The sequence below is a fragment of the Synchiropus splendidus genome, chromosome 1 (genome assembly GCF_027744825.2).
Source record: "Synchiropus splendidus isolate RoL2022-P1 chromosome 1, RoL_Sspl_1.0, whole genome shotgun sequence".
NCBI classification, from domain to species: domain Eukaryota; kingdom Metazoa; phylum Chordata; class Actinopteri; order Syngnathiformes; family Callionymidae; genus Synchiropus; species Synchiropus splendidus.
Window position 1 is genome coordinate 14,296,820 of NC_071334.1, and position 141,709 is coordinate 14,438,528.

The 141,709-nt window shown below is 42.9% G+C and overlaps 10 protein-coding genes across 16 annotated transcripts; 4 read left to right on the forward strand and 6 right to left on the reverse strand.

Moving 5' to 3' along the window:
• Positions 1-1,015: 1,015 nt before the first annotated feature.
• Positions 1,016-26,115, reverse strand: shdb (Src homology 2 domain containing transforming protein D, b). Of its 2 annotated transcripts, XM_053853483.1 has the most exons (8): positions 25,849-26,115; positions 25,100-25,469; positions 23,172-23,322; positions 20,936-21,157; positions 8,276-8,353; positions 7,488-7,662; positions 7,221-7,340; positions 1,016-2,808 (listed from the first exon to the last, which is right to left on the reverse strand). In XM_053853483.1, the coding sequence occupies exons 2-8, from the start codon at positions 25,430-25,432 to the stop codon at positions 2,622-2,624; spliced, it is 1,266 nt and encodes a 421-aa protein (XP_053709458.1). In that variant the 5' UTR covers positions 25,433-25,469; positions 25,849-26,115; the 3' UTR covers positions 1,016-2,621. The 2 variants fall into 2 exon arrangements, with proteins under 2 accessions (XP_053709458.1, XP_053709459.1); XM_053853484.1 differs by lacking the exon at positions 8,276-8,353 and having other exon boundaries at positions 25,849-26,110.
• Positions 26,116-29,047: 2,932 nt separating this feature from the next.
• Positions 29,048-40,929, forward strand: ankrd24 (ankyrin repeat domain 24). 3 transcript variants are annotated; one of them, XM_053846030.1, is made up of 23 exons: positions 29,048-29,097; positions 29,196-29,247; positions 31,170-31,300; positions 31,730-31,818; positions 31,888-31,952; positions 32,020-32,077; positions 32,160-32,230; positions 32,287-32,393; positions 32,563-32,735; positions 33,710-33,732; positions 33,929-34,021; positions 34,151-34,261; positions 34,326-34,445; positions 36,135-36,264; positions 36,364-36,536; positions 36,650-36,792; positions 36,864-37,570; positions 38,401-38,711; positions 38,806-39,039; positions 39,234-39,410; positions 39,486-39,647; positions 40,537-40,602; positions 40,729-40,929. In XM_053846030.1, exons 2-23 carry the CDS (start codon positions 29,212-29,214, stop codon positions 40,795-40,797), a joined length of 3,249 nt encoding a protein of 1,082 aa, XP_053702005.1. In that variant the 5' UTR covers positions 29,048-29,097; positions 29,196-29,211; the 3' UTR covers positions 40,798-40,929. The 3 variants fall into 3 exon arrangements, with proteins under 3 accessions (XP_053702005.1, XP_053701996.1, XP_053702014.1); XM_053846021.1 differs by lacking the exon at positions 29,048-29,097 and having other exon boundaries at positions 29,099-29,247; XM_053846039.1 differs by lacking the exon at positions 29,048-29,097 and having other exon boundaries at positions 29,099-29,247; positions 39,243-39,410.
• Positions 40,930-41,161: 232 nt separating this feature from the next.
• shc2 (SHC (Src homology 2 domain containing) transforming protein 2) lies at positions 41,162-54,184 on the reverse strand. 4 transcript variants are annotated; one of them, XM_053853647.1, is made up of 14 exons: positions 52,968-54,183; positions 52,192-52,896; positions 49,006-49,076; positions 47,042-47,102; positions 46,003-46,122; positions 45,523-45,576; positions 45,354-45,405; positions 45,154-45,280; positions 43,936-44,116; positions 43,699-43,792; positions 43,281-43,448; positions 42,726-43,048; positions 42,497-42,641; positions 41,162-42,417 (listed from the first exon to the last, which is right to left on the reverse strand). In XM_053853647.1, the coding sequence occupies exons 2-13, from the start codon at positions 52,885-52,887 to the stop codon at positions 42,513-42,515; spliced, it is 2,076 nt and encodes a 691-aa protein (XP_053709622.1). In that variant the 5' UTR covers positions 52,888-52,896; positions 52,968-54,183; the 3' UTR covers positions 41,162-42,417; positions 42,497-42,512. The 4 variants fall into 4 exon arrangements, with proteins under 4 accessions (XP_053709622.1, XP_053709623.1, XP_053709620.1 ...); XM_053853648.1 differs by having other exon boundaries at positions 52,192-52,452; positions 54,083-54,175; XM_053853645.1 differs by having other exon boundaries at positions 52,192-53,062; positions 54,083-54,153.
• Positions 54,185-55,465: 1,281 nt separating this feature from the next.
• Positions 55,466-57,706, forward strand: cks2 (CDC28 protein kinase regulatory subunit 2). The gene is made up of 3 exons (XM_053846967.1): positions 55,466-55,740; positions 56,036-56,163; positions 57,307-57,706. The coding sequence occupies exons 1-3, from the start codon at positions 55,682-55,684 to the stop codon at positions 57,348-57,350; spliced, it is 231 nt and encodes a 76-aa protein (XP_053702942.1). The 5' UTR covers positions 55,466-55,681; the 3' UTR covers positions 57,351-57,706.
• A 42-nt stretch (positions 57,707-57,748) lies between these two features.
• Positions 57,749-59,597, reverse strand: odf3l2b (outer dense fiber of sperm tails 3-like 2b). Its single transcript, XM_053856863.1, has 4 exons — positions 59,537-59,597; positions 58,615-58,725; positions 58,318-58,431; positions 57,749-58,236 (listed from the first exon to the last, which is right to left on the reverse strand). Exons 1-4 carry the CDS (start codon positions 59,595-59,597, stop codon positions 57,749-57,751), a joined length of 774 nt encoding a protein of 257 aa, XP_053712838.1.
• A 1,447-nt stretch (positions 59,598-61,044) lies between these two features.
• Positions 61,045-97,224, reverse strand: cpamd8 (C3 and PZP like alpha-2-macroglobulin domain containing 8). Its single transcript, XM_053853654.1, has 44 exons — positions 96,565-97,224; positions 94,405-94,556; positions 93,884-93,906; positions 93,108-93,273; positions 92,619-92,671; positions 92,208-92,225; positions 91,809-91,863; positions 91,481-91,594; positions 90,862-90,946; positions 90,665-90,773; positions 90,205-90,432; positions 89,951-90,121; positions 89,173-89,301; positions 88,913-89,108; positions 88,651-88,817; positions 87,306-87,455; positions 86,863-87,024; positions 86,629-86,771; positions 85,666-85,728; positions 84,757-84,988; positions 81,483-81,636; positions 79,860-79,990; positions 79,727-79,778; positions 79,360-79,658; positions 78,751-78,819; positions 78,528-78,684; positions 78,266-78,442; positions 77,333-77,414; positions 74,267-74,423; positions 73,782-73,856; positions 71,953-72,118; positions 71,365-71,451; positions 70,723-70,859; positions 70,495-70,650; positions 69,811-69,873; positions 67,483-67,736; positions 67,319-67,406; positions 66,444-66,518; positions 66,256-66,361; positions 66,005-66,115; positions 65,723-65,935; positions 64,424-64,498; positions 62,635-62,827; positions 61,045-62,118 (listed from the first exon to the last, which is right to left on the reverse strand). Coding segments are annotated over exons 1-44 (5,580 nt in total). The 5' UTR covers positions 96,651-97,224; the 3' UTR covers positions 61,045-62,117.
• Positions 97,225-98,221: 997 nt separating this feature from the next.
• On the reverse strand, positions 98,222-100,415 carry sac3d1 (SAC3 domain containing 1). Its single transcript, XM_053885610.1, has 4 exons — positions 100,376-100,415; positions 99,558-99,954; positions 98,913-99,195; positions 98,222-98,789 (listed from the first exon to the last, which is right to left on the reverse strand). The coding sequence occupies exons 1-4, from the start codon at positions 100,402-100,404 to the stop codon at positions 98,317-98,319; spliced, it is 1,182 nt and encodes a 393-aa protein (XP_053741585.1). The 5' UTR covers positions 100,405-100,415; the 3' UTR covers positions 98,222-98,316.
• A 191-nt stretch (positions 100,416-100,606) lies between these two features.
• On the reverse strand, positions 100,607-103,973 carry haus8 (HAUS augmin like complex subunit 8). The gene is made up of 10 exons (XM_053885622.1): positions 103,899-103,973; positions 103,671-103,738; positions 103,450-103,511; positions 103,220-103,346; positions 102,768-102,878; positions 102,595-102,698; positions 101,829-101,987; positions 101,622-101,763; positions 101,408-101,549; positions 100,607-101,271 (listed from the first exon to the last, which is right to left on the reverse strand). The coding sequence occupies exons 1-10, from the start codon at positions 103,961-103,963 to the stop codon at positions 101,127-101,129; spliced, it is 1,125 nt and encodes a 374-aa protein (XP_053741597.1). The 5' UTR covers positions 103,964-103,973; the 3' UTR covers positions 100,607-101,126.
• An 8,616-nt stretch (positions 103,974-112,589) lies between these two features.
• On the forward strand, positions 112,590-113,819 carry foxe3 (forkhead box E3). Its single transcript, XM_053849174.1, has one exon. It carries the CDS (start codon positions 112,590-112,592, stop codon positions 113,817-113,819), a length of 1,230 nt encoding a protein of 409 aa, XP_053705149.1.
• Positions 113,820-116,370: 2,551 nt separating this feature from the next.
• foxd2 (forkhead box D2) lies at positions 116,371-118,199 on the forward strand. The gene has a single exon (XM_053844038.1). The coding sequence runs from the start codon at positions 116,619-116,621 to the stop codon at positions 117,654-117,656; it is 1,038 nt and encodes a 345-aa protein (XP_053700013.1). The 5' UTR covers positions 116,371-116,618; the 3' UTR covers positions 117,657-118,199.
• Positions 118,200-141,709: the final 23,510 nt, after the last annotated feature.

Consider the following 141,709-nt stretch of genomic DNA (forward strand, 5'->3'; position numbering starts at 1 on the left):
GAGAAGGTTAATCCACTGTGGTGACCTCCAGAGCAAGAAACAAAATTCCTGTGGTGTTTCAGATCAACTCGGCAGAGAACCAAATATGATACATTATTCATCCCGTTGTGAGTTTAGAAACAGGATTTACTTTCACTTAAATATTCACATCAAAGTGACACAATACAGTTCCGAGTGTGAGAACAGAACCACCTGCTGGACTCGTCTGAGGTTGTGAGTCAGTTCTTAACACTTTTATTTATAATCTAAATGGCGAAAAAAATATGTGGGTGTTTACGTCCAGTGGCTTCCTCACATGACCCTGGGACCGTTAACAACCGGCATGTTTTACATGGACAGCTGCACAGTGACAATAAAGCACATGTGAAAGCCTTGGCATCTTCTTCGAAAAACTATGTTAACCCAAATCTGAGAAACATTTTGGTTGGGATGTTTTCCTTTCTTGTTTTTACACGTCGCTCACTTCCTGCCATCATTATTCAAATCCCTCCCCAGGGAGCCCGTCTCTCTCAAACACACTTGTTTAGAGGGTTTTTTTTTTTGCAGAAGTACAGTCAGACGCCGCCTCCCTCCTCCCGCCCCTTCCTCCTCTCATACCCCCCTCCTCAACTCCTCAAAGAGGCTTCTCTTCCTCCGTCACGCGGGTAATCACACTACACTATATCATTTGGGTCGGTAATGAAAGCAATCCCAGCGCCTTTCACAGAGGAGCCGCCCCAATAATGAGGAACGTCTCCCGCCGCCTCCTCCTCCGCAGCCACACCTCACCCCCAGTCATCGCCCGCTCCCTCCCCACCCGGCTGTTAATGGATGAAGGGGAGCAAATGTCGGAGAGTGTGAAGAATGCAAATCCTTTGTGCTTCTTTCACTCTTTGTGCTGTAAATAACTCTGCTGCCCAGATAAGAACTGTTACTTTCCTGGTGAAAGTATTTTTTGATGTTTTATTAAATCACAGTAATACAGGAAACATGTGTGTCTTATGGTTCAACAAAACACTTCCCCAGCCCACTCTTTTACCAGAAAAACAACTTGTTTATTCAAATCTTCAGCATTCACTCTCTCCCTGCTGTCTCTGCTTGGCTCGACTCAAGACGACAGTAGCATGATATTTATGTTGACATAACTTCAATATCCACCGCTACATCTTCATCTCGGTAGAAACAACTGCTCCATGAAGAGAGAGTGATGTCATGAGCTCCTTCACTCAATGTAAATGACAGCTATTACATGTAGAAAATATGACAATTTAAAACTTAATTTTCACTGAGCACTAGACCCTTTGTATCACTACTGACAGGTGGGCTTCGCTGCAACATTGAGGAAATATGGAAGAGCAGTCTTCTGCATTTCATTTCCAGACTCAATAGTTTGGCAACAAAGAACTAAACATGCTTGTCCTGCTAGAATATTTCAGCTGATTTGACCAAAAGCACATTTTTTTAACCACAAAAATAGCTGCTTCACATCCTAAAACGTCACTAAAATTAGAAGTCAGTTTCTCACTTCAAAATAAAGACAAGACATGTCGGAGAATCGTAAAAAGTGCATGATGTCAAATCTTTGCTTGCAGTTTTGCTGCTGGGTGTTTTACTCTGAAGGTCCAGTGCCTACATCCTCAGAGGAGTGAGACTGAGCAGCTTAGTCTCAGAACAGTGCTGCTCATGGCTACTAGTATGCGCGGAAAATGAAAGTTTACTGCCTCAAATATTAAACGTGTTTTCGATTGGCTACTCTGATGGCAGTCAATAGCGATAAAGCGCTGTGTGAAACTAGTGAGAGAATCATGGAGGAGGAAAATAAAAAAAGGCAGCAGTTTCACGTAGGAAAGAAGCTCTCAAAGTCATACGCAGTTTATTTTTAATTCATCACCCAGCCCTACTTGATCATCAACATCACATTGGGTGTCTTTTTCCTTTTACCTTCTACTGTTCATCACTCATTGTCATCTCAGCCAAGCACAGTAGCTACGAGAGCCTGCTGCTATATAAATACATTTGTATTCCTTACTCCATTTTTTGCCACACAAGTTCAATTGAGGGGTGGATCAGAAAAAGTCCACAAGCTGCACACAAATATTTATTTTCAATGTGACAAAATTCACACAAATCGAGGTTGCTGAGTTCTCAGAGTCAGTGGACAGACGTCGGCAGCATTGACTTCTACAAACTGGTCCATCGATGCACACACAAGCAAACTCATCACAAACACTGATACAACTTATGTTTATGAGTTACGATTATCAAGCAGCACAAAGCTTGTTACTCAACTGATCCAAAATATTGTTCTCTAAAGACAAATTTCTTCACAATACAATTGCATCTACACACTCCGGTACAAAGATGGAAAATATGAGTCACCAAAATAGAACCTTTAAAGGTTTTCACCCACACCAGGAGCCAGTGTTGCTGAGGAGTTAAACCAATTGCTGCTGAGTCCAGACAGTCCTGATACAGAAAACCTCCTTGGCATGGAAGAAGAGATTATTGCATCGTTGTAAAAGTTCCTGTTGATGTGAAATGAAAAAAACAAGAAGGGGGTATCGGTGGCTCGCACCTGCGGAAACATTCAAGTGTCTGTCCACTGTGATGCTGTCGAGGTCCAAATCAAGTTTTTGGTTTATTCAGAGTGTCTGCACCAGCACCGGGAAGAGCAGGGACAAGTGCTCGGCTCCTCTGATTGGAAGCTTGTGGGTGGTGTAGAAGTGGATGACCTCTGGGATGGTGTCAAAGGGCGGGCTGTTCTGTCCCAGCACGTACTTGCCATCCTTGCACTGTGTGAACTTCATGTGCATGAAGCCTTGGCAGCTCCTAAAAGGGAAAGCAAACATGAGTCGGAATTTCAGCGGAGCAGGAGGACATGAGGGAGGAAACGGAGAAGAGCGAACATGAAAAGTGGAGCTCATAAAACATGTCTCTTGACACAGAGGAAATCACAGGCAGGATTTATGCTGGCATCTTCTTCCTGTTCTTTATTTAAGATGTAACGTGCACTGCTGAGGACGCCGAGATGGATGGATGGTTCTGTAATAACACGGAGATAACAGAGCAGCCTCGGCACAAAATGGAGGAAAACAAAAAACCATCAGCTTTCAAATACACATAAATAAAAATAATAACATGGAAGATATTGAGGTAAATAAATGATTCCGATCTAAGATCAGTCATAGGAAGACACCTGCCCACACTGACAAATTTTAAGTCATGAAAAGTGTCACATACAATCCCAGAGTAGACCAAAACAGTCCGGGACCAAGCAGGATTAACCCTTTCAAGCACAGAGTCCACTACAGCAGAGAGCTATTCAAGAACCATTGTTCTTTTATTTAGTTGCAGGAAATGTCTCCACTCCAAGAACTCCAAAGCGAAGCCAGATGGCAAATAGGAGGAATGGGTGTGAATGGGAAGTTCCCAGTTACGTCACATGATGTAGGATTTCCAAGTCGGGAAGTCCTCACCATCACGAGTACGCAATCTAAGATTTCCCCGAATGGAAACAGGAAGTAGAAACTCTGAATCAATGAAAAACACATCCTGTAAATGTGTCTCCTTGTCGAACAAGGTGTATTATCATAGCTAATTATTTTTAACTTGACTTTCCCTTAGACTTTACGTTTTAAAGCCAAAGTAGTTGTGCACAACAGCTATCGCTATAAAGCAGTTTTCATTCATTAACATTAGTAACAACTTCTCGTGTGACAAGTTTCTACTTAATGGCTCAGAATCGACCAAAGGCTGAACTATGGGTATCTATACTGAAAGGTAAAAAGTGGTAGATTTTATTGATCGAGGGGGGGAGTTGTGACTAGTGTGTCAAAGTTATGATGCTGAAGTGGCAGTCTTCACATCAAGTTTCACATCAAGTTCAAGAGTGTTTTATGAAATATCTGGGCAATGCAAATACAAAGTACACAAAGTCACTTCGAAAGTCTTGGATCATCAGTCAGAATCTTTAACAAATCACATAAAAGTTGCTCATAATTGGATGTGTGCTGTGACAAAGTAGAACTCACATTTTATTCTTTTGTGAGTATTTTGTTTGACATCCTTCACTCACATAGGTAACTAACGTAATAACTAACAATCCTGCTCACCCTATGGACACAGCTCACATCAGTAGTGTAGAAGCCCATTACATCCATGTAAAAAAAAAAAAAAACTAAAATAAAAAGAGTCACCGGCCAAAAAAATAAATAAATGACAAATACAGGTGAAAAAAAGGTTGAGATCAGGTGCTGTTGGAAGAACCAACTCCTCATTAGCAAAATGCTCGTGGCTTAATTATTGACTAGTGAAATATAAAAACTGATGCCAAATTCACTTGAAAGAGAGTGAATTGCAACCAGAAAGTAATACTCAAACTAGACAGGGGAAGAAACGTGGAGCTCCATGAACACAACTTAGACGCTGAACACATTTTCTTTTTTTTTTGCCCATTCCCATCATTTTTTTTTTTTGCCTGTTGGGAATGGGCTTCTATACATCAGGGCTTGGAGCTCTGTCATGTAGGTGGTATAACTGACACCTAGTGTCAGCGCACCAGCAGGGAAAACTAAACACAGTGAAGCATCAAAACAACAGAGGTTTCTCCTACTATCAGATGAAACCTGCTACAACTGAGCGTCCCCTTTAAGAGCGAGCCAGCGAGTCCTCACGTCGGTCTAATTATAGCAGCAAAGGCACAGACAAGGGCTGGAACTGGTCACCACAACTGTCACTGGATAAGCACCAACACTGGCCAGGACCATAATCATCCCTTCACCCCCCGACAACTGAGAGCCACACGCTTCAGAGCAGAGATGACATCGGCTCTCATCAGCCACACTTTAGTTTTTAGGTCGCTCCATATGTGAGCTCACACTACATGCTTCCATCATCATCATCAATATTAACACACACAGCATCATTTTGAACCTGTCTGACTCATCTGTGATGCAGTTTGGCATCACTTCAGACTCACACAATATGAATTACTACCTGCATTCATTTTGAAAAATATCCATGACTTATGAACAGTACATCCTAATAAAATATAGGTCAGACGTGTCTTTTATTTTTGGCACATAAAATAGAAACAGTACAACTGAAATGTAGTGCTAATATGTACCACAACATGTGAAGAAATCTCACAACTCACGTCCCACGATGCAATGCAACAGTTGCAATATGCAGCAGCTAAAATCACTGCTAAATTAGAAAACGCCGGTATCTGTGTCTCTGTCTTAACAGATGTGACCCACAACCTTTTCTCCCCATAAGTCATTACTTCACGACAATAACAGCAGACACAAACTGTTGAACTACTCTTCCATTAAAATGAGCAGAAAACAATGAAACAACACAACAAAACAGTCAAGAAGCGCATGCTCAACAGAGAAACCCCTCAAAAAACATCTCAACCCCAGCGCTGATTTTCTTGAACCAGAAGCGAACTTTGTAGCGCCACACATCTGTTAAAAGTAAACATATGGAATGACAGGAATGACACACACGTGTCTGTCAATTCGTAGCCAATAGTGATGCGAGAAATAAGTAATATTGCTCCACATTTGTGTTGTTACGCTAGTTTAGCGCCAAAGTTTTTCTAAAGCGTGCGATGCCACCGTCTTTGTTCACTGCTAAAAAATGACAATGCCACCTATAGGCCAGGCTTGTGTACTACATTGGCTTAATTCATCTTTATAGGTTGAGGGGTGAGGTGGAGATTTGTGTAGATCAGAGATGAGAAGTTAAAGGGGGCCACATTATAAACTGTGACTGTTGTGAGGGGCCATCATGCCAAAAGAAAGGCAGCGATGACTGCAAAACGTAGTAAGAGAAAAATCTTAAGTAACAGAGCGAAATGAACCATACCACATGGAAGCAAGGACAAGTGTAAATATGGTATGAAACCTATAAAAAATCCTTTCACATGCATCTTAAATGAATAGAAATCACAATAAAGCTACGGACCAAACATCAAAGATGAAAAGGCAATTTATTTCAAATTATATGTTGAATTTTCTTTCAACGAATTTTGAGGATAATACTATACTGACAAATGAAAAGAAGAAATGAATGTAGTCATGAATGTGTTGCATTTACTGTTCAACTAGTACTGGCTAAAACGGACACAGGATTTTTAAAAAAATGACAGAAAATGACAACTTATCACTTTTAGTCTGACCCCATGAGGGCTGCAAAAACACAGGCAAAGGGCCACATATGGCCCCCAGGCTGCACTTTGCCCAGGTCTAGTGTAGATAGATAGAAACCTGACATCACTCCATTTTTGAGGAGCACTTTTTTGAAACTGAGAGACAGAAAACAAGTTTCTCCATGTGAATGAACCCCTTTAGCACCATGGCTTTCCAGAATTGTTTTCGATATAACAATGATCCGAGAGTTAAATGGAGATGTAATTGTTACTTGTGTTGCATTTTATGCCTCCCACACGAAACAATTTACACAGCCTGGCAGGACAATAGAACTTTACGAGGAATAAAAACTCATTTACGCTATTTATTTTTGTTTTTACAAGAGCTGCTGGTTCAAATTGTTAAGCTGCAAAGAGTAAACAAACTCCATCGAATGAGACTTCAAATATTTTAACGCTTAACTAAGCACTTATTTATGCTTTTAGACACATATTGATTTTTAGCCAAAATAACTTGACCTTGATGCTTAAACCAGCATCTGCAAGCAAGCGTGTGTGTCAGTGTGTCTCAGCTACTTTGCATGTAAATGAGTAATATATGAGCTTGTTTGCATGTCAGCACAACGCAGTGTCTGGCGGAGCCTCGCTTTCCCTCCTTCCCTCCCTTCTTGTGTGGTCTACAGAAGGCAATTCATATTCATTACTGATTATGGGGAGGAGGATGCGCCGCGCACTCAAGTGTGCTCTACCTTCTCCATTACCACTAAGGGGGTCCACCAGGGGCCACAGAGCGGGGCCAAGGACTCAGAAAGGACAGAGGGATAATGAGGGCCCAGCACTGTTCAAAATGGACCGTGGTCGTAATTACAAACGAGAGATTTGACCAGATAAGCATCTTTGGGAGACGCAAACGAACGGAGCGGAGGAGTCAGTTAAGGTTGATGGAGGGAGGGAGAGACAGATGGAGAGGTGTGGAGAGCAGCACATGGAATCAGACACTCAGGAGGATTCACACACACGTGGCACATTTTCAAGTGTCACGCAGTGGGAAGACAAGCACGCTGACGTGTGTGTGAGAGTCTCCTACCGTAGTGATAAAGAGTAGTTGGAGCGGTTGTTCTGGCTGCTCCTCACCAGGTAACTACACTCCTTACACAACGTGAGCAGAGACTCTGCATCTGAACGGGACAAGGCGCCATGGTACCACCTGAGAAAGAGCACCCAATTTTAATATATCAATACTGTGATGTGTCTGCATAAATCTTTCTTAAAATGGTTTTAGAGCTTTTCCAAGCTCCTACATAGTAAACCGATCCTGCTCGGGAGAATATTTTCCTGTGAACTGCATGCTTACACTTGGTTTTCCAGAGGCAGCGAGGCGTCCACTCTCTCTCCCACAATGTTCGTCGCATCATGCTGCATTCGATACTTCATCCCACCTCCTGCCAGTGGGCTGGACCTGGAACACAGGGGGCGGAGTCTCTCTGTAGGTGACGAAGACCGATCCCATTCTGTGGCATCAAACTGCACTGTTGAGAGAGAAGACCATTTGGTTTCACAGTCCCAGTTGGACAGGAGCATTTTAACTATGAGAGTGAGACAGTAGGTTGAGTTCCTAATAGCCTATTAAAAGCAGCGCTGGCATTGTCTAGACTTTCATGTTTCCCCTAGGAACAGTTTAGTGGTTAAATTGGCGTCTACTGCATCAGACTCACGACTCTCCCAGTATGTGCATAATAAAACACCTACACTCTGCTGCTTTAGGTGATAACCATTCCCATCGCAGATTAAACATTGCTCAACGTAACTTTTTGTTACTCAAGTAAAAGTAGTCATTGAGTATTTTGCAACTCAGATAAAAGAGGAAAAGTTGAACTGAACACTGATCTGATGAAATTGAATGAAGAGCCATTATGTCAAGAAGCAAGGAAGGGATGCTAAAATACGGATATGTGAAGGATCAACAGGCAGCAGCAGGTGCAGGTGGTACAGATGTGGACCACTGGAGGAGGGTTCGGGTGAAAGTGGAACAGCTGGTGGACGACAGAAGTGGCCACAAAGGTCAGGGTAGATGTGGGTGTTTGTCTTTAGGATGACAAAAGCAAGCCGGGCAGGGGGCCATGTTTTTGGGTGAGGGGTCACCTTGCTCTCTGACTGGGGGCTCCTCCTCCAGCTGACCCACCGGGGCGGGCCAGGGCAACTCCGGCATGTCTCTCATTTCTAACGGGGAGGGGCGGGTGAGAGAGAAGAGGCCGGCAGAGTGAGAACACAGCAGATGGGTTCACCGAAAGACGATACGTAAGAGAGGTGGTGATAATTAGGAAGTGAGACTGAAATTTGAAGCCAGAATGTGAGAAGAAAAGTGAGATGTTGACGATGTTATGGGGGGGTATCAGGGCGCGAATCCAGGGGCCCCAATTATTTTGCGTGAAAGTGAGCATCTCAGTTCCGCCTGGATGAAACAAGTGACTCTTTGTATCAAACACACTAGTTGTTTCTTTGTAGGAGCTTTGTTCAGCATGAAGGTCTCGCACAGGTGAAAACTCATAATGCACCATTTTTAAATGGCTCTGACTGTGGAAATGTTTTCTCAATTCACAAGTCTCCCTAACATGTCAAACTCGATGCCTGCTTCCCACCTTTGATCCACATTATGATCATACTTGACTGGTCAGGAGCCCATAATGCAGAGCAACAGAAGCAGCTTTAACAGAAGAGTCAAATGTTTTATTAAAATCTACTATTAGACTACACTTTTGGTTTGGAACCACTGTTTTAATAGACATTATCTTTGGGTGAGGGTTTCCTTTTTCCTCCTTCTGCAATGATCTTGATCACAGCAATGTAAAACAGAGGTCACATTCAAGGAGAGGAACAAATGGAAGCTCAACACTCTCACCACATATCAACAGCTGCACCACACAAATACAGACCATAAAACCAAGAATCCTAATGGCATCCATCTCATCATGGGAGAAAAAAAAAACAAGTCACCTCTCTTGAACAACACCTTTATGGTACTGATGAGCAGTGGTCCTGAATGTTCCAAAATTTATTAAATAATTAACCGGGAAGAAAAATCATTATTCAAGTAGTCAAACAGAATTCAAATTACTGCGAATTAAAAGGCTAAAAATGACTAGAGGAATGAAAAATATCGACACCACAATATATCGGGCTACTTCGACTGCTAATAGAATATCAATGATTCATCTCTTACTGTCCATTTTTCCCACATATTTTAGTATTTAAGTGATAACATTCGACTATATATTGTGTCTCATTTTGGTCCATTCAAAAAATACATTTTCAGTCAAGGTATGAGATGCACACAAGTTTCTCTTGCAGTTCAATGTCAAAGGAAAAACAAGATTAATAATTATTTTGCACCTTTAGTGACAGAAGTTTAATGAGAAACTACACACTTATTTTTAAGTGTAAACTAAAAATGAAAAGGCAGCTATATTGAGGTAAATGGTTCTGACATAATTTGTCCTTTCAATTTTAAGTGATTTTTCCTCAGTCAGTATTTTGCCATATTACACATTGCCATATTGAAACCCAGGAGTAGTGCTCAAATCTCGTACACTGAACAAGGACAATAAAGGCTATTCTATTCTATTCTAGGCAGTATCATGAGGTTCATAATCGATGACTCCTCTGCTTCATGACAATGATAAAAACCTTCACACATAATATCCACAAAAAGAAATGAAATATACCTGGTTTGATAATAAATAACAGCAAAAACCTTGAAAACAAATCAGCTATAATGACTCGCTCTTCAAGTCATGCCCAGGATGTAAACAACATACCATCACAAGTCTTCAACTTAACTATCATCTCTGGAAAGAGGCCCACTATAATAGTAAAACTCCAGAGTGGGTATGGAAACAGCAACAGTCAAGCAACTGGCGGTTGAGTGTTGCATGACTGTGAAACAGCACATTCTAGACAGACACACATTTTGTGGTGGTTTGCTATACAACTGAGCAGACACCAGTGTCTGCATCTATTTTCCATAAGACCAGAGTAAACCATGAACCCATGTGGTTTAAAAACTGGGTCAGTGATGAAGTGCTGGAAATGTAGCAGAAACAACAGCGCAGTACTGCGTGGCTAAAGTCACTTCTTACATCAGCGATCCAGCTATAGCATGGCAGAGCTGTGTCAGCGAACTTACTCCGACAAGTTGGGCAGATGATCCAGAAAAAAAAAAAAAAAACGACCACAAAACTTTGGTTCATTATTCCGGCAGTGTTATGTTGACGCTGCGTGGTCTAAACTGAGGAGCAGGTCAACGGAAAGGTGCATGCAGAGAACAAAAACACGTCTTATTATCTTCAATATTATCTCCACTCTTTTGCTGCATTCACACTCTGTAGTTCCAACTCAGATTACACAACAAATAGTCAGATAGTTTATGAGCTGACACTTGCAAAGACCCCCTCAGGTCGGCAACATCAAAGACCATTTCAACAGGCATTTAGAAGGGAGACCCGGCTGTATGAGCAAGCCTCCCTCCACCCGCGGTTAATAATTAAGCAGGCAGACACACTTTGCCACTTTCGCTGGCTCTGTGTGAATTATTGATGCGTGGCACTGTACAATGGCCCGATCTGGAGTGGGCCGAGTCCCCGCTGAAGCCAGCGACAAAGTGTTGTTTGGCACGGCGCGGACACGAACGTCTGCCACGTGAACACTGAAAAATGCCAGAGTGGCCGGCCTGCTCAATCTGCACCTGCTGCCACCTCCAATTTCACACCTCTCAATGAGACTGGATTACATGGTGGCGCCAAATACAGAGATGAATGGAGGAGGGACGCGAGTAGAAGTAAATACAGTGACAGGAAGACGGCTTATTCCGGATGAGAAATGAGCTACACCCTGCTGTACAGTAATGATGATAGATGACATTTCAAAAATGTGGAGCATAGATATCAAACATATTATTTAACATTCACAGCCTGAAGACTGTATGTCCATTTAGGCGCTTCTTCACTGGCGAGGTGAAGAAGCTGGTAGAACTGGTACCATCTGGAACGTTAGAAGATGGCGCCGGTGTCTGACCCGGCCATGACAACCGGGTCAAACACTGTTCTGCATAACGTTCTTTGTATATAAAAACAGAATTTCATTTCGATTCTTTTGTATTCACCAAATGAAAACAGTACACGTAACATCCGATTTACAACCGGGATCGGTTCCGACCAACCGGTCGTGAGTCAGATTGGACGGAAGTCGAATGCCATTCAAAATAGCCGACACAAGGGTTATAGTTACAACTGTAGTGGTAGATCAATGTGTGAGAGTGAGATGCTTGGATACTGTGCTGCCGTAACTGAGCTGCTACATGCGGTGGTTCCAGACATTGAATAAAAAAAATAAGCATCTTTGGCTGTGTACTGAGTACGGGTGGACATAACTCGAGCAGGTCGTAAGTCTGATGTTACTTGTATTTCTTCTTTCTGATTATATCCTGGTTGAATTGCTGACCATTGAAAATCATATTATTCTATTATATCATATTATCATATTATTATTATTATAAATACTGTGACTCATGTATCATAGTTTTCCACAATATTACATTCCTTATGGAGGGGCGTTAACATCTATTGCATTTACAAAGAGTAGTTCATTCAGACTTGAAGGGGTTGAGACGTTCTGCTGCTTTAAACATCCAATGAGGACGTCACCTTCACTTTGGGCAACTTTTAAGACAATCCTGGCCTCAAAATAGTCTCAGGATAAGTGCAGCAGGCATGGCCTCTGCACCAATGTGACTATTCCAACATGGCTTAAAAGTTAAAGATGAGTGGGTGAATAAGTAAGTCATGATATCAAGGACAATTACTATGACTTAAGATGATCCCGAGTGATGACAGAATAGTATTCTGCTTCACCATATTGGCTTAAAGAGATAAGCAATACTGGGAAGCGTCTGGCTGATTCAGTAAGACAATAAGCTCCAACAATAGAAGAGACGCTGCTCCTCCCTTCATTTCATTCCCACACGTCATCCTAACTTCCAGGCGAAGCTGGTCAGTCCTGTTTTTGGTACTTAGAAGCAACAGCATGTCAAACAAACCGGGAAACTCATTCTATAAAGAAGACAAATGGAGCCTTCTGCACAGACAACTGCTGAGTAACAGCAAACTGAGCTGATTTCGCCTCTCAGCCGGAAACCTTTAGTCTTAAGTGTATTCAACTCCAGATCTGTCAGCGAGACTCACTCTGGCGGTCGTCACAAGAGAAACAGACCTTGTTTCAACTCATGCTTCTGACAAAGAACTGAGTCAGTGCACTGGAGAACATCTGGCTCACATTCACTTCACATGGGGAACCTGTGGATGTGTCTGACTGAGCGCATCTAGGGCTGCTCTTTGTTCTGCAGCGCCAGACAATGAGGCAGAATAACGCTTTGAGAACAAAGAGGCAGTGGCATGCGTAAGTGCTTGTAATCACCAGCGTTGCACCCCACATACATCAAACATTATAGACTTCATCTCAAAACGGTGTCCATCTAAAATGGTTCCCACTTTTGAAAGAGGAGCTTGATGACGGCAATTTACGCAATTTGGGGTCTGCCAAAATCCCACACGGCGCCTCGACTACCTGCGAATGATTACAAGAAATTATCCGAGGGGGAGGTCGGGAGAACATGTTTTGATTGACAGATAAGACAGCAGCTGTTACTGAGAGCTGATGATTGAGAAGGTAAAAACAAAAGACCAGATTCCCAAAGGCTATAGAGGAAGGCATCTGCCTCTATTGCTCCAGTCCTCAGAGCATCCACACCTGCTGCTGGGTAAACACCACTATCAGAACCATTTTTTCTATTTTATTCTTCTAGGAGTCCTGACCACAGTTCCATTGCTACCATTCATCTTTTCTTTAAACCATCTGTGTTTCCTACGACATTTCAAAATCAATTTTCAGTATCATATATCCCAGGCTATAAGCCATTACTTCTTTCTCATGCTCTGTACCCTGCGCTTTATTCAATGATGCAGCTAATACATTGATTTTCATGGGCAAGCAAATAAATTACAGGCACCACCTTGTTGTGATAAACAAAATTCGAGCCAAATCAATGAGAAAAAAGATGGAAGTAACGCATGCATGTGCAAAGACACAGCACACACAACAAGATAGAAAATTCTAATTTTGAGAATGATTCCAGCGAACATACAATATGTACAATAAAGTCTTTGTATGGGACATATTTTATTAACAGTAGCAATAACAAACAAGGACGTTCTTCCTTGTTTGCAAGAACAACTTTCCTTACAAGACAATGTTCAGTTATTGCTCCTTCTATGTAATTTCTACCCCAAATTGCAAAAAGTAAAACTCAAGAAAAGCATGGCTCTTGACAGGTTAAAGCACTCAATGCGTGTGATGCCACTGCTCCGGTGTTGCAGGAGCTCCGCCCCCAAAAATGGCTTCAGTGTCGAGCTCCAGAAAAACTGGAGCAGCCGCAGAAACGTGAGAATGCGTAAATGTTAATAAAATGGCAGTGATTTTATTGGTCTGATGTGACAAGTCTAATAATACTCGAGGCATGATGCATGGTAAGTGGGCGTGGCTTGTAGTCTAGTCTGTAAATTATGGTACTCCATAAAAACATTAAAGATTAAAGTGGGCTGCAGGGGTGAAAGTGCAAACTATAACTAGCAGCAGCAATGAGAAGCCTAAGGGTAGGTTCACACCGAATGCAATTTAAAAACCACACCTCGAGCTAGTGCTAGTAAACACTCACCAGAAACACAAGGACGCGTCTGGAAGAAGGGTTATTTGGGGTTGTACAGCATAGGCTTGCCAGCAACTGCTACTAAAAGATTCTCTTTAAATTTGCTTCTTTGTCACCATGACAAACGCAGCGAAGGGAACATTGATAAATGTTCCCTTAGCTGCGTTTGTCACCATGAAATCTGGCCTTTAATAGGCTAATGCGGTGTGACTCGCCATCGAAGTTCAGATTTTCAATTTGAGCACTGGACGCTGTCACACAAAGTACTGCACTGAATTTGTGTGAAATGCATACATTGTGTTTGGTGTGAATGTACCAAAAAAGTGAATGGCAACCATCTTAAATCCACCGTACAACACCACCAATACGTCATCACCTGATCATTGTTCCATCATCAACAGCACATGAACATTTTTTATGAAGTATGCTACTAGTTGAACGCAGATAAACACTACCGATCATGTAACCTCCTCGCCAGAGGTAACAATAACGACACCATGCTTTTAGCTAGAGAACGTCATGGGCGTCCAGTGGACGCCAAACAAAACATGAAAAAATGGATGCCGTCCAGTACTCAAAACCGGACGCACTGTTTCCTCAGCAGGACGCCTTAAATGTATTATTAGTGCCTGTATAATGCCCGTAGTGTCATCTCACTGGTTTACATTTAATTGTGTCTCCGCCCGGTAATTTCACAACCGTATTTTGGCCATCGTGGTTGCCATATTTGTTCACTGCCGTAATCTTGTGACACTCGCAGCATGGAAGCGCGCAGCTGTCAATGGCATGTCTGACGCTGATGACAGGAGGAAACCACGGATAAGTTCCAAACTTTAAACAATCGTTCACAAGACTAACTCTTTGCTTTCTAATTGGAGGACTATTTGGCGATGCTCTCCCCGCCATCCCGCATCCCAGCGGCAAGCGGACAAGCACACAGCCCATTCAGAATGAGAGCAAAATAGTGTAACAGGGATCAAAATTGGAGTAGTTCTATTTATTTAATCGAGCGACAAGCCTTTACATATGTATTGTTTGAATGAATGGATGCTGTGGTTATGAAAGTTTCGAAAGACCCTCACAGCTGATACGACTGCATGCTTACCTTACAATGACGTGTCGTAAGGGAAAGAATCATTCTAAAAATATTTTTATTATTATTATTAATAAAAACGTTTTGGATGCCCTGTTTCAAAAACCCAGCTAATAGCCTGAACGACACCCTCAGAATCTTGCCTACATATCCCTTTACAGTAATTAATTCCATCAATGCAAGCAGTTTCTAAATCATTCAATATTCTAATAGACAATATTTAATATCCAATGTTTGCACCTTTATATGAACCAGCTGTATTCATTTTTCTTTCTTTGGTGAATAGATTGTGCATTATATTCTGATATTCCTCTGCTCCCTTTGTTGTGCTCTGCTTTGCTTCCATCCTCTCCGCCTGACTCTCACATTGGTCTCAGGGAGAAAATCACAAAGGACACAGCTTTTCATTAACGTTGGTGACAGCACATTGTTGAGGAGAAAGAACAGTGGGGACCGATTTGGAAGAGAGAGCAGGAGAGGGAAATGTGACATAGAGAAGGGAAGCCTGAGTGAATGTGAGAGAGCGTGACAAGAGTCCTTCCACTGTGCCACTAAATTGATGAAGAGGCTGGTCTGGCGCCCTCGGGGCCGACTTAGAGTGGCCTAGCGCGGCACTATCACAGCGGAAATGGAAATCTCATTTTCCCTTTTTTCTCTCTGCCGGATGTTTGTCACCGTGCAGCGAGGAACATAAATAAAGATCCACACGCTCCTAGAGTCAGCCCTCATGTGTGAGAGCTTGTGCAACTACACACCCTGACAAACAAGTCCTCTGTCAGGAGTCTGACCCAAGCCTGTCACAACATGACAGTCCTGAGCAGATGAGAACAAATCTATACACTGGTGTACACCGTGGGGCGACTTCTCCTCATCGCCACCAACACTGACTCCTGCTGAAGTTCACTTCTTGCAGTGAGTTAAAAAAAAACTTGAGGCTGCCAGCATCAAATTAGTTTGTAGAGTTCATCAGGGAACAAAAGTACTTTCCTCATCCGTGCGAGTGAGACAGTCATCACCCATAGTAGTTTGCTTTCACCTACTCCAGCAATGCTGGGCAAACACCGGCACCCTCCACCAACTCTCCACCTCATAATGCTAGTTACACGGTGGAAGCACATAGTTAACAGCTCCACAACGATGTGCATCAATCTGTGCCTCTTGGTAAATCAAAGCATATTTTCAGATGTGTGTAAAAAAGCAGTCTAGATCCATGCACAGTCTTCTTTGGTGACAAATTCTATGGGCTTCACTTACATGGCATCCAGATGAACAGCTGCGCTGAAACAAAAGAAGGTAAGAGATTTTCTCAACAGCATCTTAGCAGTAATTGCTGCGGCTGTAAATGTCTTTCAATCTCAGTCTTCGTTTTAATTTGCTCCTCTGAGCCCACCGCCCGAACCACAAGACAACGAGACCCACACAGAAGAATAAAAATAATCTCAAGCAGCGAAAACAAACACTCATCAGGTCATTAAGTTTAGCACTGGGCGAACTAATGAGATGGTAGCTTCCAGTGGCTGGGAAATTGGTGCCAGGAGCTAATCTCAGTGCCGTGCTGTCTATTGACTACCAGGAATTAATGAGTGTTGTAATTTGATCGGGGCTGTCGCGGCCACCGGCTTGCTAATGTAGTAATTAAAACCCACCAGACGAGAGGTCCTTTGTGTCCGACAGTTGTTCAAGAGAGCTTCACGATATAACTGTCGTTGACTGACATGATAGAAGGTGACATATCTGCAACATTGTGGTTCACAGTTTTCTGCACATTTTCTTTAATGTTGTGCCATCTTTATGGTGTCCTGCTGTATAAGTGTCCTTCCAGCCAAACCTCAAAACAATATATTTACTTCCTCATATGAAATAGTAACTCCATTGAAATACTATAAAAATACATAATACATATTTCTTTATTAGTGTAAGATGCCAAATCCTACATTTGCATTGTCACCTCTCTACTTTTGCGTGGACCATGAAGCAAACATGTTCTGACTTGAAGTCTCTGAATCTGTTGCTTTTTCACTATCGCGCTGCCTCTCCTGTTCATGTTTGGTTCAAGTTTATTTGGGCTATTCACCAGTATAGTACTGTACAGTATATAATAGTACAGTACAGGCCTAGTTCCCGCTGCAAACATCCAACACCTGACACAATTTGTTTACGTCACTCATCTACAACTTTTTCTGTCCAGAACACAGAGGTGTCCACATTTCTCCAAATATCCTGAAGGTGCCGTATTACTCAAACTTCAATCACTCATAACACCATTTGTGACACCGTTGTGGAGACTGCATGTCCTAAACCTGGCCTCTCAACAGACCAGTCCACTCGACACTCCTGCACATTAACGCATGATGAAATACAGCCCACTTTCAGTGCCAAGCTCACGGGACTTGATTTGCAGCTAACTTACCACTGGACGCAACAGTGTTTCAAGGTCATAAGGTGAAGAAGGTGAATCTTTAGTGGAAACACATACACTATATATTGTCTTCCATTCATGAAACCAATTAAAATCCGCTGAGAACTGTGCCTAGATGTACAGCAACAAAGAAACAAATGGCTTATTTTACTATACTCTGAATAATTCCTTGGAAAATGAATCACATTGTGAGCGTAGCCAACATTTGAAAATATACTCAGCAGCTAATGAAGCATGCACTGTTGACTGTGGCGGAGCAGGCTGCCAAAAATACAATGCAGGTTCTTCTCTGCAGAAGTGCTTTAATGAATACAAGACATGAAGTCTACACACATGCACGCACACAAGCATCCTCACTACTCAGCTATATGCCTGCTGATAATGAGAGACTGTAAAGCCTCCTCTGGACTAGAAGTGTGTACAGTATGTGAAGTGAAAAGTGATGATGACTGCAGAGCTGTGGGGCTTCTACAGCTGTCCTTTGACCCCTGTAGCAGGTTATCTGAGTGAGTGTGTCACATCCACAGGGAGGGAGAGCAGCGGCGACAGCTCTGTCAATGGTGCTGCGCTGCTGTGTGTATATGTGTGTGAGAGTGTGCCTGTGCCAGCGGATGACTGATTGCACACCCCTACAATGGCCATGACTCCCCCCCCTCCTGTCTCACCTCTCCGCAACACCCAGACCATAATTTCTCTCCTTTAGCTCCTCCTCTCCGAAACATAAACACAAAAAAATACCCCGACCTTGAAGGCACGTCTCTTTTGTGTGGTCACTTTCCCATCCTTCTCATCCATCTGATCACTCTCCTTGGCTCCATGCGCATCCCTTGCATCGCGACCCCCACAAGTGGCATGTACACTTGTGTGTGTTGGGGATATGGATTAAAATGTGCGAATGGAAAAACTGTTTGTGTGTTTACACATCAGTGCTTTTGGTCTGCTCAGACAGACAGCGTGCCAGCTCCGAATGGACAAAAAAAAAAAACAAGGGGTCAGACAGCTGGAGGAGGGATTTTCTCTTTTGTGGCGGAGCTGCATGAGCACACCATACCAGTGGAACAGCAGAACATGATACAATTACCTTTGAAACAAAGAGACTTTTGTCACATCCTTTAGTGAGACTCGCTATTTTGCACCTTATTAAGCAGATTTGTGTCTGAGCAAGGAGTGAATACAATCAGGCTGCTGTGAGTCCAGCAAGATTCTCTTATTAGCCCCAGATCAGTCACGCGCATGTGAACATGTAATTAACTGAAACTGGTGGGCTGCTTTTGAGGTGGAGCTACTGCGGCGCTCGAGGAAGGGGAGCATAGCTGAGGCTGGTGTGATTTATTATCCCCTCACCTTGACCTTGGTGCTACTGATGCAGGTCAATCAGGCCGATTTGGCCTTCTCCTTATCTACTCCTCACTGACCCTCCACTGGCTCTCCTCGCTCTTCATTACACTTCAGTGTCTCCTTCCAATTATATTTGGAGGATGAAATAAAATCGGATGAATTGAGGCTCGTGCTGCCAGGGCAAGATGGGAAAAAAAAATCATGCAAAGCCAATTATTGGAAAGAAATACTGGCGATAACTGACGGGAAAAAGGCACCCTTCCATTCCTGGCGTGCTTCAGTATGGAGCTGCTCTCACGCTTATAGAGATGCATCGCTGTCAGCTCTAATGATCTTCACAGATGTTGTGACTGTGGCACATCATGCGTGGCAGTGTAAGAAATCAATATGCGCCATAGCATGTTTAAATTGTTCGGCTGGAGTGAGATGGGAACGTTAATGTGAATCTGAAGCTTTGGCAGTGAAGGTCACGGTCCTCAGCAGATCCTCCAATGAGGTTTCTGGCTGTGATGAAGGCAGGCAGATGATGTATTAAAGGTCAGAGTCGATACAGAGGAATGTGGAAAATTATTATCAGCAGTTCTTTAGGCTTTAGGCCAGACTAACCTTTAAAAATGGGCACCACTATTTCATTTTAATTGGTATTAAAAACCCTGGCCTTTAATAATATAGAAATATATATGCATTATAAAGGAATTGTTGTATTGCTGCAACCAGGTGGGGATGCCTTGTACAGAAAATAGGTCGCCCTATTTTTCCACAGTAACACCGGTGAATGTGATTTAAATAAAAAGATCCGCTCAAGACTGCCAAGCGGTCGCTTCGCCTCGTTCTTTTACAGAATAAATCTCACCTCATATATGAGTTGGGAGAGCCATATTTCATTTGTCAAAATTTTGACAAACCTGACAGTGTCCCAAACAAAGGGGCTCAACACTACACAGATAATAAGAAGAACAGGAAAAAGACCTCTGCAAGGAGGTATCCTGTCATGATGCACCTGAATTGTCGTCAAAAATATTGATACCCAGAAAAGTATTGATATTCAAATGCTGTATCTCGATACAATACTAATTTGGCATGATACCGATGCCTTGGTGGCAAGCCTTCACAAGTAATTCCAGCAGGTTAGTAACGCTACCATTCATCATCTAAACTAAACTGTTACTGCATTAACGTTGGTTGTTTTGTTATTAGCTGTGGCTTGTGCAATAGTTTAATCCAAGCTTCAAGCGTTTAGCTTGCTGATCAATGAATGTTGGTTGTTTTAATGTCACTACCAGCCTTTAGCTTGAGAAACATGTTTTTCAAAGGCGTTTTCTTCTGTTAATAACGCAGTCTGCAGCAGAAAGAATAGAACCTGCAACTAAACCTAAGAACTCACTTTAAAATTGTGACAAGGATATCTAATCTAATCTAATCTAATCTAATCTAATCTAATGTAGGCTGAAGTTAGGCCATTTTGCAGGTTTGCTTTTGTCTTAGCTGTTAAAATGTTGGATCTTCAGGTACAGTGGGGGGAGACCCTCTGAAATAAATCCTAGCTTGTCTCTCCATCCTGGCAGTGGGACACTCCTCTGTAAATCTTTTAGCCCTTTGTGCATACAACAGTGCATAATATAATCAATGATAATGCAGGTACGTGTCTGTGGACATTAATGTTATTTGTACAACCTTATTATTCGAGACACAATGTCTTGGTGGGATAATGAGAAAGCCCTGCTCTGCCCCTGCGGCTCCGTAATTCTTCCGAATTGATTTTCATCAGACACAAGAAGGTGAGGTAAGATGGGTTTATCTGAGTAGTACAAGTAGTACTTGCAACAATATCTGGAAAAGAATAATTCAGCCTGACAGCCTGAAATTTAGAGATGCTAACGCTAAAAGATCTGACGGTTGCAGGCCAATAAAGTCTGAGAACCACATGATCTCCAGGTCACTAAACTGATACGTCCTCGCCACAGAAGTGCTATATTTCTCTTTTGTAAAAGTAGCGGGCGTAGAGCAGATGCAGCTTTGATTCATAGAAAATTGCTTGTATTGTCGCCGCTAACACGTCGACAATTCAAATTCTAATAGAATATTAATGGGAAAAAAACACATAAACTAGATCAAACTAGCAGCTCTGATTGCCTCCCCACATGACATACTTGAAAACATACAATCAGCAGAAAGCATGAAGGGTTCTCATCTTACCGGCAAAAGCTTTGGAGATGTGGTCTTTCTTCCATTCCCAGGGTTGGTCATACTCATCAGCTGGTCTCTCATCATCTTGTGGCAACCTGCTGCTCTCCTTCCCTTCCTCCTGAGGATCTCCGTACAAAAAGCCCAAGCGTCGGCCTCTTTCATCTTCGTACGGAGTGTCGTACAATTGCACCGCTGCTTGCGTTCTCCCACTTCCTGGGCCTCTCTGCAGCTCTATTATGAAGAATTATTCAGACTTGTGTAAAAACATCACGAAGTGCAAACAATGAGTTTGTCAGGTGTGTCATGTTAAATTGATCGCCGTAAACATTTCTATTTGCTGGCGGCTTCCCCTGCAGACAAGAGGGAAATTATTCTGTTCCAGAAAATAAAACACGCCTGTTGAGTTCTGACATGACTAGAATTAGAGGAGAAGGACAAATGATGTTTGCACAGCTTGCCACAGGCTCTGAATTTCATCCAGGGAGGGGGGGCGCTCCACTCTGCCCTGGGCTTGGTGCTGAGGCACACATCGTGGCAGACCCACCCCCATCGTCTTGCTCATCCGAATCACAGCAGCAACCTAGAAAAGCTCACAACAGCGACCCTCTTCTCCTATTGACATTTTCATTACTTTCTCAGCAGGTTTTAGAGAGCAGATCTTTCTTGGCTGTGGTGATTCAATTCTGAGAGAAAGATTTCAAAAGCTTGCAAATCAGATTTGTGAATTGAAAATAGATTTCTCAAAGCGGCAGAAACAGCAATTAGTAATATTGCTTGGATATGCTGGCCTCAAAAATGTAGCCTTTAATGAAAACAGGTGGCTAACAGGAGGGAGATATGAGGAGGAAAACAGAGGAGTCGGCATCTTTTATATCCACAGCCTCCAGCTTTTAAAACGAGGTAAGGGGCGAACCTTGTAGGGCAAAATAGAACGGCTGACTGAGGAAAGGCTGGGGCAAACTTTAACCTTCACATGACAAGACGTTGCTACTGGGCGGCTCTGTCGTCACCATAGCGACTGAGTGGAAACCCTTGGGAAGGCCCTGCGGCTGAATAGAAGAAGGTGGGGAGAAAACAGAGAGGAGGAGTAAAAGCATGGTGGGAGGAGGAGATGATTGGTGAGGAGCAGGAGGATGAGGGCTATGGGGGAGATTTGTCAGCACTTGATGTTAAGTCACAGAGACAGAAGAACAGTGGGTTAAAAGGCAGCTCTACCTGGGCTTGGATCACACAGAGATGAAAAAGATGACGGCAGAAATCTAGAGTGTGTGAAATAGTGCTACGATTGTTCCAACAGGAAGAGGGCAGAAAAGGGTAAATGGCTAAAGAGGTGGGTGACATCAACCGCCACAGGTGTCGGCACAACAGCAGATGGAAGGCAAGAAACCAATAAGGCAGAGCGGGGTTCAATTCAAAGATAATAAAGAGCTGTGACAATGGGACAAATATTCAGCCATCACCGCTGGGAATCTGATGTCCCATGTGCACCGTCCTGTCTTTGTCTGGGAAGATTTTCCTGGAGGTGATTATGACAGGGCGAAGAAAAGACGCCGTTCTCATCTAATCCTCAGATGATCAACTTGATTTGACCACCAAAAAAGCAGCTGAAGTGACAACGGGTAGCGAGACGGGGCACGACGTTTGCTGAAAGACAGATTACAGCGGCAGCCAGGCTCCCCTTGGGGCCGGAGAGAGCCCTCCAGATGAAGCCAGATAGAGAAATGGGGAAAGTGGAGGGGAGGGGGAAGCATTTACACTAAATGAGTGGGACAGCGAGGAGGAAGAGCACTGGGTGAGAGGCAGACAGAGATGTTACCGCGGCACAGACAAATGGAGAACGATAGATGTGAGCTAGACGATGCAAGAGAGAGGGTGGAGGGAGAGTCTGAGACTCTGAAGGGGCATTGTGAGAGACTGGCGGGTCTACTAAAAATACAGGAGAGTGGGTTGTCAGATCGCTCTAGCTGAAGGCTCAAACACTTGTTTCAATGTCTTTTGTCTACAGCGTTGGATAAATGGATTCATTTTTACTGCGTGTATGAGTTTTTGGCTTAAAATTAAGTTTACAATATTGCTCTGTATAGTGATGCAATACAGAACTATGAATACATTTGGATTTTTTTACACTTAATTTTTTTCTAATCAAGGCTGGATATCAGTGCAACAAAAAGAAACAATATGGTTTTCTATACTGTATGATTGATAAGAAACCAATGAAATGCTTAATATTTCGGAGCCCACCCACCTGTAATGACTCTCTGGGCCTCATATGGCTCCATGTAGCCATTGTTCTCTGACGGAACATAACCCAAATCAGGCTCTTGACGATGTTCCAGGCGAGCGTCAAAGGGGTCCGAATAATCTGTGTCCCCTGCCAGCGGGGCAGATGGCACCACCTAGTTGAGAAGACACATTTTTTCACTCAGAGTCCACCCATTGAATTGTGAAGCGTTTCTCATTTATTTGATTTTTTTTTTATATCTATTTTTTTTTGTGGAAAAATGCGAGGTGTCTAATTGCAAAAGCAAAGATTATACCATGGAACACATGCAAGCTGCTGTTGTTTGTGGGAGATGAAAATCAAAGGGTATTGTGCTATAAACAAAATAACAAACTGTAATATTGCTAACAGTTTGTTGTCGGGAAAAGTACAAGTTGGCCCATTAAAAAGCCTTTGTTCTCCCGCAGACTAAACAGTGGTCACCTGGCAAACTGACAGATACACAGACGGCCATATGGTCTCACACATACACACACTCACTCACACACAGTCTTCCAACGTCTCTCTGACAAAGGAAATTACTTCATGGAGGCGTGCTTTCCATCGACCGTTGAAACACCCTCTGAAAATTGCATTCTAATCCCATGCTGACTATGTAACAGGTTCTCCATCGATGTACAGGCATCTGCAATGTTAATTAGAGCCAGGATGTTCCCACAGAGCCCTGGGAAATTATAGAGAGTGGAGAGCAACTGATGTAGCTCAGACTTCATGACCTCAAAGCATGGCGTGCATAACCATGCTTTTTTTCTATCAGAGAACAGATCAGTGATAATGAAACCTGATTCTATGTATAAAAGTGAGGATTAGTTAGGGTTAGCGGTTACACGGTTTTTGGCCTGAGGAAGTCAACAACTTTGCATTACTACTACACAAGCTAGTGTGCAGTAATGAGCAGTTTGTGACCCGCAAATGCAAAACAATGTGAAACGTGACAGAGAGAGAGAAGACCCTGATCTGGCAGTTTCAGGCTGCCCTTTGTCTTTGTTTACAGCCAACAGATAAAGTATAGACAAGGAACAGCAGCTCTAACTACTTACAAACCTAGGAAAAATAAACTATTGGAAAAGAAAGGAGGCCTAGCATCTTATTTAGTGGTACCATGGGGCAAGTGTTCATGATGCAGGGCTACACACCACACTGTACAGCGGTTGCTCTTAATAACAAGTAGAACAAATTGGTGATCTATTATGCTGCTTGTTTTCCGACTGAAGCAACACTGTGATACTAGTTGCCCAGACATTAAAGTCGATCTTACCTCCCTTAAAAAAGTCTCCATGAAGGAGATGTGCTCTTGGTTGTAAAAGTACAAAGAGAGTTCATTTAAAAAAAAAATGTATCTAAGTGGTCAACACAATTTTGCCAAGGATAAAAACAGTAAAATGACGACACACTTCTTCCTTACTCCGCTGAATGAAAGGCCAGGCTTCTTCCTCGTAAAGTCGTTCCATCCACTTTTAAGGCCCAAGTGATGTTTCTGTCAGAGTTTTGGCCGGTGGTGCACATCTGAAATCCCCTTGTGCCATGAGTTACACTTCCCAGGGGCCTCCAAAGCATTACTACTGTACTGGATGTCTGTGGCCCCCACAGCTTGGTTTCCCAGCTTGCAAAACCAAACCCCATTTATTATTAATGGAAGGACATAAACCCATGGGAGTGTGACCCTCTCTGATTCAATGGTCTGCTCTAGTCATCAATTATTCCTCCTTCCATCCATCACAGCAAATTTATGGTGCGCATGAGATCTAATGTGATTCATGATTTCCATGTGAATTTGTGGCACTCATTTCCAGTCGTTCGGATCAATGAAGCGCTCGCACTTAAGGAATTTATAACAGCACCAGGTAGTGCTTCTTTACACTCATAGGAAGAAGAAAAAAAGGAATTCTTACTGGTTCTTGTGGGTCCTCTAAGGAGATTGCACTCAGGAGAATCTTGGTGCGCCCCAATTCTTGTGATTCCACTTTGATCAGTCTGTGTTTGGGAGACTTCATATCCAATGATGAGGTCTTCATGGGAGACCCATAGATAGGGGTCACAGGGTCTGAAGTCCCAGACTCACACCTGGTCCTGTTCTCTGCGTCTTCATATGGATCTTCAAAATCCAGATCCCTCTGGAGTCTGTACGCTTTAAGGATCTCGCTCTCTGTGTAGTCCGGTGTGGGCGGCGTAGGAGGAACCTTCCTGCTGCCAAAACTCAGGTAGTCTTTCAGCCACTTGGCCATAACTTCCAAACTACGTGTGCCGGAGGGAGAGCAGGGGCTGCAGGGGCATACAAGGACATGATTTTAGTTTGAAATCAGTCTTCCAGATGGGAGGGATGGAGAGGTGCAACCTGGAGAATATCATTATGAGAGGATGAATCCAAATGGCTTCTAGGTGTGCAACAAATGCACAATTAGCCCACGCTACAGGGGACATTCAACAACACAAACAGATGGGAAGAGGCGCTTCTTTTGTGTAACACGTGCAACAATCACATCTGGCAACTGAACTTTGCCCAAGGCTGCGATTACAGAACATGCAGACTGGAAACACATCTTTTTGGGACGTTGTAGATTTATATAAACTAGATTTAAACGCAAAAAAAAAGTTAGAATTTAGAACATCAAATTATGAGTCAATTGCTCCTGTTACTCACCAGCCTGCTTCAGTCCTTCAGCCACTTTGGATGCTGCTTTATTGTGGATTTATTCATGTTGATAACAACAAGAAACTTGTGTTGCGCTCACGCTTTGTGGTCCATGGCGGAAAAGAAACGATTAAAAACTGCTTTTCAGGGATAGGAGCGCTTAAATCCGAGCCGAGTCCCGCAGACGGCTGACGGCAAATGTGTGAGTGAGGAGTCAGCCGAGTGAGTAAAGAGGAGGAGGGGCTTCAGTCCCGGAGGACAAGCCTGCTGTCAACACTAGACCCTCTCACTCGCTCACAGCAGCTCGCCACTTTCTGTCTTTTAAAACTGTCGAAATCTGCATGGGAGGAACAAATGAAGAACGTCAGCCGGAGGGAGCACGACTGCTGAATTATTAATCTGCAGATTTCCACATCACTGAGTTTTTCTTAAACTGCTGTACGTTCTGATGTATCTGATCACATCTTTATATTAAACCAGTTCTTTTGACTGAGCACATCTTTGTATTAAACCAGTTCTTTTGCCTGTGTACATGGGTTTTTTTTTGTTTTTGTTTTTTTAGAAATGCGAGAGCACAGAAATGTAACCAACATGCTTGGTTTTTGGTTGACCTTCACCTGTGACAAGGCAGAGAGTGAGGTTTCCGTCATAATTTTCACGTTTTCCGACTTAACCACACTAAGACTGTGGTTTGGTTCTTTTATAATGATCTATAAAATAGGTTCCTTCCACCCTTATATATGGACACATCTTGCCATTGGATAAAAAAAAAGGCTTTTGTGGCAGTACTGTGATTTATGATATGATTTATGAAATAAATAAATAACAGTACCAATGAACCCCCAGATCGTGGGTTGCAGTATGTTCTCAAAACTAAAAAGAACGTAAACACTACCTCTATGTCATTAGCACGAGTAAGGAAAGTAAGAAATGGATTTCCACTGTCGGTGCTGCCATTTCCAAAGAACAGAGAGAGGAATCAGTTGAGGAACTTCCAGTTGAGCAAAGTCCATGAGCTGATCCAGGACCAGGTGGAGAGATTACATCTTGGCCTTATATCAAACCTCATTTCGAAAAGAGAAACAGTGCTATTTACACATCCCTGCTGCTATATCTCTGATGGCATTTTCATTATATTGAGAAAAATGTCTTTTTGTGAATTTTGACCTATCTATGCAAAATCTTTTTAGTGATAATTATTTGGAAGTTTCAGTCAAAAGGTGATGTTATTCATTCGTCCACACTCAACTCACCCTTGCATAACAAGTATCCTTTCTAGATTCCGTTGATCTCGTAACAGAACCGCCAATGCTTCCTGTGATTAAACAGCAGCATTATTAAGACATGCGGTCTGTCTCCTCAGATTAAATGGGTACACAGTGGGTGCACCGTCTCTTGGTCCCCCATTATACGCGGGGCGGTGTAGTAAATTGGATTGTGTGCTACAGTGGCTCTGACCAATGAGGGCTATGAATGCTTCTTTCTTTACGACACTCATGAGCTCACTTTCTCCCAGAAGCGGGAGAATGGATGAGGTCACTGAGCTGGAATCCTCCCCCAACGCCATCAACACGATGCCATCAAGTCCTTTACATCTTCCTTACTTTGCTTACTCAGCTGGCTGGGCTTCAGACTCAGAAGAAGGTCATGACAAAAAATAGTGAAGTTGATAAAAAGGACTGGAGGAGGGCAACACTGCATATACTGCAACTGTGTTAAGCAATGTTGAACACAAGAGTATAATCCTATGGGTCTAGTATGCACACAATCATTTTTTTTAAATTGAAAATACAAAAGCAATGGATTTATTGTAAACATAACCCAGTTGTAAACAAAGGACATCAGAGAGAAATATTTGAAGAGCAATCATTATCACACTAAAACCCGAGACTGTAGCCACTACCTTGGCAAAGGCTGCACAACAGTCACCCAACAATCATAACCCCACCCGTATCATGTTCATGCAACACTCCGACCAAAGTTCCAAAATAGTCTCTTGCGTAACTGGCTCTTAGCGATAGCTTTCAGTCAACTCTGGGAGTGTTCAACTGCAGCATCCCCCTTGCAGACTAAAGCCATTTAAAGCAACAGATGGAGAACACATCGACGGACTGCTGTGTTTTATGCATGCTGACATGTACTATAGCAGCAGTGACAGGTCTCACTGAGTCTATTTCTGTGAAGCACCAACTCACTACACTACAGTGTGGGTCACGACTCATGTGGATGTTGGTAAGATGTCATCTGAACAGCCATCTTGAACTAACTGAAAGTAAGCATTGCAAAACAACGGTTTAAACTACGGCAACATTAACAATTAATGATACCTTCAGCTGCTATTTAGGAGGTGATATTACAGGCATTTGCATTACTTTTACGAACACTTTAGAAGACATCTGAAGCTTAGGAGAAGACTGAAGTTCTATAATTGTTGTACTGAAAGTTTTGAATGGGAATCCCACACATCTCAAGCGAGGTCATGATGGAGCAAAAACCAGCATTCATGATGTGGACATATCACTCTGCACAGTTTCGTTCAGTCAGTCAGCGACATCAACAATTTACGACGTGAATGAATCTTCGTTTGAAATTGTTGTCGATGGACTTCCGTCCATGAACTTCTTCATCTCGTTGAATAGAGTGAAAAATGAGTCTGGAGGTTTTTTGCTTGCTTTTACTGCCCCCATTCGGCGATATACGCACTGTACAGGAGAAGCACTGGAAAGGACCAGTAGAAATACAAGAAATACTGACTCATATACAAATGCTTGGGTTTATTTTTGTCACGCAAAACACGCTCGCTTATTAATAAGGAGGGAGTAAAACGTGATATTTTGTCTGCTATAACAAACACGAGAACACAACAGGTTAAACATCTTACTTGGAACGTCTCACATCAAAAATAAAATGATTTTAAACGGTCGTGTTCAAAATTAAGCCACACTAACCGAAAAACGTCACCAAAGCTTCCGGGTAAACTTCAGAAATATTTTTGACAAAATTAAGTAGACATTTAAAAAAATGTGTCTTATATCTTAGCGTTGCCATATTTTGTGAATTCAATGTCACTTTCGGTAGACTGTAAAATTCCTACATTTATCAAGCGAACGCGCAGCCGTCGTGTCAATCAGAAGATGGCGTGGCATGTCAATGCGATTTCTGATTGGTTTGTTTCATAAGAAGGCGGGACTGTGGTGCACCGGATCTGGAGTGTGTTGCTGATGGGACAGAAGAAACTCTCATCCGGAGAAGACACAGGTGACGGCTCGTTTCTTTTGTCACTAAATACCAGGCCAACAGTTCCGACCTTACAGGAAACTAAACATCAGTCAAGTCATTTAATATTTTTTCTCCAGAGTGAAACAGGCAAGCATGAAGAGTCTGAAAGCAAAGTTTAAAAAGAATGAGGTAAGTTAAGCTTTTTCCACTATAGATAAAGGAAGCGTTAACGTTGATCCTATAATGTGTTGCATATAGCTTTACGTATAGAGTGTAACACATGTTGCTGCCGGTGAGAGTGGGAGGCTGGGGGTGGTGGTGGGATTCAGTGTCACAGCAGCAGGAGAGCAGTCTCCAGACTATAAGCAGCGATCTCAGGTATCTTTTAATAATTCACTCGTGTGTGCGTACACACACACACACACACACACACACACACACACACACACACACACACACACACACACACACACACACACACACACACACACACACACACACACACACTTCCCTGCTGTTGTCTACCTGCTTGAACTTAATAAAGTGGACCCCAAAAGCCTTTGTTATCAAAGGACTCATCATATTTCAGGAGACATGGTCATGTCTTGAGAGTGTGGCCTCAACTTAATCCAGTTCCGGTGCAGTGTGGAGTTGTTTTTTTTTAACTTTCCCTTTCTTGTCACCAAGAAGCCGTTACATGGCAGTGGGACGTCCCACGAAACAGAAGAAATTGATGTATTGGGATCACATGTCATGACACGATAAAATAATTGGGAAAGGAGGTTCAATTAATGAGTCTGAAGGACAGATATATTGTATTGATTGGTCATTTTCTGTGGCCAAACAGTAAGTGTGATGAGAATAATATAGCATGATGGGTGAAAATACTATTATTTAAATTAGTAGCATGAGTAATGAAAAAAAAAATTACATCTGCGTACAGTATCAATCACCAAATGTCATTTTAATTAACTTTTAAAATGTGATTTTGAAAGTACAAACATGAGTTCCATGTCCACATTTGCAGTATGTGAATATAGAATGTAAAAAGCGGTGTTTGATATTGAAATGAAAAGATATGAATGAAAAAAAGAGACAACCACGGCTCCTTCACTCCTCAAAATAACTCTTTTGTTGTCAGCCTAATTTGGGAGCGACTCTGCTCCACTTTGCTTTGTCTTTTTGGTGAATAAAATGTCCTGTTTTCGTTCTTGTGCTTACTTGCTGTGCTCCCTCGTACCTGTAAATGAGCCCTTGAGCGGTGCCAGCTTTATTTCCCTCTTTCTGCTGAGTCCTCACATCACTGCTGTCTGACTGCAGAGAGATCTATGACTTCACTGAGCTGTAGCTGCAGGAGCTCACTAAAACCAAGTGAGAGAAAAAGAAGGCCTCGACGTAGGAAAGGCTGAAATGATTTATCTGGCTGAAGAAAGGAGGGCAGTAAGGAAAGGGGTGGAGTTTTTTCGGTGTTCCTTCTGCCAGCGGGGGTGAGAGGACGTGAAGAGAGTCGCAGTGCTAGTTTAAAATTAGGTGTAGTTAATGGTGACTATTAGTCTTAGCAAGGTATTACGGTAAAAAAAGGGTTTATTATTCTCACATTATATAAGGTGGCATCGCTGCGAATGGTTCTGTGTCATGGATCCTCAGCAGCCTGTTTTTAGCCTGATGAAGCACTTCTTTCCTTGCCTCAGCCTGCTGCCGCTGCCTGTATGTATCCTTCATCAATTGTCCGAAATATATTACGTGACAGGAGAGCGTTTAGCCGTGCAGCCATGTGTGTCGTCAATGATATTTTCGTCATTGCAAGGAATACAATCTCTATCTCATGTCAGTCAAGTCATCTGAAAAAGTGCTACTGTTATGGGGCTGTGCCAACTGAGTTGATATATGTTATTGTCAAATAAAATTGCAAGAAAAATAAATATAAAGTAAAGGCATTCTCTGCAGCTTATGACTGTCACGAAATATTGGCCACAGAAAGTCCATTTTGATTTTGAAAATTATTTTAATGTAAAGGGCATGGTTTTCCAAAAAAGTCAGCCATGATGTGTAAAGCGTATTTATAATATTGAAAACATATGGTGAGCTTTCGTCCAATCTCATGCCCACAGAGTCAGGACTGGAGTAAGAGTGATGACAGGCTCATGCAGGCGGTGGAGCAAAATGACCCCGATAAAGTTTCGGCTCTCATCGTCAAGAAAGGTCTCTGCCCCACCAAGCTGGATGCTGAGGGAAAGTCTGCGTAAGTTACTGCTGCTTCATGCCAAAATAAGTCTCTGGAAGTAACTTGAAATCGCTCCATCAATATTGTGGCTCCACAAGTACTTTTAAGTTTTTAAAAAATTTATTAAAAATAGTTTAATGTATTAATAATGTTTACTACCCCCTTGTTTTTATTCTGATTTATTTTGCTTATTTTTATTTTATTCACTTATATTTATTTTTGACTTATTTTATTTGCTGTTAATATGGTTTTTAAAAAGAATTACTTTAACTTCTGTGGGTGTTTTTCTCCTGTCGAATGTGTGATAATATCTATGCCATGATGCTGGTAGTTACTGTATTTCGCATTTATAATAGTAGAAAAATAAGAAATGATTCCCAGGAAAATAAGCTAGAAAGGTACACCCGAGGAAGTCGAGTAAAGAATGTGAGTTTTCTTGTTTTGCAGCTTCCATCTCAGTGTGTCTCGAGGGCGAATAGATTGTTTGGAGGTCATCATCACTCATGGGGCTGACATTAATGTCACAGACGGAGCTGGTATATTTCAATCAAGAATAATTTTATTGCTAAATTTAATGTCCTAAAAGCAACATTATCACTTTTCAGGTCTCAGTGCTCTTCATCTGGCTGCCAAATATGGACAGAACGAATGTTTAAAGAGACTCCTACAGGTAAACAGAGGACATGAATCAGTCGAGTACCGTGAGACACGTCATTTCAGAGATGGGTTCTTGACAGGAGCGGTTAGTGGTGGACTGCAGGGACAGTATTGCGCGGACACCCCTCCATCATGCAGGTGACGACTGCACTCCACTGTATCATTTGTTCTGTATAAAGTCATTCAGGTTTTTGACATGATTCATTGTTTTTATCTGTAGCCATTAGCGGCTGTCTGTCCTGCACTGAGATTCTGTGGGATTTCAAAGCTGATCTGGACCTCCAGGATGAGGTAAGTGTAATGCATTTGTATGAAAGGACAGGTTTTATTTTGCCATGCTTCTCTAGGAAGGGTCGACGCCCCTGATTCTCGCAGCCCAAATGAGCAGAGTGGAATTGTGCGTCTTCCTTTTGGGGCGTGGAGCCAATGCAAATATACAGGACAACCAGGGCAGGTAGATATCAACAGTTCCCATTCACCTCAGTAGTCCTAGTATGAAAAGTTGTCATTGATGAATTGATGCAGCCTTTTGTTGAAAACCAAAGTAGCAAGTTACATATTCCTGCTTGTTATCACTAAAATTCCAACAGTGAACAGTTGAACAATTTGTTTGCTGTTGTGAGGTCGGCCCTGATGCTGGCGTGTGAGAGTGACAGTGGGGAGACGGTGGAAGTCCTCCTGAGGGGCAGCGCCAACACACAACTGGCTGATGCGCTCGGACACAAAGCTAAAGACTACAGCACTGCGACTGGCAACCAGTACATTTTAAACATGCTGCAGAACGGAGCACCACCAGGTATGACCCACGTGGCTTGCTGGAGGCTGTTAGGATGGATTTTTTTCGAGACAGGATGTTTATTATTCCTTAGTAATTTTTGTATGTATTTTATTGAAACATTATTTTACTATATTATGTAAGTTCTTATTATTTCTTGTCGCTATGGTGGAGGCTATGCGTTCTTATCATCTGTTTTGTAAGCCAAGGGAGACATATACTTCCCATGATTTCAAAAATGCTGGGAAAGTGTACTCACAGCACTATACTACAAGTCCCATAATGCACAGAGGCTGTCTTAGCTAAAGCTTTCAGTGACTGAGTTTGACTCCTCTGGGCTTTACCATCCATTCTTGGAACCATATTGATGTTTAAAGGGGTCAAACTACACTGCGTTTCCTCCACCAATTTTTCACCGTCATTGAACTGTCAGTCTTTGTGTTAGAAAAACAACTCAAAAAGAAATGAGTAGATTTCATTTACTATCTGTATCATGCGTCTTGTGTAAGATGTAGCATGACCAACACTCTTGCTTGGTTTCTACTGGTTTTTGCGAGCAAATTCTGGAACTCTTAGATCCCCCTGCTGTGTCATTGAGCTCATCAGAATTTAACTATTAATGGTATTGATATTTGAAATGCTGAAAAACGTGTCTATTTATATTGACAAAATAAATGTGGGACGTGCCCCACATATATTTCATGTTGCAGTCAAGTTTGTTCACAGAATTGCTTCTGCACACGGTAAGTTGTAGCTACATCAAGAGCAGGAAGTGATTTTCAATTAGGTTTTCCTCTTCACGTTTTCTGGATATCGAACTTCTGTCTGGACGTTTCAAACTGAAAATGTCATTGAAGAGATGTGAAGCTGGATTGTGCGTATTTGATTTATAATGGTGTTTCTGACATAAACAAGAGGATTGTTGTGTACCAAAGATGACGGTTACCTCCAGCTTCAAATGTTCATGTTTTGACTCTTCCTGCATGCATACCCAGTCTCTGAGAACCCAGATGAGGAGGTAATATTGCATTGGTTTTGTTCTCACTATCTGCCAGTTCATAGTCCACTTCAGCTGATTTTATTGCGCATGAGCTCATTGTTTGTGTGCTCAGATGTCGTTGCCGGCGTTGGTTGTCGTGCCTTTTGTTTTCTTGGTTTTCTTTTTGGTTAAGTTTTGCGTGACTCCTGCTCGTCTGACCCGTTCCCTCATGCAGAGCGCCAAAATCCCCTCAAGCACTTCATCAGTGCAAGGGGGGACGACACCTCGCAAGCGAAAAGCCCCACCACCACCGCGCTCCCCCTTACAGGTACCAGATGTCAGACAGCTAGCTTCGCTTTCATTGAGTCAACATTTGCTTGCGGCCGTGTATTTACAGCTTCCAAACAACTCAAAACTTAAAGGTTGATGTTTCCAGCTATACTCTCCGTCCCTCCAGGGTTTAGCACCAACACCTCTGCCTCGCAGTCCGGCTCCACCTGGCCAGTCTCCAGAGCCCCTCACTCGCTCTCCATCCCCACAACCTGCAGATGCACAGCAGCCAGCTCAGGTGTGAACCTTCAAACCATCGCCCATGGTATTTATTTCTCATTCTTTTGGGTTTCCTGTTGCAGGTGGAGGATGAGGAAGTGTTTGAAGAGATTCGGAAGCTCCGTCTTGAAAGGGGGCGACTTCTTCAAAAGATTAAAGCCTTGGAGCAGCAGCAGCACAGTGCCACTGCTGCCTTGGAGGAGGTACTGCAAATGAACTTATACATTTCAGATCATGGAGCAGAAATATGCTTGCCGATATTACTTGGAATAATGGAGGGCGGCTTCTCCACTTTAAAGTATAAGTAGGTTAGTAGATTGTTGATCCCACTCAGAAGTACATTTTAGTGATGATTTTTTTCCATGAAAAATCTCAGGCCCACCAAGTCATTTTGAGTGGCCCATAAGAGGCCATTTTGAGGTGCAGATGATGTGGAGGAAGTTCAGCTTGTAGTTTCACGGCTAAACTTTAGACCATTTCAGCGAGGGAAAAAAATTGAAGGAATGCTAGCACATACAAACACACAAGACTTGTGATGATGATGATGATGATGATGAATGCTTTATTGTCATTGTACCACTAGTAGTAAAAACGAAATAGAACTCCCGTCCGACAAGACGTAAGATACAAGACATAACAGGGAGGACAGAAATAACGATCATAGTGAGAATAGAGAACACAAGGCAGGAGGAGGGAGAATAAAACAACTCCCAAACTAGGCTCCTGTGAGTGGGGGCGCAGTGTGGGTTTTGGAAAAAGAACACCTCAGAACATGAGCACATTGAAGACACAACAACAGAACTCAAGGACTGCACATATGGGAGGGGAGATGGCATTTGGGATGGGAGGACTCCCAGTGCAGATATTGGGAGGGTAGCCGCTGCCTTACAGGCGCCGCCATTTTTCTGCTCTGCGAGGGAGGCACAGTGGGGGCCAAAGAAGGCGTTGAAGACAAGGGTGAGAGTCAGTGATGGGAATGGAGGCGGGGGCGGAGGGACTTGTCTACAAAACGTCCAGGAGAGTTGAGCGACCGTGGGAGGCCGGTTGTATCTGGGAGCCAATGAAGATAACAACTTGTTTTGAGTCAGGCTGATGCTGGAATTTTCCATCTCCCCTTGAGTCTCTCTGAGTGTCCTGGTGGCTTGTTCCAATATGTCTGCATTCAATGGCCAGATTCAGCCAAGCCGAGCTGACAGCTTCTCCACGTTGTTATCCACTTTGTGAAGGTGCTCAGAAATTGCCTCCAGCTTGCGGCTGAGCTCACCTATCGCTTGAGTCTGAGTGCTGGCAGCCGTGCACAATCCCTCAGTCATGACCAGCAGCTTCTCCATGGCCACATATGCTGCCAACGGTTTCCGAACTTAGCGATAGAACAGGTAGCCGCTTAGACCAATTAGCAGGAAACCTGTTATCATAAATCCAATTATGAACACGTCTTCAACATCCTCCACGGAAAGGATCGACAGGCACACGATCCTCCACTTCTCCCAGGAGTCCATCATGTATCCAGCTGCAAACGTTCCGGCAGGGCAGGCGGGCTCTCCTTCACCCATTTTCTTTGTGGAGAAAATTTGGTCAATTGCGTAATCCATAATTTTAGATTTGGCGAGGATTGCAGTAAGAGGCTCAGAGATAGCTCAGACGTGGACCGCACAAGACAAAGAGCAGAAGCAGGGGAGATCGGGTCAGGAGGGAGCAAAAGAAAAAGCCTCCGCCTTCTTCTGATTCTGCTCCCGAAGCAACAACGACATTCATAAGTTGTGGGAATTTGACATATTTTAGTTATAGTATAATTATTAACACTAACAGCATTATGAATAATAATTGTATAAAAATAAGGAGATTTTTTTTTGCAAAAACAACTTCCCACCCTTCTTTGTTCCCCTGTTTAGTTGACTCAATTGAAGCGGCGTCTTGATGAGGCAGAAGCAGAGCGTGACAAACTCCTGGAAGAGCTGAAAGGTTATAATGGCATTGGAGCAAGTGACTCTGAAGACTTAGACGAGATGTTGGACTTCCCAGGTATATAAGTGGTAGGAGAATGTTGTCTTGCACTTGACCACAAACCATGTCTCATCAGGACGTCTCTTTTTGTGTTTCTTAACTGAACATCCTTTCTAGAGAAGCTGCTCGCTAAACACTCCAGAACCTCTGCAGCTGGAGATGAGGCTTCATCTCAGGAGGAGTCAGCAAGTTCTTCTCCAGTTCCTCCAAACTCTGCAACTGTGGTTGAGTTGCTCAAAAAGATAGATGAGCTGGCCTCACAGAACTCTGAACTTGTTCTTAAAGTGCAGGTAATATAAATCCTGAAGTCACGAAGTGTTGCTGGAGTTACTTGAGGGTGTTTGTGTCTAAGCTAAGACAGCAGGCGCAGACATTCACTAACCATATCTTTACACCTGGATAGATGATGGAGATGTTTGAAAAGGATGACACAGACATGCAGAGCTCCTGTCCAGACTCTGTCCCTCTGGCTCAGTATGAAACCATCAGGCAGGAGTTGGTGACTCTACAGGAACGGTTCTCTCAGATGAAGACTTCTGAAGAGAGGTGCGGTTGTTTTTTAAAACCTCTACATTTATATTTAACAAACTGTGCTGCCATGTGTCTTCACTCTACAGGGGTGTAGAGAAGTCAGAGGAGGGAGAGGGCGAGCACTCCCTGAGGGCGAAAGTGAGAGGGCTTCAGGAACAGTTGGCCTCCTCCCAGGCTGAGCTGGAGCAACTGAGGGAGCAAATGCGCCTGGGCGTGCTTTCAGTGGAGTGTGGCGAGGCGGATTCTATTCTAACAGGTGTCGGGTCGGGCTCTGAGGCCCTGAACCAGGAGGCCATGCAGCTGAGGGTGAGGGTGACGGAGCTGGAGGAGGAGCTTGCCAAGAGATCGGACAAGGACACAATCAAACAGCTGACACAGAGAGTAGAGGAACTTCAAGCTGCACTGGCACAGAAAGGAGAAGTAGCAGAGGAATCACAAACGGTGAACAGTCTTCGGAAAAAGGTGGCTGATCTAGAGTCAGCCCTGGCTGAGAGCAAAGGAGGAGGACCAGCAACTTTGGGAGATGGAGATCAGGTCAACAGACTTCAGGAGCGCGTGCGGGAGCTGGAGGGGGAGCTGAGGAAGAGAGTGCCCCGCTCAGACCTGGAGGAGGTGCAGGCAACTCTGAGTGTGCAGTGTGAGCAGCTGGCCAGAGAGAGGGCAGAGGTCTCTAGGAGACTCAACGATGCTCTCCTCGAGCTGGAGAGACTCCGTCCTCCCTTGCACGGCGATGAGGAAGATGAGGAGGAAGAAACTGAACACTCTGAAAGCTCAGAGCCTTCTGTCACATCAGGTGAGAGCTTTGCAGTGACTACAACATAGTTCCGGGAGCCATTATCTCAGGTCAACATGGGTTCACTGACTGCACTTTTGAAATGTAGAGAAAAAAACAGATAGGTAGATGAACCATGCAACTGAATGTTGTCTTTATTTCCATTTATATTTATGGCAGCACTGATGAGGTCCACTATTGCTGCGCAGCCTGTTTTTATATAGAACTGTTCAGGACATTGTAACTGTGTATACACACACGCATTCGCGCGCACACACACACGTACACTCAATGAGGAAGTCCAGCTGTGTGGAGGTCCAAATGCGGAATCGGTTTAAGGACCTTTACTGAGAGGACAGATCAGGAAAATCCAGTCAAGTCAGACATAAATATAAATATGAAAATAAAATCCTAAAAAAGCTTACAAAATTAAATTCTTTAAACAACATGGGGAACTTTGAGTTCACAGTTAAAACACAGGCCAGTAGTTGATTGATGGTGGTGGAGGAGGCTATTTCGCCCGAAAACAAATATGGTGGCAGAGCGACAGATCCATGAATAATTTCAGTGAAATCAATGACCCTTTTCATGGACATTATCATGGCACCTGAAAAACAGGGTCTCCAGTTTCTGTGTTTCAGTTTAGGGGATGCATTTGTTGTCTTCAGTGTTCTACACAAACTGTCCTACAATTCTAATTTAAATAGTTCAAACATTTTCCAAACTCCAGTTGCAGTGCATACAGCGTCATTTAGGTCTCACACTGCCACTGTATCACTTGTGCACTGGTGGAAATTCGTCAAATGCGAATATTAATTTGCTTGTTGCATTTCTTCTCTTTGCCTGATCAGATCCACGCACCTTGGCGGCGCTCAGAGCCGAGCTGGAGGTGGCGAGACAGGAAGCTGCTCAGGCTCTGGACTGTGTGTGTGCAGAGCGCGAAGGTCGGGCTCAGGACGCGCTGGAACTGAAGGACGCAGTGCCTCTTTCCAAACACAAGGAGGCACTGTCTGCTGTGTCGGAGCAGTTGGCGCAGACTCTGCAAGAGCTCCAGCAGGAGAGGACGCTCCGGGCTCAGGCGGAGGAGGAGGCGGCCAGGATAGGGGCTAAACTGCAGTCCATGACTGACGCTGTGTCTAGAGAGGAGCACGAGAAGATGAAGGTAGGAGGACTAGTTTGGTTTCATGGTTCGCACTTGTTATATCATGAAGTTAGTTATAAAGACTGTAAGTGTGAGATGTGCTTCATCCCCACAGGAAGAGTTGCAGCATTCCCTGCAGGCCAGTGAGAAAAGTGCAGCAGCAGCTCAGGAGGTTTTGGCAGAGAAGGAGTTGGAGCTGAGAGAACTCAAGTCCCAAAAGGCTGCTGAACAAGGTCTGATCTCCAAAGAGGACCATGAGGCTCTGCGTCTCTCCATGCAGGGGGAAGTCAATGCCATGGCAGCACGGCTCAACGATCTGACGCGCAAGCACGAGAAGACATGCACAGAGGTGTGTGCGTGTGTGTGTGTGTGTGTGTGTGTGTGTGTGTGTGTGTGTGTGTGTGTGTGTGTATAATAATACTTATAATAATAGCCTTGAATGACAGATGCTTATATAAAGCACATACTTAAAATAGAAAAAAAGACACAGGATTTCTATACCCCAAGTTTTCTCATGATATGCAACTGTTTATTCTGGGCAAGGTGTTCCAGGTCCAGAGGGAGGCACTGTTTAACAAGAGCGAGCGACAGGTTGCTGAGTCCCAGCTGGCCACTGTGAAGCAGCAGTTAGCAGATCTACAGACCCAATCAAAACACATCCAGGAGCTTCACAATAACGTCCAGGAGTCTCAGGGTCTAGTCAAGGAGAAAGACCGCAAGGTGAGGTGTCTGCTTCAGCCACAACCTGTGAGATTTTCAGTAAAGGACCTTTACTAAATTAAACTGTTTGTGCAGATAACTGAACTCTCTAAGGAAGTGTTTCGGCTGAAGGAGGCGCTGGGAGCTCTGTCACCACCGCTGGGACTCTCCTCATCGCCCCCATCTGGCCACCTTGGAAACCCTGGACAGCAGGTGGCGCTGCAAAACAGGATCGCTATTCTCACCCAGCAGCTGCAGGTCAGGAAGAAGTCAGACTTGCATCACACAATTAGCTGCGGTTGACGGTCAGAGCTGCACAGCCGTGCGCTAACATCTTATACAGCAGGATTTGTTTTCATTGCTAAATACACACTGTATATACTGTTTCATTTTTTATCTCATCTTTTATGTCGGTACAATTCAGTGTTTATTAATGTAAACAACTGACATATATATCCACTAAATGTAATCTGCTTATTGAGGTTTTTTCCTAAATACTGTATCACGCTGTATATTAACAACGGCCAAACATTTTAAACTTCAAAAGTAACTTAAGCTATTTCGTGTAGTAAGCTGATGAAGTGAGCTGTGATTCCACAGTTCAACTATGTCTAGTTATTTGTCTTGAGCTTCTTTTGAGAAGGAGTCACTCTTTTGATCATAAACCTTCTACGTGCTGGAGTCCTCTTTCTGCAGTTTCCCTGGAGTTTCTATAGCAGCATGTTCAATGACACAAGGAGCCATTGGTGTTTAACAAGTTTATCACTGCTGTTGTGACTCAGAATGCTGCGTGAGCACCTGCTCCCATGAGGTTCTGACCCTGGAAGCTTTGCAGGAGTTGTACAGAAAACCCTGTCAACAAGAAATGGTGGTCAAAACTATTGTCGACCACTTTGTGTAAACAGGGGGTTGAGCTGACTGAGGCAGCCGCTTCACCATGTATACATTCTTTAAAAAGGAGGGTCTCAGTCTTTGTAGTGGGCTCACTGTGCTTTCCTTCGCACACAAAAACACTTCAGATTAGATTAGCTGTCCTTCAACCAGGCACATTAAGACAAATTCCTCGATGTTTGTTGCCAATTGCACAATTCCATGAACACAGTGAATTGACTTTGCGGTCACTTTTCCTCTCTTTGGTGTTTTTCAGGATTGGGAGCGAAAGCACAAGCAAGTGGTGACTGTTTACCGTTCCCACCTGCTGGCAGCTGTGCAGGTCTGTTTTTTTCAGGCACTGTTTTTGTATACAGGCATTTATTTGAAGTAGTCGAACAACTAAATATACATTTTGAAAAAGAAAACACTTTTTGGACTCACAAAGATTTTGTGTGCTGCTGTACAGGGTCGCATGGATGAGGAGGTGCAGGGGCTGCTGCTTCAGATCCTGAGGATGACTCAGCAGGGACAGTGATCACATGAGTCTGGTTGTTTCAGCGTTGAGCAATGATAATGGGATGTTGCCGCATGTGAACACTATTTCAAGCATTGATGAACTCGTGCCTTGATATTAGAGATCCTGGTGTATGACAATACTTTTTTTTAATCATGCTTTGATAATAAAATCAAAACCAAACTGCTGTGATGCTTTTCTTATTCACTGTTTTATGCTATTGACTGAGCACACAGAAGCAGAGCTGCACAGTCCCTCCCTTCTATTTTTGGATGATGGAAATCTGAATCCATGCTGGAACAGCTGGGACTCGGATACACAAGCCTTCACCAGGAAGAGACTCGACAACAGCTTTATGAAACCAAGAAATGACTGATACCATTTCAATTCACTTTATTAGGAAAACAAAAATTCTTCAGATTATTCTGAGAAGGGAAGACTTAAAAACACCTGAGAAGGAAAAGAAACAGTTTGTCCCTCAGCAGAAACTTCATCTGTGCAGACGAAGATTCAGACAAACTAAATCTGAAGAAATGTTGTGTTCTCCTGAGCCGGGAAAATAAAGGCAATGATAGTTAAACACTGACTTAGATGACATAAGGAACATTGAGCTCACACAATTGAAGAGCAGCTTAGCATCACTGATAACAACTGTAGGAGCTTAGTCTGTCAGTTCACACATTCATTGGCATCACAGCAAGAGCAGTTATTTACAGGTATGTACTTACATTACACAGATGCTCGTCTCTTAAGGCACTGAAGTGAGCGGAGCTGACGTCACTAGCGTAAGTCGACTGCTGCTTTGTTTCAGTCGGAGTGAGAAGACAAAACACTCAAGCATTCTTCTTCTCAGCATAAAAGGAGGACTTCCTATAAGCGGTAAATAACATTCGACAAATGCTATTTAATGTTTTGTATTGGGAAGTAGGAGCTCAGATCAGGTGTAGCCATTCCACTTGGAAGTGGAACACAACAACGTCGCTCTAAATACTTGGTGGACAAACTAAATTTGCAACGTGTTTATCATAGCGTGGGGCAAGTTTGTAGAGCAAAGTGAACATTTTTGTTTATCTCCTGGCTCTGAAACCTCTGCTGCAACAAGCCATCGCTCATGTAAATGAGTGGCAATAGTACCTATAATATAGAGTGTGACACAGAGAAGTTGGGTGCAGTAATAAAGTTACAGGCAACTTTGTCGCTGTAGTCGTACTGGAGACTGCATCACAATTTTCTCTAGATGAGTTCCATGCACCTTTCTTTCACTTACTCCCTTAAAAAAATTAGCTTATTCTTTTCATCCGCATTAGAACAAAACGTTTTTAATCAGTCGTGAGCAGTCTGTTGGATTCTTTCAGGATCGTCACATGACTGTGTGTATAATAAAACACAATACTGTTGGATGCTTCTTCAGTTGACGGGAGTCAGACAGGCCACGGTTTTCAAAAGTCTTCTTTGTCTCAAGGAACGAGCAATGTTTTTTTGTCGGCTGAGAAAAGTGTGGTCGATCCTTGTAGCCGAAAGCAGGAGCACAAGTCTGGACCGTTTAGAGTCAAAGTTGAAGAAAATCCTCTGGCGTCCTTTGTCGCATGTTTTTGTACATGATACATGATATGTAAATCCAGTGTGTCCACAGAAATCCTGCTGGAAAAACAGACCATTTATTAACTTTTAAGGCAAACTACTCACAAATTCTACATAGAAAGATTTCTGCATGTCCTACTTTTCCATCAGCTGGATCAGAGTTTCCTCCTGACGACTTGTTTGAGGTGGACTTCACTCTCCGCCGCTATGATGGGGAGCTCGTTCTTCAGGTGGTACGCGATGAGGTGACTGATGCTTTCGAACAGCATGTCTTTGGTTCTCACCTTTAAAGTGAAAGTGAGACAGGTCAAACTTAAGGACAACACCCGTGATATGACCAGACTTGCATCAACATCTCCATCACTCACCACTCCCTCGGGGTCCACCAGCAGCAGGTGTTTGGGTAAACCACAGTGCATGCCCGTCAGCACGTACTGTCCCGGGTTGGTGGTGCTCTCCCGCACAAGGAAATCACCATCGCGGACCAGGAGTTTCTCTGCGTCCCGTCTGCTCATGCGGCTGTGGTACCAGGGCTCTCTGCGTAGCTGCTCCTCGTTTGGGGCCACAGGGGCTCTGCGGCGAGGAGGACTGGGCCACTGGTCCTCTAACACCCGGATGCCGCCGCCCTCAGCGCGACCTTCAGGTGCTGCCCCACTGGCCTCATGGAGCTTCAGTGCATCCTCGAATGGTCCTGTTGGAGGACAACAAGCATTTATGCATTTATGACTGTGTGCAGTCATAAATGTAAAAAAACAAAGCTGCCAAGTTCAAATGCTTGTGATGCTGTGCCACATCATCTGTTGACACTATGTTGCCCCTTTGACATAAGGAATTTCTCCAATAAAAGAACCTGTTGACTGGATTCAATGGGGTGAAGTTACTCTGTCTGGTCATTGAAAACTGCCACATGAACTCTCACTTACTCATATCAAAAAGGTCTTTCTTGGGACTCTCCGGCGGTCTGGTGCCTCGATGCCCCTCGGGCCCCTGAGCCAGTGTGTCCAGGTTCTCCAGGCTCTGCGTGTTGACATATTGATGCTCCTCATAGTCTCTGCTACTGGGCTGCTGACCGTCCGCACACAGGTACCCATCTGAGACCATTCCAAAAACAAAACAGGAAAACAGTTATCATCTTTGCCTCCCTCTAGTTGCTTCAAATATTTACGCTGCGAATAAAAAGCTAGAAACATGTTTAAATACAACGAGAAATCTATTTTTATTTTTATTTACTTATTTCTAAAATTATCAAGAGCACTTTAAGGAAATAAATGCAAAAAACATGCTATGATGGCCAGTTACTGCTAGTCGCAGGTGTTCATGATGTATCATTGATCCAGTCACCTGAGCTGCAGGTGGTGTCAGTGTCCCAGTGAAGCTCATAGCAGAGTTGAGCTGCTGGGTACGACTGATGCTCCCTCCTGGCAGGTGAGCTTGTCTGCAAACAAAACAAATCACCACTCAACATGATGTTTGATAGACGCAACATCTTCTCTGGAGAAAATAGTTGAGTCAGATAGGAGGTGAACAACGAGGCAGGAAGCAAAAGAGGCCTGTATTCTGATGCTCAGCATCCTGTACCTGAGATGCAGATTTGCTCTGTGGCTGCGTGTGAATGTGACCCAGCATACTTTTGCTGGGCCTCAGCCTCGAGTCCACCAACCCCCCGACTGGGGGCTCCTTGCCAGGGATGCTATTGTAATAGTCATGCTCAGAGAAGTCCTCCTCCTCACCCCACGCTGGCTCCTCCGGGCGGACGGACCTGAGGGGAGAATGTTTTCTTCACAATCGTGGATAACCTGAAGTCGACTGGATTAGATGGTCTGCGATTGTGCTGTTTATTGCTGCATCAGTCTAATATTAGCTCTGATACAGATGGTTATCAGCTGCTTCGGGGCAGATCACATGTCACCTGCACTTCCGAAAGTAATCTATAATAGTAGGTCTGAGACAGTACAGATCAGAACACAAGTTCACCTGAAACCACAGCAGAACACTGGAGAGCTGCCTCAGAGAGAGCTTTTGTTGGATGAATGTCTGAGGAAATAAGTCTTCTTCTTGAAATAGTTTAGTAGTTTGGTGACCAGTTGTTTCACTTGCTCAGAAATACGTGGCATATACTGTAATGATCGGCGCTGGAGTGTCACTATTTACAAATGCAGGCATATTATCAGAGATTGTTATTTGGGCACATAACGGTATGATATAATATAATATACGGTTAACCGTTTTATAATTACCAGAAATTAACCTTAATATGACAGATAGGTGGTGTGAAAAGAGTTGGGGTTTTATGACTTAAAATTGATAAATTAAATCAGAAATATGAGGGTTTATATTCAAACTACAAAATAAAATGAAAATAAAAAAAGATGATGCAGTTTCTAAACTAGAGAGCTCATCGCTCCGCTAAGCCGCTCATTTTCTCCTTAGCTGTGATTTTGGTCTTTCAGTCCAACCTGTATTATGGCGATAGAAATCGAGTTTATGAACTACAGCGTGCAATGACCAATCGAGGACAGCAGATGGCGGTAGCGTTAAGAAGCGCAGTCACACACTGCCAGCTGCAGCGACACTTTAGATTGTATATTGCGTTTTATGTAGTCAGGGCTGCGTTTCTAAACCAGAGCTGGTCCTGTGTTTACAATAGTAATTTGAAACAAATCCACTGATCAGCCCTAAATTCGAGTCCCAGGTCAAGGTGCAGGTTGTAATGATTGAGGTCAAGATGCTGCAAGCAAAAATACACAAATAAAATGATGAATAAGCGTGAGTATAATTTCCACCAAACCCATGTACCTCTCCACAGACGTGAGTGTTTTGGGAGGGCTGTGAAGATATTGTTTGAACTGCAGCTCAAAAGCTTGGCCGATGGTGCTGATGACGCTCTGGGCTAAACCGTCGGAACACTCCAGAATATGACATGCTGCAAACACAAAACACACACACTCGCTGATATGGATTTCTTTTCTTAAAAAAAAGAGGAAGTAGACACAAACCTCTCTGGTTCACCGGGTCTTTGGCCACATAGGCAACATAATCAGGAGTGTCCTGTTTGGGAAGACACCATTTGATCAGTTTAATGAAGTGAAATGTATTAGAAGCCCACAGTTTTATGTAGTGATCAGATAAGAGGCTGCTTAAAGAGTTCATAAAACCGTCACTCACCGTGTCCCCTCCGGAGGCGAACGAGATGGACTGCATCGGGTGATGAGCTATTACCTACAAATGGACAGCGTCACATTACTTCCCAAAAGTGTAGGGTGCATTTTTATTTTGAGGGAGACGTGTGCGGCAAGTTTGCATTTGGAAGGGGAACAGTTGTGAGCTGCTTTAAACAGCCTTGGCTTCCTACCAGATTCCTGCAGTATTTGCATTTCAGTTAATGGCTCCAAACCTCTGCTGTGTTGCTTATTTAGCGCTTTAAAGCTTTCTCTTAATTCCATAAAGTCTTGAGAGCAAGTCCTTTGAAGTTCCTGTCTTGTGATTTCTGTTGCCACAACACTGTATAAACGTGTCAACAGGTTTTCCCAGATGTGTCCTGAAACAGCCTCCAATGTTCCTTGAAGGCATCTAAAATCAAATGTGCCCCAAGGTTTTGATTCAAATGAGTGTGTTCAGGGCTGCTGAAGGAGGACGGCGTGGTACCTGCCGCGTGGTGGGGATGAGAAGGCTGAGGCCGTCCACTGAGATGTTGACTGCAATACTCATGCCGGCAAAGCGCAGATTGCTCTTCCCCATGATGGAGTGAAGAGCTTTGTTCAGGGCCTAGAACAAAACGCAAACACATTATTTCAAAATTTCAAATTCAATAAATGAGATCCTCTACAAAGGTGCTTCAGGTTCAGGACACGAGTCCTGAGACTGGTTGAACAAAACCAGCAATGACTTTTAAGCGGTTAATACGACAGAAGTAGTAAACGTCTATAGGGAAATGTGAAATATCTCACACAGGGGACAAAGCCCACCCAAGATCAAAGGTCACTTCACCAGGGGATTTGTAACTAGAATGCTATCTATTTCCCTTGGGGATAAGGATGTGTTTGTGACGGTGAGGAGCCATTTTTGTAGTCTTTGTCGCTCCCACACAATAAAATGGATCTTTTTGAACGCAGCAGCCTTTTTGTCAACTTTGTAGAGAACTAGATATAATGTGGGAAACACGTGCATTTTTTTAAATTAAAATAAATGTTTATTTTGACACATAGTCTGTTTATGAGATGTCAGATTCTATTACTGCCCCTATAATATAATCGCAAATGAATCACACTTAAAAAAAATTGTTCTAAATATAACTTGAAGGAATAATTTATCAATGCAGTTTGCGATTAATAGCGAGTTAACTCTTCTGTAGTACGATGAAATGAGATTAAAAATTGTGTCTGTTCTATTCTGTTGACAGCCCTAAATGTATTATTTAGAAGTCCCCAGGAATCATCCCTGGAGTTTGAAAAGACAGACACTGTTTGAGCGTGACAAAGATCAAAGCAGAAATCTGAATTCACAGATCTGCCCTTGAGGTGGATGGTGCATCTAACCACCCCAGAAAAAAACAGGGCAAAAATGAATGTGAGGAATTAAGAATATGAAATAAAATACAAATTCTGTCCAAGATAACATGTTTAATTTGATCTTTTCACATTGTATGTCATTCCTTCCCCAGATATACATCATATTTTCAGCTGACCTTCTTTCTCCACGCTCCTTTCCCACCAGGCACGGCATCACAGAGCCTGTTGATGGCCTCCCTTTTTCAGGGAAAGAAGAAACAGTCAAAAGTCAATTCACTTGATTCATACGTGGCCACCTTATGACCAATATTTGACACCAACAACCAACATGATAACAATGCAGCATTGAGCTATAACAGATTAGATTTACTGAAATGCATCACTCTGCCGGGGCAGAAGGTCCAAACATTTAACACACAGGAGTGTTGTGTTCCTCCCTCTGGCTGAGGTCAAAGGTTAGGGGTTAAAGGTTTCCAACAGTTCCGTTCATATAAATGGCAACAAAAGAAGTCAAATGTAAAACCTCACCTCAGCTCAAATACATCGGTTTCGTGTTTAGAACTGCTCAACTCATGACTAACAACAACCAGGACCAGACAATGGACCGACCCTTAATGTGCTTCAGGGCCATCTATCTTGTGTACATGACGGCAGTAATGTGAGTTTGAGGCTGGAGCTTGTTGTCTAGCTGCCAGGGGACGGCGGGGACGGCAGTCGGGAACCCGGCGGCCCTGATCAAATGTCTCGTAAATATTTAAAAAGCAGCATCCCGAGCACCGTGGTGAATAAAGGTCTTCTCAGGGAATTTTGAACAACACAATCATGTTTGAATGACTCATGGTGATGCAAGCGCAGGGAGGGGGAGGGAGAGGAGGGGCGCCAGTGTTGTGTTGTTGTTTTTGTCTCTGCTGCTCTTCAACTGAACGTTCATTTCTTTATTCTGTCGGCATATGAATTATGCATCATTTGCAAAAGCATTTTAGGAAATCAATAACTGAACTTTGACCTTTACTTAACTAAGGGGCATTGACCCGATCACTTTGAATATGAGAGCGCGTCTGGTGGTCCGACTGTGTTAAATATCAAGGTTCAAGATACAGATGTTTGACCTGCTGAGGGACATTTTGAAGGCCTGAGGCTCAGACAGCTGAACTGCAAGTTAAATATAAGGTCATTTATATACATATACACATATGTAACGTTCTACTGCTGAAGGTTCTAAATTTTCTTGAGACAAGGAAGTGAGTTTTTTGACTGCGAAGGGCCATTTTTCTCGTCCCTATTATTCTCTCTGTGTCAACCTTATCCATCATGAGGACCTGGTCTGGTGAAGAAAGATCTGCGATAGAAGGCAAAGCTTCCTGCAGTCACCTGGACTCTGAAATAACAAGTCATGGATTAGATGGTGACTGTTAGGCCTAGCGTGAGGAGCTCAGTCACCTGGACTAAATGGAGAACCACTGCCTCTCTGCATCAACAGAGGTCAGTTGAGATGGCTCGGGCATCTTGTCAGCTATGTGGTCTGGGAGATCCTTTGGGAGGACACGCTAAGCAGAAGAAATTAATGGACGACTGAATAAATAATTGATTCTCTTGTGTTATTAGTTTCCCTTATTCATGTGTATTTGTTTGTTGATGTTGTATTTTTATTCTTATGAAAAAAGTTTTCCTCCCGCTGTCGCCTAGCATAGCATTGTTGTCCAGAACTAGTAGTTTTCTGCAGCGTATGTTGTCCGTCTGCTTTGTTTTGAACACCCTGCCCTCCCCAGGAAGTTACAGCCGCAGACAACATCCAACAGTTCATGGGGACCACTGCAGCTTTCCACAGTCATTAGTGACCATCATCAATAATAGAACCAGCTTTCTATCGCTCCATCTCCTCGGCTGCCTCCTCCTCCCCCGTACACTTTAGCCATGGTGGGCTCAGATTACTGCCGATCGATGTTGGAGGAGAGAGAGAGAGAGACAGCGAGAGGGGAGAGATCTCCCAGAAGACTCCAGCTTTTACAGCCGGACCATCATCGGCTCAGACCATAACAACAGTCTCACGCTCACTTTAGTTTAGTTTCAGGACCATGATCATGTCCTATATAGTCGAATTTAAAGAGTAAGAGGTGACTCCTTGCCGGCAGCTGCTTACCTAGTCACCTGAGTCCGTGTGTTGAAGTCCAGTGAGCGCATTGACTTCAACACCTCGATACATCCCATGTACTACAAATCAGAAAGAAAAGAAACACAATGAAACACATCCTGCTGCACACACACTAGAGACACTTCCCGTCAAAAGGTTTCGCAAAAGTCAAATGCCAAACAGTGCCGTCTGCTTGTTCCGTTTGTTGCGGATGCTAATGTTTATTAACATTTGTAGTCCATCAAGAGCAGCTAGAACAGAAGAGAACAGAAGACAGAATAGTCACCTATTCATCCCGGACTTGGACCTGAGCTTGGGATGGACGTCGAACTCGCTCACAAAAGAACTGACAAGTTTCCCGAAACAGCTTTTGGGGGTGATTCTTGCCTCCCACCGTAACAAAGTCATGGTGATCTACATTCAATCGTAGGTGAGCAGCTGCATGTAGCTGCCAGGTTTGGGTGGTAATGGCACCCTGACTGAATTAGCTGCACTAAGAGCCCCGAGTTATGGACGTGGTGCAGCTTGCTGAGCCTCCAGGGAAAGTGATAAGAGTGTTTGTACGTGTAATCAATGCTTGCAAGGATGATCAGTCTCTCAGGCATAAATGATGACATGCTGCTGACTTTAATGATAAAGCAACACCCACACAATCTAGTACGGAATTCAGTCCAGCCGTGAGTCATTTGAGGGCTCATCCCAATGAGAACTGACTGAAATTAGGAAGAGCAGAGGCGGGAATTAACTTTCCACATTCACGACTGTGTGTTTGTTGAAAGACAGAGACAAGTGGATCTTCACAAGGTCCTCATCGATTTAACCAAGAATTCAAAGGAGGATTATTCGATTAAAAAGTTAGAATATTGTGGAACCGCATGTTCATTTTTAAAGGTCTAAATCACGGGGGAACAAACTGTTCCAGAAAGGGTCTCAGTGGTTTTTGGTCCTATCAATCAAGCACCGTCTGGTGACCCCTGCTCAAAAATATATATCAGCATAAGTGTTGCGTTTAGCGAAAGCAAAATGACAACAGCCAAAAATTTCAATGGGGAAGCATAAACTCAAAGAAAAAACATGATTATTGATCTGTTTGCTCAAATCCACAACATTCAGGGAAGTAAATCATATTATGTATTAGTTGAGACAAGAAACAAAAGAACCATTCACAAAAAGGTCAATATAACAACTACTTTATCACTGAATAAAATATTTTAAATAGCACAACAGGAGCAACTGAAACTTTTGAGGTCAGATTTAAATGCAGGTCTAGAGGTGTAGGAAAATATTGATTCACTGAAACAACACTTGACTGTCTGATATTGTAGCAATATTTTAGGTCCATCATATCGAGGTTTAGATAGGCTGCTACAAGGAACATTGCAGGACGATGTTGAATTACACTAACATTGTACTTGCACCGTGAACTAAGTCTGTGTGATGTTATTTTGTTTGTTCTTCTGGATTCAGTTTGTTACAATAAACTCATTTCCATGCACATAATATTGCTGTTTTCCTCTATTATATGATTTTAACACTCCTTAAAACAGTGCATCTTTGTTAACAAATATTACAAAACAGTATCACAATATCGAACTCATCATCATTCATAATCAGCGTATCATCATTCCTGAGGATGACTATCGTGTCGTCAGATTTCTTCCAATGCAGTACATTGCCCTCAGGGCCCCTGGTCCACACTGAGCAGCAACCAAACAGAGCACCAAATTAATACCAGCTCAAACACAGCACTTACACATCTTGATAAACAAGCGGCAGAAAGTCAGTGACAGCATCAAAACATTGACTCTGTCTAAAATGTAACACATCTGCATCCAGCAGTGTGATATTGATCCCAGAACAAATCTTTAATTTCCTGTATGTCCACACAACTTTCCGCCGCTGTCCTATTTGTTACCATGACAGCAACAAGCTGCAGACGGACACGACAGCGACAGACCTTTGAGTCTGAGAGTGTAATGAGGTTCTTAACCAGATTTCAGGATGAGGGAAGTCTTCCATCAACAAAATTGTCCCCACTCTCTCCTCCAATGCCTCCATTGTTACGCGCTCCTCTCCTGATGCAAGACGCCCTGCACTCTATCAGCGTATCTACACTGCTGTCTTTTTCTGTCTAGTCTGATGCACTCGATGACTCTCCAGGAAAACATCCCTACAGATTCAATGTCTCCTCATCCGCACGACACAACTTTCTTTTGCTGAGACTCCTCTTTTCTAAAATAGGATTCTGGTTGAGAGAGGGATTCATCATGTAATACAAGCCTTCAGTCAATGGCAATAAAAGCCTGGTACAGACTTGAGGACCAGGACTGAAGCAGGAAAACACCATGAAGGAGTTTAACTCTGGCAGGCTGTGTTGATGCTTATGGGTTTGCCTCCATTTGACAGCAGAAGAAACATTAAATCCTGGGGTGGAAGAGTCGTATTCCGACGTAGCAAGGCTGACTAGAAATGGCAAGCGCAGCAGAACCCTATTGACCGTTGACACTAATACATGCAGCAAGTATCGTTCCCAGAATACCTGATATATCCTGGACCTGCCCTGGAATACATCTGGATTCAACACAAGGTGATGTGTTCTCACACATCTTTTTCAGCAGAATAGCAGCGTCCGGTATTCTAATTCCAACCCTCGAATTTGTCCATCACATGAGACAAATTTAATGTCATTAAATGCAGGGATGAATGGCCCCTGTATGATGCCGTTAGAAAGCCAGCTTTGATTCCAGACTCCGCTCATCAAGAGGCATGTAATTAGTTTAAGAAGGAAAAGAGGCCAGAGGGGAACGTAGGAAGGAGACGGTTGACGTTGTAAACACTGAGATCCCTCCAGTTTGTGGAGGTGCATGCTTTCTGTTGAGTGAATTACAATGCAAAAATCCTGGGGAGTGCACCACTATCAGACACCCATCTACACAGGAAGGTTTTGAACGCTGAAAGTGGCGGGATTTACAAACACAATGACTCTGTTTATCTCAGTGATGCATGTTGCTGCCTTGATGCAGCCATCTATCTGGATTAAATTATATATTCCCCTGCCCACAGCACATGAGCTGCATGACAAACCGCTGCACTGGCCGCTGTCCCTTTGTTTTCCCAACAAGAGGTAGCCTCAGCGTAAATGAGTGTTGGCTAGAAAAAGACCACCGTTATCACAGATTTTATTTTCATACGTACCCGGACAATGTAGGACGCTCCAGGTCCTGCAATCTTCTTATCAGGGTGCAACCAACCTTGAGAAGGCTTGTGGATGAAGTTGCCTTTCTGGTTGAAGTCCTCCCCTCCAAGCCACATGCCTTCCACTCTGGTTCTGCGGCTCCCTCCTGATCTTGAGCTGCTTGAACTTATGGGACTCGCCATGGCCTCGGTGGCCCCGAAACTGTGTGCTCCGGAGCTTGCAGAGTTCGCTGCTGCCACTGCTCTCTGTCCACGTATGGCCTGTAGGGAACATGGTGTGACACATACAGGGTCACATGAGTTGAGTACTGCTGCTAGACTGGCGACTGGTCCGCTAGCTGAAGGTGCTCCGCTATGCCTGTGAGAGGAGGAGGATGATGATGATGATGACGGGGAGAAAGAGGCCTGGCCCGGGACGGCGGCTGCTCTGCCTGAGTCCTTGCTGGAGCTGGAGCTAGAGCTGGAGTTAGAGGGGCTCCGGCTGAGCAGGGAGTTGGAGAACTTCCACTGGGGCATCTTTGGGATCAGCATGCAGAAGGTTGTGGTGCCATCCTGTTCTCCGTCCAGGCACGGAGAGTCGGCCAGGGATGCAGCCCCACCAGCGGAGGAGGACCTGCTTGTTGGATCCAGAGGAGGCAGTGGGAGGCGTGGGGTGGATGAAGGGACCACTGGTGTGGCCACAACTTTGCCGCTCATGGCTAAGCTCTGCATCAGATCATCAGTGGAGGTCACAGACTCGTTGCGAAAGCGGTCATACTTTGGCTTAAGGAGCATACCCGGAGTAGCCGCTTACAAGCAGAATCTGGGGGGTTCGTGCAAGTCTCTGTGGGGAAATGGGGGGGGTAAAGGGGAAGGGGAGGGGAGAGGAGTCCTGCAAAAGGGGGTAAAAGTCAACCGAAAATATCTGCAAGACGGTCCTATATCCCAGTCAAAGTCAAGTGAATGCTGCCGGCTCCGAGGAACACGCCGCCCGCCGCGCTCTCATCCTGCCCTCTCTCGAGCAATTCTGCTTCTCTGCTCAGCCTCAGGCAAAGCTTGCTCTTCTGCTCCCAGTCGCTCTCTCTCCCTCACTCCCTATGGATGATGTCATTGGGTCTATTAGCCCTGCCCTGCCCAGCTGCTCTCCAGCACTATGAGCTAAAACACATCAGCCTCCACCACGCTGCAACAACACACAAGTGCACAGGACATCTGACTGGACCAGAGAAGGCGAAGAGATGCGTTCCATCTTGCAAATTTTGGCTGAAGATGACCTTACCAGGCCATTAAAAACAACAAATATTTTCAGGTACTACAAAAACAACTGTGCTTTTCAAGTTTCCAACAGGAATTAGAGCAGAATCAGTACAGCACGGTTCAGTGTCGCTAAGCTAGTAATAGTACCAGCTAGCTAATTCACTTTCCTTTGTGCATTTGCGCCACTGGCTTTGTGGCGTCATGGCGTTACACAAAAACAACAATCATAATAGACGGCCGGCATGGAAACACCCATCCCATCTGCCAGCATTCTCCTCGCCATGTATCTTCTGTCGGGCTCCCCAGAGAGCAATCTGCCATCAACACCATCCTTTTAGCTTTATATCGCCCTCCCCGATGAATTATATCACTTACTCTTACATATACTGTTTCGCTTTAGTGCTTCACTCAGTGCAAGCTCTGCAGCAGCGAGTTGCAAAATCTGAGGCAAACAAACCAGGGTTATTCAAGCACTGATTGAGAAATGAGCAAAGAGATCGCAGTTACTCCAAAATAAGATTCATTCCTGAGAAATAAAGCGCATCATTAGAATAAGTTTAACTGCATTCCAAAACATGTAGGAGGTCCATTACAATATTATATTAGATGACAATCTAACAGCTGTGAATGAAGCATCAAAGGAATGAAGTCTTACATGAAATAAATTGAAGAATCCAAGGCAGACAAACAGTTTTGAGGCCACAACAAACGGTATGAAGAAAAGAAATTTTAAGCGCGTTCACACACCCCTCCTCCGTTTCAACTGTTTATTTGCAGCATGGTGAAATAAGTTACTCATCAACCATGTTATCGATGGATGCTTGGTGGGACCGTATGATGGAAAACAGGACAAGAGAAATGTGTGATTCTCTCTCTGACGTGACGACTGAAACAGCGTATTTTGCATATACAGTAGGAACACGGCGCGCTGTGAATGAAGCCTGGCTCATTAGCAGCTTTACCTTGACAGCACACAGCAGCAAGGCTCAGCTGAATACTGAGAGAGGCTTTGGAAGTCAAGTCAAGGCTTTCTGCCGTCATGTTTGCGCTTCAAAATCAAATGATGGCAGTTGCTTTGAATCTCATGGTCAGAAAGTTTGGGTTATTCCTGATGTAATGATAGAGCTGGTTAAGCAAACGATTGGTCATTTCACGAGGAAGGTGTTATGTTGATGTCCTTTGAAAGGTGTGCAGTAAGTTAAGACCCCTTTTCATTTCAACTCCTCACATCAAACTCTCAGCCGTTTTATTCATACACTGCTTTCAGGCACTGAAAATTTCCATTGTCAACTACACTATTAACTATTTTGATGTGTTTTTTTGCTGCGTCATTGTCTTGTATATTTAATTGTGGATCATGGATGTGTAAATAGTTGGTTGCAGATCAGTAGAGAAGGTTCTGCTGCCGCTTCACTGCTGAGCAAAAGTAATAGAGAGATTTTTGGGGACGTAATGATGAAAGGTGAGTGTTAAATTAAGACGGCCAATTTAGCATAATTGAGACACTGAAAGGAGAAGGTGAAAGTCACTGTAGAAGTGCTTCGAATATTATTTATTATCAGGTTTGTATAGACGCAAGACGCGTAAGAGGATATACGGTGATAATAATGTAGCCCATAATCACAGTGCTTTCTTGATATTTCATAAATAATACATAAAAGACTCCCATTTAAAAAACATATCTAATGTTGACACTTGTAGTTGTGATTTTATCTTTTGATTGATTTTACTAATTTTACATTATCGTGAAATTAGATGTTTTACTTTGAGTTAGTTTCTCTTTTATAGATGAAATTTACTTTTAAATAATAATGAATTATTATTAATTATTAATTACAAATTATTATCAATGGCCTTGTGACCTCGGAAAGTATGTCAACAACACTGTGTTACGACTATTTCTACTTCCTGTTTCCACTTCTCGTACTTCATTCGAGGTTCCTGAATGCGTCACACACGCCCGCTTCGCTTGGAGCCCATACGGAGACGACGTCGCGGCGGACGTGTTTGCGCCATGACGTCAATGATCCTGATTGGCTACGTGATAATTGCGTCATCGACGTGGTGACACCACGACCAATCAGGAGAGCGCGGGGAACCGTTGAGGTTTGAATTATCGCCTGGAAGCAGCGGCAGAGTGGAGCTCATCTCCGGACTTCAAGCGACATTCGAGCGACAAAACATCGCGTACTCATCGCCCACTCTTGGCGCATTTTTGAATTTTTAAGTCTTTACTTGCTCCAGTCGTCTAAAGATGTCGAAGAAACAGATTTACTATTCGGACAAATACAACGACGAGGAGTACGAGTACAGGTGGGTCAGTGGCTGCTGAGCTTCAGGCCGTTGTTGGTTCCTAACGTCAGAAGTCACCGGTCGGTTTTTGGCAAACATGCTTCAACTAAAACTGATGTCTGTATGTTTCGCTACGGAACGTGAAGATTTCCTGATTTCAGGAGCCGAGCTTTGGTTTCGCTACATGCTGCCTGTTGCTAACTAATGCTACCCACCCAGCTTTGGTTTTGTCCGGAGAGTAACTGCCTGTAACTGACTGGTGCGCAGTCGCTGCCGTTTTCATCGGCTGACTTTACATGTGGGTTTCTCTCCAAAGGCACGTGGTGCTGCCAAAGCAGCTGACCAAACTGGTCCCGTCTTCCCACCTGATGACAGAGGACGAGTGGAGGGGCTTGGGTGTCCAGCAGAGCCAGGGCTGGATTCACTACATGATCCACAAACCAGGTACGATGACAGACCACCATCACTGAGCCACCACCACCACCTGGTGATTTCAGAATCAATCCATTCCATCATTTTTCTGTTCTTGCCTCTTTCAATTCAGTTGGTCAGCTAAGGTGAACGCTTTGTCATACATTGACAAACAATCTGACTTTTCCTCTCATTATAAACCCTATTTATACCTCCAAAACTGGTTCATAAAATCTTTACTCCCTGAAACTAGATTTTCTTTAGTTCCTTCAAAGTTTCAGTCTTAGCCGCTTGTTCTCCAAAAATACGTAACTCAACCTATTCCTCACACACAAGTCGAACTGCCATGTTGAAAATGAGTTTGGCTCCATGCTAAGACAGAACGATGACAATATCACCTTTATTATTTGTTCCGTGTTTGGATACTGTTTACATGGAAAAGGAAATCAAACTAGGTGGGAAATGGTGGATGACTCCACACTTCTTACTTTTGAGAATCATTTTTAACAGCTCATTCTTTGATAACCTGAAATCCAAGGTGAAATAATGTCACAAGCTGCTGTATGCAAAACTTGGGCGAGGCAAAAGTCTCACAACCTGCCCGATCTACCCTTGTGGTGATCGACAGCTACATGTTGGACCTGTGGGGTTCTTCAGCTACATGGATAAATCTTCACTTTTCTAAATTCCAGTGCACTATGTTAGTACAGTTTCGACAGGTAGCCAGGTAGTTGTTCGTTTTGATGATTAAATCTCATAAGTACTCTCATAAAAAGTAAATCTCCCAAACTTTAATCCAGGTCGTTCATCCCCATAACAGAAATGTTTATGGTTATTCATTCATCTACACACCTACATTCTAAAGTGTATCCTGAAATCCTGGCTGGTTTGAAATATACATGTTTCATGTATATGGGCAGAACAGAATTCATATTTATGCATCTTATATCAGGCAATCTTTATAAAATAAATGTGAAACTAATGCATTTCAACATCATGATGACTTCACATTTCCATGTGATACATTTATTACACTTTTTGAAATGTAAATGTTGTCAAAGAGTCGCGTGGAGCATTTCACTGCGACATTTAACAGTTGCAGTGCAAGTTGGCTGCTGTAGCTGTGAACTGGTTCTTTGGTGTCATCGGTGTATTGACTGATCCTTCCCTCCGCAGAGCCACACATTCTTCTGTTCCGGAGGCCGCTCCCCAAAGACTGAAGTGGACTCTACACCTGCTGTTCTTCTTGTTCTTCTTCCCCAGTCTGGACGACGTGCTGCTTCTGCCCCACATCTCTAATGTATAGAGTAGTCTGGAAAGTGTTCGCTCAAATGAACTATCTACTGTTTTACGCCTCTTTTCTCTTGATGGAGCATGAGATTGTTTTACTTGCAGAGTGGTCACACGTACGCACACACTCCAGCTTTGTTATGTTTCTTTTCCTCCTGAGGAACTCTTTGACCATCCACGGTCCTCTTTTAAATGTAAATATTTCCTAGACGTTACGAGTGAGTCAGCGGTGACTGGGTCACAGTGGACTCCCCACACTGTTGAACTCTGTTAAACAAAATAAATATTGAGAAAGAAAAGGTTGTATTCTTTTTAATGTGGCTGATCTTTAATCGGACACAACGATGACCAAGGGGGTGATGAACTCTGAGTGTTTGATGCCCAGAGAGAAGGCGGGGGCGCGAGCTTTGTCAACAGTTACCTGTTCTGGATGGTAGGTGCCAGGCCCGGGAACGTTAGTGTCACCTTTAGGCAGGCTGTGACGCCCAAACATAGAGAAGGCAGGTTGTCTGCGGAGGTAAACGCTCGGGTCAGTACTGTTGTACGTGCATGGCGCCGGAGTCTTGGCCAGATCCTCCGAGGGACCTCCGGTGGTGAAGGTGCCTGACATGGTATAGCTAGCGCTGGATGCTTTGTTGGGGACATGAGGGCCCAATAGTGAGGGTAGATGGTATCGGTTAGGGGCCGGTACTGAGTCCACACTGCAGTAGGGAGTTCGAGAGCCCATTGTGTATGAAGGAGCTCGGCGTTGGCGGTTACACGGCGGGGCTCTTTCCGGGCTGTAAGAGCCCGGTCCAGGTGTCCTGAAGAGCTCATCTGAACAAGTGTGCACAGAAGGTCCAGAGCGTCAGTTACAACAGCTGCAGGCAGGTCCGTTGTGCCGCACTTCCTACTTACTTCGAGCTTTGATTCTACCCAGCATGGAGTAGGCAGGAGTCCCATCCTTCCCGAATCGTGTCATTTTAGCCTGCACGTGGTACCGAGGTCCAGGACTGCTGTCAACGCCGAACACTGCAAATCACGCTTGCGCGTCAATGCCTCCCTCTAGTGGCACTATACTGGTATTGCAACACCAGTTGCAGCGATAACTAATGTCGAAGCAAATGTGTAATCGCTTGCTCGTTACATTTTAACAGTCATAGAATAGAACTTAATTGAAGTCAAAATAAGTTTCGCAGGTTTTGAATGTCTTACTGTGGTCACTCATCCTTCCGTGGAACGAGTAAGCGGGACAGGTCGGCCTCGTGAAATCGTGTCCCACGTGACCGATGGTTGGCGGAAGCGCGTACCGTCCAGGACCCGGTCCTGCCAAGATGAAGGCGCGAGTGTAAGGTCAGTCTGACCATCACCGGTCGCTCTTCATGAGGTTGAAGCTGATTCTACGCAGTAACTGACGACTCGTCACGTGACCTTTGCAAGCACCTGCAAACATCCTCCTGATCGCGTCAGGTTTTGGATGGCGTTTTAATAAAGGACCGTCCAACTGAATGTTATTTTAAGACCGTTTTAGCGCAGCTTGATAAGGAATTTGATATTCGTGTGACGCCAGTCTTTTTTCATGACGTCAGTGATCGATCTGACGTTTCTGAAATCACATTTTAGAAGTAAAATTGAGTATTGACAAGAAGCTCATGATGTGATTCGAGATCTGCGATATTCTACAGTTAAAAAGTCGAACCATTTCTCTCCAAATGAATAATTCTACACAATTGAAAACAGCTCTCCTATTTTGTTTTTTAAATTTTTTGAAATATTCTAAGTCAAATGCTGTGTTACATACATTCACTACAAAACGGTGTGCATCGAGTTTGAAACGTACCACTATTGCAAGAAGTTAATATTCATATTGACAGGACAACTAGAATATTTACTTGCTCAGTTAAAATATTATTATTAATATTTTATCTGAACAATCTCTTGTGTTAACAGATGAAATAATGATATATTTGAAGTGAAAGTATCGCAATATATTGCCTATCAATACTTGCAACAAATTTGTCAAACAACTTTTCGGAGGCCTTTATGCTAAACATAAATGACGATTAAAAGCACGAACATACACAGAAATAAGTGTCAACTGTCAGTAAATGTGTACCAGTTAGTAGTACAGGTGTACCTCTTTCTTTGCCTGCTATAGCTGGAAACTGTTTCTCCATGAGGATGTCCAGGGAGCCCATCAAATGCTACACAATCTGTAAACCAGCGAACACCCACATTAAATATACCTTTCCGTCGTAATTCCCTTTCAAAGTAGAATAGAGCCACCTGAAGCCACGGGACCTGTCGCGGCTGTCGCTCCGCTTAATCTGAATAAATCTCTCATATCCTCTTCAACAATGACGAAACCCGAGAGGAGGCTTCAGTGGCCTTGTCATCCTCCATCAGTGGAGGCTCACACTGGTGAAGGCTCGTCTCTCCAGGATCCTGCCTCTATGGGTTCACTGAGCTGTGGGAACAAAAATGTCATCGCCCCAATTCTCCCTCGTGTAATGTAAGATCGCTGGCCCCCCCACGAGGCCCTGAACTTGTTCTCCCTTCGCTGTCTGAGTGCAGCGATGCAATATCACCCTCCACTGCTGGGCAATATTAGACCTCTGCTGAGGTCATAACTTTTATGGGTCAAGTCTGAGACCATGTTATGTTTTAGATTCAGATTAGTCCTGCTCTGGGTGCTGCACCCACCTTGTACTACACCTCCCATAATGCATGCATTGCAGGAGGTCTAATTTTATTTTCTGTAAGGAGAGGTTCAAACCTCACTTGTGTTGCTGATCTAATATGGTCAGTTCCAGAAAACTCAAGGAGAATCCAGTTTGGCGTCCGCACTCATCCGGTGTATCCAGTCTTCAAAACGAAATGAGAACATTCAAGAGTGCTGTGGACTTCAAACCTTTTCCAACTCTCCTCCTCTGACGGAGCCGGGGTCAGATTTAGTGCAGCACACCTGGAACAGTTACAGCCCAAGCACCTTCTACTCAGGGCCCATTGATCTCGGTCATAAATTGCAAACCTCCACCTGGAATACGCAGCAAGAAATTAAAGTAGCAACCCTCTGGTTTCTCATCTTCCAACAGAATAAACAGTGGAAGCAGTTACAGTTCAGCCCTCTTTGATCTCCTCCAATTCAAGGAGTGATTTGTAGTGGGGATTTGAGAGGCCAGGTGGAAGGCCCGTGCTGCCAGAGGCCCCCGTATCTCAGAGCGCTGACGAGTGGCACGCACGGAAAACACTTAGCTTCACTTCTCCTTCCGCTGCTCAGCAGATGCACAAGGGTGCAGTGTGTGTTTAGAAAAAAATACACACGCAGTGATTGCTCAGGCGGTGAAACTGGCAGGAAATGAACTCCAGAGCACTTGTCCTCTCTTTTCTGAAGGATCACAGGAGACCTGCAGTAACAGGAACACGTGATATAATGTACTTGGAAAAACAAATTGCAATATGTTTTTACAGGGAAGGAAATACATTGGAAGTAGCTAAACAGGTATGAAAATGATGGAATGATGTAGTGGTCTGCAGTGAGAGTAAGGAGGAGGTGGAGAGAAGAGGAAGCAAGGCAGAACAAGTGTATGAAGAAGAGAGAGAAATGAGAGGGACCACTGATCTGGAGTGATTGTATATGAATTTTATTCTTGGTTTAAAAAGTTTGATATTTGATACGAATACACACTACAGGCGGCTTGCATTTTGGTACATTTACAGGAACTCAAATCAGCGTTCTTGATTTTTTTTTAACGTCGATTGCTTCAAGAATCAAAATTTAAACATAAACAAAATAGCTTATGAACTGTACAATCAAATCTCTAGGTAGGTTGGGGGCGGAGGAGGGACGGTGAAGAGCAGGAGTTTACATGTCTCGTGAGGGTCAGTCCTCCAGGGAGCAGCGTTGCATGTCGGTATCTCCCAACCTCTGGATGCTCCCTGAGGATCTTCTGTCCACTGTCTCGAGACATTCTCGAATGAATGAATAACATTACAGCTTATGTGTCTGTCGAACATCTGGTCAGCACATGTGCTCTCTCCTCCAAGCAGGATATCATCAAGCAGTAAAATCGGGTTAAAGCTTGCTGCCAAAGGTTTAAAAAAAAGTCTTACAGCTTGTACGTTGGATGAATGTAACAGGGCGGATATAGACTACGATGGAGTCTTAGTGTTATAATCTTGACAGAGAAGTTTCGATATCAGAGCAGGCATTTATTTTGACAGCCTTTCAACGAGAAGAGCCCCCTAGAGGCGACAATCGGTATAACCCTAATACTCCATCGTGAGTTCAACAAAAAGACAACGACAAAAAAAAAAGGAAACACATGAAAAATAAAAGGTACCTAGCTACAAATAAATACCACAGATAGAAAATATAACACAATATTTTTGCTTACGTCAGCTGTAATTACAAACATAAATACTTGATTATTTCTTCTAGTGATTAAAGAAGGCAGTACAGTGAATAAGCGATGCTATAGTGCCTATTTGTTTTGGAGGATCTGGGGGGGACTGAAGGGCCTCGATTTACAACAGTCAAACACACACGCGCACGCACGCACAAACTAGCGTCACAACACAGCTAACAAAAGCTCTCACACAAACTTGTTCTCCGGATGTCAGCGTCACTTCCTGTCGGGCCGGGACTGTTCGCTTCACTCGCATATTCACAAGTAATGTACAATTTTGGACGAAGGTATGGCTTCACTTGGAGAGACTCTGTAGGTGAGAGGAAGGCAAGGACTTGGTTTAGATAAATGACTCGAATGTTCTGTGATGAAAATACTACAAGGGAAGGCCGTGAAGGTCAAATAAAGGTCAGCGAAATGTAACATCTGTGATTTTTGTGTATATATATATATATATATATATATATATATACATATGCCTGTCTATATATATATATATATATATATATATATATATATATATATATATATATATATATATATAGACAGGCAAAAACCCTCCACAAGGTTACAGGTTCACTCAGTGTTGCTGTGGGAGTCAGCAGATATGTACATGAACCGAGGGGCAACCTGGACACCAAGTCAATCCACTGTCAGAGCTCATGCAGATGGCTCAATAACACTTGGCTATATCATTTTTGACAGCAGGACTGTAAACTTAAACGTAAACAGGAGGCATGTGAAATTGAAGAAAGGACTTGGCTGGATATTTATCAACAGATGACCAGAATAAATAAACAAGAGAGTAAAAAAAAAGGCTCCCTACCATCGCTCAGGGTGGTTTCTAGTTCTCACAGAGTGGGTATTAACTGGAAGCGGAGCTTTCGGATCAACATCCAGGGTTTCTTCAGGAAAGTTTAAATGATCTCCGTCTGCATCTGCCAGGAATGAATCTGTGTCCGGGTCGTATTCGTAAGAGTAGTAGGAAGCTTCGGCCATGGATCCCTGCTCCTCTTCACCTGTTAGACACCACAGACCTTCAGAAAGTCATCTGCAAACTTCAAGATACTATAGCAATTTCAAGCTATTCTGTCACCTCCGCTGAGGAGGATTTGAGTTGATCATTCTGACTGTTAGCATCAACTCATAAACAGATGGAAAGATTTTGATTAAATTTACAGGAAATATTGATAATGTGAGGGGCTGCTAAGCCAAGCAAATAAACAGAAAAAAAATGATGAAAAAAACTGACAAGTAGTAGGGACGAGATTGGAAAAAGGACTCTACAACTATTCCAAGCAAAAAAAAAATGCAAGTATAATCCATATTAGTAAGAGAACTATGGGCAGAATGTGTAATCTTTTCTTTAAATTTATTTTGACGGATAAGACAAACAATAATAAAAAGTCCTCAGTCAAAGGTTCAGTCCAAAAACAAATGGAGATGATCTTAATGCTGTTAGAAAGTTGTGCTGTTTCGTTTGGGTTCCACTGGTGTAATACCCCCAGCAGACAGTAGGGGTCCCTCCCCACCAGCGGTGAATCATTTCCAAGCGCTGCTCCCACAAATTCAGTAGCAGTGAACTTTATTGGCTTTTGCGCGTACATCTGCAGGTTTTGACACTTTCAGTCAGTCAGTCTTGGCATTGAACCAGATGTTTACACTCCGAACTTTCTCTGTCTTTCCTTTGCGTTTGGGTTTATTCAACAGGTACAGTCCGAAGACAGGTCTGCACGAGGATGCGAACCTCTTGTTCCTCTCTGATCCAACCCAACTTCACCGACTACACTCAAACATAATGGTCACGTTTATTGTGTGCGAGTGTAGCAGCAATGACGGCGTATTCAGTAGACGGCGTCTGCTGATGACGTGCGACCTGGACGCGTGTTCGTATGTAACGTCGGCTGCAACAGGCCTTGGACGGAGAGCGAGTTTGGGGAGCTGCTGCAGGCTGAGGAACAAGTCAGGGCAGGCAGCCACCACACACACGGACCACCACTTATAATAGCCAAACTTTATCACAGGAAATCCTTGCATGCATCCACAACATATGCCCTCTTTGTAACTGGTGTCGATGCTGCTCATTTTTCCAGCCAAAAGTAACACACAGCCTAACAGGAATTCCCTGGCTGCCGCCCTCAAAGTGGCAGCTGATCTGAACTCGTGGAGGAACAACAAGCCTCTCTCGTGTGAAACCTATCCGTCTTATTTATCACTAGACATGATGTTGTGGCAGCGGAATATTTCGCTTTTATACCCACCTCATTGTTTGTCTACCATCTCATCCACCTTCTACTGGGTTGCCTCACTTGATTTCCCCAGTTTCACACGCACACATAGGCTTTTATCTATTTGTTTCTCACGAGCTATCAGTGCAGTTCATCTGTGAATTCACAACGTGACGCACATATTCAAAAGGCTCATGCCTGGACCTGTGCTATGTAGTCTGTCCTTTCTAGACTCAAATTTGACAGAAAACTTTGGATTCCACAGTTGTTCCATTAAAAAAATTGAAAGTAAACCATGAAAGGAGGCCGTGCTGTCCTCAAAGGGCGCAGTTAGATGTTAGCGTGATGGTACAGCGTGTTCCGCCACAGCGGGATTAGCAGCATTACCTGTGTGTACAGGTACAGACGGCAGCTCAGTTTCCTGGTTCAGTATTGGCTGCTTGTCCTCTACTTTGGTTTCTGCTGAAAGTAAGAAAACAAACAAACATTGTAGATTGTTAGTATTAAAGGAGCTGCCACAGCGCCAGTCGTGAATACAAAACTTTCATTGTTGCAAAATATAAACAGTGCCCAAAAGTATTATCCACCCCACTGAGCAACACTTCTTGGCTCTGCGCTGATGTACATATGCGCTGTCTCAACGGAGGCCTGCGTTAAAACCTTTCCAAATTCAGCAGAGGGCAAACTCAAGTCACTTGGAGCGGAGGCATTCGCGGAAACAAATAGTATCTTTATCCCCCTGGAAATTGGTAAACTAATCTTTGTCAAACAATCGTACACAAACAAACAAAGTCGGGGAGCTTGAAACGTAGTCGGATTGCTTTGATATACAGCAGCATGAACCACTTGGCACACACTGTTCACTTTCCCCACTAAAGTTTTCTCAATGCCATTTCCCCCAATCTGTTTCACAACAAGAAGGCTCCTTTGTTGTTGGGCTGTGCGTCGGAAAGGAATGTGACGAGGATTTCAAAGGGTTGCACAAAAGCACTCTGTCATTTGGAGAGAGCCCTCTAATACAGCGGAGAGTGAGAGAGGGTGGTCGAAGGGGGGTCGGCTAGCGGGACTTAAAAAGTCAAAATCTAGTCATCAGTTCGACACCTGAACAGCTGTTATCTTCGCCGAGATCATAGTGAGCACAAATGAGCATCAACACTGCCAGCGGAGAGACACTTGCTGAGAGGAGGTTCACGCACACACACACACAGTTTTACAGCTTTAATAACAGAGATGGACAAGCTTTTTTAAAGCTTGAATTCACCCTCAGGAGATCAATAACTGACGGTATCAAACCGCCCACAAAACGTCTTTGACACGGTTGAAAATACAAGAAGCGTGTCAGTGAAAGAGAGGATTTATTAGACAGACGGGATGGTAGTTAATGATAGATAAGCTTCTCATTGAAGTGGAGTTAAAAGCTGAGGGAATCAAGAGGCCACATGCCCACTTTAAACCTCGACGCTGCGAGGCACACAGCTGAGATGGCCCTGGCTGCTGCCCCTCTGGAGGATGGCTGATTAAAGGGGTGAAGCCAGTTGGCAGTCAGGCAGTAATGGAGATGTGACAGACAGATATCAAGCAGTTTACTACACCAGCGTGTCTCAACAAGAACCATTTAGCCATTTTTTTGGTCTTTGTTCCAGCCGTCAATGCTGCACAGAACCGCATCACTTTCAAAACTCTTACTTCGAGGACACTGGGTCATCGGAACCTGCTTGATGCGCGTTCCATTCCGGCAGGCAAACACCTCCATCTGACACTGGTTCTGGTACAGCTGTCCGTCCGACCCACACACTGGCTCGCCTTCATAACCGCAGTCTCGATGACAAGTGCAGCGCTCGAACTGCTCCTCCTCCAGACAGCCAAACACGTTGTTGCACTGGTTTGCCTGCACAAAACCTAGAGAAGGGATGCTCATGAGCAAGACTTCCGATAGCAGCTGCGGCGGATCTCTGGAAAAGATCTCACCTATCCATTGATTGGTGGAACTCTCCACCTCGTTGCAAGTGGGTCCATCGCACAGCTCTCGAGCGAGGGGGCTGCTCTCACTGACGTTGTAGAAGCGCGTGGCCTCGAAGGCTGAATTGGGAGAACAGGAAATTACACTGCACCACACCAACCACAAGCTAAAGAAACAACTTCATAAATCAGACGAGGTGGCCCGCCTACTTGCTCTGAAATTCTTCAAAGAGCACGTCAAATATTCATCAGATGCACACCTGGTTCATAGTAGTCGTAGATCTTGACCGGAACAGGTGCTGTCTTGCCCACGATGTATTCCCTGACTGCTTGAAAGGCCACACATGTCATACACTGGCTCGGGATCTGAAGCAGGAAAACAAAAGCCAACGTAGAATCCAACGCGCAGACAAGGAATGCTGACCTGCTTGCGGCTCACACGACTTACCTCATCAAAGTAGAACAGCACCTTCCTTCCGCTGAGCTCGTAGCGCTTCAGACCGACACGTTTATCCATCAGAAGCTGATCACAACAGAAAACAGACGCACCATTAATTGTTATCTCAAGGTTTAGCAGTACTCTACTCTATCAGTTGTTTTCTTCCTGAGATGGCTGTGCCTTGACTCTGCTTCATGTGTTTCAGGCCAACATATGTCCACGTGTCTTGAAAAGGAGACTCATTAATGAGGGACCTGCGCAGAAGCATGCGTGTGTTGGGGCAGCCTGCAGAGTTTAACACCCCGAGGGGCGATTTTTTTTATTCTGTCAAAGGTGGCAGCCTTTGGACAGCAGGGGTTTATGAGGTGCTCAAGCGAAGCTGGCGCCAGAGACACACATACGCCGCAAACATACACACATACCAGGAACAAAAATGTCAGATGGACCTTGGCTGCTTAAGGATCTCACCTGTGGGCCATTAAACTGCGCTATCACAACACAGATGGATCAGAGAGTGGCTGGAGTCCGTCGACTGAATAATCCTTCAAAATGAAAGCAGCGCCAGAAGACAGCAGAAGCCACCATAAATGAAGGAATGCAGGTAGCAATAGGGCAGACGGCAATAAAACTCCACGAAAGCGTAGCGAGGGTGTAAACTGAGCTTGTTAGCCACTACAGCTGAGGTGGGGCTCAACACATGGACGAACAGACTGCATGTATAGTGTGGATTACTTCTCCCAAGGTAGCACGGACGCAGCTCTTCCACCTGGTAGCAGCCCAGTAATGAGGGACAAGCTAAGGAACGGTGGCAGGGAGTTGACCACGAGCTACTGAAGTAAGATGCGTGTATGTCTGTTGAGCTTATTGTTCATGTGCAGACTTACCCGCTCCAGACTTTCAACATCTGCTCTGAAGCCAGAAATCATGGGGACTTCTATCACAGCCATGTTGGACGAGCCGGAGTGAAGCCACCTTGACCAGAAGAAGTGTGTTAGCAGCACAGACAAGCACATCTTAGCTCAGAACCTGCTCATATATTTAGTTCTACCTCGTGCAGACTTCTAAAGAGAGCTGAAAATCCATTTTGTCCTGATGGGCTGCAGGGTCGTCATCGTCAATGGGAGCGCGGCGCTTGCGGTTGAGCTCAGATCTGTTCTCAGCGCGGCTCCTGGCGCGCGAGGCGGGATGTCGGGAGAAGGCGGGCGGCTGATGGTGACGGCCCTGAAATGGCTCTTTCAGATCCACCCTGAGCTGGAACGCTGGCTTGGATATGGGGTCAGGGACGTTGTACGAAACGTCAATCTACAAAGAGAACAGCAATTTAGGACACAGGTCAAAAATGTCAGTCTTGGGTTGCATTGAAGGTTATTGTGAGGATATAGTCTGTACAAGCCTCCAAAGTATCCAAAAAGATAACTGTTAATAATTTATCTGAGGAGACCTAGCTGTTTTTTAGCACAATGATAATTTGTTTTTAGGACAAAATCCTTTTGAATAATTTCTCAAAGTGAAAAAACAAAGCAACATAATTATGAGAACTATCCATTTACACAAGTCTTTAGCAAATGACTAAAACATTTGAATGAACCAAATGATCATGTCATAACATATAATGCTATTCTGCCATATAGCACAATGGACAGTATTATTGCTCTCACATCTATGTTGAATGAATGTTAAATGAGGGGAATGTAGACCTGAACACCAGTAAAACAAATATTCTGCATTGGGTCATAGAGCCGCTGTCACTTGGACACAACTCAGAGTGCAAGTCCGCAATGTTGAGAGAAAACATTTCAATACAACAACTGCTTCATGGATGTAGGAAAGAGTGAGTAACGCAACTTTAAAGTTCACTCAGCTTTTCCATAAGTATGTACTGATGATGCCAAGACTGTGATCTTATTTTGACTGCACCTTCAGTTTTAGAATGTGGGCGCAAAGGTGTAAAGTAAATATTTCTAGGGGAGATGTACTTAGCAGAAAAAAAATGTTGTGATAACCAAACCGGTTGGCAGCAAAAACCAAACGAATACACAACCATCTAAGACGCCTTGCTGCCTCAAATTCACTGCACACACAAGGCGGCCGTTTAAATGGTTCGTCTGACCAAGATCTGACTGACTGACTAAAATGTAGGTAAACTGCTCATTTCACTGGAGGGAAATTCTAATTCTTAGTCAGAGGAAGCTACCTAGGGAATCCAGCTGATCGCTCAATTCTGTCAGTGTGAAGCTCATAGTTGGACAAAGATTGTACCAGGCGATCGCCGGATGCCATGGAAGTAAACACAGGATAGTCGACGCATCGGGAAAATTCAGGCTAAAATTGGGCAAGCATCATGAGAGCCACAAATGGCCCGTGATCGAAGAACATTAACTTTAATACAAGTGTATAAAGTGTATAATATGTGTGTAACTGGATGCTGCATTGGTCCTCAGGTCATTAGTGGTGTTAGCGTTTTAGTGACAAAGCTGTTCTCAGCCGTGTCGTAGATCACAATGACTCCAATAGTATTACGAGCTAAAAGAAATGTAGATTTGACCTTCATTTATTCACACATTTTAATAACTGATCCTCTCCGGTCCAGATGCACTGAAGGCAATGCAGGTGAGATGGAGTGGGACAAATATAGGTCGACCGATAGGAAGGACAGTTTCACCGTCTCTGGACACATTTGTGCGTCTACATTGAGCCATTTACTGTCAACGTCATCTAAAATTGAGGGTGCATATTATGGCCATGGAAGTGGTTCTAAGCTCCATGTAAGTGCAAGTGAACACTAGAAAAACAGTGTTTTCAGTGCTAATGTGGCTGGTTGTTGTGTGGTCAGCTGCCAGATCTTCCACCCACATACTTAGGGTCTGGGATACTTTATTCATCTGTGAGTAGGTAGTGCTCTCATGTTGCTTGACAAACAACTGCACTCTACCAGACTTGTTTATTTGTACATAAAATAACACACAGCTCCCTTGCTAGAGATTTTGCAGAGCATCGAAGCCCAGGTGAGTGAGGAAAAGTGGAGTCACAGGCACTTTTTCGAAGTTTAAGTGAGCACAAAGTAAGTTAAAATCATGAAGACTTTGGGTTTTAAAAGGGAAACCAGTGTGGTTGTTTTGTTTGAGCGATCACGTCAAAGAAATCGTGGCTCCCAGAATCAACTGGAATGATTAGAATTTTTAATCTCTTGGCTAAACTCTAGAAGATTAGTTTGGAATGTGGGCATTAAGGAGTGACAGCAACTGATTCTCTCCTGCCGGAAAAATTCTTTCTGCAAGCTGATAGAGTCGGAGCCTTAAGACTCCTTATACGGGCAACGTTCACTCCTGAAAAGTGTATCCTTATGTGTGAGGTTGGGACTTAATGCTTGCAATACCTGCATCAGACAACAGCCTTCTCCTTTAGCGCTGACGAAAAGGCCTGTGGGGATACTGGGGATCTGAAAGCAGGAGAGAGTTGGAAGAAAAAAGAACAAAGAGAAACCAGGGGAGGGGGTGAGTGAATGGGTCGTTTATCAAGTAAATGAATGCTGTAGGCGGCTGCAGTGCCACCAGCAGCTCCCTGGCCACTAACCAGCAGTCTTCAATTGCCCCAATTAAGCTGACACCTCTAATCACAGGGGGAAACATGGCTGGCTAAGAGGATGTACAGCACTCTTACCTGAAACACTCTGGCTGACTTTCACACATCAGCCGGGCTGGCGCGACAGTTGTACGCACACTGAAATGGACAGTACCTGCACTCTTATGTCTCATAAACATGCAGTAATGGTCTCATATAAACACCAATAAGGTGCTGTGGAGAACCTGCAGCCTGGTTGTGAATGGTTTGACTTGGCAACACTACAATGCTTGGGCTGCAAACAGTCCAACCAGAGTGTTTCTTTGGAAACAGGCGTCACAGTCATTAATAGCAGTGAGGCTGGACAGAGTTTAAATCATATGTTGAAGAGAGCCTGTCACCTTGACCAAACCACTGAAATGCAGCCGCAGCTGTAGTTTACAACATCTTGTTAACACTTAAAAATCTGGCTGCGATTAGACAAACATAAAATAGTTACCTTGGCACTCTGAAGGAGCTTTTTGTTGTCCTTGTTCAGCTCAAAGGTCTCCTGGAAGTCAAGGTTGGTCGAAGCCAAAGAAATGGTGAGGTTCACTCCGCCCACGAAGGACAGGATAGCGTACTCTGACAGGGCTTGTAGAGCGACACACGTGTCCTGTCACAAACACGTCCGACGGTTAGGTGATGTGTGATCCAGTGGTGAAGGGGAAGGCAGTAAAAGGGACACCTGCGTGGAAGAGAAGCCGCCGAGCGCGTTCCTTTGCTGGGACAGCCACTTGACGACAGGCAGGGCAGAAGCCACGTCCCCGAGGAGGGTGTAAGTCAGCAGCCCGTAGGCAGTCATCTCCACTTCTGCTGACACCACTGCAGACAAACACACTGCTGCTTTGTTGGCTGGAATACATCTCATTTGTTATATCGTTTGAAAAAAAAAAAAAAAAGATATAGAATCATCCGCACACTTCAACTCCAGAGAAAGTTCGACTAATGTATTTGCACCAAATAAGTAGGGAAACATTGTCTTCACCTCCTATTTGCTGGAGAAACTATTTCATCATGAATTCCCACACTCTCTATTCCCCTCCCATGTCTCCTGGCTCTACCAGGGAGCTCTAGATGTCGCCAAGTTGGAGTAAAAATGTCGCCTAGTTCCTTTCACCTGTTTCTCCAGAGGCTTCTTCATGAAGAAAACTGCATTGATCTCAGTGCAAACGCAACATCCATGGTATGAATAACTCACAGTTTACTTGAGAGAGAAGTTAATATTTTAGTATCAAGCTACTCAAGTGCGGCCCTGCATCAGTCTCTTATATACGAAGCAAGTATGGACTTTCATTTAAAAAAATAAATGAATGAAAAATCTGCATACCTGACTGGGAGAGACCATCGTTAAAACCCATGAACCTGTCTTCATCTGCCACCGTGCTGCCAGTCAAGCTCCAGTGGGTGAGTCCATCTGAGAAGTACGAACAAACATAAACATGCAGGCTTTGTCCAACTTTTGAACGAATTTTAGTGGCTATTGCAAATGTCCAAAGGAGGTTGGAAAAGGTGGAGATGACAGAAGGGAAGCAATGTGAAAATATGGAAACTATATAATAATATAGACAAATAAAGGTGAAAAGTGAAAATACGATTCATAAACGGACTATTGGAAGCAATGGAGTCACAATATTGTTAAGTTTGTGACCATGTGTTTGTCATTGGGCTGATACTTAGATGTGAGTTCAGCTGTTTACAATTATTATCGAGTAGCAACAACATTATGGAGAAGATGGTTAAATAAAGGTCATTTCTACCAGTTCACAATCATCACACACAGTTCTTTTTCCTTACCTTTACCTAAGGGTTAGAAGTGTTATCCCTCCCAAATATCTTAAATATTACTCTAGCTTTTTGATTCCATCCAGAAATTTGCAACCATCTCTCTAGTCATTTATGAGCAGTGAGCCTTCACCTTGTGTAATAGCCATGTGGTTGAGGCGTCGCAGGGCAAGTGGCGCGTAAGGGCTGCGGAGCATGGCCAGGGCATAAGCAGAGAGGGCAGTAGTGTACGGGTCATCAGCAGAGTAGGTGTTGCTCTCTAGGAAGTCCTTGGCTTTCGTCACCGCTACCTTCTCTTCCTGCACCAGACAGCAAACAATGTACATTGAAAGGATGAACATATGCAATCATTGTACATTTTAGTTAGTTTTAACTGCAAGAACCTAATCATTTTAGTGGAGACTCACCGTGGTGTGGCAATATTTCCCAGTGGTTCTTTAGAGCGACACAAAAATGACCCAACTGTCTTGTACTTTGTGATTCATATGGCCGTTTTGTGACTAAAATTCAATGAGTCATGCAAAATAAACCTATTATCATAATTATAATGTCAAGAGTTTGTACACTTCCACTACAAAAAAAATCAAGATAATATTATACACACTTAGAGAACAAAGTGTGAATACAGATTTTGTCGTGCACAGAGCTGCTTGTCGTCCATTGTTTTCAGACACATTAAGCCTTAGCACTTAACTACTGACTGTAGTCTTTGTTCTAAATGATCATCTCCAATTTGATGCGTTCCTGACCTGAAGTTTACCTTTTCCTCCACTACCAGCTGTTGCACCCTGTCAATGTTCAACCGCTCGGAGGCTGCTCTGCTCCGACCACGGGAACAGCCGTTTTCTCTGTTCAGATGCAGTTACTGATTAAGCACTCACATTGAAGAAGTTAAAGGCAGACTTTCATCTCGGGCAGATGTGACCTTCTCTCGCATCCAAGAGATGATAGAGTTTCTCTGCCGCAGTTATCTTTTAATTAAGCCAAATTCTAAGGCACATGGAGCTTTGCTTTGATGTTATACATGCGCCGTCAGTTTTTTATCAGTTGTTTTTGGAGACATTGACTAATATACAAACCTGGATAAAGAACAGAAGTGAGTCTAGACAGGGTAAAGTTTAAATTCATCTACAGCTATGTGAACAGATGGAACACAACAACGAATCTATGAATTGAAGGTGTTTCTCTTGGATTTATAAATCACAAGAAGTGCTTCCATCTGTTGCGACAGAAGAAAAACAAACCCAAGGTGAAACAACAGGACAAAACAGGAGAGTCCAAAATGAAAACAGAAAAACTATGTATTATGCAACTGTAATCTGATATTAGAGGCACTGAGGCCGCACAAATATGAGTCGACGTCTATCAGGAATTCGGCGATATGTTCACACATGACCAGGGCAGGTGGGAAGGGCTGCGTGAGTAAAGGGCATGAGTTCCTGTCGGAACATTGTTGTTGAGGTACAGTAGCTTCAACTTATAGAGACATGTTAACATACACCTAACACTATCTCTGTGTTATTAACAGGACATTAAGTATAATAAAACAGGGGTACGGATAAAGAATGCACGGAATCAGCCATAGCAGTAGTGAAACTTCATTTGAGTGGAATTTCATAATAAACGTTTTATTAATTTCACAGCCCAAGTGGCCTTCAATTTTGGAATGAGTCTCTTTGAGGGAACAAGCAGCTAAAAATCTCAACTAACTACGGCAAGAACATCACCTCAATGGTCAGATGGACAGAACAGTAATGAAAGAAGTGCTGTTAATACCACATTAAACTGTTGAATAAAACAAAATAGCTTTGTCTGACCACGTCTCTTGCAAAGAGAAAAATCACATTTACTTCTGTTTCAGTGTTTTCAACACCCCTTTACATTATCTTTTGAATGTCACTCACTGTCTAGCTGGGATGAGGAAAGGTCAACAGAGTTGTGTTGCTGAGTTGGGCTGCTTACCTCTGTTGTTATTCCTGTCTCCAAGAGAGCAGCTACTACATAAGCTGTAAGCGAAATCTTCCCATGGATCCCTCCCTGTGAAGAAAAGCAAACACACGCTTTTACATAATTCCACATTTCACAGTTCTTTAATCTCTGGAAAACCATCACATCCTTTAGTTGGAGCACAACGAGTTGGGACTGGGAATTTTAGGGTGAACATCACCCATTTACTGTGAATATGTGGGGGCAAGCCTCATGCCTTTAAATAAAATCAAAACATCCCAGCATTTTCAATGTCCCATCAACTATCTGTAGACGAGTGCCAAAACCGAGATAACCATGATGACATTATTGGGAATAAAAGAAAAATATTCATCAGGGCGCCTCCTTTATGATGGAAAGTATTACGATGCTTACAAAAATTGTGCTTTGGAGATCTTTCCTGCTATGTAATGGTAGGAACTCCCTGAACTTGGTGAACTTACACCCCACCCCGTCTCTACCTGCAAGTCTTTGTTGAGGATGCGGCCCATGGCGGGGAAGGAGCCGTCCTCCCGCTGGTGTTTGATGAGCCAGGATTTAGCCGCCCGAAGCTCCTCTGGGTCAATGAAGATGAAACCCCGAGACTGAGCGAAGGACTTGAGCACAAAGGCTGTCAACCTTGAGCAAAAAAAGAGTGCAGTGGAGGGTGTCAGAGATAAAGATGGTTGAGGCGGATGAGATAAGAGAGAAGGAATATCAAAGATTCTTTTGAACATGTAGGGGCAAATTCCCCCAAAATACAGAAAAAACAGCTAGGAAGAGATGATTTTGTTCTATCGTTTAGTCAATTATTAAAAGCCAAGGAGGCAAGTTAAGAGACAGATACAAGATGTGTACCCTCTCTTTAAAAAAAAAGGGAAAATACAGGATAAAGACAACAGCTATCCACATGGTTAGCAAAAATAACATAAACTGGAATTAGAAAAAACAACATTCATGTAACCTTCCACACGATCTAATCGTCTAAATTTTCATTTACAGTTCATAGAACCCTAAAAAGATCACGGAATCAATAGTATATAAGTACCTTTACCACTGCAACAAGCTATTTACTGTGGTAATATATTTCCTGGAAAGATGAAGAAGTGAGTTTTGACTTTCAGGCTACCTGAAGACCCTGCAATGAAGGATCAGAGGATTAAGTCTGATTTTCAAGATGGCAGCTTCAGCCAGGGGGTACCAAAATATGAGCTAACATTTCAACATAATTTGTATAATAGTCAACTTTACATTGTCGACTGCAACAAGGACAAACACTGGGAGAGAGGGAACATCTAGACAAAAGTACAGCAGTACCTCAAACACTGTTTCATGTCGGGAGTTAGTGTGATGTCACATGATGGTTTCAATGGAAACAACAAATGTCTTACTGAGATAACAGGCATTGTCTGTGTCAAAAACAGGCTTGTTTAAGCTGCTGTGGATGCTTGATTGATTTATATTTTTGATCAGAATGGAGTCTCAGGCACGCCCCAACTTTTCAAAGCATTTTCAGCCTTAGTATTAGTATTAATAAACGTTTTCATTTTGACAACAGGGCTCCTTTGAGTTCCCATCATTCAGACCATCTAAAAATACATGAACAATTTCATCGCAAACTGATGTTAGGATCAGTTCATTGACAAGTAAAGCTACATGTGGCATTTGCAGGTGACTTTTATTTACAGATGTGTTTCATCTCTGATAATTAGCATGTGCCTGCCTCGCGCTGTCGGGTGTTGGAGGTTAGTCATGGAAAAGCCAGATTTGGAGACCAATATAGGCAGCATAATTGTCATGACTACACACTCTAACTCTGCTGTGGCATCTGTTTTTAAACCAAATACTGCAGGTCAATGCAGGGGAAGTTATGTGAATCAAACTTTCTGATTGTTGGATTTCCAAAATTCAGTCGTTGGCTGTATGTTTACTCCGGGTAAAGCTAGGCAGACTTCAAGGGAATAGTGAACTACTTGACATACACACTTAAACCAGCTAAATGACCACAACCAAGCTTCTCGAGGTAAAGGTTAGTTTGTTATGCTTGGAAGGAGGCCACAAGGCCATTTCCCACATGTTTAATAAAATCCAACTGATGCCAGTGAGGTTGTGAACAGGGCGAACCTGCGAGTGAAACTTGAAACTTATGAGCTTTGTCTTTTAGTGGGTCACGGCAATGAGGAACCAGGGGATGAGCTGAAATAGGCCAAGGACTGCCCTGTGGGGCACCACGGAGCTAATAAATAAACACTGGTCCATAAACAACAGACCTCCCAGTAGTAGCGGCCAAACTCCTCGGTGACAACAAAACATTCCATTACCACTCTCCCAACCAGGGCTGAGTTATGGGATGAGGCAAAAAGGAGGAAATAAACAGGATGTGCACCAGTACCTCATAAGTGACACCGCAACTTTGAAAGAGCACCAAGGGAGATGGGAAGGAAAAACCTGAAGCAAAACATGAAATCTTCTTTGGTTGGAAGTGAGTCTTGCGTTACTTCTCTCCAGAAAGCAGAGCAGAGATAAAACCGCAGAGATGTAAGCCAGTCGGACTTTGGAATATTATGTCATCGTTTTAAAAGACCACTAACATCGGAGTAAGTTCAAAGTTAAGAGGCTCGATCTGCGTTCTGGAGACAAAGTTTGGCTTTGGACTGTGACTATTCAACAGCACGTTTTTGGGAGAAGCCTTAACAGATCTATCATAATTTTAGCATCTCTTTCTACAATTAAGTTGAGAAGTAGCTCGCACGGAGAAATACAGAAGTCAAAACAGTGAATCTGCTTTTTCCTAAAACACTAAATATTTTCATCAAAAAGCCAATTAAAATCACGTCCAAAGGAAAATTGGAATGTCCGCCCTCATCAGTGCCATTGTGCCTAGAGGTTTCAGTATTCTGAGGACAAGTTCCAGGAGCTCAGCATCAACATCTATGCTTGTTTTGGATGCCATCCTGTAGTCTGCAGGTCAACTCAGGGTTGAACATCTGCGCCCACAACCCATGCTTGTATGGTCCAGTTCAAAAACTTGTTACATCCTCCTTTCCTCTCAACTGTGGTCAGTGGAAGGGTTCAGCATTTCCAAGGGAATTGATGAAGCCAATTAGAGGCGTCAAGCAATCTAGAGTCAAGAGCAGTCCATGTCAAATACGGGTTGAAAGCCAATGTCTCGAGTGGCTACTTATGAAAGTATTTCCATGGTCAGTTAGAGGCATGTTTGTGAGAACTGACGGAGCCATGAGCATCACCACAAATAAATCCTGCTTTCTCTTTCAAGATTATTACGTTTATTATTTTTGACTGTTTTGTAACCTACACCTTTACAATGTCAGCACAGCCCATAAATCACATGTATAAGGACCCAAAAATGCAAGCACCAGATCACACATACATAGTCTTATAAATATTACGAGACAGTTGTACACAGAGAAGCTGAAAACACCTTTGGCCCACCGCTGATGTCCCACTTGCAGTGGAAGAATGTGGGCTCGGCTAAGATCGGTATGAGTTGCGTAAACTTCCCGATGCTACACTTGCAAACCACTTACCACATACTGCCAGAGGAATCCCTCTCACCGAAGGCACTGTAGGAACCATCCTGCCGTTTGTAGGTCAGTTGCCTCTGGTAGCCTAGGGAAGGATAAACAGTGTCAGATGTGAGAGTCTAAGGAGTCTTTCCCACAAATAAATTCCTCCCATCACAAACTGGTGCAAGAATGCCTAATAAGACTTTGGGCTTATTATTGCTGGAAGCCATCTCTCCTGCCAGCTCAAGGAAAATCTCAGTATGCTTTCCAATGTCAGGCAGATAAGAACAACCCTTCTCAACCGTTCTAACAGACATCTGAGGGAGATCCTAATACGGCATTGCTGTGAAAGTCTGGTGAGACCTGAAGGCAAGCTTTAACCTGAACAGAAGGTCTTTGCTGTTCGTTGAGTCAACAGAGAAACTAGGCAAAAATGAAAGTAGTTCTTTAGGTAAACGGACACGGTGTCATGTTATAAGTTCATGATCGAAGCCAGTTCGGCCGTTAAATTTCATAAACACATTCCATTGAAGGGAAAACTTCACTGTTTAAACCAACTACGGCATCAGACCTCCCCGAACAACTTCATAGGAAGAATTAAGAAATACTACAACTACCAACTATCAGATGCTTGTATTTTACAGTTATGTTGAAATGAGCCTTTTTCCACTTGAGTTAATGCTTTAAAATGAAAGGACTGGCTACATGGGTCCTGATCATGATGACATGACTACTGATGGAGTTAATGTCACCAGATGACAGCATCACAGGAAACCTTTGAAAAGTTCAAATGACAGCGCACAATTGTATGTGTTTAAAGAATAAAAAAGTAAAGTAAAACTATGAATTTGGCTGACATTTCCAACAACCTAATCACTCCTGTCATAAAATAATAAATAAGATGTATGATTAAACTAATGCATTTCTATCATCTAACAGTACAAGTTGTGTTACCTTGCAGAAGGTAATCAGTTGCCTCGCTCTCCACCTCTGAGCTGAGCTGCCGGGTTTTCTGCAGATACTTGAGGACGAAAACGTTGGGCGCAAAGTGGATCATGTTCTGCTCACCACAGCCAAATGGCAACCGCAAAAGCTTGTCCAGGTTGTTTAGCGTCGGCCCCATCACGTCCCCTGATGATTGGACGCAGAGAGGACAGCTGTTTCATTTAGGTTTGAAAGTTGAAATATGACCATCAAGTTACAGAGATTGACTGACCGATCATGAAAGTCCTTGCCCTCTCGGAACCAGGCACTACATTGTGCGGGACTCCCAATGTGAACGCCTCGTTGTGATTCTCGTCCGAGTCTTCCTTCCTCCAGATTTTAAACTCACCCACCGAGCCCCAGCCAGTAGAGAAGCCAATATGTCTCACCTGTCAAGGCATACTTTATTTTGTCTGAATTAAAGTCAGTATGAACAAGTCATAAACAGGTCAAACCTGAGAAGGCGTCTGTCCGGCCCACTGCATAATAATGGATTCATTCGTTGGATATAAACCATGCCCCACCTAAAGAGAGCAGAATGTTAGTGGCTGAGTGATATCACAGTCAAAGAAGCTGTTGTGTCATCGAAGCACCCACAGAGTCGAGGTTATAGTTATACTATTTTATTGAATCCAAAGTCTCTAAATTGATAAATCACTATGTTCAATATGATTTGATCTCGAGGTACTGTGTTTGTTTAGGTTGCAGCTTGGATATTTGCAGAGCCACACAATGGATCGCTACTTGGCATCAAAAAACATATAACGCAGCCTTCTGTTGCACTCTGAAAGGTGCCTTGCAAAAGCTGGGGTTAGAGAGCAAGATGGAGGACAGCAAAGGCCACGGATCACAGACTGTCCTCGGGGAGCAACTGCCAGTAAAGTGCGACCTCATCCCAAAGTATGCCAATAAATGTAGCGCCTAACCACGGAAAAAACAGACCTTCTGGACCTCTATAAGACGCTGAGTCATGCATGGAAACATTTTTGCGGATGGCATATCATTAACCTTTCGGTTTAAGTTCAACATCCGATTTTCATTGTTACAAATATGTCTCTTCTCACCTGTACTGAACCACCTTTCCAACTTATCCAGAAGCTGCGAAACTCATCCCAAGACAAAATGCCAGGTGTAGCGACACTGACCAGAGCGTCCCCCATTTTGCCTTTAGAAATCCAGGAGCGAGTGTTCTGGCGTCCCCCGAGAACAATCTCCAACATTTCCACGCTGTCATGGGGGCTGGCAGAGAGGGCAAAATGGGCATCGTTGTGGCTCTTGACTGCCACCTGGAACATGTTCATCTTGGCCGGCTTCTTCACGTACTGATACTCGTACTTGTTGGGGGTGGAGATGTGGATTCTCTCTGGTGATGGAATATTAAAATGAATTTAATAAATGCGTTTGAAAAGTTATTTTTAAATCACCACAGACCATTTGGGCAGAAGAAGACACTGTAGGTGTACTCTCTGGGCAGACCCTCTGGCTACAAGAGACAAGTAAGTTCAATACAATGCATGGCTCAAGAGTTCCTCCTCCGTTAGAGTGTGGTTACTTCATGTCTTACCTCCACGAGCACAGTCCGACGGACATAATCTAGGCCGACAGGGCTTCTTTTTTCTTCAACCTCATTTGCAAGTTTCCCAGTCTGAAGTCCATCCGAACAACAATTTGGCTCGCTGTAGGCGATGGCACGTGCTGTCGCGACAACAGAGGTGATGTTATAGCATGATTTCAAACTTCACATGAACAGTTCCAACTTTGCAGTCATACTTTGTAATGAGCTGGTTTGCTTTTTAATCCCTTCATCTTTCATATACGTTCACCGATCGTTTTGTGGCAAGACTTGAGTCAGATTTTTGTCGTCACACACATTATAAACCGTTGTGACCGATATGTTTTGATATTTCAGTGTGACTACCTTCAAAGGAGGGCGCACGGTGGAGTAGTGGTTAGTACTGCTGCCTCACAACAATAAGGTTGCAGATTCTCTTCAGTCTAGAGGCGACCTAAGTGCTAGGGTTTACTCCAGGCACTTCCCTCCACAGTGTAACAACATACAGAGGTTGACTGAGTACTTTTGTAGCTGTGAATGTGAGTGTCCTGCCATAAGCTGACAACCTTTTCATGGTGTCTCCTGCTCTCACCCAATAGAACCTGGGACCATGACCCCAATAAGGGAACAAGCAGCCAGACGAAGGAATGAACTTCAAAACGACCAAAACGTGTGCTGCTGGAGATTGACAAGCAAAGCTGTGTAATAATTTGGTGGGACGTGATTCAAAGATAAACATATCGATAATTCGAGGCCAACTGGTGTCAAGTTTTTCAATCAGCCAATGTTCTAGTGTCCTTCATCATTTATGTTTTGGTGATGACATCACGCGGTGCACCTGGAATTGGTGTCCTGAAAAATGCGCTGTGAGCTGTGTGAACTTTATATGCAGTTTTTCTCACCGCGAATTAGTTTCATTTATTTTTTTCTGCAATTAATTAAAGTTCATGAAATAATAATAACACTCGACCGAGTGATAAGAGCTTACATAGTGATGAATCCACTGATGTGGCTGTTATGTAATGCATATATATGCACTGGAATGATTACTGTTCACATCTGTGATTTTTAAGATTAAAACACAGGAGGATTATATAACAATATTTTCCGCCTCATTTGTGTAAAGTCGATCACAACATGGACAGCATGAACGTGCCAGGAAGATGGCAGTCTGTGACTCCCTTGCTATGGTGGAGCCCTTGGAAAACATGGCCCCGTGCCAATGACGTCTCTTTGTGCGTGTGTACTGAGAGGGAAATACAAGGGGCCAGGGGAGTAGGACTGGGGCCATGGGGGGCCCATTGACCGCCAGTGACCTGCAAACTCATCAACATGCCACTGAGTGTCACAGCAGAGCTCCGATTGTTCCCCCACCGTCGGTCTGCTTTGTTCTCGTATGCACACTAGAAGAGGCGGTTTGTAACGTAAGGTGCGCGACAGGATCACACACAGCCCATCTCTTCAGCCTGAAATGCTCTCTTCAAGTCAAAGGCAGGCCTTTTGTCGGACGCCATTCTGATGAGATGATCATTGTTGCTTTGAAATACAAATACACCCTCGATGTAGCACATACAGTAATACATCCATTTAAACTACATATAGCAAACTTAACAAAAGCATCTGCTCTTTAAATACCTGTGATGTTTGTAGACCCCAACTCAGCAAAAGATAAAACCATGGATGTTGATGTCGCCTCCCCAGCAGGGACACACTTCTTCCTGGTCAGGTGGTACTTTCCTGGATGACCAACAAACTTGACGCCTTTTGGAACTGAGACTTTAACGTGAACCTGAAGACAAAGAGGACCACATAATGAGTTGACGTGTCAGGACCAAACTTTCACCTCTGTCAACCAAGTTTTCCTCCGTGTTGTGTGTTTCCCTAAAATCATGAGATGTGAGGAAGAATTTTTAAATCACTTTTTAAATTCTTGCCGACTGACTCATACTTCTCAGGCTCTCTGGGGGATTAAGTTCCACTTATCATCTAATTCTCATAAAGACTCCAGTAATGCACTGAGGTCTATTAACTTCTCTTCATCCTCACGCCACAAGTCATAAATAAATGCCGCAATCACATGGTAATGGGGTGGACATCAAAGGAGGACTGGCTGGTTAATAAATAATCCCAATATTAAAAAAGACCAGCACAAAACAACAGGACATTATCTCAGAGAGCAAGACGCATCCATTTTGGACAATAAAATAAGAAAAAAGTGTCATTGAAGTGCGGAACGCGCCTCTCAACTAAGACACACTAAATCCTCCAGCAGCTGATCGATGGCCGACAGTTCTACCTACATTAAGAACAGTAATTAAATGGCTTACTGGCTTATGATGACAACTCTCGGTACTTAAATATTGGAATTTCTACCTTCTCCATGAATAGATGTTTCTTGCAAAACAATGCTTTAAGTTCAAAATGTGCTAATTAATTTTGTCCATCGCCGGTTCCCCTATCAAACGCTGACTTGAAACTACTCACTAATGCTTTCCCTCCCATTCTTTTAGTTGAACTTTCACTGCTTTGAAAGTACCGATGACATGCACTTTGACAAGTAATTTTGCAGTAAAATAGTGCTTTATGGCAAAATATTTCACGTGTCTGTGCAGTTCTATGTCAAATGGACTTGTTTTACAGCGAAATCTGAAGAGCGCTGTATATCAGCAGCTGGACGTACCCCTGGCCATGTTGTGGCGTCCGTGACAGAACACACTGCGTTTTTTTTAATTATTATTATTATAACGTGCTTGAGAACATCGACAAAAGGAGGATTGTGTCCTTCATACATTGATCATGTTGTGGTTATGTGTACTAATAAGCAGACGCTCCATGTGTTGTTTCAACAACAAATAAATAGATTTTGATTTGATTTGATGCCAATACTGTATTTGAAAAGCAATTATGCAATTATTCATCAATAAATATTAGTCACACAAAGCTCAGTACAATGACAGCTCTGAAAGGCTCATCAGGAATGAAACAAACATGACCGTGAGACAGAGCAGCAATTTGTAGCCACAGCTGAAGCTACAGTCGTGGCTACCAATATTCCTCATTCCTCCTTCCAAGGTGGGGGTGTTTGAAGGGAATGAAGCGGGATTTACAGAATGCATTACCAGCGGAATCACTGCCACTCCTGTGTACACACTCAAGACTGTAACTCAAGATCCTTAGAAAAATTATATGAACAAACACTGTGCTAACAAGTTCATCAACAAAAAAAAAACTATTACACAACACATAACATGCACTGAAAAATGGAAACTGCTTCAAAGGTGTACCATTCTCGCTACCAGAACTTGGTTGGTCACACCATTTCCGCCACCAGCATCAGTCAGTGGGTGGCACCTGGTCCAGATTAATTAACAGCAAAAAAAAAAAATTCTAACTTTGTTATTCAGGTGGGTACGTAAATAATACATACATCATCGAACATGTATTGTTTTACAAAACATACAAACCTACCAATGTCAGCACTTTGATGGACCAAAGTACTGGTTGAGTAGATCAAAAGAGAGGGAGAGAGCAGCTGCGTGCGAACAAGTGGCCCTGGCAGCAAGTGGGGTGCAGGAGAAGTAACAAGACCTTAGAAGGAATCTCCACCGTGGTCCAGGCCACAGTAAGAAGAGGATGCCAATAACAACTTGTAGCCACGCCATGTGGTGAACAAGCTGGACACTGAAATGTGGGAATCCTCCAGCTCAAGGGAAGTGGAGGGAGACAGAGTTCTGAGGAGTTGCAGCAACTTGTGGTTCCAGGGTCAAGGCTCGGGGAAGCTGCTGCGTGAGGAAGAGCAGTGCGTGCAGGGAAATAATGTGAAATGAATCAAGTTTTTAATGTTGACTCTCTCAGGATGGAAACTAGTCACGAGGCCCATGTCCTTTTACAACTTGATTGTACACAGCCAGTCTTCTATTCTGATCAGAATAAATGCCCAATCAAGTTTTTAATGAAATTTGGTTTGATCGAGAGGGGCGGATTTGGCAGTTGATTGGGTCAGCAGCGATGAACACATCGGATCCGCTGTCCGTGTCTGGGCTAAATTATGTGTCAATGTACATGCTAACATGCTCGCCACATGACCCGTAAAGGAATCCGACAAACATAAGTATGTTCCTGCAACCCAAGCTGTCCGTGCACCTGCAGAGCGTGCTGCTTCAACAGCGAAGCACAGTCAATGTAAAACAAATGTATTAAAAAGTGTATATTCAACTGAATATGTTTATATTCTTTGCTGAAGGTGTTGCCAGGTTACAGATGTTGTTTCGTTTACACATGGATGGAGGAAGTAGTGCGGCGGAGTACACTCTTCCACCACGCTTCTGCCCTGTGTTTAGAGTGCTCTGCGACTTGGGTTGAGATTGAATGTTTGACGCATAAGCAAGCACATCTAAATCAGATTGTAACTTTCCTCTCCATGTAAACAGAGAAAATACTCTCCCATCTTCAAAAATTGGCCTTGCAACCATATCTACCATTCTATCATATTTATTTTATTTATACAGTTTTTGTGCGAGAGTGTCTGTGTGTATGGCGGGGGCTTGCTTATCCTACTTTGTGGGGACCAATTCTGGACAAAACGCTATCCTTGTGAGGACCTATGACACTGTGACTTCAAAATAACTGGGTTGTTATAATATGAATTTAAGTTTGGATCAGAGTCCTGGTTAAGGGTAGCCATTTGTTTTGGATGGTTAGGTTTAGGGTGAGAGGCTGGGGAAAGCATTATGGCAATCACAATGTCCCCTCAAGGATAGAAATACAAACGTGTGTTTATTATTAATAGTCAGCTCCATGAAGTTGGAGGTTGCTGATTCATGTTGTGATTCTGCCTGGAACTCCAGGAGCAACAGATAATTACTGTGATAAGAAATCATCCCATATTAAGAGACAAATAAAGACTGACCTCGGTGCACGTCGGCAGGTAGTTGTAGACGGTAAGTGGAACTTTGGTTTGCTCTCCTCTGATCAAACTGTAGGGCAATGTGAAGTCGACAAAGAACGACTTGAAAGTGCGAAGCTCCGCTGGTTTGGCCAGTCCCATCCCTTTGGCGTCAGACATGCCAACAGCTTCGGTCACCCATGTAGTGATGGAGTCTGGTACATCCAGGCGCAGCTCAGCTTCCCCAGTGTCAGCACTGCCCAGTGAAACACTGTGGATTAATTTCACACTCACAACACCTGCGTCAACATGAGCAGCTGCCCTGGCTAATAAATGGATAGGCGTCGGGGGCGGGAGGGGGTTGATGTTTCATTGAATTAATGTGCTGAGATCATTTGGGCAGCTTGTTCTAAATGTTGTACTTGGCAACCAGTCACAGGCCACAATTAAGATGAAGAACTGCATGTTCAACATTGGTCCAGATTTAGCTTCTTTGAAATCTACTTTTATTGGGCTTTTTAAGGGAAATCAGACCTTTGGACCATTCCGGAAATTAGGCAGAGCTTCAATAGAAGCCCTGCATATGAATGTATGGTCACTTTATTCATATTGGCTCGAAATAAATGGAAGGACTGTTGAAAACTGACAATCCGTTCCAAGATTGACCAATTTAAATGAAGCACTTTCACGTCCGGAGTTAAGGATGCTGGACTGATACACACTTCTTTTACTGTATACTTCCTCCATCCATCCCCTTTAATATAGCAGCTTACCTTCACTCAACACTATATTTCATTTCATCCAGCTACTTTTCCAATCCATCTGTTATTTCCCAGACATCTTTGTGTTCTGTTGCACCATTTTCAATCGTGCTGGATCTTCTTCGAACCGTCTGTTTTCTCACATCCACCAAATTGATTTACACATGCATACCTGACATTAAGGCAGTGCCACACCCAGGTTTCAGGGAAGAACGTACGCCGCCGCCTCTCTGCTCTGCAAACCAAATATTACAATCAGAAAAAATGTTTATTGTAAGTGATGAAAAAACAGAACCAATACAATTTAAAAAATGAATAAGAATAAATGGCTGAAGTTATAAAGTGAAGGTGCCAACTACAAAATAAGATAGTAAGTACAATAATCTAACAGTATCTAACAGTATGCTACATTCTGAGATAAAACTTCTATTGTTGTTTTTGTTGTTGTTGTAGTCCCAATATTGTACTGTATTTATATATTCTCCAATTATATGGTGAACACTCATCCAAAACAGTTTTGCTATCAAAAGATCAGCCTTGGTATTCTTCCAGCTTCTGAGATGGTCAGAAAAAAACAGAACGAAATGATGACCTCACAGATTTTGTCACAAGGTAGTATATTCCTCAAAAAAACAAGGTAAATAATCTGTATTTTAAGTAAATTGATTCAGTTTTAGCAAATGGTGACTCAAAAATAAACCCACCCTAAAAAATATAAACATGCTTAAAAGTGTGCTCCATAAAAATCTTCATCTCAAATGCAACATCAAACAATGATGACAGAAAACCACTGAAGTGGATATTTTTTTACTACATGGAGCTCACTGATTCATCTGGGATTCATCACTTCATTCTGGGAAGTGATGAGGTAGTAAAATGCAACTGATAGGCCTGAGGTTATTGATATCATTGCTGAAAGCAAGAGTCTCACTGTAGCTACAGCAATACTGGTCTGATTAGAACTGATAGGTAATTTAAAACTGAAAAAGTGAAGTATAAAATGACAGATCAGTTTTCTCAGAATATTCCCCAAAACTGAATAAAAGTGAAAACAGAAACTACTCTGGGTTAATAATTCCTGAACAAAGCGACATGCTAGCAGTGAAGTGTTGTCGTTTGGGATGAAATCTTGTACCTGACAGTCGTCCGCGAGTGCATAGCGGCCGCTAAAGTGGAGGTGTGCGGCTGAAAGGCAGGAACGGCTTCATCTGTGTAGATCCCACCGCTCTGTCTGTGGTTTAAACTCACCAAGTCGGTCATCACGACCAGCCCAGTTTCCTGTATGAAGCATACATTGAAAAAAGACGCACAAAGATTATTATTCGGAAACTCCCGTCACGCCATCAGACGTTCATCATCATGTTCTCACTGTGAAAGCAAAGCGAGCATCCTTGGTTATGTCCCAGTGCCAAGGAAAGACAGACGACCGCCGGCGCCTCTTTGACAACAGCCCAGGCCACCAGAAGTGACCGTCATCTTTGGGAGAACCAAAAGCATCGGATATATCGAAGTCAGCCAGCTCTTTGAATATCTATCAGAAAAAGAAATGTGATAGAGTGACAATATTAAATGACATGAATACAGACAAGATAATCAAGATTTTTTCAGAAGAATCATTTAAAACAATTTAGAATGAATGCAAATCACATGGTCAGCTCACAAAAGCCGAGCAAATGTTGAAGGCCGCTGTGCCATAATGAAAATGGGCAAACACACTACGAGTCTTGCAAGCGTGCCAACACAATGACGCACAATGTTGAGTCTCATTGTTACCTAGATATTATCAATTTCATCCAAATGATGATGACAAACCTTGTTTGGGCTGAGCTGGAAGTCAGGCTTTATGAGATAAAGGCTTTTATCCACTGTGGCGACACAAACACAAGAGCTTCGATCAGCCTGTATGCGCAGAGTCAGGGGGTCACCAGGCATCGACTCATTCGTAGATAGAGAGACAGACACCTGTGACACAAATAGAGAACAAAATGTAGGCAATTTCACAGATGCTTTTTCATGACCCTGGAAAAACACAATAATCTTGCCAACATCAAGTACAGCGGTCTCAAGACAGTCTCCTTCACCATAACCACATGACACACTCCAACCGACCCATTTCAGGTTCTCCTTTATCTCACCCAAGGACCTAAGTGTCATCCTGGCCTTCGTCCATCAGGCTCTGCCTCTCCTCGATCTCCAACTATCTGTCTCTGGCTGTCCCAACTTCTCCACAAGAGCTGCCACCCAATTTACCAGTTTCTCATGTCCTCCTTTCTATTCACTCCCAATCAAAAGATTAGCATCTTCAAGTCTGCTTCTCATCTTTGTGTCACAGGAAATAAGACTTCTAAAGTTAAAGTTAATAAAATGTGGTCAAATTTTATATAGAACAAACAGATATTTACATATTTACATGACAGCAAAATCAATGGTTGCAGATACAAAGTGCTCCATACACCATGCCTTTAATGTAATAAATGTTAGATATTTTTCCCCACACATCATTGCAGCAACAAATCTCACGGGTCAAAAAAGTGTGAGAAACTCCAGATTAGAGAGGGAAGGATCGAGAAAGTCAACCACAAGCACTCACTCATCAACACTGTCACCAATTAGCCCTGTTAATCGTATCCGCTGGCCTCCTTTCACAGCGGTGTAACCTGTCATCCTCTCCTGGATACTGCTGTCATGACTCCATTTATCAGCCTGCCCGTCTCTGTCTCATCATGCCTCCACAACCCCCAACTCTGACACACATTCGCATAAGCACAGTGTTGTAATGGCATACCAGGGAGCTGTAAATACTTCAGGGAGTTAACTTTGGCCCGATACAGACAGGAACTGAGGATTTCTCCAAGTCCACTACAGCTGTTTGTTTACACACCGCAGTCAGCGCATGGCTCAGATCCCAAAACACATATAGTGTTTTCTTATGCTACTTTCTTCAGTGACATGATAAAAACAAGTCCCATCTCAATGCCTTTCTTTAGAGGAGAATGCGCCACCAGCTCCGAGGGGATAATTCAATAAAGTAACAATGGGTCAGATCATGTTTATTTGGATACTGTTTACACCATGTGGGTGAGCGCAAGTGTCTGTTTACGGAAAACAGACAGCAGAATGCACTGACGTCACACTGGAGTTTAAAGACAACACAAACCTGGTTCTCGAACTTGGGCTGGATGGGGATTTGTATACTGTCTGTGACGCCCTCGCCATTCTCCCTGACGTAATAGACCAGCAGGCGAGTCAGTGGTGCCATTCTGTGACTGACAGGGAAGTGGATGTAAGACACACAGGTGTCCATCTCCTCTTGACTAGAGGAGCCTAGAAGACAACAATGAACAGTTCAATGAATGGAATTATCGATTAACCAGAGGCAAAATTTAGGTGAAAGGTAACTGAGGAACGTGAATACTGACTGGTGCCGGACGGATGATCTGTGGTGTGGATGTTCTTGTCAAAGGTAACGGTGGCTCTTTTGTCCCTGCGGTGGGCGGTTTGGTTGGCAGGCTGTTGACCTGAAAGGATGATGTTCCCTCTGGAGGCCACCTCATAGTGCAAGGTGAAGTTGCAAGGGCAGGTGGATTTGAGAGCCACTTCTGCCTCCTGGCCAACCTGCACACATCAAAATAGTTAAATCTCGAACAAAACCACTCGTGGCGGTGAGGTAAAGCCTTACTGTGAGTGGAGTGCTGGGATTTTGGATCTGGATGTGACACCTGCTGGGAGAATACCAGCTACTGATGGACAGGTAACTTGGCAGGTACTGGTCCCCAACTAGTTTGCCCTTGATAGAGGTCACTTTGGTCTGGACAGTGCAAATATAACCTATTAATTTATCAGTTACAAACACACTCATAAATAAATTTAATAAATAACACAAAAAATAGCACTTGTCATGCATCATTCCTAAACAGTTGTTTTGTTTCTCCTCTTTAATTTAACTCACAATGTTGCTGTACAGTTAAGCAACTCATTCTCTCCCTGCTGCTGACAAAACAACACAGCATTATTGCTATGGTCCAAATGGTTCTGAACCAGAGCTACGACTTTATTTTTCAGTTTCCATGCTGAGATCCTAATGTTGTACATCCATTTCATGAAAATCTCTTTCAGCCTTCTAATTATATTCTAGTGAAATATTATTGTCTTCTAATCCTCTTCATCAGATGCATGTTTTACCGTAACAGACGACCATGTGTCCACAGTGGTTGAGGCATGACTACAGACAAGACAAGAGTCTGCTGCATCGAAAGGGGTTAAGATCGTAGCTCTTTAACATACTACATCTTATATTGCTGCAACTGAACCTTTATTCTTTCATTATAGTTCCCAACATTAAAACAGAGTGGAGACTGTAAATACAGAAAGAAGCACAGGAGTTTGCTTCCAGAACAGAATCCAAGTGCAAGTTTGCACTCCACCCTAAATTCAACAATAAAACCATAGCCACTAACCTCCAACCAGACATACTGGGCCGCGGTGGGGATGGATGGAATCTCAAACATTGCTTGACCATCTTTAGAAATCAGCTCGCTGGTGTAGACGTTGTCCTTGGGCGTCAACTCTGCCTTTATCCGTACTTTGACCCCATCAGCTGCACTTCCATCTGGATAGGTCACCTCAATCTGTACACCACAGAAAAAGAAGTTTATATTTGTTTCTATCCTTGCTGGTTAAGATAAGTATTCATTTATCACTATTTCATTACCTTGCCTTTATAGGGAAGACCAGGTTTAAACTGTTTGCGGGTGTCTTTAGAGTACTTTATGTCAATAAGCTGCTTATGAACAGGAGTGGAATCATCAAATGTGGTTTGCCTGTGACCATCAGTGCTGGTAACCGAAGCCCAAATATTCACTGTTCCTCTGAAATGATCCGCGACATCCAGGGGCATCATGTCTTTGACACAGAGGCTAAAGTTGGCAGAACCTTTGATCTGCAAAACACCACGAGAGCTAAATAATAGTTACACATGGCTGGGACCAGTCATAACAATAGTTATGTTTAATGCATGATACACATGAGACATAATAGCAGTCATTTATGCGCTGGGAATATAATTTAAAGACAGACAACACAATTTATCCCGTCTCGGTACAGTCTCCTTCTATAAATTCACTCAGTGACAGAGGTGTTTAGATATCTGCTGACCAAGACACTTCACTGACCTCCATAGTTTTGATCACAGGATGGCCCATCTCATGGCGGTAGTACCCCACTCCGTTCACTGTCATGTTCACCGTCAGCTTACCCGTCACTGGCTTTCCAAAGGTATATCTGTCACACATTTCAGTAATAAGATCGAAAATTCCATTTTACTAATAAATAAATAAATCCAAGAATAAAATATAAGAAAGCAAATTACCTCGCTCTGACAGTGGCCTGCTCACATATGCTCAGGTCACGTATATAGCTGGGAAGATCAATGGCCAACTCAAACTTAGGCATCACTGCAACAAGAACACAATCAATTCACACTTTTTATATAAGGCATACAGAGATGAGGGAACACTGCCGCATAGAGAGCTTAGAACAACACTTTTGTGTTTCAATTCTGAAGTTTTTCAGAATTTTCCAAAATTTTCCAACCGTCAGAGCAACCTCAACCTTTAGTTTCCTTCATCATGGTTGCTTTGGTTACTATGACATCATAGTGTGATGCCGCTGATGCACTTAAATATGTTAGACTTTCTTTCGCCGGTACTTTTGTTCTAAATCATGTGACTGTTTCTGCCATTATGATATACAAGAAAGAAAGAATAAATGTTTCCTCCTGAATGCCAGTCACTGTCAGTGTGTGAAAAGCAATCTAAGTGAAATCATTTGGTTGATTTACTTCTCCTCCTCCTAAACTCCTAAAGTGACAGAAAAGTTGCCTAAGTGAGATGTTCTGTGTCTGTATACAAGTAAATACAACAGTCAATGTCAATGACCTTTTTTAAACTGCGGATCGAAGGGAGCATAAAAACATGATTCCTCCTCACCATATTTTTGTACTTCAAACGACTTGTTGTAGGTCTGCCCCTGCACCTCAACAAAGACAAACCACTCTCCAAACACCGGCTGGTCTGACAAAGGCAAACTCATGTTCATGATCCCTGAGCAGGAGAAAAGTCTGGTCAACACATGGAGAGCACATCTGATGTAAGAATCACAAAACTGCATAATCAAAGCAAATTACAACCAGATTTTACGAGCAGATTTATCATTAGTAAATCAAAAGAGAGACCATCTGACCCTTTGTCCAAACTGAGGGTTGACAAAGTAACAACAAATGCTTCATATGTAATAATCAGGGCTGAAAAGTCTCACCACAGCAGATCGATTTTAGACCTTTCCACTGGACGATTCGGGATCCTCTTGGATCCTGCAACAGAATAAAACTATAAATGAAATTATCTCCATCAACATAAAGAACAATATATTTTATCAGTGTGTGTGATTAGGTCTTGCTTTGATGGCGGTATGGGGCCACAAATATTTTCTCCACAATACATAGGCTGCATTAAAGGTCAGGCATAAGTTTCAGCAAGATTCTAGTAAAGAGAGAGAACAGAAAACAGTCTTCTGCCCTGTTATCTATGTGAGCGTCTCTGTGCCTTTACTCTGTAATCTTCATCCAAGTAGGGAACTCAAATTGCCATGCCCCCCTCCCCACCCCCTCCGATATGTCTCTGCTTTCCATGGGTGGTCTCGACGGTCTGTACTCACCAACACGTATGCATCAACCTGGAGAAAAATAAAATGAGCCGGTCAGTCCATAAGAAGCATTCGTAAAGGACCGTTTTTTTCTTCTCTTTACAGTAATGAATGAGCGAGCACTTGCTTCTGCTAGCATCAATAAACCGTCTGTCCGCACACTTGCGCAGTATATCCACAGCATTTGCCGACATTCCAAATGAAATAACTCAAGCTCAAGTTCTGTAAACAGCTCTACATGTCTCAACTGAACGACACAAACTGTGATGCATGTGACGATAAAGACATGTTTTATTTACAGGCCACAGCAATTATTAGCTAAGCAGGTCAGTGTATCTAGTGAGAGAACCAACTCCTCCTTCACAAATGGCACATTTATTCACCATTAAATTCTGCTTGATCGTTCAAGAAAATGTACATTACCTTATCGTTGAATGGCCTCAGGTCAGGAGTGACAGTGTAGACATTGATGAACACTGTGAGCAGAAGAAAAAACATTGTAGCTGTTGTCATGGCATTTATCTATCGCAGACACTTTGCATGACTGAATAAAATTGTACGCAAATAAATATCAGTCTAGAATGGTTGCCCATTATACTTTGAAAGCAGCCATGGCTGCATGCACATTTCTAAACTCTAGAAAAGGTGATACAGAACAGTACCATCACACCTCCTAATTTAAAGTCGGTGTGGAAGAAACTCAGCAGCCTTATCATTTGTCATGTAAGCAATGTGCCAGTTATGCAACTCAAATTTAAAAACAGGATTTTTTCATCCCAAAGTCTACACATTATATCGTCAGGATTCTATTCTGTTTAACAAGCAAATGTTGCACAAGTTCTGACACTCCAACATGGAGCCAATTCTCTGCATTGATTATCTGTTTAACTACCAGGCGCACAATGGGGGAACCTTTATGTTTGGGTTTGTAGACAGGCTTGTCAGTCTGGATGAAGACGGCTGTGCCTCTGCTCTCCACGGTGACGGTGGTGAAGTTGTGGAAGATGTAGCCTCCCTCTATGACGTGACGGTTTCCCCACACCTTGAGGTTCGCCTGACCCCTTAGCCCTGAGGGAACCTAGCAAACGTACACAAACAAGCATTTACGCACTTGGGCCAACGATTTTCGCACACTCGCATGAGTTTATTTTTCGGAGCGAGGGCGGAGGGCACCGCTAAATCTTCAAAGGCAAAAGAGAGAAGAATCAAGTGCACATCAGATTGATCTATTCCAGCCTTTGGGGGCGGCGGACCATACATGCACGTCAACAGCTGGTGCACATTACATTGAGGCCTTACCTTATTCCCAATGAATGAACAGAGACAGATGTTGCATTACAAATAAAGTTAGCATAGTTTTGCATGTTGCCTTAGGAATGTGCACAAACAGATGAGCGGATCACACTACTGTGCAGCTGCCACTACTAAACAACACCACGCATTTTTAGACATATCTGAACAACAGCAGTGTGCAATATGGACGGGGGTGTTCAGAATTATAAAGCAAAGAAAAATCTGACTTTACAAATGGCTTCTGACACTAAAAGTGAATGAGAACAGGGCAGGATGTGTTAATGAAAGGATGAAAAAAAATGTATATACTTTGATGTTTAAGCAGAGCAGCATTAGATCAGCAGGATGACACTGGCCAAGTTTGACGACAGACTTTTTAAAATAAAGCGACTCACCTTCACTTTAATTGTTCCTTTGTCTGAAACACAAGTACAAAACCCATCAATTATATTCTCACTGGTATCAACAGAAGGCACAAGAACAAGCCATAGACGTTGCCACAATTACAATACGCATTATGCACTTACAGATGGCCTCTGTTTTCTAAATAGTTAAAGTCAAAGGAGACACAGAGAAAAGAGTGCAGAGTCTAATGCAGAGTTACCAAAATGGAGAAAGTTGGAAAGTTTTTTTTTCCACCTGAAATAATACTCAGCATTGTGTGAAGACCATGTGACATGCTTCAGATCAGCATTGGTTAATTGGTGTGGAGTAAGAATTTGTTTGTAGACAAAATATTCTTTCTAGTTTTTCAATATAATGTTTGAAATAAATACAAGCACCCATGTTACAATATGACAAGGCATTTCTAGGAAGGACATCTGAAACTAATTTGATGGTGAAATGACAGCGTAAAAGTAAAAAAAAAAGTAGGGGTTGATCCAACCAACAATAACTTTGAACGGTGGTTTCTTACCGAGGACTGAGCCATGGTTGTGGGCAACAGTCTGCCCCTTTACTGAGAGCTGGACCTGGACACGGGTCTCTGCTTTTGCATTGAAGATGGTCACACTCACACTCTCTTCTATTCCAGCTCGAAACACTGAGGGAGCAGTGACCAAATACCCCCTTAAGGAAAGCACAAGGAGAGGTGGAATTAGATGAAGGAATTAAGGTGAACAAAATGCACAAACAAAGAAAAATCTAAAACATATTTATGTTTAAGAAAGGACCGGTGAATATTTGAGGTATGGCGGCTATCTTCCACTCCACTTGAACCCAGCTATAACACCACAAAGCATTCCACATGGATTTGTGAAGCAAGATCAAGTTTAACAGCCAAGTTAACAGGGACTACAAACTACTTGGTTTGTAACTCCAACGCTGTGCCTTGGGTGGTCTGACACACTGACTGTGTCAGACTGTTGTTATAAACACAAATGCAGTTTGTGTGTGTCGCTTCAATGCTCATTCATTGACACACACGTATGACTCGGATTATTATAGTTGTTTTGGGAGGTTAGTTATGGAAGTCTGCAACTGTCAAGAATCTTGGTAAGTATCGTATTCAGAGGACGATGAATGAAGGAAGAAAGCAGATGGCAGCGCGGAGGAAGGAGGTTTGATTCCAGCCCTTTCTTTCAGTTTGTTTGTGCTTCCTCATGTTTTCTCAGAATGAATCCGGGCTCATCATTCTCCTGCAACAAAGTTGAAGTTAAGTAAATGTGTATACAGGAGGTCGACTCTGTTTCTGTGCCCTTAAAAGGACAGGCAACCTGTCCGGTCGCCAGATGACAGGGGAGCTCAGACTATGAATTAATACAGCTTGAGGACTAATTAGAAAACTGCCCCAACTGTTGACGTAAATATTTGTAGCCGTTCTCCATTCATAATTCAGTGCTCTATTCACTCTCAGTGTGTAGACATACAGTGTTTATGTGGCAGAAATTAGGAGTAAACCTCTGCAGGCACATTCCAAAATGCATGAACAATCAGGTGGTTGGCATTATCAGAGGCAAGTGCAGTTCCTGAGAGAGCGAGTCTGGCGAAAATCCCCATCAAAATAAGGTCCCGGAACGATAATAAGAAGAAATGAAGTGTTTGATCTTTAAACGGCTTTTGGATGAGTCTGAATCAGGTGCTGGCGACCATGTCACATGCCCTCAAGTACTTAGGCTCTCAAGCTCTTCCTTGGCCAAATGTTGTCGTGCAAGCATTTCAGACGGATTCAGGTTTTCCTTTAACAGCTACTTCCTCTTTAGTTCAAGATGTAATTGACTGAGTCTCGAAGAACCACCTTGTTATTGATCTCTGACCTCTTTCCAAAAGATCTTGGATGACATACTGGTAAACGAATTCCAGATTAATTGCGTAGACAGTCCCAAGAATGAGTGTGTCACAGATGTCTTGCCTTGAGGAAAACAAGTCCACCTTTCTAAATTTAAATGAAAAAATAGAGGGCGATAGCACAATATATTTCAGCATTTTCCAAGGGACCACATGAGATTTATTATATTTATATTTACATATTAGTCTAGCATATAAACTTTCATGTACAACAACATTGATCGTAACAAATTCTGTGCTGATGTTGTGTGTCTTAACACTAGAAATTTAAATTATTATTCATTCAAGTCTTGTGGTTAAAATTGAATTAATCTAAATGCAAATCATCAAGTTACATCCAGATGGGACTTAACTGGCATATTAAACATTGAAATATTTAAAGATGTGCACATAAAATGGGGACAAACCATGTTTATTTTAAGTTTATTTTTTAAGGTTAATAAGAATTGGTGAGAAATATATGCATTTAAAACATTTCAAATTTCTACGCAACCAGTCAATCAAGGACGACCTTCAATTTAGCATCATTTTCGTGTAAGAAAAAATGTAATTGAATGAGTAGTCAGGAAGCGTTTTGATAGAAGACTGTAAAATCATGCGTGCATAATAAACACGTCGTCATGGATTGTTCAACTAGGTAACCGAGGGGGGATTACTAGCTACACGTGATTTTAGAAAACAAGCTTCGGTTCCTTGGTATGGATTAACAGCGTTGTACAGCCGTATAGACAGAGGTTTTCACTAGAATATTGGAGGGTATGAATCAATGGGATGTGAACATGCAACTTACATTCTGTCTTGAGCGGAGCTGCTGTTCACGTTGCAGAAGAACAAAGTCCATGAAAGACTCAATGCTGTCAAAGACACCCGCAGCATTTTGGTCTCGGTACCAGCTTTGGGTAATGCCTCTCTCCCTGAAACTGATGAAAATTGAAATTTACACAGAGAGTTTGCGTCTAGAATCACCAATGTTTCTCCATGGAATTGGGCTGCGGCGGACTAGGCGTGCAGCGGTTTCCAGTCCCAAAGCAAAACGCTGCTCGTAGTAATCATTCCACTTGGCAGACAATTTTTTTTCCTTCTTTTCAGCTTGGACCCGGACTACATGGACAGTCCTCTCCCATGTGCCTTCACCCGCCCCGGTTTCCTTCGCTCATATTTCAGCATTACTAATTGCAAGCGTCCTCCCACTTCGGTTGGCACATATGTCAGAATTTGTCCAGTAAATCCCGGGCGACCTCCGCTTCCTTGTGGCTTCTCGGTGTGGGAGATGTTTTTTGTGAGCCGCTCCAGTCGCGAGACAGGAAGGAAGGAAGGTCTTCATTCAGCTCGGCGAGTCTCTGCACGTAGACCGAGACCTCAGCTGAGGCTTATGTGAAAGCGCGCGGGACACCGACGCTTCAAATCCTCCACATCACTCACTGTGACTCCCTTGAACAACCGTATACCTGCGTCGCCTTTTCACCTCAGCAAAGGAAGGCAGAAAACTACCTTTCATTGAAGTCATATCAGCAACTTTTAGTTTTCTGGTAGATACGGGGAGACGCATCTTTGCCTCCCCCTAGTGGTCAACGTGACAAGATACAATTATTTCAGGCAGTGTTTTACATTAAAACTGGACATGAAACTGTGCGTTTTAGTGTTTGATTATTTCAGCTTAAGATGCAGCCAATGCCAAGGCTGTCGTCAGAATCAGAAAAAAAAACTTTTTTATCCTATAAAAAAAAAAAATTATATATATATATATATATATATATATATATATATATATATATATATATATATATATATATATATATATATATAAACTATTTCGTCGTCACTGTTTCTCCATCGCTCACATGCTCCATTCAACAACTCTCCTGTCTCTCCTCCCCATATGTCCAAGCCATTGTGCCTCCTGAATATAATTTCGGAGGATCTCCTTTCTACTCCCTCCGATTGACAGCCTGCTTTTACCTTATTGGGGTCAGAGTCGGACACATGCATCATGGCAGGTATCACTACTGTCCTCTCCCATCCATTCTGTCTCCACTCATTCCATCCTGGCTGACACTCTCTCACCTCACATTTATACCTCTGCTCTCTGCGTCCTCGCTGATTCTCCAGCCTCCCACTGCTCCTCCACAAATATATTCTGACTCTTCAACACTAGCAAAAATGGACCTGAGAAAGTTGCTGTTGACATTATAATAACTGAAACACCATACAGTACTACAATAGTGTCAAAATGATTTACCTGGCGTCATAGTTTTCCTCGATTAATTTCAGAATATTTTGAAGAGTTGTTGTATTGTTGTTGGATGATTAAAAACTGTTAATCAAATGTGGCACACCCAGAATTGAACGGGCAGCATCAGAAAACAACTGTCAGCCTCCCTTTTCCCTTTTGAAGTTAGAACACAATGATTTTCTGTTTCTTCAAAAAGTTGTAGTATCCACTTTAATATGAAACCCTGAAAACACAATACATGCAGAGAGCAAATTAGAGTCTTTAAAAGAAAAATAAATATTCATGATAAGAATAATTTATTTAAGATTTTCAAATGAATGAAGCCCCCAGAATGATGGTCCCAACCCTGAGGTCTCGTTGTTTCTCTGCCACAATGCTGTGATAGCGAGAGCAACTGGGACTGCCATCAATGGGCTCCTTGAATGCCGTCTTAGTGAACACTACTTGGCTGTCCTGGTTAATCTCAACGCCATACATCTCACACAACTGGGCTGTTAAAGTCACATCCAAGGCCAGGAGCTGAGACAACTTTTCAAGGGAAAACCTACAGTTCTTGCTGCTGTATCCATGACTATATATCAGGAGTAAGTCTCTTCGACACAACACCAGGTGCCTGTGTAGAGCACAACCCTGCAGGAAGCTCAGCCTTCTGGCAATGCGTAGAAGGCGGACAGGGTTTCTTTCCAGAAAAGCCTGGTTGATGGAGGTGGCAAGTGAAACAGCAGGACTGTCACGAATCGCAGGTGGTAGGTCAAGGATGTGAAGCATTGCGCGAGGTGAACCTTTGGGAAACGGAAAGGGAGAGAAAATGGCTCATTCACTTTCACTTTCAACACGCAAGCTAGGGCACATCACAAATCTGAAATAATTGTAAACTTATAAAATGCTGAACATATAGCACCAACCTAAGTTGTAAAGCAGACTGAGGGCCAGGAATTCTTCTTGATTCATGTGAACCCCGGGTTCTCTTTTGTAGCAGTCCAGCAGCCAGCTCAGATTCTCCTGGAGGTGTGTGTCGTTTATTCGGGGGTCATAAAGCCTCAGTGGTTCACCGCACAGGCGGTAAGAGGCATATATTAAGAAGCGTACGGTCTGCTCCAAAATGGCGACACAGTCCGGCCCAGAGACCCTCTGGATGATCATGTCCTGCTTCACACTGCGCAGTCGATCAAACACAAAACTATACACCTGTGGGAGGACATACATGTAAGAGGTACGACTCACAAATATAACAACATACTTTCAAATGACAGAACCTCCCTGACTTAAACTTTAAATGACTTTCTTTAAATGTTTCTCCTAAATTCTATTTCTGGACATTTACATGGCCTCTATACAGCAATAAATTTGCTTCTTGACGTTCTCAAATGGGGCTACTTGAAGGCACTTCAGCAGATGCGAGGGATAATAATAACAACAATGGCTGCAGTGGAGAAAGGTTTTGCTGCTAAAAGTTTCAACAGACCTGTTAAGTCAGAGACAAGTAAATGAATCACTTGACAGTGTAATGTAGACGGTCATTTTATCATTATTATTATTATTAGACCCACCTCAGTCCAAGGATGTAGATCAGGCGAATCTGCAATTTCATCAATTAGGTAACACACAGTTTTCCTGAGCACAGCCGGAGGTCGGAGGTCGCTGCATTTGGTGCAGTCTTTCCCAGCTGCAGGTCTGGAATACTCCTTAACAGTTCGCAGTGGATCAGCGCGGGGGCGTCTGTCTTTCTCCGTGCCCATGAGCACCTCAAAGCGATGTAGGAGGTTCTGCGACTCCCTAATCTGGAGCTCATGTGTAGGGCACATGGTCATGCAGGTACCTCTGGGCACCATATCTTGTTGTCCAACTCGTGCCCCAACATTATCTTTTCTTTGTTCTTTCTGATGGTCAGGGTCGTTCCGAATCAGCTCCCCTTTTGTGTAGGTACCTTTTCTCTTGGCGTGGGGCCTATTAAAATAAACGACATTTTTAAGTTTACAGTTGTCATCAACTAATGATGAGAAATGAATGGGCTCCATCTACTACTTTGTGCGCTGCGATGGGCAGGTGACCTGTCTGAGGTGTCTCCCGGTCTCTCACCGAGTGTAGCGGCCGGATTTGGCGGCACCGCTCCACGAACCCGTTAAACTTAGTAAGCGCAAGGATACGAATGAACGACAGCAGCAGTAGCAAGAGTAGCAAAACGCACCGGAATGAACTTCAGCTTTGTCAGCTAAACAGTATAACGCCAACATGAGCTGAATTCAAGTTTCACAACAAATATCGCATTTGACTCAGAACAATATTGTCCAGCTTCCCTTTGTCAAAAGCTAGACACTTCATTTTCACAGACCAACGTAAATACAAGGTACAATTTCACATTACATACTTTTGGCGAGGAACACGACGAGAATCCATGTCCAGAATGTTTGCGGAAGCACAAAAGACACGTGACAGCTTTATCCAATCAGAAAGTATCTTAGTCCTGACGTCACATACACGCTCGACTATCGGGAAATGTAACATTCTACCATGAACAGGTGTCTTGTTCTATTGAAGAGGAATCTCAAATTCAGACTGTTTCATTAAATTATCCAATTAAATTCAACACTAAAATGCTTGGTTCACTGGATAATCATGATGCGCTGTTTTTAAGTTACTTAATGAAGTCTCTTTTCAAAAGTCTTACACTCCTGGATATACTTTCATGAGTTGAGAGCATTGAAAAACAAAAAATAAAAAAACATGACATTATTTACTTGGAAGTTTACAGCAAGAGTAGCATCAGGCACCATGCTTCAATGGGAATCAAACCCACAGCATCTGATTACCAAGACATCAACCAAGGAGTGATGTTTTGACACAATGAGAAAACACTTAGATGACACAACAAAATGTATAGTAAAACAAACAAGGACAAACACAGTGAGTGATGCAGGACTTGAGTCAGAATCAACATCTTCAGGGAAACTGAATAATAGAAATCAAAACATCTCATATCATCTCATGAGTGACAAGGGCATATTTTAAAAAAATTCTACGTTTTAATCTTATTCAAATGAGCAGGTTTATTTACAAGGTCTTTATTGACAAAATCACACAGATAGCAAATGCAATGACGAAAATAGCACAGCTCCTCACTAAAGCTGATCTTCATTCAAATGTTTGAGGCCAAAAAGTTCCTGTGTTCTTGTAGGTCCAAGTTGTTCCTCCTCTGTGGCCTGCTGGACCAGACTTGTGTGATGGCAGAGAAGTGATGAGAGCTCCTGAAGGCCAGTAAAAGTCCTTCAAATTTGACAACAAATGAATAATGAGTCAATCACACGGGTACCACAAAAATGAGCATCTAAAAAAAACATTCCAAAGTCAAACAAAACGGTTATAAGATTGTAGTTGGGGCCCTAAAAATAATTTCACTCACCCTGTTAACTCCTGATTGATTCCCTTTGACATGATTTTCAGATCCTGAAAGCACTGCACAGCAGCACTGCTGTGGCTGTATTCCAGTTCTGTGCAGTCTCCAAGCAATTTCTCACTCTCCTTCAGGTAAGCCACTGCTTTATCTAAAAGAACAAAAAAAAAAGACTTAGAAACGCTTAGACAAGCGCAACAACATGTTTAAAAATATGAAGCACCTAAAAATTGTTCCCTGTCGCCATCAATGTGGAAGTTCTTGACAGGCAGCTCATGCAAGGTGGTGTCAACAGCCGTGGAGAGAGACTCGTATGCTTTCGAGAACTCTTTAGAACACTCCACCACAGGCGTCAAAGCAGCAGCCTGGTGAAAGAGCATGAAAGCTATATAAAGTATATCCAAATTGTAGCTAAATATTTGTAAGTTACCTGAATATCCAGTAACTCTTTAGTCATCTTCTCTTTTTCCAACAGTAAAAACCGGCGTTTTTTTTCATGGACTTCCTTACGCAGAGCTTCTTCTTCTTCCATCTTCTGCAACAGTCGTTCCTCATTTTCACGCTTGAGCTTTGCTGTGTTGCTTTCCATCTTGAAAGCAACAAAGGAGAACTTTCACAATTTATTTCAAGCATGATTACATGGGATTAATTAAAATAATTACAGGTCATACAGGTAATTTTTGCAACTGTTTCATAGCTTTACCTTCTATTTTAGAACATGAACCACCAGAAAGACAAATAAAGCAATTTTAATCTCAACTTTCTGTCAAACAAAACAAAGATTAGGATCAGAGTCTTAGTCCACAAGAGTCTGTGTTATCATCCATTTCGCAACCACATTCTTTTCCAGTTCTTCCAAGTTATCATCTACTTATTTTGACTCTACTGACATGCCCTCCTCCAACTCTTAACTGCAGCACTGAAACTGAGGTTGTGAAAATGCAGTGGGTGCAGTGATGCTGCAGCTGAATGTGTCTCAGGAAAACAGCTGGCAAAAATAAAGACAACCATACCTTAACAATGTATTATGAAACCCTGTGGTCATTTTCTATGTTGTATTCTCTTCAGCACATTCATCTAATGAATAACTCACAAACCCCAGTCTTCCTCCCTTGCGATTTTAGTTTCGAGTATGGGCTCATCAGCAAGTACATGCATTCAGACAGTCACAAGTTTGATCAATTGACATGACTCACCTTTGCTGTAAGAAAGGCCAATATCAATGTATCCATTTCGATGGTCTTTAACACCTCCTTTGGATTTCTTTTAGGTTTTGCTGAATTTTTTGCCACCACTTTTCCTTTTAGGGAATGATTACAACAAAGTGACTGTGTAATAAATACCCCTTCAAATGTTTTTTCAAGTTTACCTTTAATAACTGAAATGTCAAAATCCGGCCGGATATAGTGTCCATCAGAGAAGGTTGACTGCAGTACACTTTCACCTAAAAGGGAGGGCTCAGTTTCACATGCAGGAGTTGCTGCAATGAGAAGAATCACAGAAGACTGTTCTTTAAGTTTGTGTTGAGAACAATCACACAGAACACGCAGAGGCATTTGTTGATAGCTCATCTTTAGCAGCATCAATAAGATTATGGTTTTAAGGGTGATGATATAAATAGAATCTGAGCAAGCTGAATATCTAGTTGCATAAAACTACATCATATTGCGATGTACTTGGAAAAATACTCCGGTCCTTAAGATTGTGGAATTAATCTGTCAGGGGTGTGAACAATGCGGTGCGTAATTTTACGTGATGTATCAATGGTGTCGGCTGTATGTTAGTAGCATTCAGTGTAGACATTAAAGACGAAAAACTTACACACTCCAAGAGATCGCGGTGCCATTGTACGTCTTGGTGAAGTGCCCACTTTGGGCTTGACACCAGCAGGTTTTGGTAAGACCGGACGTGGTTGCACGAACGTAGACTCATTGGTCAGAGAGTTACTCTGTGAAACCATATGATGACAAAAGCAACAAAAAAAAACATTTTCATGTCAGTTAGATTTTCTTTGTATTGGATGTCAATAATAATACAAAAAAGCATGCTACCTTTGAAAGAGACGACTTTTCAACAGCCTGCAGATACCGAGATTTGACTAAAGTTCCACTGGCTACATTTGACGTGAAAGCAACGATACAAAACAAAGAGAACATTGAGAGAACAAGAAGATTATCAACACATATCCTTACAAACAATAAAACAAGATCAACAAACCTGGCATTTTTAAACATTTGGTTCGAACAAGAAAACAATTTTTCGGTTCACTTACATTTCACGGGTGGTTTCTTTACAGGCGCTGGATTGTTTGATTTTCCGGAGTCGCTTCCACTTTTTACGCTTAAATGAAAAAGTCAATTGACGTTAGCGTCGAAAAATAGAACACGAATGAGCAGTTAGTTATGTCTAAGAATTAGCGGTACTTTGACGAAGATGTTGTGACGCTATCGCTCCAAACAAATTGAAGATTTTAGACTATTAGACAAAAGGAAAACATTACATTTTGGTCGCCGTTGATGTTGATTTACTACCCGTCAATGAACTTGTTTGCCTCCTCGCAGCCATGTTGTTTTGAAGTGACCCGCCTTGTGGCTTCTTCTTCCGTTTCTCTGGCTCATATTGAACAGCTGTATAGCATGTGGCGCCCCCTACTGTAGAACAGCGCGTATCATCACACCATCGTTTATTACATTTATCATTAATCTCACAGCCGAGCAAATATTTATTTTTGCGTCGTTATATGATTATTTTAAAACACAGTAATAATCGTTTTATTAAAGAACTTCAGTGGTGAAATTGTATATTAGTGAGTTAATCTAATACTAGCACACCTGAGCCAAAATATATTAGAAGTTCTGAATGAAGAACAGATTTTAATTGAAAAGGAGACGGAAAATACACGGTAGGAGACATGGCTGATGGACAGAAAAATTAATAGCTTATAGTGTACATGATAGACAACAGATAGACGGGCGGAACGAAGGCCAGCTGACTGACTGATAGACAGGGATTCAATTTCACATGTGGACGTTGCCTTGTAATCTTCTTTAGCATGTACTTCGGCAGGAAGTTTGCGTGCACAAGTCTCAGAGAACACAATAGCTGCTGATCCCGTACTTTTCTGATGCCTTTGTTTAGGTGGAAATTCAATAGAGTAACACCGGGTGTGTGTCTCAGTAAATAAGGTCTAAGCCCTCAATTGCCAAGCCACTTTGGTAAGACGTGAGTGACAGATAGAATAGGGGGGTGGATGAACCACACTTGAGCAGCTAAATTGAAACAATCTTAAATCAAACTAAGCAGAGTTTTAGATGGGCAAAATCCACTCTGAAGTCTTCTCCTGGCTGATAGTTTTTGAGACCATTTATTGTGACCTTTAGGGTTTAATAATTGAGCTTGGTAAAGGTTGGACTTTTGGGCTTGGCACTATCATCTGGTATGTGTGTGTAAGAGAGTGTGTCTGCTCCTTTCTCTCTCTCATACTAATAAAGCCTTGGGGATGGCTGAATGTCTACATGCTGACTTGTCATCTCTCATCACTCGCCAATAGCTACTTTGATGTGGACAATACATGTTGTTGATGAAGGTGCTGTTCGCAACATGGTCTCTTGTGGAGTCAATTATCTGTACACTGGGCTGAGAAATGTAAATGTACCTGTAGAGTGGTGCTTCGCAAGGGAATGTCAGGTGAGTGAGGGGGTGCATGTTGAAAGGCAGCAGTGTGCCAGGAGATAAGGTATCTGAATGAACGCTCTTGTCTCTTCAGCTCCTCTGTCAGCTCCGAAACTGTGACGTCTAATGAAGGACTTGCGTATGTCATGCTGACCTCACTGATACTCTGCTTCGCAAGAATATGCAGCTTTTGTTGATGTTAAGAACGTAGCCGCACATCGGCATGACTGAAGACACATTTATTTAGCTAGTGCAGAAGAAAAATAGTAATATATACATACTTGAAATATTGAATCTAAAGAAATGCATGAACTGGATTGTTTTGGAGCGGACGGTGCTAAGGACATAGTAAAAGTAGAATGACCAAAGACAGTAGAACAACAGTTCACAAGCATGGAGTTTCTAGCTACCTACTTAAATTACGCTACTCCAAAAAATATAGGGCACACTAAAAAACATCCTAGAGCTGAATGAATGAAATATGCTTCGCATAGTTTAATGTGCTCACAACAAAATCACAAAAAACGATCAATGTGGAATTATGAAAGTGGAACAAACTTATTCAATTTTGATATAATGACCTTGAAACAGGTCCAAATGAGGCTCAGTAGTGTGGTGTGGCCCCCACATACCTGTATGACCTCTACAACACCTGGCATGCTCCTGATGAGGCATGGATGGTCTCCCTCTCCCACACTGGGACTAAAGCATCTGCCAACTCCTGGACATTTTGTGGAGCAACGTGGTGTTGGTGGATGGAGCGAGACATTGTGTCCCATATATGCTTAACTGGATTCAGGTCTGGGGAACGAGTGGCCCCATCCATAGCATCAATGCCTTCGTCTTGCAGGAAGTGGTGACACACTCACGCCACATGAGGTCTAGCATTGTCTTGCATTAGGAGGAACCCAGGCCCAACCAACATAAGGTCTCACAGGGAGTCTGAGGATCTCATCTCGGTACCTAATGGCAGTCAGGCTACCTCTGGCGAGCACATGGAGGGCTGCCCTCCAAAGAAATGCCTCCGCAGACAATCACCCATTCACTGCCAAACTGGTCATGCTGGAGGATGTTGCAGGCAACAGAACGTTCTCTGCAGTGTCGCCAGACACTGTTCCATCTGTTACATGTGATCAGTGTGAACCTGCTTTCATCTGTGAAGAGCACAGGGCGCCAGTGGCCAATTTGCCAATCTTGGTGTTCAAACGTCCTGCACAGTTTTGGGCTTACTGTAAGCACACAACCCCGACCAGGGGACGTTAGGCCTTCATGTCACCCTTGTGGAGTCTGTTTCTGACTGCTTGAACAGACGTGCACGTCAGTGGCCTGCTGGAGGCTATTTTGTTGGGCTCTGGCAGCGCTCCTTGTATTCCTCTGTGCACTAAGGCAGAGGTAGCGGTCCTGCAGCTGGGTAGTTGCCCTCCACCACGTCTTCTGATTTACTGGCCAGGACATCCTGGTAGTGTCTCCAAGCTCCAGACACTACGCTGAGAGACACAGCAAACCTGGTTGCCACAGCCCACATTGATGTGCCATCCTGGATGAGCTGCACTACCTGAGCCACTAGTATAGGCATGTTAGGGTGAGAGAAGTGCCAGCATTCAAAGGTGACCAAAACAACAGCCAGAAAGCATTGGAACTGAGAAGTCGTCTGTGGACACCACATGCAGGTGCACTGCTTTACTGGGGGTGTCTTGCAAAACCTATGTGAGATCCACCTGTTGTCCATTCCATTTGCATAACAGAATGCAAAATAAATTGTCAGTCGGTGTTGCTTTCTAAGCGGACAAATTGATTTCACAGAAGTGTGTTTGAATTACAGTTAGATTGTGTTGTTTAAGTATTTATTCTTTTGAGGTGTACATTTTGTGTCAACTGAAGATTAAAAGTAAAATTCATTCATTGTAGATATTTTGCCCTGATTTCATTCTGTGATAAATTAAGTTACACATCACTGCGGGTCATTAGGTGGGTTTGGAACCGTTCGGACAGTTGGATAAGATTAATAACAATAATAATAACAATTCAGAACTTTTGAATCTGAATGTTGGTTGGCTTAAAGGGACCGAAAACTGAGCCCTGTGGAACACTACAGTTTAACGTCTCCAACCAACCATTCCGACTCTTCCTGCCACTTTTTCAGAAATCCATGATTCATCCCGAACCAGTCTGGTGACCCGGTCCACACAGTCTGTCAGGAATGCCCAGAATACACAAATGCCCACAAAGTCCAGCAGCTGCTGTATTAGTCAACTGCATTAGTCAATTACGCTGTCTAATAATAGAGCCTGGTCTCACTTTAAGTGTTTCTTAGCAAATGTTTTGGTCATTGATTTTATTTTATATTTATGTGACTTGTACAAGCTACATGCTTTCAAAGCGAACAATGGTCTTCATGCATGCCCATGAATTGGATAAAGCTTTGGCAGTCGAACTCCAACCAAAAATAATCACTACTGCAAACATGTGCACACACTTTTGTGTAAACATTGTTTTTGCTTTCCTGTGTCAAATCTGAATATTTTCTGAGACTTGGCAATTATTAGACACCATGTAAGTTCTGTCAGTTTTTATTATGTTAAAATAACAGTAAAAGCCAACAGCTTACTTGGAAGCACATACATTGTTGATAGATTGTCTCAATGGGCTTTTGGAGGGGCAGCTATGCTACTGGCATCTTTGAGGTGGTCTGCTGGAGCAGCGATATCACAGCTGACAGCAATGGACTCCGCATATTGATCAGTCTTTGGGTGTTCACTCCAACCACTACATCCTCAACAAAGTGCCCCATTTGAGTCGGAAGAAATACACACAGAGGAAAAATTACTTACAATAAGAATAAAGGATTTTGGCTACTGCGGCTGTAGTTTCTATTCTATTCTATTCTTCGGTGTTGCCTCAGTCTGAAGTGCCACATGCCTTCTTGTGACGCTGACCTCATCCCTTAATACTGTAATTGCCCTGCTTATCTTTGTAGGATGTGACCTCCAAGAGATGGTTAGTCTTGTGGCTGACATCCTGGCAGGAGTCAGGAGGATTTCCTCAGGTATCCCGTGGAGTCACTCAGGCAGAAACTGCACATCCCTCCTTCTACATTCAGAGGTTGAAAGTTCACACCCACGTAAGAATAGATCGTAATGACAGGAGAGCTTTGTTAATTATTTTACATTTGAACTCTGATCAAGTTGAAAACACAGAAGCCAGTGTGTTTTCACAAAAGAATGATGAGATCCATATGAGCAGGCGGCTGGTGGAGTGTGTGTGAGAACCATGTGTGATGCTATAGCAGGGCAGTGTAGCGTGCAGTGCAGGAGTGAGCAGAGGCGGCCCGGGCCAGAGCAGCCTCAGTAGCCTGGTAATCCCTGGGTTTTCAAGAGCCCTGGCCCGTACTTGATGAGCTTGAGTAAGAAAAAGGTTGGGCTCTCTCGTGTGTTTCTGTCTCTCTACACCTCCCTGTTTTCTGTCTCTCACTCATTGATTCTTTCTCTTGTAGCCCCCCTCCCCAGCGATCTGTCCCCGCGAGCGACTTTGCGAATGAATGAATTCCAAGTGTTTGCTCAGCAACTCTCCCAGTCCTCAATATTTCTCACATCATTTCAGAAAACATAAGCAAATTTAAGACTCAATATCAGATTCATCATGATCAAAGTTGGCAAAACAATTGCTCTTAAAAACATGTCAACAGGACATGGCTCTATGGGAAAATTGCAATGAGTGATATGAATGAAACAGTGGACTGTCAACAGAGAACAATGTGTGGTGTGGAGAACAACACTTCATTGCAAACCCCCAAAAGCAGCTGTGATACACTTCCTAATCTTCTTCAGAGGTCTTCAGTCAAAACTCTTTTTGAAACTATGTGGTGTGGTTTCAGATAAGCAGTTAGCACAGAAACAACCCTACTAAATGTAACCAAAGGTCTCCTGTAAACAGCTGACAAAGCTCAAAACACCATTGTAATTCGTCAGTCTTAAGCACAGCTTCTGATGCCAAAGAAAGTTTACTGGACCGCTTCCACTCCATTGAAGGAATCAAATACACTGAACTTAATAGGTTTTTGTCACATCTTTTTAGAATCCTTCAATGACCACAGAAAACTTCTCTGCATCCACAACCAAATTTCCCTCTGGGGCGACGCAAGGTTCCATTTTAGGTCCCATTCTATTTTCAATCCAAATGCAACCCCGAGACCCAATCATCCAACATCGCTGTGTGTCCTCCATTGCAAAAGGATTCTGTAACACCATCTCCCATTTTTCCTGATATTATGGGCCTTGACCAAAAAAGTAACTCATATGCCTGAAATTACAGCGTCTTATTTCACTTCATTTGACCCCCAGATAAAAACTATCCACTCCCGTGTCCTTTGGTCAAAAATAATTACTAAAATCAAACCCACCCTTCCACATGCCTATGGAGAAAAGCCTTTTAATTTCAAGAAACCAAGAGTGTTACCAGAATTCTTTGAATTTGATTCTTTATTTTTTACTCTCCAGTAGAGAACTTTTTAAAATTTCTAAGTAAATGCTAATGTCAATCACCTTAACATATATATTAATGACTATCTTAGATAACCATGAATTTAGGATTTAATGCAAAACAATAGACTAGAATTACACCTCCATACTCCATACTGCCTGGACTACTGCAGGCCTCCAACTGGATCAGAACTCCGCTAGGAGGCTTTTAACAGTCAACACCCTATAGTTGTCGGCTACACTGTCCATCGTCCAGCCCGACTTGGACTGCCCCGAGTATAGTGTAGAAACATTGACCCACTAGGAGCCCGGACCCTCAGATACTTGAATGGCTTCTTGCTTATTGTCCCGAGTCATCACTAAGTCTATGAGCGCCTGAGTCTTCTTCCTCAGGGCACCTAGACTGGGGAACATCCTTCCAGAAGTGTACCTTTAAAACTCTCTTGAAAACTAAATTTGATGGACTTGCATTCATTGTATGGCTTTTCCACTCACCTGCCTTTACAATGAGGCCTGATGTTACAAGTAAATAAATCAAACTGAGGCCGCACAACTTTTTATCCCTGGTTTCGACAATGAGTGGATTGATATGAAAGTTCATGATGTGTTGCCCGGTCTTACATGATGAAGACAATAACCAAATCCTCACCCCTAGCTTGCCTGGTTCCCTTGTTGATGGTCACTCCATTGTCTATCGCCCGCATGTCTGACTGTCGCAGGGTGACCGGGCAGTGTGGCGGTACCGGGAGAATCTGGTGGGCTAGTTGAGAGGGAAGGGGATTAGAAAGAGGCCGTGGGCCCTGAGGCAGGACCCGTTTCCTGGCCTGAGCCCCTGTTTGTCCTGCCTGACCTGGCAGCTCTGGGGGCAGATCCTGCTCGGATACAGTCCCGCTCCCACGCCTGTCTGAAGCTGTTAGCCACTGGCTGTGAGTAGGCAGCTGGGCTTAGTGTTGTCTGAGTGGTGGCTCAGCTTGTAGGGGTCCAGTCATCTGTGGGTGGAGGGGGAGGCGGGGGCCATGTTTGTTGGAGTATGACGGGAAACATGAGTTGCTGGTGGCTATGATGAATCTTTTCAGCTGAGCGAAATGTTCTACATATCCATATGGAGTGGGACTTCACAGATAGGGTTTGGCTCCAAGAGACTTCCTTCAGGGGTCCCTAGTGGAGAATGAGATACTTGTTACACACAATGTTAGCAGGACATATGGGGTTCCTGTGCGAAAGCAGTTGCATGGTTCATACACGTAACTATCTTTCCAGACATGGAGTCAAATGAGTAGATGATGTGTGAGATCAACCCAGGCTGATGGAGGATGGGCATTTTGTCACTGTATTTTTGTTTGTCTTGTGGGATGAGTCTGTGCAAACTCAACAGTAAGCCTTAATAGGCCTAAGTTCATATCTAAATGAGCTGAGTATTAGTGGGCACAGACTCTTCTGTGAATGTGTATGTATTTATAAATCTGTCATTTATAAATCAGTAATATTGTCTATATAAAAACAAAAATTTAAAAGAACATTTTTTTATTAACACATACTGTTACTTTTAACTTGTGTTAAAGTGTTAAGAAAGATGTAAGGAATAACAAAAACAGCACTTTAATTCGACATAATAATGCATCTCTGTGAAATTATAAGTCTTTGATACTATGAAAAGAATGGTTGAAAATTATCATGGTATATACATAAATAAAAAAAAATCAAAATCATAGGTTTCAGTTTTGACCTGATTTTATATATATAAAATCACAAATGATTCAGTGGCTGTGATGGTCCACTAGTACACTGCCATGTTTGTGTTGTGTTTGCTTCATACCAATTGTGTTCAGAAGTGTGTTTTCACTTCAGAATCCATAAGATAACACCTCTGCTCTCAGACTGAGGGTCTGTTTGATTATCACTTTCCAATAAAGAAAATTAAATGAAGGGATATTTACTTTTCCAACCAAAAAGCTTTCACAGCTAAATTGCTTGTTTTCACTGGCTTGTTATTATTTTCCAATTGGTGGCGGCTCGGCTGTTGGGTTTGGAGGCAGTGTGTTTGTGTGTGTTGTTTCAGTGCAGCACTGCTGTCAGTCAGCGGCGATGCCCATTTTCCACACTTATAACATAGCAACACAAATGTTCTCAAAGTTTGATCAGCAATATATATTCAAACCACTGACTAATAATAATTACTATTGTGAGGGCTTCCACTGTTGCTGCGCAATAGGGAACTTGAGAGTGTTGATAAACATTATGAAATTATGAGTGCATTGTATCTTGCTGTTAGAGAGTGGGAAGTACTTTAAAATCGATAAATAATCTGGAGAGTGTGCCGATCAGACAATAACAAAAAGATCTCCAATGAAGGAGTGTTTTCGTTTGCTGGTAAAAACGTATAATTGTAATATAATAATTTTGAAGCCCTTCCACGTGGATGTTATTCTTCAGTAATGTCTATTTTTTTCCTCAAAATTTTTGGTAAAACATGATAGATGTGGTGTATAAGTAAGATTATGATAAAGATACTTCAGTGAAATGAAAATGAAATACAGTGCAAACGTCAAGTGACATAGATCACCTCCTCCGTAATGCAACAAACTTTTGAAAAACAGATCTAACAATGTAATAGAAAAATGTTATGAACAGTAATACACTATTTATTAAACGAGTATTTTGTTGGAATCATGTTCCAAAATATAATAACCCGTAATGTCATATGCCATAAGTTTATCTTGTGTTTTTGTAAATAATTGCAAAATAAATTGTGTCAGCCATAAGAAAAAGAAGCGAATCGTGTGGAACCATTTTAACGTGTTTACGCGTTTACTAGTCAAACGTCAAACAAAGCAGTTTTGTCGAATTTTCGGAGCGTTTAATTTCAGTCCAGCTGCCTCAGTCGTCACCAGCTACCAAGTGACGTCATCTGCCCTATAAAAACGTTGACGCCCCGCGCTCTCACCTGGAATGACACCCACCGCCCGAACCCCAGGCGCAGGAGAGGAGCTGAAACGCACCAGTGATCATTTCATGCAAGCGGATACATAATATTTTCTTTTATGAATCTGGCAAACTACTCTTTCTTCTCTGGCATGTGCAACATGACGGCGGAGACGCAGCACTCGCCAGCCGAGGCCAGTCCGGTGCTCCTCTCTCCTCATGTGGTCCTGGACTCTCCTCCGGCTCTGATGCTGCAGGTCCAGTCCAGGTCCAGGGACAATGTTTTGATCAAGTCTGAGCCCAGAGGGGCCAGCCCCAGCACCGATGACGCGGGGTCCACGCTGGTGCAGGCGGAGGAGCACCTGCCCACCGGCAGCCGCAGGAGGAAGCGGCCGGTGCAGCGAGGGAAGCCGCCCTACAGTTACATCGCCCTCATCGCCATGGCCATCGCCAACTCCCCGGAGAGGAAGCTCACGCTTGGGGGCATCTACAAGTTCATTATGGAGCGCTTCCCTTTCTACAGAGAAAACTCCAAGAAGTGGCAGAACTCCATCCGCCACAACCTCACCCTCAACGACTGCTTCGTCAAGATCCCGCGGGAGCCAGGGAGGCCCGGCAAGGGCAACTACTGGACCCTGGACCCCGCGGCCGAGGACATGTTCGATAACGGCAGCTTCCTGAGGAGAAGGAAGCGGTTCAAGCGGACGGATGTCAGCACATACCCCGGGTACATGCAAAGCTCCAGCGCGTTCACACCGACCCCAGTGGGGAGGCCGGCATACCCCAATTCTCTGTACGCGGGGATCGGCTCTGGCTACGGGTCCCAGCTGACCCCTGCGTCCCCACACCCGGCCATGCTGCATCACTATCAGAACTCAGGGCCCGGGCAACCACGCATGTTCAGTATCGACAACATAATCAGCCCTCAGATCCAGAGTCCCGGGGTGGACCTCTCCTCACAGGGACTCGGACTGGCCGCCGGTGACCTGGGCAATATGACCTCCAGCTGTTCGCTACCTGGCACCGATCCGTCGGCGTGTTACCAAACCCAAACTGTCAACCCGCCGACCAACATGCTGAGCAGAAGCAGCGGGAATATCCCCTCCAACCTCGCCCCGGGTTACCCCTACACATCCCCCGCATCTCCCCCCATGAGCCAGCCCGGGTTTTCCCCGAGCGGCTCTCAGGTGTACTGCTCCACCAACCGGCTCTCGCTGCCGGCGCTGCGGCCCGGCTCCTGCGCGGAGCACACGGAGCAGCTGCTGGGCCTGTCGAGCTCCATCAACACCTACAACAACTCCTACATGAGACAAGCGAACTTTGCCACCGGGCTGGAGCGGTACATGTGACGCCATTAATTTAATGTTCTCAACTGGACTGTATGTGACGTTTTCTCAAGTTTGCCTCAGTCGAACCCTGGACCGAGCCTCACGAAAGCCATTTGATCACGTTCCATCACTGCACCTCAGCGTTTCCACCTGTTTTATTACTTCCAAGGTTGTTTACATGCGAGTGTGTATTTAGTGTAAATATGTTTATTACGCACTAAAATAAATAAATTAAATTAGTGCATTTGTGATGTATTTTTCTTCTTCCCAACTAATATGGCACATAATCATGGTTATTATTATCCAAAATGCTGGAGTTACCACCAAACAGAAAAAAGGATGAACAGTAACTAAAATCGTTGTTTTGTTTCACTAATCATAAATAAATATAACGACAGTTAATTGGAAAATGATTCCTTAGAAATAGCGATAATTATAATAGCCACTATTTCGTCGGCCCATTTTGCTTAAATTATATCACCCATTTTGACTTTAATATGCAGAAACATAAGGCCGAAGCACATGGAACTCAAAACACTAAAATCAAAGGTGATAATAATTAAAAGGAAAAAACATACAATAAATAAATAAATAAATCAAAAACAATACTCATTACATCACGACCAATTGTTAATTGACACATTTCATTGGTTTTCTTTATTACCATAGGGCTCATCTCACCTCGCCACACAAACCGTTTAAGAAAACTATGTTTGGTTTGGTGTACAGTGTATTCGCTCCTGTGAGTACTCAACTGCAAAACTCAATAGTGGCAACTGTCCCATGGCCTTTCACAAAACATGGTCATTGAAAACAAACTGTAAATTGAAAATGAAAAGGATACGTACATTTGGCATGATTTCTATTTGCTATAACTGTCACGACAATCGACATGTTACCGCTGTCTTAAAATTATTTTCTAGTGGAATCTAATTGGCTCCTCCGGCACCGCACGACAGCGTGAATGCCACTCGACGTTGTAACATCTATTTTATTCCACTAGATGGAAGCAAAGTAGTTTAGTCAAACTCAGTCGCAGTCGGTACGTCACCATTCTTCTGTCAGTCATCAGTTGGGGAGCATCTTGACAGATGTCGAGACTAGCTGTTGCTTTAATAACCTAATGATAGTTTGAGAGTTACTATTTCAGCCACTAAAACACACAGGTTTGTCTCACCATCTTTGTGGAGTTCGCTCATTAACATAATATTCTCCCCAGCCTCTCATCCTAACACATGGCTAAACTTAACCATGACTCTTAACTACACTTAAACCTAATTATAATAACCCTGTTATTTTGAAGTCTTCATCCTCAAATTTAGGATGAAACTTGTGGGGTCTGGCAAAACGTCCCACGAGGGCATAGGGGTCCCACAAGGATGTGTTTTCCTTAAAATCGGTCCTCACTAGGATAGATATGCTTAAACACACACACAGGCACACACATGAAAAATAAACAAACAAACAAGAAAACAACACAAATATGTTTAATATTTCTAACCGTTTTGAAGTGACGTTTCTTGGTTATTTCAATAGGCAGAGTCGTAGAAGACGTGTAATATAACAATTTCTAAGGGATAAATCCACCAGAAATTATAGTAGTCAGTATCTTTTTGGATTGTGATCGAATTGACATCGGAGGGCGCTGGAGAGTTTTACACGACACCCCCAATCCCACCACTGCACGGAATTCCGGTTTTGGAGCTGTGAAAGACTGAAGACAGCACTGACCGTGTTGCCTTGACCTTAATTTAAAGGTCACAGAAGTAAAGATGAATATTTGTGTCTATATATTTAGTCGTGATGAGCAAAATAATCGATGTACAATAAAAAGCGTCATTCGGACGAATGGTTGATTAGTGGATGAATATATATATTGATCCTGTTTTGAACCTGATTTGTGACCAAACCTGTGTAACATATTTTTATTTTTAGTAATTTATAATTAATAAATACATAAATGCATATACTACTACACTACATCTACAGTTTAAATACTAATACCATTATTTATCACATCGAAATTCAGAGATTAAGTCTATTGCGAAGTGAAAAAAAAAAAAAAAGACAAGGTAATATACGCATCGCACATTGTGAGTTGTTATATGAGATTAGGTAACCCCCCTATTCGTCCCACAGTGGGGAAAATCAACTATAATGTATTTACTCTTATTGTTTAAGACGTTGCTTTAAATCATTCCATAATATAGGGCAGCCTTTTCTAGGAGAGCTATTCATGTGTTCACGTTTATTTAATTAATCTGTTTATTTCAAAATCATGTATGTATATATATATATATATATATATATATATATATATATATATATATATATATATATATATATATATATATATATATATATATATATATGCTTTGATGACTTTACATTAATATAATAATTTGGCAGTATCAGTATTATGCCAGTTTGTTCCACAAATCTTACCATTTCATGTCGTGTGTTTATACAGTTCCTGGTGTAACGAGACCGTGATCACGTGATCTGACTGCAGCTATAAAAGCCTCGTGTCAGCACAGTGGAGGAGTGTGACAGTCCTGTGGATCTACACACACAAAACACAAGAGAGACACCTTTGAGCCCATTTTAGCCTGGTCGATCCATTTGAAGTTCAACTTTTGGTGCGAAGCGCAGCTGGACAAGCGCCTCTTATGGTCTTGTTTGACCCAACCGGACGAGCAAGATTCGCCAGGTCAAAGAAGAGTTGACTTTCTCCTCGGTATGTGTGAGTCCGGCGTGTGGAGATAGAGCAGACGTGTGTGCGGGTGCGTTCAGCGGAGGCAGAAGCTGAGGAAGAGGAGGATGACTTTGGGGGCGGATATGTCCGACAGCTCTGCATTGTCCGAGGATCTGGACATCGACGTGGTCGGGGGTGACATATCCGTAGGAAAGGACGGACAGTTCATCCACGAGTTCCACTTGGACAATGACTCGGACGACAATTACTCTCAGAACGCCGCCGACAGCTCCCCGGGACTCGGCCAGGCGGAGCAGATGGGCTCCGGCGGAGATGCCGGGGGTATGGCGGGAGACAAGCCCAGGAAGAACGCTCTGGTCAAGCCGCCGTACTCCTACATCGCCTTGATCACCATGGCGATCCTCCAGAGCCCCAAAAAGAGACTGACTCTCAGTGAAATCTGCGAGTTTATCAGCAACAGATTCCCGTACTACCGGGAGAAGTTCCCCGCCTGGCAGAACTCCATCCGGCACAATCTGTCTCTCAACGACTGCTTCGTGAAAATCCCACGGGAGCCTGGCAACCCCGGGAAGGGCAACTACTGGACCCTGGATCCGGATTCGGCAGATATGTTCGACAACGGGAGCTTCTTGCGCAGGAGGAAGCGGTTCAAGCGGCACCAGGCTAACGAAATCCTGAGGGACTCTGGCGGGTTCATCCACGGGTTTGGATACGGCCCTTACGGATACAGCTATGGACTTCAGCTGCAGAACTTCCACGCAGCCCACAGTCCGTACCACCCACCTGCTGGCTCGTTCCCCTTCTCGGGCGCGCCATGCACCTTACCCTCATCCATATTCCCTGCGCCGCATCCGCTTCCGCTGGCCGCAGATTTACGCAAACCCTTTTACGCACAGCTCAGCCCGAGCTTGCCGCCCCTCAAAACAGACTCCAGTCCTCCCAGTAGACCTTCCTTCTCCATCGACAACATCATCGGGGCTGGGAATTCCACCGCCTCCTCCTACAGCGCGCAGCCGGCCAGTCAAGCGCAGATCCTGGCCATGCTGACCCCGAATCACCTGAGCCTCACACCGGACAGTGTCCTCACCGGACCGCAGACATTTCCCAGCAAGAGCCCAAACATGAGCACATGTCCGTTCTAGCCAGTAGATTTTGTTTTAACGTTGTGGCTGCAGGAAGGTAGGCCGAGCAGATAAGATTTATTTATATGCTGTACATAAGTGCATCGTTCGGAGAACTCAGATTCTCTTTATGGAACGGTGTGATTTGGACTTCGCCGTAGAGCTACAAGTGGAACCCCGTGGAAGGGTTTCAAGGGTTTGTGTTGATATTTCGTGCAGAGTGGCGCAGATGAATGGCAGACATGCAAACTCAGGTTACACTAAAAAGCACACAGTTCAGATTCTTCTTATTTTCCCTTTGCATTCCTCTGTACTTTCGGGTAAGAAATACAAAGACGTGTAAAAAAAGGACAGTAAAACTGAACTCAGATTTCATGGAGAAATTAGATTGAGTCAAATGACACACACACACACACGTACACACACACACTCACACAGCTGTGACACTAAATATAAAGATATATATATAAATATATATTTTGACTGTTGGTGAATTCAATGTCTTCAACTTCAATTCCCATTTTGTTGTGGAACGTGTGGTTCATGTCATGTGTCAATAGCAAGATCAGTCGTAATGTCCATAGGTCTTTTTTGGGCTGTGAGAATAATAAATATTTGTGAATTTAAAAACTTTTTTCATCCGTTTATTACGTGTGCAAATTCAAAACCGCGTTGTGATTTTACGCGTTTGCAGTTAATAATCACGGGAAAGCAGAAGCCACCAACGATTAAAATCATTTTACAGGCAGAAGTTGCACACACGGTGTTATTCGATGAGTCACATGGGACGTTTACTTGAAGCTCATGCCCACTGGTCTACACACGCATTTTATTCACGCATACTGGCTGGAGGCGCAAAGAGACGCTGCCTGTATTTTGTAATTGTACTTTCTATAAATCCCAGGAGACACAGTAGATTGTGACTCATATTCACATCTTTATATTTTAACTTTTTTTTGTCTCATCCCCTTTTGAGATGTAACCAAACACTGCTTGTCCGATTGGAAATTAGAAATTGGAAACGACTTAGAAATGATTTCACTCATTGCGTGAGGCCCCCGTCACATGCAATTGGTGAAATCATTTACGTGCTGCATTAAGTTGCATATTCACATTCACGGCATTTTAATGACATTTTCTGCCTCTCTAATTGTATGATTTGTTTTCATTGGAACACTCCATGTTAACAGAAACACGCTTCATTATAACTAGTCATTTGGTGGTATACGAATAAGTACCTTTCTTGATATTTGCATTATTTATTTATTTTTATTAAATGTGCAAAGGTTAATTGATTCGTATACAGATTATGTTACTGACGTGAACACAGATCATGAAATACGCACTTTAAGTGACACAAATAAGCGAGAGAAAATCAGATTTGAAACAACATAAAATAACGACCTTCATATGTTGGCGTTAAAAGACAGCAGTAATTCATAATGACACGGTTGGGGTTTCTGACACACGCCAGTCATCTCCAATTAGCGAACATTTACGGTCGTTGGCGCCAATGTTTTAATCTCGTTTTCCAGCTAATTTACTCATTTTACTGGATCATAACACAAATCCATGTTTTCTCTAGAATGTTTTAATTCTATTTATTTATTTGGCGTTAGAGGAGTGTACGGCGACACACGGTTTATACGTATTCCAGTAGAAAAAGAGTTAAGAAACGTGTACTTAACAAGTTTTATCTATAAACACTCACAAAACCAGTTGAATCTGCAGTCCACTGATGCACACACCAGGCTGCAATATCACGCCACAGTGAGCAGGGATTCTTGTAAAGGCCCATTTTCCTCCAAGATACAAAGGCCCAATAACAAATTGGGACGTGAGCAGAACCTCGGCGGTCTGTCATTGAACGCGAACAATATAATTCGGTCTTTTGGGCTTTCGTTACTAATTTGTAGCAGCATTTTACACCGAGCTCCAAATCCGCCATAATGCGTCTTCTGGGCCGTTTGTTGGTGTTGTCAGTGTGCACCCCGAACCCAGGGGGGACTGAATGTGCGCACAGCGAGCGGTCCAGTGTGCGTCCAGCCACACACATCCAGAACCTGAAAAGCAATCTTCTCAAAAGGCCCTCGCTTTGCTGCGCTTTCATCTCATCTGTGTATGAGAAGAAAAGAAGCAGTGGGTTCCTACAGAAAACAGGCCTTTTGGTCTTTTTCTCCGGAGATGTTCCCGGCAGAAGGGGGTGCAAAGCCTCTTGTATTTTCGGCATATGTGTGCGAACAGTGAAATTAGTTTGCGGGTGTTTTGACAGATGATTATTGAGGGTGAAGTGTGGGAGGCCTGACTTGTGTTTGCCTCACTTCTCTTTGAAATCTTCATCAGCTTCTCTCTGCAAATACATTTCATTAACTGCACACCATGGCCATGTTATATCGATATCCCTCACATATATAATTTGCAGAGTAAATGAGGCGTGGAGAGAAACATTAGCAGCTCAGTGAAGTTTCCTGCAGCCGCGCTGCCGGGAGTCATTACGCACCGCATCACTCCATTAAAATCCACATGAAGCGTTCGCTGGGTTGTTGGGAACAGTTAAACATCGACCCGAACCAAGACCAGGCCAATGAAAATCAACACACACCAAGAATAACACACCTTAATATATATAAAACAACGATGTCAGAATCGATCTGCTGGTTGCAGCTGTTCCCCGGTCAGCAGAGAATAAACGTTTGGAGCTTCCCAGAATCTATCTTTGCTCCTTCATAATTTCCCACAGATACACTGAGGAGAATTCAGTCTGTAGCGCTTTAATTCCGACACAGAGACATCATCCTCGCAATCGATAAGAAATAGTTTTAATGATGACGTCATATGCCAAATATGGGAGAAATTTTGTTTATTTTGTTAACACGCATATTTGACTTTGATTGAAGCACCTGCTATCTACTGAAAGAGTTCGGGCAGTTATAGAGGTATTAATGTCAATAATGAGATAATAATGACCATATAGGTCATTATGTCAGTTATGACAACTGTAAATATTCTCCTCCTACTACTCCTCATCATCATCATGATAATACATTTTACCTGGAATTGTGTCAAGAATGATTGACGGAGATTATCGAAAATCCTTTCTTGAATAGATTCCAAAATGTCTTGTCAATATGGTCTGTATTCGCTGACAACAGCATTTTGACTAGTAGGACAAGAGGACACACGGAGAAGCTTTGAGGTGGGGCTGGAATACTAATGTTCAACCTGTCGCACAGGTTCACAGAGTTATAATATAATATAATACAATATAACATAACATAACATAATATAATATAATATAATATAATATAATATAATATAATATAATATAATATAATATAATATAATATAATATAATATAATATAATATAATATAATATAATATAATACAATATAATATTATATAATATTATATAATATTATATATTATAATATAATATAACATAACATAACATAACATAACATTATATAATATTATATAATATAATGTTTATTTATTGTTATTGAAAGTGTGACAGAAAAGGCATTTAGGTATATATTAAAGTTAAACTATAAACAAAAAAGGTTGCCTTGCTCGTAAATGAATTTTTCATTTTGTGAAAAATACACACACACACACACACAGCGCCATAATTTGTTCTTACCATTTCATTTTCAGACAAGTAAATACAAGTTACGTTCATAAATTAGCATTGACGTGACAAAAAAAATGTAAAAAAAAAACAAACAGATATTTTAAATGACGACTGTTATCGAATTTTATTACTCTAATTTTTTTAAGTGCCCCGAACTTTAAGAAGTCTCGCCAAGTACTTCAAAGTAAAGTTTTCAGCGTGTATCTTTCACATTGTATTTCCATTATCGGCGTCAGCTAACTCTGAATTGTCGTCCTCGATCAAGTGCGAAAGCCAAAGTCGCCACAAATTCTCCGCAGCTATTTCTATGAACTGAAGTGAATTACGCACAATGAAGGAACGAGTGTGTTTGTGGTCTGGGGTCTTTCCAAAAATGGAATGGTAGCCGGTGGTCTGCATGATGTGTTAGAGAAAAGAATCCCCATCAATCGCCTCCTCTGTCTATCCTCCGTGTTTTTGCAGCAGACAAGAATCCGGCTCTTTAATTAATATAGAATGTGTAAATACAGCGAGGACAGTGAACGCACCATTCCGAGCAGCGCTGTGCGCTCTAGGCCACTGGAGAAACACCTGCTACGCACACGCGCGCGCACACTAGATAAAACCTTGGTTTCATTTAATCACCTTTATTTAATAACGTTACAAAAAAAGCTTTGCTTTCTTCAAGAGGAAAACGTTTCCTCATCATTGAACTTTTCATACAAACTCCAACGTAGGAGAGAAACAAAAGCAGCACACGACATTGGTAATAATGAAAGAAAGACGCTGTGTTTAGATCAGTGTTCAGTTCACTCTTTGTAATCCAGTACTTTTGTTACTTTTTTAGGTTGACTATGGCCCTCAAACTTGGTCCACTAAAAACGGACCATTCAAAAGTCGCGCCTCACGTGAATCTCGATGCGCTTTATTTCCAATTTCAAATTGAAGCGATTATCGATGACAGTCTCGATAAATGTTGTCGGGGAAGGAGCCGAGGTCCGACCCATCCACCAGGCTGCAGTGCAGGTGGTCCTCAGCTCCCCCAGCTCCTCCTCATCCAATCACAGTGAGGTAAACGCAACACAGGTCAATTAAAAGCATGTAATCCGAAATCTTTACACTTTTCACTCACTGCGCAATTCTACCAGACAGTTATATGTTTTTGTTCAAGGCGACAACCCACCCCCTGGTGGTCTGCCGGCCTCACACACCGAGTCTCCTCTCCTCGGCTCTGACGCGCTGGTCCCCGACAAGAGAGGCGCAGCTGCAGTTGGCGCTCTGACACCATCACAGTCGCTCTTCACGAGCTCCTTCCACCTGACCTTTGACAGCAGAGCATCGGAGCCACAGTTAGAGATGAATAGCTGAGCAGAAGCCCGTTTATAACACCCCATAATTAACAGTGCTGGATTACATTACCCTTGCTGGCTCACTTTTATTTGTCAGGCGGGCGTCACGGTGGATTAACAGATAATGCACGTGAAAGTAGTTATTAGATTTATTAGAAAAAAGCTACACTGAAATAAATGCACAGCATTTTAATGTCTAATTGATGCATTTTGATACAAATTATAATTAAAAAATTAACTGAATATTTAAAAGAAAACAAAAAGAACTGCTAAAATATATTTTATATTTCATTTTTTATTATTTGCCATCACAAGGATGGACAGAAATATATATATATATATATATATATATATATATATATATATATATAAATACCAGAAATAGGAATGTATGAAGTAATGTGAGAATACTTCACTAATCCCAACCTGGGAAATTAAATTGCAATAGGAGGATGTGTTTGTAATAAATACATTTATCAATTTGATGAGTAAAAAGCGTATGGATTTTATTTTATTTTAATTTATTTTATTTTATTTTTTGCCTGAATGTGCCTAACCAAAAGAGGCTAATACTCGTAAAATCGTAATATTAATAAAATATATGAATAATAATAATAATGATCAGATTGTGGTTATTTAGACCTAAATCCATTATTAATAGCTTATTAATGCAATTGACAAGTAAGTACTTGAAATGGAAGAAATAATAATACAACTATAGACCAGCATGTTTATTTATGTGTTGAACCACCAAGCCTCAATGTGAAATTAATGTTATCAGTATCTTAAGATAACTGCCCTAAATCTGTCATGTATTGCTGTTATTTATGAGTCACAGAACACATGGTGTCTGAAATGTTATGTGCTTTTCATGGTAGTTTCATTTTTGATATGTAAAAATTGTTCCTCATTGTAATGCGACACACATCAATGCTATAAACACCTATGGCAACTGTAAAATAGCATGTTAATTATTTATGAGTTGCAGAGACTACATTTTTCTAGTTTGGCTCTCAGGAAGCAGCACAAATGTAAATCACAAACATCCGTCAACAGTGAGAATGTAAAACTCCCAGCAGCCCCTGGTGCCCTTCCTTGGAGGTGAAAATGAAACTTTGTTTAAATTGCCATCTAATCTTTTTTGGCTTGTTTTTCCAAAAGCGGAGAAAACCTCGCGATAAAATTGAAGTTTACTATTTGGAGTGAAACGCGATCATGTGGAGGTCGTGGGGCCAAACTTTTTAAGACTAATGTTTATTTAGAGAAGTGAGCGCTGTCTCTGCGACTACCAGAAGACCGTGCTAATGTCTTTAGCAGGACGGAGGGGACCACCAGCAACACGTCGGCCCTCCTCTGCCTCATCCGCAGCTCCATGCATATTCAGGAGAGCAGAACAAAGCATGTCCTCAGCCTGAGCAAATTAAACATCAATGCTATCTGAGCCTGATTTTGCATTCAAGCAAAAGAGATCTAATTTAGGGTTTGCTTGTGAAACCTTCCGAAAATGAAGCTTGATCTCTTTTTTCCATCATAACATTTGAACTTTGGGAAATAAAGCACTCATGCTCAGTCAAAGGCTATTTGTTTTAGGCAATTATGCTTGAATAATCAATGGTCTTCATCTTAAAAAGCGGGAGAAAGACACATTTGTGAGGCGTTTCCACTGGAGCGAGGAGAGCAGCAGCGTGTTTTCTTACAGTGTGTAAAATCAAATTAGATACGGTGGGGAATCTGACCTCTCTTCGGACCCACATATTTTTCACCCTTCAGGTTTTAGTGTTCCTCGGGTATTTCTGTTTTCTCAGCTGGAACTGCCATTACACATTGCGCTAGTTTGTATCTTACCATCCCCTCTCGCCCTCTCTCTCTCTTCGCCCCCTGCATGAGGACCTCCAACACTTCTCCTTGCTCTCCACACAGAGGGACCAACAGTGATGTGAAACATTGAAACAAAATACAGTGACATCTAGTGGCCAGTGATAGCCACCTTTTTCAAATCCCAATACCGTCACTTTGGAATCTGGTGGAGGCTTCAGAGAGGAATGCCGCACCCAAAAAGGTGTGTCAGAACACAAGGTGATGATATCGTAACTCCTTATAACAAGAGGACGAAGCTTAAGAAACGAAATCACTTAATAGAAGATAAATATAGCACAGAGTGTCGGAGAATCACTCTACACAGGAATGATGAACGCCTCCTTCCGATCTAGCTGTCGACCGAAATTGTAGACGATATAGGCCATATGATTCTTCAGCGTACGAGAGCACTGAGGAGCTATGACAGCAGTTAAAGTGTCACAGGAGCGGCCACTTCACCCTGAGTGTATATGAAGGACAAAAATGGCGGAAAAAAAGACAGAAAATAAACAAAGCATGACATACTTCAGACATTAGCCACTGGTTATGAAATGGAATCTCCTCTCTGTGAGATCTTTTTTTTTCTATAGTGTGGTTGACATTTCAAAGCGAAGAGGTTTAAAAATAAAGCAGCTCGTACCAGCTAATGTCTGAGTTTTCTAACTTTTATGTGGCGGCGATAGACAAAACATAATATAAGCCTTATCATTGGCAGCTTGAGCGCAATAACTCCTCAAAGACAGTTTCGCCTGGTGTTTAGTGTGCAGGCTTCTTTGGTTTAAATGGAAGGAGTAATGGATTTTATCAAATGGATTGTGTTTTTGGGTTGGTGAGTACCTCTGGCTGTGAGTGTGCGTGCAGCAGAGTTCATACGGGACTCAAGTTCAAAGCTAAAACGAATAAAAGGCCAAAGATGATGAGGCCACTCTGACTCCTTGTGACACATAAAAAAGCAGAGCAGAGCAGAGAAACAACAGTTTCCAGCGGCGGATGCCGAAGTGTAGAAGCCTAAGATTGCACTTGGCTCATGTGTGTGTGTGCGCGCGTTTGTAGTGTGGGGGGAGGTTAAGGTTGATCATAGCAGTCATTTCTCCGGGCGAGAGGTGCGGCTGGATGATGGTTTGAAAGCTAAAGGGGTGAGCAGATGGGTAAGTAGAGAGAGTGGGGTTAAGTGCTAGTTAGATGTCACACATCCTTGATAGAGAGAGAAAAAGTGTGTTTGTGTGTGTGAGCAAAAAGCAGACACACAAGATGTGGTACAGGACAGTGTCACCAAGACCTTTCAGCCCGATCATGAGATATTTCAGATTCTATTATGGCTGAGATGTGTGAGCTGGTGAAACCTGCAAATAAAAGTGCTCATTTATACATACAAATGGTGGCAAGACAAACAAAGACCCATACATTTTTACATCTCAACTTGCACCATTTTAAGTGTGAACTGACCGACTAACCTGAAGGCCAATCTCTCAAGAATGAGCTTGACTTTGTCTGTCTTTTTTCATTATCCTTTTCAGTTATTTCAGTAATATGATTTGAAAAGGTGAGGGACAGTGGAGAAGTTTGGAGACGGTTGTCAGATGGTGTGGACACATGGAGACGAGAGACTGTAGACAAAGACTGTTCAATATGGATGAACCAGGTTAAACAAGAGGGGAAGGTTGCCTCTTCTAGGTACGACAAATGGGAGGAAAAAAAACAGCCAACCAACCAACCCAAACAAAACAGTAAACCAGTATTACTTTCGCTAGAAAACCCAAAGGTTTTGGCAGAACGGTGTGTCATTGATAATCTTTAGAAAAGCTGCGTAAACAGGGAGTGGTGCAGACAAAGCAAATGATAAATTATTCCTAGTTTTTTTAAAGCAATTTCCACGTTTACTCAGAACCCAAACCTTTTAACATGGAGACACACATTCACCCATTCATGCCGACACTCACACATCGATGAAAAACAGAACAGGAATGTATTCAATCCAACACAAATCATGTGCGGTTCCCTTGCATCTAAATAGTCTAAACAAAAAAAAAACAAACAACAGAAAATGTTGTCCAATCTATGTTTAATATAGAATTAGAAATCATCAGTATGTTTCCTCTGAAGTCCTAAATATTTCTCTGCTTGCTATAGTTGTTTAAATAACTGTCGGCAAGTTGACAGAGCAACATTTCCACCTAAATCGTCTTGCAGCATTGTTTGTACAGTACTATGGGATATAATCCAGACCTGCAGGGCAGGTAGAGCACTGGCTGCACATCAGACCTGGAGTCTGAGTGGAAGGAGTGAGGCAGGCGCCGGGAAGGTTTAGGGAAGTTAGCTGTGCATGCTCATGTCTGTTTGTCTTCTTCCATATTGCAGGCTGTGTGGGTGGGTCGCTCAAGCAGGGTGGTGGTTCTGTCATGGGCTTGTCAGTTGGATGTCAGACTCCATTGTACCCGTCTGGGATTGATGATGAACAACTACAGGAAGTGTAAAATGCTGCTGTGAAACAGGAAGAAAAGCGGGGTGGAGGAGGAGTCGAGGAGTCCTGCTGGAGGGGGATGTGAACATCTTAGTTTGTCTGAATACAGCTGCTACAATGGCATGATCAATGATATGATAAAGATAATTGAAATAATATGTTTAGTATATTATTTCTTGATGGAATGCAAGCACATATTTTGAGTGAAAACAACCAGGTCTTGGTTTCAGCACTATTATCAAACTCGTGTCTTGACTTTCACCACTATTACCTCACGTTCAGAGGTGTCAAATTCAATGGCAGTGTGACCCCAAAACAGACAACCAAATTTACATTTGCCGGCGTTTCTTAAACTGACTGTTTAAACAGGGATACAAATGTGATTTCAACCTTTTAGCCTTTTATTTTTATGCTGTTGGAAGAGCTGTAGTTGCAGTGCACACTGGGACACTGATTATTTGTTAACTGTAGTTTTATTTTATTTGTCTTTGGAAATGTGTAACTATGAGTTTTCCTGACGCCTTGTTCAGTCCAATTCTGAGGTGAATGACTAGTGCTCATTAGTATTGGCTCCTCATACTACAGCCACACTGTTACTGTCGACAAAACTACACATTTCTGATAGGACGGTTGACTATACATTTATTCTGAGACCCTTCAATGAGACTTTCATTACACCAGCTGTCAGTATTTTCCAATAATTGTGCATATTTCTGACTCAACTTGACTCTGAACTTTGACCCTTTTAAGGCATATCTAATGAAGTAGAATTTGCACTGTAGCATGCGTATTGAGAATGAGAATGAATAATATTTCCCCATTGTAGGAAGAATTAATCCAACCTAATCTAATTTAAATTCCTCAAGTTGAATTAAAGTTGTTCTGCTGATGTCTCAGAATAACCGTTTTTATCAGTGATACTTATTTCCTTAAGTTTTGTTCAGACATATCAAAAGCAACCGGTTCCAAATCAAATCTGATTTATCACTTCCCAGAAACCAAATAAATCACTGGTGATATTAAATAAATATTCTGAGGCTCCATCGCCACTCAACATGACCTGAAAAAATAACACACTGTAAACTAATAATCACAAACATATTTCAGATGTCAAGGCTGTAAAAACAGCCGCCTCCTTCCAGACAGCACCCATCTGCTACTTGACAATGTTTCTGTTTCTGACCTTTGGTACCATGTGACTCTCACTGGTCCTCACCAATTATCCAAATCCTTCCGTCCATTCGACATGAGTCTTATATACTCCCTGCTTAAAGGCCGCCATGGGACGTAACGGCTGATGTAAGAAAGGTAATGGCCCTCTCCTTCCTTGCCCTGCTACTTCTGCTTCCTCGTGGCTTTTTCCAGCCCTAATTCAATTCTGCATGCTTTTCTTGGCAGGATCCGTCGCTGTCTTCATCCAGTTTCTCTCCGTGTTTGCTTCCCTCCATTAAATCCATCTTCACTCTGTTCTAAACTGTGTTTTACTCCCCGTATACTGTCAGTCGCTCTGTTTTTAGTGCTGCCTGTGATTTGCAACCTCTGGTAGTTCCCCATCATGCTTCTCATCTTTGGAGCATCTGCCTGACTCAGAGGGAGCAGCTCACTGGGGCTACCAAGGGTCACGCCCGGGTTAGGGATATCACGTCCCACTTTTCTCCTTCCACCCGTCTGTCTGTCTTTCTGTTGGGGCTTCTCCCCCCTCTTGGCTCTTTATCCTCATCTTGTCATGTTTCTTCACCTGACATTCTTGATTTAAGGAACGGCTCAAAGAGAAGATAAAGCCTCAACCCCTGTCAGAATCTGCTGTTAAAACGCCAAGAAACAATGTATTCAATGAAAAATATTTACAATTTTGACATGATCATGAATCGTCATGTGACAGATGGAGAGAAAATAAATGCATGTTTTTGGCTAGAAGGATCCCTTTTGTAAAGTAGCTCCTGATTATGCTAGTCAATAGGTGGGCCAACATTTTTCACCCATCTGTTCTTAAATTTAGGTTTCAAGAAATGCATTCTTGACGATAGATGAACACGTGAGCATAGATTTGTCTCTTGGCTCAGCTCTTTCTGCAGCACGACCTACTGACTCATGGCAGACGATGCTGCTTGATGATCTCACACTCTGTCCTGCCCTCATATGTGAATGAGATTAGGGAAACATTCTGAAGTTTTAAGAATGAACTCATGGTCTTTGACTGTTTGTCCTTGCAACCTCTGAGGTGGCAGGTTGCAAGTGTGTTCAGGACCTGCATGCCTCCAGGACCCAGAGACGTGCAGGTCGGACCAGAGCCGACCCTTCTCTCTCTGGCAGGAGGCTACGGTCCATCCAGACCAGAACCTCCCGTCACATGAACAGCTTCTTCCCCTTGGCCGTCAGACTGTTAAATTTGTGAACAGCCTTGTTGTTATTTTGGTGTCTCGCTCATGCACCACCATAAATTATCGTGGCTTAACATACTTGACGAATGAAGCGAGTGCATTCATCTGTGTCATTTGGATTACACCTTGAACTTGAAAAGTTCTTTCCAATGTTCTCCCTGTAATTCACATACTGACGTTTCCAAAACATAATGCACCTAAAGTTCTCCAACAAAATTCTGACGACATCATGGATATGCTGAATTCCTTGGACTTGAACTGGGAAAATAATATGCTTCCTGATGAACATGTATTATATCACCATCACCATACAAACCATTCAATTCATCCATTTTATGATGCTTATTTACACAAATGCACATGTACATTATTGAATAAACTTACATTTTTGTCTTTAATTTAACAATAAGTCTTTAGACTTTGTGGTTGAGACCAGAGAGAGAAAAACACCCATCCATAATGAAGGACAGTAAAAGCCATTGTAATTGTAGGGAAACAACAACAGTAAGATACGGATTCTAATGCCAATCTGAACTCAAATTGGTGCAGAAGAAGACTCCACGTTGAGAAGCCCACAGTGGCTTCCATCTGGAACAACAGATTCAATTTGCATTGTAATAGACAAGATCACAACAATAGCATCTGGAAGTAAAATACTGTCAATTGAAAAAGATTTTGTGATGATCTTGTGTGGGTGTGTTTGTGTTTGGTGAAGCTACCAGTGATGTGTACACAGATACAGAAACTGAACAGTTGAAAACAAAAGTGTTGAAGAGTCAAAAGGAGGCAAAAGTGGATACTAGTGGGTGTGTGTTAGTGTTGGGGGCAACTGAGGGGATCATCTTCCCCCTCTGTCTTCCCTCTGGCCCCAGTCAAAAGCCTCCGGGGGGTCTCCAGGTTCCTGAGGAAAAACATCTTGGCCCCCATCACCCCTGAACCCAGCACTGGGCTGTTTACCTTGGCCTGGATGCCTGACAGCTTTACTGATGTTACATACAGGCACACTGGGACCTCGACTCAGGGAGAGGGGCAGGAGGAGGAGGAAGAGGAGGAGGAGAGAAAGAAAGAAAGAAAGACAAGGACGAGTGAAGTAAGTGGAGGATGGAGGAGAGGAAGATGGGCACAAACTGAGGTGAAAAGGAGAGGTGACTGGAGTTGAGGAAGTGGTCCAGCGCGAGGTGGGCCGGAGTGAGAGTGTTGGCTTAGTCTGATCTTAATCGCCTACATCAGATCCATTTGGGAGATCTCCAGAGGAGCACGCGGCTCCAAGTGTGTCCTGAAAGAAATATGGCCGGCTAAGAGTCTGCACTAAAAACACAAGCATTCATTTTCATCAGCGCTTTACAGATCACTGTGTGCAAAAGGCAATATTTTGTTTTTAGGATCGTTGCTCAAAGCTTGAGATTTGAAAAGCAAATGTGGAATGGAAACTGTATTTTGATAGGAAGCTACATTCCTCATTAGAAATGTATATTCACTTTCCATTGCCGCTCGCATGCGGGGAATCGGGCACTAGTCAAATGTTGACTTAACTTTATGTTCAATCTTTAGCACAAAGAAATGATCAAATTGAATATAAATCATGAAGACTGTCATCATTCGATCGATCAGCAAAGTTGAATCAACATATTAAAAATGATTAATCGTGATGAATCTCATTTTAAAATTTGACACCAGACTGATCAAATTTGTGTTGAAACTTTTCACATCAACTTGAACACTGCAGTCAAAGTGTTGGAAGACTTTTTTTTTTTAACGTAAATGTTCTGTCGATCAGCGCACTCTCATTGACTCTTCTTCACCATCCCTTGTAATAACACATCCAAAAATTGGTGATGAAGAAAAAAGGTGGAACAAGATAAACAAAAACAGCAGGCTGTCTGGGGTCTACTATAAGAAGTGCCAAGAAGGAAACATCCAAAGGAAGTTGCAGGCGCATTAGCGTCCAATATGTGGGCACAAGCAGCTTGCCTGTGCTCTCAAACGCTAGAGCAACTGAGCTGGGTAAACACTGACACCCATCAAGCAGAAACCTTTATAGAGCCAGGCTCATGGTGGGCCGTTACTGAATCAAGTACAGATGGAGAGAGGGACTGGAGTAAAACTGTTCCCATGAGCCTGGGTGTATTTTAATGTGCTAAATATTGGTCAAATTTAAGACTTCAAAGCCTTTAAGATTTCCACAGCGACTGTGACTGATGAAAACGTTCCACCACCATAGCTAGGGATGCTTCGATCATAATCGGTCACCGATCGGATCGATTTCAGCGGGATCGTTGAATGGCGATCGCTACCTGTCATTGTCGATCACAACAACTGATCACGTGTGACAGCCGTTGCTAGGATGAAGCCCCACTGGTTGAGATGCGTCCGCTCCTCCCTACTAGCTGCTCACTAAACAGCGGCATGTCTGCTGTGCAGCTTTCAGTCTGTCATTTAAAGTTTGCAAGTTTGCAAAGTTGCAGCACATGCACAGGAAAATACTGCATAGGGAAGTGCCAGCACTTGACGGAGCACAGAGAGTTTTCTGGGCTCATGAAAGTGAGACCGCTGCAGCGTTCGTCAGCCACCTGAATCTGAAAGTTTTGAAAATATTCGGAGTGGAAACTTTCATAAATGCAGTAGTCTCTGTCTTGGTGTCCCGCTACAGTATGTAAATATTTCCCGGACACAGCACAGTCTCTAGAGATTCACCTGCGACGTCTCACGACAAATTAAATGTTTTTCAGTTGTCCTTTTGACTGAATAATTGCTGCATTCTGCAAGGTTTGAAGGCTTGAAGAGGTATATAAAAATGTGTCTGGATTAAAATGATTTCAAGTTCAGTTCTTCACATCATGTACAAAGAAAGTCTCATCATTTTGATTACAAAGTCATTGTCAATCCATGTGATCGCTATCGGTGATCGGCACTCTGGCTGATCGTATCAGCAATCGGCAGCAAAAATCCCGATCAGAGCATCCCGACTTAAAACGTAAAAATGTATTGTTTTAAGATCACCAAGACCACTTGGGCCCAAGCTTTGGTGTGCAATGGCTTCCTTTTATTGTCTATTTCTGAGCATAAAGTCCAGCAGTTTGGTCAAAGGGGATTGTCCGATGTTGCGGGAGGTCTGTGTTTTGCAGCTCTCAGTCCTAAGTCTTGTTTGTCTGTCCAGAGCAGCTGGACAAGCTGTAATAATACAAACAGGCCTTTGAACAGGCTGCTGTGTTGTGCCGCTCCGTCTTAGGTTACATCCCACACACGCACTTGCTTGCAACCACACACAAACACCATAAAGAGAAGAAAGGAAAAGAAGAAATCATCTGAAAAATATTTTTTCACACATTCCTGATTAAGCGCAGCAGCTATACGTGCACGCACATTTGATGTGGACGTGCTTTGATTTCAGCTTCAGCGTGATTGATCTCTCTAAACTCCTCTGTCACTCAGCGAGCCGCTGTTTGTTTTTTTGTTTGCTTGTTTGTGTGCACAGACGGGCGGCTTGCTTGCTGTTTGTATATGGCTGATCATTTGTCACAATAAATCATTAGGGAAGGAAACACATGCACACACACTCTGCTCAAGCTGATTTAGACCTACACAAACACTCCAGGCTCATCGTCCTGTGACCATCACTCGCTGGGAGCTGCAGCTTTGACAGCCGGAGAGAAAAAGGGCACAGTCGAGTGTAATCCCACTTGGCTGCTCTGATGAATGGCTTCCTCTGATGTCATGCAATGGAGTTCATGAATTCCAACTCTGTTTACTTTTGCTTCAGTAGTTTATTTGAAAGGAGTGAAGAACTTTTATCATTTGTTACTGTTCCATTTTAAGACAATAAATCAGGATGGGATTAGACTTGAAGACCTCAATAGCATGTGAGTGAATTAAGAACTGCAGTTCGACTAAAAATATAAATATCGTTTTCATTCTGTGCATATGAAAAAATGCTTCCATGCACAACCATTAACCAAATGGTGATGCAGACCAATGTGATGCTCAGTTGGGTCAAATGTCGGCGCCATCTGATGATGTAATCTGTGGAGGAAGTGGAGGAAGTCGCCGGTAACATCAGCAAAGAGTGTGACTTTTTGAGGAAGAAGAGCAAGTTCACACAAATGACAAACTGCTGCCTGATTCATCAGAACCACATTGTTTTGACTCACTCTGTCAGAGGATGGAGGGGCTGATAATGAAGGTTATGTTGGCTCCAAAACACTGACTGGTAATATACATAAGATTTATAAACACATAAGCAGGTCAAATTGCGACACTGATATTAAATATAGAGAAAATACCCAAAAGATCTCATCTTTAGATGCCTGTCTTCGTTTGAGAACCGTGGCCATGGCTGTCAATACTGAAGATGGTGACTTGTTTTTAGAACTTGCTTCATCTTTTGGCTCATACTTTCACTGACATCATCGACATCTAGCGGCCCCACAGCATTCCTCCATGATATTGAAGCTGAGAGCTAGTTTACATTGTCTCCACGTGGATCTGCCAACAAGATATTCTTGTTGTGACGTTGTCATGGAGTGTCTCAGCATCTCAATTGGTACAACACCAAGCTGAATATGGATTAACTTAGACAACATTTTTCACTTATTTAGCGCTCTAATTCAACAATGAATGACAATATATGGTCATTCCACATGGAATTTCAACCTTGTGAAAGACCCTTTAAAGTCAATAGAGTGATCTACGATCTTAGGTGAAGAGAAATGTGTCGGCAGTGAGTACTGCGATCTGGATGGTACAGATTTGAACATTGGTCAGTGAAGAGGACAGAAAAACATTGATACATGATGGTGAAAACAGGCATGCTAACGCAAAAGCAAAAAAAAAAAAAACACTCACGATGGTCCTAATACACATAGATGAAGTGAAGTCTCTGATCCTTACTTTCATAAAAGTTCATAACATTTTCTAGAAAAGAAGACGGAAGGAAAGGATGTAAAACGTGAATGTGTGAACGTTTCCTGCCCCCTTCCTCTTTGTGTTTTGGACCTTGAGGGCTTTGACATAGTTGTGGACTTGTTTCCGTGTGACACAAACACTAGACCACCCCAGTGCAGCAACAACCCCAGCACTTGCTTTATATTTCTTAATCAACATCTCCACGCACTTCTCAACGCATCACCATCCTTCACACTCACTTATTTCTCCTGGTTTGTCGGGTTATTCCTAGGTTGTTGTTGTGTTTGCTTTGCCCCCCACAGTCACTGTCTGTACCAGATAATGAGGCGGGAATGTTTTCGTGGAAGGGTTTAGGTCAATGTTTAGCTTGACTGGAGAGGTGAGAAAATGCCGAGTCAGCAAGTTGAATGTGGGTTTTGTTATGGATGGACATCTAATACAAATTGATGTCTATGGGTCTTATTGCCTGAACGGGAAGCTCCAAGTCCGAATCCTAAACTCGGTGAGGAGTTTGTCCTGTTTCCTACCCAACAGCCTCACAATAGTTATGGACTGAAAATGGTCAATGTGACTTTTCTGCCTGTGATCCTGATCCTCTTTAGCCTAGGAAATAGCTGAGACTAGCTCCTGCAGCTGAAGCCCTGACCAGGGAGGAGAAGCGGCGGAACATGCCGACTAGTACGTGTCTGTGTGGTGGCGTCGAAAATGTTGCATATGTAGGTACTGTGTTTTTAGCTTGATGTTGACGCCAACATTAATATCAGTCATCGTCTTCCTTCAGCGTCACTCATGCATTAGAACCACACATGAGAGAAGCAGCAAAAATAGACAGGCATCATCTGACCACAGTTGCTGCACCCATTCATTTGACATTATTGTGCCCCAGTTAAAGAACAAAAACAGATTTGCTCGTGAGGACTTGATATGTGAGTGACAAGCAGCCATTCTGGAGGTGCTCAAGCAACATAACGTATTAACACGGTTTTTCCTATTCTTCTTAATGTTGCTGTTGTTGTTGCTGGTCAGTTCATTTGGACTTAGGGACTGGCTGCAGCTAAAAACTATGTGTCGTGATTCGCTGTTTATCTCTAGTGCTGGAGTTGTGAACGCCAGAATTTTGGGTGAATTCCAATTCCTTCCGTAATCCTCAACCTCAGTCCTCAACCTCAAAAATGCACCATTCGCCAGCACCTAACTTGGGATTGAGGAATACCAGACTACCCAGTAGGGATGCACCAAACATAGTGCTACAAAAGTAACATTCTGCATTCAAATACAAAAATGTACCATGGAGGTGAAGCAAGCTCTGCACTTCAGCACCGACAACACCGACTCCATGCCCGGACGACTGGTGTCCGAACGACACAACTTTCCGACCCATGTCTCACGTTTCCTCTTTATCTGATGATTTGTTTGTTGTCCACGGTGTCAAGTATCAAGTGCATCCGGCTCTGACTGTCACCGTGACGCTTCAGTGTAATGTGTGATTTACTGAATGTCACTTTTGTACAATGCTGCCCCCCACAGTCTGAGGATGTATCTGAATTTAAAGGGTGTTCCAAATCACACACAGCCCTTAACGTTTGGTTTTGAAGGCTAAGGTTGTGCGTTAAGATTCACCCTTTGTCACCCTTGAACATTGAGCCGATTACAGAGTTCAAGCATTTATTACTTTGACTGACTTCAAACTACATCTGAATAGCTGCCCAATCGTTTCTTCAGTCACATTCCACTTGCACTCTCTGAGTGCTTTTCTTTTTATATTATGGTTGGAAATTATATGAATCAAAAATAATTCATTTGTGTAACAATCTATCATGTTTGTTACATTCCAGTTGGCAATATCTGTTAGCAATAGCCCAGTGGTGAAGCGCCTCCCACCACTAATACTGTAAGTCCCATAATGTACTGCAACAGTTATAGTACACTTCAGTTTCAGATAAATCACAAGGACAGTTTTACCCCTGACTTGCATATTTTTGTATTCTTATTCTAATTTTTCTTCTGGTTGGGTCTGTCATAGAGTTTGACACCTCTGGAGTAAATATCCTTCAGAATTACGATCCAACTTATTCGAAGCTGAGTGTGTATCGGCGTCATGCACCTCTCACGAAGGGTGAACCCAAGTTCGTCTCATGATCAAAATGAAGGTATGAACCGATGTTGTGCTTGATAATTTACTCTGCCTTCTTCCACTTTCTTGTGGCCCGTCTGGAGACCCCGAATGTTTGCTCAGTCTTTGTGAAGGTTATGATTGAAAGGGCTAATGCTTTGAAATAACACGTGTTTCACACTATATTAAGATGAATCAACACGGCTGAGACATGTGAAGCACATGATGAAGCGTGGAAAGAGAAATTAGCTTGAAAATGTGAGCTGGGCTTTGCAAAGCTCTCGCCCTGGAGGGAGGACATCGAGTGCTGGGATGAAGTGGCGGACTGACAACGGCAAAAGAAAAGTGGTACAGGAAGATTGAGCCGTAAGGAGGCAGCGAGGGGGCAGGTTGATGGTATATGCACCTAAAAATGTGTGAAACAGAAAAGAAGTTGGACACGGAGCCAGATCAAGTATGAGCGAGGACGGGGGGAGGGTCGGCGGGAGGATGAGGCTGTCGGGAGCAGTGCATCTGCAGAAGCTATCAGGGAGTGTGTTAACGGCATGACACTGTGTTTTCTCTGCCAGGTCCTGGCTTGGGTCAGCGCTGCAAAACCAGGGTCGGGTTTCGTCACAGTGCGGCGGGGGGCCGTCTCCAGTTGACGTGTGATGATTTAGTCAGGTGTGAGCGTGCACTTTCCAATTTGGAGGGAAATAAATTAGGGGTGATTTTTTTATGAGGCCCCTGTCCTCTCAATGTCTTCAGGCTGACCTCCATTCTTCCCTGGTGCACTGTCAGTCCCATGATGTGTTCATAAAGCCAGCACTTTCACACTGACACAAACACACTGTACTGACAGAAATACAGCCAGTTCCACAGATGTGTCAGTTCTTCACTGAAATATAACACTCTGAATTTGGTCCGCTGACGCAATTTACATGGTCTGTCTGTGCTTTAAATACTAAAGATACAAAAGATGGATGAAAAATTATATTCAACAGCATTCAAACATCAAAATAACACACTGCAAATACATGCTGTTCTTGTGAGCCACAAAGTAAAATAAATGGCTACAATATATCAGAAAATGCCCAAAGAATGGATGCGGCTGTAAGGGAATTTTATGAGATGAATATTGTGGCTTCATGGTGTAAAAAGGCAGGATGAACCTCAGCGGCAGCAGGGCACAAACACGACCGTAAAAAGCAGTTTTTGTCTCGATGTTGCCCCTTGCTGACCAAAGATGGCAAACAGCTGATCATAAGATTATCCTAGAAGATAATCCTGAGGTCAGTGGTGTGTTCAGTATGACTTTGTCCCAATAATCATCTCTGAAAACAGTCGGGATCAACAAGCATACATGATAAAAATGTTCAATACTGATGAGCAAAGCTATTAGTGTGTGGCGAGGGATGATCTTTCCTGACTTGAATAGTGATATGGAACGGAAGGTAGAACATGGAAAAAGAAGGAGGTGAAGGGAGAACGCTAGATATTTATTAATTTGATGACAATAACATTTAAACCTTTTACTCGAGACGGAATCTTTCTCTCATCCACCGCCGTCGTCACTTGTTCCTTTCCTACAGGGGTCCAGGCACAGCTTCGGCTGCGGTCCTGCGATGTGAACTTTTGTTCCAGTCATCATAGTTGTTTGACTTTTCTCTTAAAGAAACAAAGCATAGCAAAATAATCACATGATCATGCGAGGTTCTAGATTGGTGCTGGGACAGAATCTTTTTGTGTGGTGTGCTGTGTTGAGATTATCGGAGCACACCACAGACTGAACAATTGGATTCTTTATCTTCATGCGTGAGGTCTCTGACAGATAAACAATCGCTTACAATTTAAAAGAATAGAACTCTACCTGTCTACCCTGCTTAACTTAGACTATGTTTAACCTGTAGTTTGACTCCCCTGCAAAAACTATCAGTGTATGTATAATAATAGTGTATAATAATGTTAGAATTGAGTGTGGTGGCGTCGAAAAGAATTAAGTACATTTTGTTGTGGGTGGGTGCAGGTTTTTGTTCAGCTGACACCTGATTGGTTAAACTGTGAGCGCCTCACTGGTGGGGACAAAATCCTGCAACCACTGTGGGTCTTTTGTGGATGAATTTGAGACCTCTGTTATATTTGTTAGTTTGTGGCTGACAAAATTTACTGGTGTTAAACTATCCTATAATAATAACAAAGAAAATACGCACAAGAAAATGACTATTTGCATTTCTTTACAACAATTTCTTGTAATACAGTCAGACTCAAAAATTCAGAAACAGACCACATTTAATCTTGAAAATAAATCAGATTGAAGCTGACACAACAGTGGAGACTCGCCTAAGGAATCTGCTGACATTAACCGATTCACTACTGTAACTTGACTGAACTAGACTGAAACTTAAATAAATAAAACAAAAAAAAAACATCAGTGTCACTTCCAGATTCAGTGGAAATGGATTAGACTCCTATTGTCCAATGATCTTCAACTGTTAACTAACAAGATGAAATTGACAAGATCGCAATATCAATAGACTAATTAATTTTTTTTTCATCTTTTTCACCATTAAATCTTGCAAGTGTATCGTTTACAATAGGCACTTTGAACATGAGACTCTGTGCGAGTCCAATTGAATCCTGGAAAACCACCAACGTTCTGCAAATGAACGAACAGGAGTGGGAGCTTTGGAGCCGAGGGGGGTCAAAGTCTCCTTCCTTTACGAGTTGTTACAACATGAATGGGAGCAGTGATTGAGGACGGGAGAAACTTGCTGGGGACAGAGGGAAAAGAGAAGGGCATGTCGGGAGGGAGAGGAAGTGAATGGTGTAGTTTTTCTCAGCTCTAGCGCCCTGAGCAAGGTGAGAGGTGGGGGCCAGGGGCCACTGGCTGGGTGGTCAGCATGATCAGCGAGTGTTTACGTCTCCTAATGTCTAAGTGTGTAAGTGAAAGTTTATATGTTAAGTGCCCAATCATGAGTTCTCCGATTTCCATCGATGCTTTATTTTATGGTTAGTCACAGTCAGTACTTGTACATTCTCAGTTTTTTTTGTCTAGTGAGGTGTATACTTTTTTATGGCTACATACTTCTAAGATGGCAATGAAAAATACAAGCTGGAGCGGAAATGTAGATGGAAAAAAGGGTGATGTAATTGCTTTCTCTTTTTATCAAACACAAATTGAGTCACCTTCATATTGCAGCCCTCACAAAAACTTGTTAGTATATTATACTGTATTTCCTAATGGGGAACTTTGCCTTTGATTGTCACCAATATCTGTGGAAAGTTGTGGGGAGTCTTATTAGCGCTGCATCAGAAAATGTTTACGAACTGTCATCCCTGAGGAAACCAAGGATTACACTCTTACCTGGCGCCGCCCTCGTTCTTGTGATAAACACGCACATGCTCTCTTCTGTGTTGCACCATCGCTTTCTTTCATGCTTCCCTTGCTGCCTTTGATCTCCTGATTCCTCCTCCTCCTTCGCATGTTTCTGTAATCCCACATAATCTAAACACAGTCACAAGTGAGGCATTCATTTATTAGGCTGTGATCCAGGGGGTTCATCTACGACAAAATGTGTTTGTCGGCGGAGGAAATCCAAACCTGGCAGTCGTGAGGGAACGGATCAACAAGATGAAGCGATGTGAGGCGAGAACATTTATTTCAGATGGTCCAGGCGTGACAGAATGGGCCCTGCATGCTGTTTTCCTCCGAGCAGCGGTGTCGTGTTCTCAGGTTCCATGTGTTGTAATCTCAGAGTGGTTTTGGCACTTGGGGCCACGCTCGGTCCCGTCGGTGGGGCAAACCTCTACCTTGATAAAGACATCATGGGCCGGCCTGAGTGCTGCAGTTAAAGTGTTGACAAGGGTTGGAAATGGAACCCACCTGAATGATTTGGATGTCACTTTCTATTCCTTCAAAATCCCCCTGGACCACAGAGTCTGCTCACTCAGATGACTGCTGTGGAACTTCCTTCAAGGAAGCGTATACATGTGCTGTCAGAGGTGATATTTGGCACAGTCGCATGTGGAGCAGCCATCACGTTACCTGGTATAATAAACCGCTGATAAGGGAGAGGTCAGATTTGGCATCTTTTTCTACAGTAGCTGCAAACCGCTGCACTTTGCAGTATCAACATCTGATAAGGTGTGAAATATAACACCTTAAGTGTTGTGTGTCTTGTGGTCACCCTATCTAACGTGAATGTCACCTGGATCTCAACGGTTGGATGGCAATACTACATGAGAAAGCTCAGGTTATTTTGGAGCATTGTGTGTTTACCAAATACATAAATCATTCCTGATTCATGTGGTCTCTAATACACGCTAATGCTAAATCATGCCAGTGTTTTCTGGTGTCGAAAGGTGGCGTCCGTTTGATCCAGGCACTGACAAAACAATTCACGAGAAAAGAGGAGGTCATATACTTTGTCACCAGTTTTTGCGTGGGCTCATCCAGTGTAGCCATAAAACTAAAAAAAGTATTCCAATTAAAGTCCTGTGTGTTAGTGTGACGCACTCACTACAACTCATCTGTTTCACAACCTGGGCCAGTTAGTTACCCCTCCCACTTCCAGCAAGCCAAAACCGTTTAACTGAGTAAAAACGTTTCTGCCGTTAGGTGATTTGCTGGAGCATCGAACTGTATTTTTGCAAGTACTCAATAACGGAATTACTGTGATGCAGGAGTCATTATTTAAATACATTTAGTTATGTAGTGCTTCATCTTTTAAACTGAAGTAACACATCCACTGGAATACGTTTGATGCAGTTTCTCATTGCAGTTTGACTCGAGTTTCCATCATGAACTGAATAAATGCTTTTCCTTTTGAGTCTCCTCAACGGCTGCTGAGTCAGTAAGTTGTGAAACAGCATTCATCATTGAAGCCAGAGTTTTTCTGAAAAACTATGGACCAAAAATCTTTATTATCCTAAATAAACTACGTATTCATCTCTGCATTCACATCATACTAGTATTGATTCCTATTTTGTTAAGACTCACTACATTTTTCACTGGAATAGTCAACAAAAGTTGACTCTAAACACCACAAAATAAAGAAGTAATAGTTTATCAATGGTTAATATGGTGTTACCTTTTTTGTCAATTGGGGCAAAGGCCTCAAACATCTCCTCCTCTAAGTTGGACACTTACTGCGCTGCATGAAAGGAAAGACTATTCTCAGACCAGTGGAAACACAGTTCAGCAGATGTAAAATATTAACTGCATAATTTAAACTGAACAATCGTGCTGCACAACATGCAAAAATACCAGGGTCAGGAACATCACATAGACTGGTTATTTGGTGAGAGAGCAAGGACAAATTTTTGTTCACTTGTACAAACATTAGCCTTCGACAAACCCATAAACTCGGAGTTTGCTTTCAATTTGCTTCTTCTGAAAATGCTTATAAAATCATGTAAAAA

Excerpts from the sequence above, each read along its gene's own strand:
- shdb (XM_053853483.1), bottom strand. The coding sequence starts at position 25,432 with ATGGCCAAGTGGCTGAAAGACTACCTGAGTTTTGGCAGCAGGAAGGTT. Across the intron at positions 8,354-20,935 it reads CATCTCCAAAGCTTTTGCCG|AAATGAGAGACATGCCGGAG; the intron begins GTAAGATGAGAA and ends CCTCCCCGTTAG. Across the intron at positions 7,663-8,275 it reads GCCCCCAGTCAGAGAGCAAG|TGCAGTTTGATGCCACAGAA; the intron begins GTGACCCCTCAC and ends CTCTCTCAACAG.
- ankrd24 (XM_053846030.1), top strand. The coding sequence starts at position 29,212 with ATGAAGAGTCTGAAAGCAAAGTTTAAAAAGAATGAG. Across the intron at positions 38,712-38,805 it reads AGGAGCACGAGAAGATGAAG|GAAGAGTTGCAGCATTCCCT; the intron begins GTAGGAGGACTA and ends TCATCCCCACAG. Across the intron at positions 39,411-39,485 it reads TCAAGGAGAAAGACCGCAAG|ATAACTGAACTCTCTAAGGA; the intron begins GTGAGGTGTCTG and ends CTGTTTGTGCAG.
- shc2 (XM_053853646.1), bottom strand. The coding sequence starts at position 52,965 with ATGCTCCTTAAGCCAAAGTATGACCGCTTTCGCAACGAGTCTGTGACC. Across the intron at positions 49,077-52,191 it reads GAGCGTCCTACATTGTCCGG|TACATGGGATGTATCGAGGT; the intron begins GTACGTATGAAA and ends TCTGATTTGTAG. Across the intron at positions 43,049-43,280 it reads GAAAGACCTTTTTGATATGA|GACCATTCGAGGATGCACTG; the intron begins GTAAGTGAGAGT and ends GTCCTCCAACAG.
- cks2 (XM_053846967.1), top strand. The coding sequence starts at position 55,682 with ATGTCGAAGAAACAGATTTACTATTCGGACAAATACAACGACGAGGAG. Across the intron at positions 55,741-56,035 it reads GACGAGGAGTACGAGTACAG|GCACGTGGTGCTGCCAAAGC; the intron begins GTGGGTCAGTGG and ends TTCTCTCCAAAG. Across the intron at positions 56,164-57,306 it reads CTACATGATCCACAAACCAG|AGCCACACATTCTTCTGTTC; the intron begins GTACGATGACAG and ends TTCCCTCCGCAG.
- odf3l2b (XM_053856863.1), bottom strand. The coding sequence starts at position 59,597 with ATGGGCTCCCTGGACATCCTCATGGAGAAACAGTTTCCAGCTATAGCA. Across the intron at positions 58,726-59,536 it reads TATAGCAGGCAAAGAAAGAG|GACCGGGTCCTGGACGGTAC; the intron begins GTACACCTGTAC and ends TCATCTTGGCAG. Across the intron at positions 58,432-58,614 it reads CGGAAGGATGAGTGACCACA|TGTTCGGCGTTGACAGCAGT; the intron begins GTAAGACATTCA and ends CGTGATTTGCAG.
- cpamd8 (XM_053853654.1), bottom strand. The coding sequence starts at position 96,650 with ATGCTGCGGGTGTCTTTGACAGCATTGAGTCTTTCATGGACTTTGTTC. Across the intron at positions 93,274-93,883 it reads AAGGAACAATTAAAGTGAAG|GTTCCCTCAGGGCTAAGGGG; the intron begins GTGAGTCGCTTT and ends TACGTTTGCTAG. Across the intron at positions 77,415-78,265 it reads AACTGATTACCTTCTGCAAG|GCTACCAGAGGCAACTGACC; the intron begins GTAACACAACTT and ends ATCCTTCCCTAG.
- sac3d1 (XM_053885610.1), bottom strand. The coding sequence starts at position 100,404 with ATGGATTCTCGTCGTGTTCCTCGCCAAAA. Across the intron at positions 99,196-99,557 it reads ATCTACATCCTTGGACTGAG|GTGTATAGTTTTGTGTTTGA; the intron begins GTGGGTCTAATA and ends GTCCTCCCACAG. Across the intron at positions 98,790-98,912 it reads CAGTCTGCTTTACAACTTAG|GTTCACCTCGCGCAATGCTT; the intron begins GTTGGTGCTATA and ends CGTTTCCCAAAG.
- haus8 (XM_053885622.1), bottom strand. The coding sequence starts at position 103,963 with ATGGCTGCGAGGAGGCAAACAAGTTCATTGACGGGTAGTAAATCAACA. Across the intron at positions 103,347-103,449 it reads AAAAGTCGTCTCTTTCAAAG|AGTAACTCTCTGACCAATGA; the intron begins GTAGCATGCTTT and ends ATGGTTTCACAG. Across the intron at positions 102,699-102,767 it reads TGACATTTCAGTTATTAAAG|GAAAAGTGGTGGCAAAAAAT; the intron begins GTAAACTTGAAA and ends ATTCCCTAAAAG.
- foxe3 (XM_053849174.1), top strand. The coding sequence starts at position 112,590 with ATGAATCTGGCAAACTACTCTTTCTTCTCTGGCATGTGCAACATGACG.
- foxd2 (XM_053844038.1), top strand. The coding sequence starts at position 116,619 with ATGACTTTGGGGGCGGATATGTCCGACAGCTCTGCATTGTCCGAGGAT.